The 144,179-nt window shown below is 45.8% G+C and overlaps 1 protein-coding gene across 6 annotated transcripts; it reads right to left on the bottom strand.

Annotated features, from left to right (window-relative positions):
• Window positions 1-8,463: 8,463 nt before the first annotated feature.
• On the bottom strand, window positions 8,464-107,136 carry SYT17 (synaptotagmin 17). 6 transcript variants are annotated; one of them, XM_003266087.3, is made up of 8 exons: window positions 106,721-107,136; window positions 102,628-102,645; window positions 101,827-101,975; window positions 94,873-95,021; window positions 91,260-91,879; window positions 52,187-52,307; window positions 50,551-50,706; window positions 8,464-9,929 (listed from the first exon to the last, which is right to left on the bottom strand). In XM_003266087.3, the coding sequence occupies exons 1-8, from the start codon at window positions 106,733-106,735 to the stop codon at window positions 9,733-9,735; spliced, it is 1,425 nt and encodes a 474-aa protein (XP_003266135.1). In that variant the 5' UTR covers window positions 106,736-107,136; the 3' UTR covers window positions 8,464-9,732. The 6 variants fall into 6 exon arrangements, with proteins under 6 accessions (XP_003266135.1, XP_030654389.1, XP_030654388.1 ...); XM_030798529.1 differs by having other exon boundaries at window positions 101,827-101,961; window positions 106,721-107,115; XM_030798528.1 differs by having other exon boundaries at window positions 102,628-102,650; window positions 106,721-106,989.
• Between the last annotated feature and the right edge of the window lie 37,043 nt (window positions 107,137-144,179).

Here is a 144,179-nt window from a genome sequence, read left to right on the forward strand (position 1 = left end):
GTGAGTCTTGTTTCCCAAGTGAAGTGGTCTCCCTGTCTGCAGTGGTATAGATCTTATACCACTTATAGGTCTTATAAGTTAATCCCCCTTGTCTGGGGGCTTAAACTCTGCATTGCTTGAGGAAACAGAAGTGGCTTCCTCCGAGGCAGTTGCTCGGCAAGACAATGCTGATTATCCTCTGGACCTAGCTCCACCACCCGTTTTTACTTCTAGACCTATAACCTGTCTCTAATCCCAGCAGGCCCATAAAAGTGAGGCACAAAGTGTGACCCACAAGAAGTTACACTACACACCAAAAGAACTACATGAGTTTTCTAATTTATACACACAGAAATCTGGAGAACATGTGTGGGAAAGGATATTCAGGGTGGGGGATAATGGTGGAAGGAACAAAAAGTTAGATGAGGCCAAATTGACTAACATAGGCTCACTAAGCAGAGAGTCTGCATTATTGTTGCAGCTTGGGGAGTTAGAAAAGATGTTAATAGTTTGATTGCTTGACTGGTTGGCTGAAACATGGATCAAAAGATGGCCCACCATGATGGAGCTGGAGATGCCTGATCTCCCCTGGTTTAATGCAGGAAGAGATTTAAAGGTTTAGGGAGATTAGGGTGATAGAGTAGATTTGTCACACATTCATGCTGGGAGGGACCAGAAAATATGCCTTTGACTAATGCTTGAGAAATAGATTTGTGAGGGGAACACTAGCATCCTTGAAGAGCTCTGTGATTGTTCTTCTCTGTAGGCCAGACCTTACAGTGGGAACTGCAGTCACGCAGCTGGAAAACTTAAATGCCATGGGAATAATTGATTCTGGGGTGGGAGGAGCCAAGTGGCAGCCCTAACCATCAAAGGCAAGATGGGCATGGTTACCATAATGGATCACAAAGGCAAAGCAACAACCAGAATTGTTGGCCTCCTGTTGACCTATGGCACTGGCTAATTAATCATGGTGTTCCTGTTGGCATTGGTTAATTAATCATGGACATCCTAGAAGTGAAATAGATGGGAAGCCTACCACATTCTTTTATTTGTTTAATTATTTATATTTTAAAATTTTTAATTTTTTTAGCTATTAAAAAAAATTTTTTAAGAGACAGGATCTTGTTTTATCATCCAGGCTGGGGTGCAGTGGTACAATCACAGTTCACTGCAGCCTTGATCTCCTGGGCTCAAGTGAGCCTCCCTCCTCAGCCTCCCAAGTAGCTAGTACTACAGATGTGTGTCACCTTGTCTGGCCCTGGAAGTCTACTACATTCTTACTTGATCTGTGTAAGCAGAAAACTTTCAGGTCAAGTGAACAAAAGTAATTTAAATCATAAAAACAGAGAATCATGGTCCCTCTATCAATTTCCAGACTTGAGTCAGCCTACAGACCCAGAACCCCTTGAAAGAAGGGGAGGCTGAGTCTCCCTGAGGAAGGACCCTGGTACACTACTGAAGATTTATGCTGTTAATCTTTTCCCCATCCTTCCCCCAAGGGACCTATGGCCTTTTACCATAGGTAACTGTGCACTGGGGAAAGGGAAATAATCAGACCTTTGGGAACTAACTTTGGCGATTAACACTGGCTCTAACTGACATTGATTCCAGGAGACCCAAAAAGGGCACTGTGGCCCTCCAGTCAAAGTAGGGGCTTTTGGAGGTGTGAAAGAAAAATAAAATCTAAGGACCCCAAACTCACTATGCCAAAGGGAAAATTTAAGCTTGGGAATTGAGTGAAGCAAAAACTGCCTTTCTTTTTTTCCTAACCAGATAGCTGTAACTTCACATGCTTATTTTGTCTTATGTAAAATGTAGATCTACTGAGTGTGAGATGAATACATAATTGACTTTTCCCCTCACTCATTCCTTTTCACATGTAAAATGTGGACTCACTGAGCACTGGTCAGAGCCTCACAGGAATGTGACCACTCCCTTCACTGTGTATGTTCCCCTTCCTTGTTTCTTTCCTCCTTCCCCTCCTGCCCCCTCTTTTCCCTTTAAATATTGAAGTCCTCAAAATTGTCTTGGGGAAAAGCACAGGCTGTAGATTCTACTCGAACTTATGTCTCTTTTTTCCAGGCACATCCTCAACCTCAGCAAAATAAACCTCTGAATTGATTGAGGTGTGTCTCACACACTTTTTGGTTTACAGAAGCCAGGTGATTAGCGGAGCTTTAGCTCAGGTCCAACTTACAGTGGGTCCAGTGGGTCCTGGAACCCATCCCATGGTTATTAAACATTCCCCAGTTCCAGAATACTTAATTGAAATAGACATACTTAGCAGCTGGCAAAATCCCCACATGGACCCCTTTGTGGAGAGAGGACTATTATGGAAAGGCCAAATGGAAGCCATTGAGCTGCCTCTATATAGAAAAATAGTAAATCAAAAACAATATTGCATCCCTGGAGAGATTGCAGAGATTAGTGCCATCATCAAGGACTTGAAAGACACAGGGGTGGTGATTCTCCATTCAGTGTTCAGTTTGGATGGAGAACACATCTCCATTCAACTCTCTTATTTGGCTGGTGCAGAACACAGATGGATCTTGGAGAATGACAGTAGATTATCATAAGCTTAACCAACTGGTGACTCCAATTGCAGCTGCTGTACCAGATGTGGCTTCATTGCTTGAACAAATTAACACATCTCCTGGCACTGAGAATGCAACTATTGACCTGGCAAATGCATTTTTTACCATATCTGTCCATAGGAGCCACCGTAGTTTGCTTCCAGCTGACAAGGCCAGCAATATACTTTTACTGTCCTCCCTCAGGGATACATCAGTTCTCCAGCCCTATATCATAATTTTGTTTGCAGGGATTTTGACTGCCTTTCCCTTTTACAAAGTGTCACATTTGTCCATTACATTGATGACATTATGCTGATTGGACATAGTGAGAAGTAGCGACCACTCTGAACTTATTGGTAAGATATTTGTATGACAGTGAGTGGAATATAAATTCAACTAAAATTCAGGGACCTTCTACATCAGTGAAATTTCTAGGAATCCTGTGATGAGGGGCCTGTTGAGATACTCCTTGTAAGGTGAAGGATAAGTTGTTGCATTTGGCCTTTTCTACAACCAAGAAATAGGCATGATGCTTTGTGGGCCTATTTGGATTCTGGAGGCAACACATTCCTCATTTGGTTGTGTTACTCTGCCCATTCACTGGGTGACCCAAAAAGCTGTTGGTTCTAAGTGGGGCTCAAAACAGGGGAAGGCTTGGTAACAGGTCCAGACTCCTGTTAAATTTGCTCTGCCACTTGGGTCTTATGATCCAGCAGATCTAGTGGTGCCTAAGGTGTCAGTGGCAGATGAGGATGCTGTTTGGAGTTTGGAGCAAGGCCCTGCATCATCCACAGATAACTCCTCTCCTGTTGAGAGACAGCTCTTGGCCTGATACTTGGCCTTAGTAGAAACTGAACGCTTGACTATGGGTCACCAAGCTCTCATGCCACTAGAGCTGCCCATCATGAATTAGGTGTTTTCTGATCCACCAAGCCATAAAGTTGGACATGCACAGCAGCACTCCCTCATCAAATGGAAGTGGTATGTATGTGACCAAGCCTGAGCAGGTCCTGAAGGCACAAGTACATTACAAGAAGTGGACCAGATACCCATGCTCCCCACTCCTGCTACACTATCTTCTCTCTCCCAGCCTGCACCTTTGGGCTCATGGGGAGTACTCTATGATCAGAGTATAAGAAAAGAGAAGATTGGGGTCTGGTTTACAGATGTTTCTGCATAATATGCAGGTATCACCCAGAAGTGGACAGCTGCAGCAGTACAGTCAGTTTCTAGGACATTTCTGATGGATAATGGTGAAGGGAAATCTTCTCAATTGGCACAGCCTTGGGCAGTGCACCTGGTTGTGCACTTTGCTTGGAAGGAGAAGTGGCCAGACATGGGACTATATATTATTCATGGGCTATAGCTAATGGTTTGGCTGAATAGTCAGGAACTTGGAAGGAATGTGATTGGAAAATTGGTAACAAATAAATTTGGGGATGAGGTATGTGAATAGACTTCTCTGAGTGGGCAAAAAATGTGAAAGTATTTGTGTCCCAGGTGAATACTTACCAAAGGGTGGCCTCAGCAGAGGAGGATTTTAATAATCACGTCAATAGGATGACCTGCTCTGTGAATACCAGGCAGCCTCTTTCCCCAGTCACCCCATCGTTGCCCAATGGGCTCATGAACAAAGTGGCCATGGTGGCAGGGATGGAGGTTATGCATGGACTCAGCAACATGGACTTCCACTCACCAAGGCTGACCTGGCTACAGTGGCCACAGCTGAGTCCTCAATCAGCCAGCAGCGGAACCCAGCACTGAGCACCCAATATGGCATCATTCCTTGGGGTGATCAGCTAACTACCTGGTGCCAGTTTGATTATATTGGACCACTTCCATCATCGAAGAGGCAGCATTTTGTCCTTATTGGAATAGACACTGACTCTGAATATGATTTGCCTTCCCTCCACGCAATGCTTCTGACAAAACTACCATGCACGGACTTACAGAATGCTTTGTCCACCATCATGGTATTCCACACAACATTGCTTCTGACCAAGGAACTCACTTTACACCCAAAGAAGTGTGGCAGTGGGCTCATGCTCACGGAATTCACTGATCTTACCATCTTCTCTACCATCCTGAAGCAGCTGGCTTGATGGAACAGTGGAATGGTCTTTTGAAATCACAGCCAGCTGGTTAACAATACTTTATAGGAGTGGGGCACGTTCTCCAGAAGGCTGTATATACTCTGAATCAGGTATGGTGTTGTTCTCTGGTAGCTAGTATTCACGGGTCCAGGAATTAAGGAGTGAGCATAGGAGTAGCTCCACTCACTATTACTCCTAGTGACCCACTAGCAATTTTTTTTTGTTTTGCTTCCTGTTCCACAACATTATGTTCTGCTGCCCTAGAGATCTTAGTTACAGAGGGAAGAATGCTTCTACCAGGAAACATAATAGTGATTCTATTGACCTAAAAGTTAAGACTGCCACCTGGCCACTTTGGGCTGCTCATGCCTCTGAGTCTACAGGCTAAGAAGGGAGATATGGTGTTGGGTAGGGTGATTGATCTGGACTACCAAGGGGATACTGGATACTACTTTACAATGGAGAAAAGGGAGAATATGTCTGGAACACAGGAGATCCCATAGAGTGTCTTGTTAATGCCTTGGAATCAAGGACGATGGAAAACCACAATAACCCAATCTAGGCAGAACTATGAATGGCCCAGACCCTTCAGAAATGAAAGTTTGGGTCACCCTGCTCCATTAAAAACCATAAGCAGGCTGAGCGCAGTGGCTCACACCTATAACCCAGCACTTTGGGAGGCCAAGGTGGAAGGATTGCTTGAGTCCAGGAGTTCAACCAGCCTGGGCAACACAGGGAGACCCTGTCTCTATAAAAACAACAACAACAAAAAAAAAACAAAAAAATCATGACCAGCTGAGGTGTTTGCTGAAAGCAAAGGGAATACAGAATGGGTAGTAGAAGGTAGTTATGAACATCAACTATGACCTGCACCAGTTACAGAAATGAGGATTATAATTATATGAGCCTTTCCTCCCTACTTGGTTAAGAAACCATTATATATACAGGGCATCTTTCAATCCCTTGTGCATATATATACATATATTAAGCAAATATCTTTGTTTTCTCTTCTGCCTTATTCTTTCACAGAGGAGGGGGTCGTTTACAGAGGAGATTGATGTGTGAGTCAGTGGGCTGAGAGAGGGAGACATCTTCAGTGTGGTGGGTGCCATCCAATTGGCTGGTGTTCTGGCTGGAACAAAACGGCAGAAGGGGGATTGGCCCTTTCTGATCTCTCTCTCCTTTCCAGAGTGGGACACTTTCCCTCTTTTTGCCTTTAAAGGGACATCAGACTCCAGGTTCTTCGGTTTTTGGACTCCGGGACTTGCACCAGCATCCTTCAGGGGCCTCTTGGGTCTAACTGGGGGCTGCACTGTTGGCTTCCCTGGTTATGAGGCTTTGGACTTGGACTGAGCCACGCTCCCAGCTTTGAGCCACGCTCCCAGTTCTCCGGTTCTCCAGCTTGCAGTTGGCCTATCCTGAGATTTCTCTGCCTCTGTGATCATGTGAGCCAGTCCCCCCTAAATAAATCCCCTTCCATATTTCCTACTGGTACTGACTCTCCGAGAGCCCTGACTAATACAGTTAAGTAGTAAAATGACAAGCCAGAGGACCGCTGCTGCCAACCTGTAGGGCATTGCCATCCAGTCTTTTTTCTAGGCCTAAGTTTTCCGTTTTTACCTACGAATCATTGCAGAGTTATTTTTAAGTGGTATTTTTGATCATAAAAAGGGCAGATATCCCACTGCCAGTGGATGACAGTCCACCCAGAAAGGAAAGGAAAGGAATTTTCTTGCAGTGATTTCCAGCTTTCTGGGAGTGAAATATCAGTACCCAGGAAATAGCTATTCCCAGTGCCCTGGGACCCATCCTATGTGAGCAGAGCTGGGCAGGGGTCATTAGCTTCTGCCAAGTCCAAGGTGTGGGCTGGAATCCTGGGGTGCCCCGGAGGCAGCCATGAGCTCCGAGTCACTGCCAAGGAGGGAAAGGGGGATGTTGCTTCACCCAAGATGAGCGGACTCTTGGATGGTCCTGGGAAAGTAGAAGTGGGTTTAAAAATCCCCAACCCAGCTTTTTTCCTTTGAACTCAAGTCCCCATTCCAAAGAGGGCGTTTAAGTGGCCTGTGTATCTCTTTTCCCACTTCCTGCCTGAAGAGGACGAGGATGCCAATTTAAACGAGTGGGCAGCCCACAACAGGGCACCTTGGGCGCAGGTTTCTACAGAAACTCAGTCCTTCCTTCACCTTTCAACACATCCCTCTCATCTCCTGACGAGCTCTATTCCTGAAGAGGTGAAGGGCTCTGATCTGTCAACCACTGTTACCTCTGATCATCCAGCAAACACTGCCTAATGTGTGCTAGCAATCATCACCATCACGCAGTGTGCCAAGGGTTATGGTAAAACTTTGCAGGCAAAAAAACAACATAACTAAACAAACAAACTCTTTGCAGGCATTTTCCCAACTAATCAGCCCTAAGGGTTAACAACTGTCACCCTATTTCTGGACATGGTTGTATGTGCCTATAGTTCCAGCTACTTGGGGAGCTGAGGCAGGAGGATCGATTGAGCCCAGGAGTTCGAGACCAGATTGGGTAACATAGTCAGATCCTGTCTCAAAATAAGAAAAAAAAAAAAAAGAAAAAAAAGAATTGTCATCCTATTTTTAGATGACACAGCCCAGTGGAGTGTTTAGCTACACTGGCTCTGACTTAGTTTGCTAGGGCTGCCTTAACAAAGTGCCACAGACTGGGGCTTAAACAACAGAAATTCATCGTCTCACAGTTCTGGAGGCTAGAAGTCTGAGATTGTGTCAACAGGGTTGCTTCCTTCTGAGGGCTGAGAGGGAAGATTTGTTCCAGTCCTCTCTCCTTGGCTTGTAGATGGCTTTCTTCTCCCCGTCTCTTCACATCTTCTTCCCTCTGTGTCTGTCTCTGCATTCAAATTTCCTCTTCTTTTTTCTTTCTTTTTTTGAGACAGAGTCTCACACTGTTGCCCAGGCTGTCATGATCTCAGCTCACTGCAACCTTTGCCTCCTGGGTTCAAATGATTCTCCTGCCTCAGCCTCCCAAGTAGCTGGGATTACAAGCATGTGCCACCATGCATGGCTAACTTTTTTTATTTTTAGTAAAGGCGGAGTTTCACCATGTTGGCCAGGCTGGTCTCGAACTCCTGACCTCAAGGGATCTTCCTGCCTTGGCCTCCCAAAGTACTGGGATTACAGGCATGAGCCATCGTGCCTGGCCAAATTTCCTCTTCTTATAAGGACTCCAGTCATATCAGATGAGGGCTCACCTCATGACCTCACTTCAACCTGATCACCTTTGTAAAGACCCTCTCTCCAAATAAGGCTACATTCTGAGGTTAGGACTCCAGCAAATCACCAACCCATAACAAGGTAGGCAGCTGGGCCTGGGCTGGCTTTTTATCTCTATTGTAGTTACTTGACACTTAAACTTATTAAATCTTGACTTCCATCTGGGCGCAGTGGCTCATGCCTGTAATTCCAGCATTTTGGGAGGCTGAGGCAGATGGATCACTTGAGGCCAGGAGTTCAATTCCAGCCTGGCCAACATGGTGAAACCCTGTCTCTACTAAAAATACAAAAATTAGCCAGGCGTGGTGGTGCATACCTGTAATCCCAGCCACTCGGGACGCTGAGCCAGGAGAACTGTTTGAATGCAGGAGGCAGAGGTTGCAGTGAGCAGAGATTGCACCACTGCACTCCAGCCTGGACAACAGAGTGAGACTTTGTCTCAAAAAAGCAAAAAAAAACATTGTTTTGACTTGTTCAGTATGGTTTGTTACACAGCAGTACTAGCTGCAATGCCCTCCCACCTTCTATGTCCTGTGTTCATGAAGAAAAAGATAACTCGAATGCATGGCACAAATAAATAATCTTTAATTTCAATAAATAGCTCCCCGTCACACCAGACATTATGCTGTGGAAAAAGATACAGAAGCATCCAACAGAGAGGAAAGGGAGAGAGAGAGAGAGAGAGAGAGAGAGAGAGAGAGAGAGAGAGAGATCTATTCTAACTACACTAATTCCTTAGCACGAGAGACATGACATTGGTTCACAGGCAAACACAGAAAGATCCTCAGAATATGATTAGGGAAGAAGATCATCATGGATGGGGTGTGATGGCCATTTTAATCCATGTATCAGGTCTTTGTATGTCTTTCGTGGGTCACAATCACCATGATTCGGTAAAAAAATGTTACTTTTGCTCTATCATATCCTATTTACTTTACACACACACACACACACACACACACACACACACACACACTACTGTTACCCAAAATGGGATCTCTGACAGACAGGAGGACACTGGTTGGACTCTCACTGGACAGGAGAGGCAGACAGAAGGCAGTGCTCAGGGCTGAGGTCCTGGCCCATCACCATGCTCTCCAAGAGGACACATAGGCACACACGTGTTCGCCTGTGAGGGCACATGCATGAGGACATACACATATATACCCACAGGGAGTTCCCTGGGATGAGCTAACACAAAGACAATTCCATTAAGCCAGGAGAGGCTTCTGACACTGGAATAGTTTTGGTTGCCATTTGGTTTCTCCAAATGGTCCATAATCTAGTTATCACATTTACTAAGGAGAAGACAAAGATACTTACACCTTTGGAGAAAGGTATCAGGTTTGAAGAACCCCAGGGAACAGCAGCCTGTTCAGAAGTTACCCAGTGGGTGTGTGTTTTGGGAGTGGGGGGTGGTCAGGTCTCCCACACACTGGCCAAACTCTTGGTAAATTTAGTCTTGATGGAGGTTGGCACCCTTTGGGAGGTCCTTTCTCTGGCCTGAGGGTTGAAAGTGCATTTTGGGGCAGGAGTATTGACAAGAGCAGGCACTGCCAATAAGTCCCACGGCAGAGCCCACTGAACTTGTGATCTATGGATGGGGCTTCCGGAAAGTTCCTAGGCCTCACTCACTGAGGGTGGCCATTTTGTGATCATAGTCAGCTTCCTCTCAGTTTTGAGAGGATTTGGGGTGTCTGTGTGTCTGTGTGTGTGGACATGTGTAGACATGTTAAGAGTATGTATGCAGGTGTGGATGTAATAGTATGTGACACATTTTTTTCCGTCTTTTTAAAAAAAAACAAATGAAAGCTGCCTTCCCTGCAGCCCTCAGGTCACCTCCAGGGAGGCAGGAGACACGCGGTCACACTCAGCTCGGGACCTCAGGCTATGCCACTGCTCCACGGCTGTGCGGTGCGTGTTGAGCATGCGCCTCCAGTGGTTGGACTCAGAGGGGCCTGAAGAGTACTGGCCAATGACGATCCTCCCGATGAAGTCGTTGCTGCTCTTCATGTTGTGGCCGAAAACTAGGGAGCCAGAGGGTCAAGGGCAGGAGGGAGGCAAGAGGAAGGAGGGGAACAGAACAGGAAGGCAGGCAGAAGACAGAGGCCATTAGTCTACACATTTGTCAACTGCAAACATGGGGGTCATCGTTTAGGGCACGTTGTCTTTTTCCTTTTCTTGGTGAGAACTCCAACTGCCTCATCTCATCCTCCTGTGAGTCTCTGCAACAGCTGCACCTGGTTTCCTGCCATCCCATGCCAGCCAGATTCTTACCTCTCAGCCTTGGCATTGGCTGTTCCTTCTGCCAGATAGCTGCACTGCCTGCAATATGCAGCCTTAAACGTATGTCCCACGGCATCACCACACTGCATATAGAGCTCTGTAAGTGGATAGTTCTAGTGGAACAGTGAGCCTGTCAATGTAGTCCAGTTGAGCGATTAAACAAGGGTTTCTCAATCATGGAACTGTTGACATTATGGGAGGGATAATCCTTTGCCGTAACTGTCCTGTGCATTGTAGGATGTTTAGCAGCATCCCTGGTACCTACCTACTAGATGCTGGTAGCAGCTCTCTCTATAGCTGTGACAACCCAAAATGTCTTTGGACATGGCCAAATGTCCCCTGGGGAGGCCAATGCATCCCAAATGGGAACCGCTAGGTTAAGCCATGGGCCATGGGACCAAATATCCTGGGGGTGAATCCTGGCTCTATCATTTGACCAAGCTCTGGGACTCTGAGGCAGGCGAAGTAACCTCTCTGAGCCTCAGTTTCTTTATTAGTTAAACAGGAATTTTAGTAGTGCTTCTCTCATAGGTCAATGTGCAATTTCTATGAAATAATGTGTGTAAAGCTCTCAGCACACAGTGCCAAGCAAGTGGTAAGAGCTCAACAAATGTTATACTGCTATTTCGATCCTAAATTTCTGTCTGTTGACTTTTTATAAAAGAGACTTCATGTCTCCTCTGTTCCATCAAATGGTGGAAGTTTGCTGAGAGTAATGGCTACGGCAATTTCTTCCACCCCTTGTTGTGCTGCATGTCTCTTTGAAAGGCTTCTCTCTTAATCCCAACTTAAGCTTAATTTGTGTCTTTAATGCCTAATGAGATGGTTAACTTGATTTATCTTCCCGGCCAAGTTCTGCCTAATTCTTGATCTGTGTGTGGGTAGTCCAGGCATGCCATCTCACTAATGGGAAAGCAGGCTATGCCTGTGTTATAAATGAAGGGCTACAGAATGGGAAATATCACAGATTCACCCAGCGTGAGCTGAGCAAAGGCGGGCTAGATCCCAGGAGGGATGCTGAATATCATATAAACCAACTAAAATATGCAGCCAAAAACAGAGCTTGAATGCTAACGAGCCTCTGTTCTCCCCTGTGGGTTTCACACCATGAATTCCAAATGATGAAAATGAGGGAGAAAAAGAAAAATGGAAAAATAAAAACAAAAACTCCATCCATTGTCCAAAAGCCAAAAAGACTTAGGGAAAACTAGGCTACGTGAAATACTACGTCATCTTCAGCAAGAGGGATAGGTACCTGTTAGCTCTGTGGAGAAAAATTGGACCATGTATATTTTTTGTACATTTGGTAACATGCTCAGTATGCATAGGTGGACCTCATTTACATGCAAATTACTTACAATGAGAAATAATAGGAATGGAAGCTTTGCTTAATAAATGAAATTGCTAAGGAGCTCTCTGCATTTGAAAAAAATAATTGAACAGGTAACACTCAAGGCTTTTAGGAATGACACTTAGTGGGCAGTGTAAGGTTTGATCTCACCAAATGAGGACAAGTAACCAGAGTCCCCTTCCCTGTGAGCCTCAAATCTAAAATAAGATACTATTATGAGACCACTTCAGGCCCCATTTAGTTTTCTTCTTTGGGGGCAAAATGTTCTATCTTCTTCTTCCTCTCCAAAGCTCAAGAATGACAATGCAGAAACTCCCCTTCTAAATGGGTATGGGTTCTACTTCTTTGTGAAAGGGATTTAAGAAAGGAAATTTTGACTGGGCACGGTGGCTCACATCTGTAATCCCAGCACTTTGGGAGGCTGAGGCAGGTGGATCACTTGAGCCCAGGAGTCTGAGACTAGTCTGGGCAACATGGAGAAACCCCGCCTTTACTAAAAAATACAAAAAATCAGCCAGACATAGTGGTGTGTGCCTGTAGTCCCAGCTACTCGGAAACCTGAGGTGGGAGGATCACCTGAGTCTGGGGAAGTCAAGGCTGCAGTGATGGTGCACTGCACTGGATCTAGCCTGGGTAGCAAAGTGACCTTGCTTGTCTCAAAAAAAAGATGGGGGCGGGGGGGGAATCTCAGTCTCAAGTACTCTCATGTGCCACTGGTGGAAAGGCAAGTTGGTTCAAATTTTGGGGTGGTTCACAGCATCTGTTCAAAATAAATATGTCATAACTCATGACTCAGCAATTTCACTTCTAGGAATTGATCTCATAGAAATTTCGGCACAAATGGACAAAAATACACATACAAGGATATTTTATACAGCAGGAATGGGCAAACTAGAGCCTCCCAGTCAAATATGGACTTTTATTGGAACACAGTCAAACCCATTTGTTTACATAATGCTGCTTTTGTGCAAAAAGGGCAGAGTTGATGTCTTAGTCCATTCAGGCTGCTGTAACAAAATGCCATAAACTGGGTGGCTTATAAACAACAAAAACTTATTGCTCACAGTTCTGGAGGCTGGGAAGTTCAAGATCAAGCCACTGGCAAATTCGGTGTCTGGTGAGAAGCTGCTTCCTCATAGGTGGTATCTTCCTACTGAGTCCCCACATGGTGGAAGGGACAGGCTAGTTCTCTGGGGCATCTTTTATAAGGGCACTAATCCCAATTATGAGGGCTCCAACCTTCATGACCTAATCATCTCCCAAAGGTCCCACCTCCTAATGCCATCACTTTGTGGGTTAGGAATTCAACATATAAATTTGGCAGGGTGGGGGGACAACTATTCAGACCACAGCAGCTGAATAATTTGGAGGCCATGTGGCTCTCAAAGCCTCACATATCTGCTATCTGTCTGGTTCATCTATGTTGTAGTGCTACTTTTTATGGCCAGCTAATATTCCATTGTATGGATATGCCATGTTTTGCTTATCTGTTCATCAGATGATGGACATTTGGGTTGTTTCTACCTTTTGATTATTATTATGGATAATGCTACTGTAAACATTTCTGTCCAAGCTTTTTCTTTTCTTTTCTTTTCTTTTTTTTTTTTTTGAGTCGTAATTTCACTCTTGTCACCCAGGCTGGGATGCAGTGGTGCAATCTCGGCTCACTGCAACCTCCGCCTCCCGGGCTCAAGTGATTCTCCTGCCTCAGACTCCCAAGTAGCTGGTATTACAGGTGCCCACCACCATGCCTGGCTAATTTTTGTATTTTTAGTATAGACAGGGTTTTGCCACGTTGGGCAGGCTGGTCTTGAACTCCTGACCTCAGGTGATCTGCCCACCTCGGCCTTCCAAAATTCTGGGATTACAGGCATAAGCCACCATGGCTGTCCTATGTACCAAGTTTTTAAGGTCATACATTATGATCCATTTATATGAAATGTCCAGAATAGGCAGATCTTTAGAGACAGAAATTGCCATTAGTGATTATCAAGGATAGAGGAAAGAGGGAATGGGGTGTGATAGCTAATTGGCACAGAGCTCCTTTTGGGGGTGATAAAAATGTTCTGGAATTAGATAGTGGTGTTGATTGCACAACCTTGAAAATATACTGAAAAGCACTGAATCATATACACCAAAAGGGTGAGTTTTAAGTTATGTGAATTTTATCTCAATTAAACAAATGCCAAAAGGGAATACAAAAAAAAAAAAAAAAGATTATCTGGCTCCTTATAGAAAAGTTTGCTGACCCCTGCACCAGGGCATTGTTTATAAGAATGAAAAACTGGAAATGGCAAGACTGTCCCTGAGGGAGTGTAGCTGGGGCTGGTGGTGCCCTGCCTACCCCTCAGCCCACCTTGGAGGCTACTCATGGTTTCCGTAGATAGTGTCCTACCTCAAGCACCTGCAGCTTCCTGCCTGAGCCATGCCAGCTTGTCTATGCTAACTGTGATTTATGGTGAGGACCTTGGGCCACTCAACATTAGCTTGACCTCTGCAGGAGCTGGAGACTAGGCTCAGCTACCCAGATGGTCAGCCATGACTATATGACCGACCTCCTCTAACTATGCTGGACACCAAGGCTCAGGTGAGCCTCCTTGGGGGCAATACCCTGAGTGTGTTGGCACACATCCTTGCAAGGAGAATTAGGCACTGCTCATATAACTCCAGTTGAGGAGAACAACTGGAAGCTTGCATCTGGTCTCTCTTGGACTTTTTCCTACGACAAAGAGGACTCTTTCCCCTTTCTTAGTTTGCTGGGCTGCTATAACAAATTACCATAAACAGGGAGGCTTATAAACAACAGGAATTTATTTCCTAATGGTTCCAGAAGCTAGGAAGTCCAAGATCAAGGTACCAGCAGATTCAGTGTCTGGTGAGAGCTTGCCGTCCTTCATATTGCCTTCTCATGCAATAGAAGCAGCAAGGCAGTTCTCTTGGGTTTCTCTTATAAGGGCACCAACCCCATTCATGAGGACAGAGCCTTCATGGTCTAATCACCTCCCACATGGGGATTAGGATTCAACATAAGAATTTTGGGGGAACAAAACATTCAGACCATAGCAGCAATCTTTCACTTTGCTGATTTTGGTCTGTATGCTTTTTCTATAATAAACTATAACCATGAGAATAACAGTTTTTCCAAGTTCTGTGGTGAATCATTGAACCTGAGGGTGATTTTGAAGACCCCCCTATACTGCAGATATCCACTCGCCAAACATCCTTGATTTGTTTTCCTCCTTTTCCTGTCTCATCTGCCATTCCCTTATTCAAGCTTCCTGAGGTCACCTCCTAGTAGCCTACTTGAGCTCAAGTCACTAAGTTCATCTTTGGGAGGTACCTAGAGTAAGACTGGAGGAAACGAATTAAATAACTTCTGAGATAATAATACCACAGAAATCCATGTTGCCATTAAAAATGAGACAGACTTATCTATATGAAATGGAAAAATCTCCAAGACATATTGCTAGGAGACAAAAGCACATTACAAAACAGTATATGTAAGCACAATCTTTTTGTTAAAAAGAATGTTAATATACGTAAAGAAAACAATATGGATGTTCACCACACCATTCAGAGTGGCTCTCTCTGGGAGGGGGAAACAGAGGAAAACGTCCACTTTCTGTATCATGTATGTACAGTTTGAACTTCTTACAGCAAGTACATATTATTTTGGAAAGAAAACAAAGGAAAAATAAGTCACCGTTAGAGAATCCACATCTAAGTCTCCAGAAAGGATGAAAACTACAAGGAAGTCTAATATCCTACGCTCCTCATCCCAATTTGTAAAGTAACTTGGCTGGTGACTCACTTGGCCCTTGAAAGGTGGGAGCGCTTGAGTGATTCAGCCTTTCTGATGGGAGGCAGTTCCTGCCATGGCCATCTGAGTTAATTAGCAGGCACTGGAACTTGCAAATCACTTGGTAAAGATATGGCAATCTTAACAGTCTTAAAAAAATTTAAAATGCAAATTATAATAAAGTGAAGCTGAAGATAACTAATGACTTCTAATAGAAAAGTTGCCTGGGACAGTATCAAGATTGCCATCACTGTAAATTCTAAGAAGTATGTTGGAGAAAATAGAGAATTAAAACTAGACATGTCAGGGGCCAGGTGCAGTGGCTCACACCTGTAATCCCAGCACTTGGGGACGTCAAGGTGGGAGGATCTCTTGAACCCAGGAGTTCGAGACCAGCTTGGGCAACACAGCAAGACCCTCTTTCTAGAAATTTTTTTTTTAAAGACTAGACATGTAGAATCCAAAAAGGGGCTTAGGGACAGTGGGTCAGATACCCCAGCCCTCTCCATGTTATAGGTAAGGAAACCAAGTCACATAGCTAATTGGTGATAAAATTTGCAGTATTTGAATAACCTGTGAATGAAGCCAATTCCTTATAACCGCATTCCTAAATTCCTTCTCTTTAGAAACATCCGTAACTAAAAATTTTGTTGTAAAGTACCTCCCCCAAATATTTCCACTGATGGTTATCAGGGACTCTTTTTAATGTAGTCACTAATATATTTCTGGATATTGTAAGCCAAAAAATACAATTCTAAGCCCCCTAACCATCTGAATGGACGCCTCCTCTTGGTCAAGGGCATTCCAAAGGTGGCCTGAAAAGCCAGTTCAGGCTGTGATGGGAAGAGGAAGTCAGACATGCCACCATTAACATCAAGACAGATCTTAAGACTGATAGAACTAATTCTTTCTTTTTTCTTTCCTTTCTTTCTTTTTTTTGAGACAAGGTCTCACTCTGTTACCCAGGTGCAGTGGCATGATCTCAGTCACTGCAACCTCTGCCTCCCAGGCTCAAGTGATCCTTCTACCTCAGCTTCCCAACTAGCTGGGACCACAGGTGCACATCACTATGCCGGGCTTTTTTTTTTTTTTTTTTTTTGTATTTTCTGTAGAGATGGGGTTTCACCATGTTTCTCAGTCTGGTCTCTAACTCCTCAGCTCAAGTGATCTTCTCGCCTTGGCCTCTCAAAGTGCCGGGATTACAGGTGTGAGCCATTGCGCCCAGCCAGAAGAGACTCTTTAAGTCTGGTAAGAAACATTTACCATCTATTCTCTCTGAAGCCTGCTACCTAGAGGCTTTATCTGCATGATAAAACCTTGGTGTCCACAACCCTTTCTTGTAAGTTAGACATTGACTTCAGGTCTTTAGATAATAACCAACTGCTAGTCTTTGAATCCACCTAAGACCTGGAAGTCACCCCACACACTCCCCAGTCCCTGTTTCCAGCTGTCCCATCTTTCTGGACTGAACCAATGTACGTCTTCCATGTATGGATTGATGTCTTATGTCTCCCTAAAATGTATAAAACCAACTTGTAGCCTGACTACCTTGGGCACACGTCCTCAGGACCTCCTAAGGCTGTTTCATGCACAGGTCCATAACCTTGAAAAATAAACTCCTAAACTGATTGCGACTTGTCTCAGATGCTTTTTGGTTTACAAAATGTACACACTCTAAGTGTACCCTAGTCATCTGGAAGCAATTTCTCAACAACCTGTACAGTCTGGAGGGTGGCAAGCAAAAAAAAAAAAAACCATCAAAACACTCAGAATTGATGTCACAAGTCTATGTACGAAATCCATGAAGAGGGCTTTCTCTAAGAACCTATTTAATGCTCATGGATTTAGACATAATTCAAATAAACTCAGTCATCTGGTTTTCCCATCTGGAGTAACTTAATATAGTGGATTGTGAGTACCAGACAGATACAAGAACTCAAAAAACTACAATAGAATGGAACCATTTGGTGAAGAGGCAAATAACATTTTCGTCCTTCACAGGGCTGGGGGCTATTCTCAGTGTGATCATTTATTTTTATAATTATGATCATGAATCCATTAGAATGTTCTGCTGAATGGATCAAAGGAAGTATGGGAATTGTGGTATCAAACACAGTTAAAAAATGTTAAGCCTTGTTTAAAGCTTAGGGGGAAAGGGATCAGTAAGTGGAAAGTTGACTCTCACCAGATGCTTTTAGTTCTCCTCCACCAATGACTATAGAGTGACACCTTGCACAGTACCTTGCTCTAATGCTTTCTCTTCCGATTTCGCTGAATCTCCAGCACCCTAAGGCTCCCCTCTGGGGACAGGCAAGTACCCAGAAGTCCAGTTCCCTTCTTCAGACAATGCATGGACACACTCTTCCTATTCCACTTTTAGGAATTTAAGACCCAACTTACCTGTAGAGTTATCAACATATCTGTCTATTTCCACCGTATCCCAGCAATTCAAGTTGGGGAAACACAACCAGGAAACAAAAGTGGGGTGGGAGGCACCCACCGGGGCTCAAAGATCAGGCTTTGAAGGAGCCCGGGATAAAGATCAGTTTATTAAGCACCTACTGTGTATTAGGGCCAGGGCTAAGCACGTCAGTGCATTGACTCATTTAATCATCACGTCAAGCCTCCGAGCAGGGTTTCTCACCCTTGATACTGCTGACATTATGGGCCAGATCATTCTGTGTTTTGCGGTGCTGTCCTAGGCACCCTAAAATGTTTGGTAGCACCTATCATCTCACACTAAATATCAGTAGCAATTCCTCCATCTCCCCTGTTTCTGTTATTTTATTTTATTTTATTTTGGAGATGGGTCTTGCTCTGTCGCCCAGGCTGGAGGGCCGTGGTGTGATCTCAGCTCACTGCAACCTCCACCTCCCGGGTTGAAGTGATTTTTCTGCCTCAGCCTCCTGAGTAGCTGGGACTACAGGTATGCACCACCATGCCTGGCTAGTTTTTGTATTTTTTAGTAGAGACGGGGTTTCACCATGTTGGCCAGGCTGGTCTCAAACACCTGACCTCAGGTGATTCGCCTGCCTCCTGATGTGCTGGGGTTACAGGCGTAAGCCACCATGCCTGGCCTCCTCTATCTCTCTTGTGACTGCCAAAAGTATCTCTAGACATTGCCAGATGTACCCTGGGGACACAACTGCCACCCTTCCCACCCCCCACCTCCCACATTTGAGAAGTGCTTTAAGGCAGTTGCTTTCACTGGCTCATTTTACAGCTGAGGAGAGTAAGTTCTAGAGGGTGAAGGGAGATCATTCACTGCTCCAGTCAAAACCTAAGTACCCTGAGTGAGTCAGGGACAAGTTGAGGCTTTCACCTGTTGATATTTGCTGTAAAAACGAATTTGTTCTTCACCATAGGCGCTAAATTCTTTGGTTGCTAATTTAGTTTGCCAAGGCAGACGGTTCTGGAAGGGAAGCTGGATGACTTAGAATGTGGGTGTAATAAACACTGCAAATTAAAAGGAAAAAAAAAAAAACCATCTTTACCGATGGGAGCAGACTCAACAGCTTCTCATTTTGCATATTTGTTCACAAGGTAATGAAGGACTCTCATTTGTGCCCTAGGCTCTCACTGCTCCCATATGCAACACTGAGTCTGACAGCACAGTGCAGGGACACCCCCAGATTATGGCTGGCACCCCAAAACCTCATCACTGTACCCTGCGATCTACCTCTTTGATGCTGGGTTAAGACGTTCCCCTATTTTTGAAAAGAAAAAATGCACAAAGCCAGCAAGACCACCCTGGGCTGTTTCATAGTCCTGCCTACTTCCTCATCCCCGGGGGGTCCCCACAATTCATCATCAGGGTGTTCATGAGTTAGCTTAACTGTTGGAGGAGACATAATGCAGTCTACACAGGCCTGCTTCTTCCCCTTTTCTTTCTTCCTACAGGGCAGCTCAGACAGACTACAACACAGGTGGTCCTCATTGTCTTTCCAACTTTTGCAAAACCTCTTCTCACTGGAGCACTCTCTTTTTTTTCTTCTTTCAGAAACCTAGAAGCTTTTTCGTTTTTGTTTTTTTTTTCTTCCAAAACAAGGTATATCATATCCCTTCCCTGGGCCTCAGTTTCCCCCTTTATACAATGAGCGGGTATATGTAGATTTTGAGTTGTTTTTTAGCTATGACATTTCTTTGGTTCTAAGAAGTTTCATCCATGACTTAAGGGTGATGTTTTTCAAGCTTTTCTGGCTCACTTCGTGATTCACAGCAGCTGCTGGGACAGAACTTTTTTCATGTTTTTCCTTCCAACAGTCATAATGACAATTCAGTTAACTTTATTATAATAATTAAAAATCAGTAACAGCAAATCTCGAGGTCTGTGTACTAGGAACTGAGAAAAGCACTTTATATATGTTGTTGTTTTTCTTTTTTAAACTTAAATCCATATCACAGCCCTATTTTTATTGCCATTTTGCAGATGGGGAATTTGAGGCTCGGAGAAGTTAAGAGGTTGAGTGCTCAAAGCCACCCAGCCAGCACAAGGCACAGTAGAAATTGAAACTCAAAGTCCAGCCTAATTTCTTCCTTTATCTCAGAAAGAAGAGGCCAAGCACAGGGGCTTATGCCTGTAATCCCAGCGCTTCAGAGGCCAAGGTAGGAGGATCGCTTGAGGCCAAGGTGGGAGGATCGCTTGAGCCCAGGAATTCAAGACCAGCCTGGGCTAGTGAGACTGTCTCTATAAAAAAAATTAAAAAGTAGCTGGGCATGTTGGTGCATGCCTGTGGTCCCAGCTGCTTGGGAGGCTGAGGCAGGAGGACTGCTTGAGCCCAGGAGGTTGAGATTGCAGTGAGGCATGATCACGCCACTGCACTCCAGCCTGGTCGAAAGAGTAAGACCCTGCCTCAATAATAATAATAATAATAATAATAATAATAATAGTGTCACCCATTTCCTACTTCCCTTGACCCTCTCATGTGATAAGGGCCAGATTGGGTAATAGAGATCTATGGTACGTGTGTGTGTGTGTGTGTGTGTGTGTGTGTGTGTGTGTGTGTGTGTTTGAAGAAGGGTTAAAACCTCAACCAGCATATAAGGGAAAAGACCAACAGTCAGAATGGCCCTGGAAAGTCCCACGAAAATCCTCATAAAGGCGCCATGTTGGGGCCCTTCTCGCCATCTCTCTAGGGTGCAGCACGGTCAGGATTGGCTCTGACTTTTGAATGAGCGGCTGCCTGTTCAGTCAAGCAGCAGATAAGGAAGGGAGATGTCCTCTGTTAAAGACTCTTGATACAAAAAATACAATGATAGTACCCAACAGTTCTATAGTGCTTATCACATACCAGCCCTGTCCTATGGATTTCAGTACACAAATTTAATCCGCACAACAAATCTATGAGGTTTGTACTATAATTACCTCCATTTTATGATTTCCTTGAGCCTAGAGGGCACACACCGACAGCATGGTGCATCGTCCTGAGGACTGACCTACACCAGCCCTGAGTAGGCCCTGGAAATAGGCTTCTGCTGTTTGGGTGGGAAATGCTGGGATCCCAGTATTTGCAGATGATCTAGAAAGGAAGATGTGGGCTCCTTGATGCCTGGACTCCTCACTCCATGAATTTCTTGCCTCCTCCCATTTACAGCATGAGGCCCAAGGTAGAAGCCCTCTTTGTCCTGGTCTGCAGGCAATATGACTTAGAATGAATTATTTAATTTTTATTTTAAGAGAGTACAGTGGAGTGCAGTGGCGTGGCATGATTATAGCTCACTGAAGCCTCAACCTCCTGGGCTCAAGTGATCCTCCTGGCTCAGGTTCCTGAGTAGCTGGGACAACAGGGGCACCTCACCACGCCCAGCTAATTAAATTTTTCTTTTTTAGACATGGGGTCTCGCTATGTTGTCCAGGCTGATCTTGGACTCCTGGCTTCAAGCAATCTTACTCTCCTCGGCCTCCCAAAGTGTTGGATTACAGATGTGAGCCACTGTGCCCGGCCTGAATTTTTTAATGCAGTTGTTTTCAACAGGGACCAATTTTACCCCACAATCTGGAGGCATTTTTGATTGTCATGTCTTGGAGGGAGGGGTGCTGCTGGCCTCTAGCAGGTAGAGCTCAGGGACGCTGCTCACCATCCTACAATGCACAGGACAGGCCCTACAGTGAAGAATAATCCAGCCTCAAATATCAGTGTAAGTGGGGAGGTAGAAAACCTCTGCCTTAAGGGAAAAGCAGCAACGATAGGAGTTCCCTTCATTAAAACCAAAGCCTCCCCTCTCCCAACCAAAGGAAAGCCATTGAGATTCAAAAGGCTACGGCAGATCCACAGGGTAAAGGAGCTGGGAGACTCAGGAGCGGGTGGGAGGAAAGTCACCTCCACTGAGCTAGACAGAGCTTGGGAGCTCAGCACAGAAAAAAATCTAGAGCGAATTTAAGGGGAGAGAAACGGGAGAGTGGAGGAGAAACCTCTGAGAAATGTTGCTTTGGCTTATGAATGAGATCTCTTTCTCCTTCCTCAAGAGATGAAAGTCAATGGTGAAATTTCTTTTAAGATTCCTTTGGGGCTGTGGGACCCCTTTATGCCTCAGTGTGGAGACTGAGCCACATGGAGCCTGCAGTGAAGATGACATATGGGTTGGAGAATCACTTTCAGATCCACGTGTGAATCACACCGACTAGAAGGAAGCACACTTAAAGGTGTCACTATAAAGCAACGTGCTTGTTTTGACATGAACAACCAAAAATGTATACATCTGACTGAGGGTCGTCTCTACATTTGTTTCAGAGAAGCTGGCATCACTTGGGGGACGATGTGCACTGCAAACTGTCTACAAGCTAGTTACAATATTTCATCTATGTCATGAAATGTACACTGCAAACTGTCTACAAGCTAGTTACAATATTTCATCTATGTCATGAGCTTTGGGAATGAGGTAAGGCCTGCAGAAGGTCTGGAATCAAATTCCAGGTTCACCATGAGCACCTGAGCAAGTGTGGTGATATCATTAGAATGTTATGTTGTGACCTTCCAATTTCATTTTTGTCTTTAGAAGATAATAAATCAGATCTTCCCCCCTCAGTGCCCAGCTTTACCCCCAAGAGATTCTGTTGATTGGTTTGGGGTTGGGGGCCTGGGTGGCAGTGGTTTTCAAATGCTCCCCGAGTGAATCTCATGTGCAGTCAGCTTAGATGCAGAATCAAAATATGAGTTGACTGGTGGCTTAGCTGGATTGTAGAAAGGGGCCTGATCCTACTATTTCCTCTTCTTGATTTAAAACTCTCTGATCATAACTGTGCAGGTTTTGTCCCTGCAAGGTGAAGCCTGTCCAGCAGGCTCACTGAGGAGGTTGCAGAGAATAGTGCCTATGGTGGGCAGGCAGGTCCCAGAAAGAACAGGAGAGCAAGAAGACCTTTAACAACTTAGTCCCATCCCACAGAGATTGGGACCTCTACATGCACACTCATTATGTTCTCAATTACGTAAGTCACCTCTTCCCTGGAAAGAACAAATAAAGAATTGAAAGAGGGCTGGGCGCAATGGTTCACCCCTGTAATCCCACCACTCTGGGAGGCCAAGGCAGGTGGATCACCTGAGGTCAGGAGTTTGAGACCAGCCTGGTCAACATGGTGAAACCCCATCTCTACTAAAAATACAAAAAATTAGCCAGGCATGGTGGCGGGCAACTGTAATCCTAGTTATTAGAGAGGCTGAGGCAGGAGAATCTCTTGAACCCAGGAGACAGAGGTTACAGTGAGCCGAGATCACACCACTGTACTCCAGCCTGGGCAACAAGAGTGAAACTCCGTCTTAAGAAGAAAAAAAAGAAAGAGAGTCCAGAGGTGTTACTCTAGGGCCGGGGTAGATACACTTTTTCTCTTTCTTTTCTTTTTTCTTTTCTTTTCTTAAGAAGCAGGGTCTTGCTCCATTGCCCAGGCTGGAGTGCAGTGACATGATCATAGCTCACTGCAATCTCAAACTCCCAGGCTCAATCTAGAGTTCCCAATCTCTGTGGGATGTGACTAAGTTGTTAAAGGTCTTGCTCTCCTCTTCTTTCTGGGACCTGCCTGCCTCCGCCTCCCAAGGAGCTGGGACTACAGGCACACACAACCACACCTGGCTAATTAAAAACTATTTAAAAAAATTTTTTTTAAATATTCAGGGTCTCACTTTGTTGCCTAGGCTTATCTTGAACTCCTGAGCTCATGCTGTCCTCCCACCTCGGCCTCCCAAAGTCTTGGGATTACAAGCATGAGCCACCATACCAGGCCAACATACTTTTTCTATAAAGGGCCAGAAAGTAAATATTTTGGGCTTTGAGGGCCACCTATGGCCTCTATTGGAAGCATTCAACTTTGCTACACTAGCAGAAAGCAGCCACAGACAGTATGTTGATGAATGCATATGGCTGTATTCCAATAAAACTTTATTTACAAAATCAGGAAGTGGGCTGTAGTTTGCTGACCTCTGGTCTGTCTAAAGCAGTGGTTCCCGAAGTGTGGTTTCCACACCAGCAGTAGCAGCATCACCTGGAAACCTGTTAGAAATGCGAATTCTCAAGCCCACTCAGCTATACCGAATCAGAAACTCTTGGGCAAGGGCTCAGCAGTCTGTTTTAACAAATCTCTGGGTGATTCTGATGCACGCTGGAGTTTAGCAGGACTACACATAACTACCTAGGGAGCTTTTTAGACTATAGTGATGGGGGAGGGGATCTTCCTGGCCAATTGACACAATCTCTGGAGGTGGCACCCAAACATCCATCCCAGCTTTTTAAAGTTTTCCCAGTGACCCTAATGTGTAGCCGGGTTTGAGATTCACTGGCTTAGGGTAAGTGCCTCATGCAAACATTAAGTAGAGGAATAGAATCCTCTTCAAAACATCCAAAGAAATCAGCCTCATTTCTTTAGAATGATGCTTCATTTCTAATTTTTTAAAGGTGCTGCTGAGCTTAATCTAGATGAACCATTCAGCTTTCCATGACCTCAAGTTATTAAAATATATATATATGTCTCATCCAGACATGGTGGCTCACTCCTGGAATCCCAGCACTTTGGGAGGCCAAGGCAGGTGGATTGCTTGAGCTCAAGAGTTCGAGACCAGCCTGGGCAATATGGTGAAACCCTGTCTCTACTAAAAATACAAAAATTAGCTGAGTGTGGTTGTGTGCACCTGTAGTCCCCGCAACTTGGGAGGCTGGGGTGGGAGAATTGCTTGAGCCTGGGAGACAGAGGTTGCAGTGAGCCAAGATGGCGGCACTGCACTGCAGCCTGGGTGACAGAGTGAGACCCTGTCTCAAAACAAACAAACAAAAACATACATGTTTCATTTCAAAGGATGAAGAATTCTGCCACATTTATGTTTTCTTTCAATGTGGGGCAGGCTCTTGAGGTAATTTCAAAAAGATGTCTCAAACATGGTTTTTTTTGTTTTGTTTTGTTTTGAGACAGTCTTGCTCCGTCGCCCAGGCTGGAGTGCAGTGGCATGATCTCAGCTCACTGCAACTTCCGCCTCCTGGGTTCAAGCGAACACATCTAGCTAATTTTTGTATTTTTAGTAGAGATAGGGTTTTGCCATGTTAGCCAGGCTGCTCTCGGACTCCTGACCTCAAATGATCCGCCTGCCTCAGCCTCCCAAAGTGCTGGGATTACAGCTGTGAGCCACTACACTCAGCTCAAACATGTTTTGAATAGCGGTAACATCCCTTAAGATCAGTAGACCACCTATAGAGGCCCTGCGGCCCTGTGTATGCACAATCCCATTCCACCCTCACAGCAGCCTAGGAAGAAGGTTGTGAGATGCTCCCATTTTCCAGAGAAACTGACGGAGGCTCAGGGTGTAAATACAATGAGCAGAATCGTCCAAAAGAGGCTCTGGGAGCTTAGGCGAAACATCTGCACCACGAACTGTCTGGGACCAGCTTTCCTCCCACCCTGGGGGCTTCACCCCCGGGAAGAGGAAGCTGTCATTTCCCATGGGCCCTAAGGTCTCTGGTCACTGGTGCTAACCCACCTGCCCCCACTGACAAGGCTGCCTACTCACCCTTGCGCTATAAAATGGCGGGATGGTGGGCACAAAGTCCTGGCCCTAGAACTCAGACACACGCCACAGACCTGCAGCATCTCTCCAAAGGATGGTGGCTACGGAGGGTGAATTCAAGCCTCTTCCTTTCTTGCCAATGCCTGTCCTACAGGCCTTTTCCTTATTCCCCAACAGAGTCTAGTCCTTAACCTATGCTGTGGATCAATGTGGCATGTGTCTGGAATCTTCGTGCAAGACAAGGTGTCAAATCCCAGTGACAGGAGGAGGTCCACCTGGGACCCAGCCTGTGGTCCACTGGTAGAGCGGGATTTGAATTCAGGTCCTGATGACATTTTATGAGTGAGTTCCAACTCCTAACCTCAGCTCTTGGCATATGCGGCATCCCAAATTACGCTCTGAAAGAAATGCCACTTGTTTTGACAGGCAAATTCTACCATGTTTTAAAAATCACCCTATTACTAGAATGGATATGTAAATTGTGGTATAGTGACACTCTGAAACACTATTATTCCCAAAATGTGAATAGGAAAATGACAACTACACACAATGACACAAATTTCACAAAGATAATGCTGAATGAAAGAAGGGGTATGATCCCATTTACATAAAGGTCAAAAAGAGGCAAAATGAATGTATGGCAGGAAAGGTCAGGATGATGGCTGCCCTGGGGGAGGGGTAAGTAACTGACATGGGCTATGAGGGAATTGCTGAGAATGTTTCTGGTTCTTAATCTGAGTACTGGTCACATGGGAGTGTTAATTTTGTGTAAATTCATGAATTGCACCTTTCTGCATATGTGTTGGACTTCAACAAAAAGTCACCTTAAAAAAGAACTAATGGGGCCAGGCATGGTGGCTCACACCTGTAATCCCAGCACTGTGGGAGGCTGAGGCAAGAGGATCACTTGAGCCCAGGAGTTCGAGACCAGCCCTGGGAACACAGCAAGATCTTTACAAAAAAGATTTGAAAATTAGCTGGATGTAGTGGGGTGCCCCTGGAGTCCCAGCTATTTGGGAAGGATCGCTTAAGTCTGGGAGGTCGAGGCTGCAGTGAGCCACGATGGCACCACTGCACTCCAGCCTGGGCAACAGAGTGAGACCCTGTCTCCAAATACACACACACACACACACACACACACACACAAACATGTTTGAGACATCTTTTTGAAATTACCCTGAGAGTCTGCCCCACATTGAAATGGGATTAACATCAGCAACTGACTTTGAAATGTATGATAAAAATATGAGTCGAGAGAGAGAGTTGGATAGATGTGTGATAAAGCAAACAGCAAAATGTTCATTACAGAATCTGATGGGTAGGAATATGGGTGTTCACGGGACAATTATTTCAATATGTTAAAAAAATTTTAAATAAAATGTTAAACCAAAGCCTTTACAATAAAAGCAACCAGACACACAAACAACTCAATCATCCTACTTTTATTGCCTCTACTTGCTTCTTTATGCCATGGAAATGTTCATTTCCAGGTGAGGGTAACCAAGGACTGATACCATGAGCTGGGTGACTACTCAGTTCGCAGGCTGGTATGGGGCTGTTGGACCCTAAAGCAAAAAGAGGACTTCGTGAATCTGCTGGGGACAAGGGAGTGAGCAAGACAAGACGACCTGGATGAAAGTATGGAGCCCCCAGTGACTCCAGGTTATCCCAATGATTCCAGTAACAGACCACACATGGCCAGAAACACCAACCAGGGCCTGAACCAAAGAGTCTGGAACCTTCATATTTTGTCTACCCAAAACACCACACAAAGGTTCAACGGTCCTTTGTACCAATGAGCACACTGGATCCTGCTCAGAGCCCTCTGCTGCCTTTAATGCCTTCCACCTTCCACATGAAAAGCACTTGGAAAGATGTTCCACACCAACAGTCATCAGAAAATGCAAATTAAACCCACATCCACTTGTTTCATTTTAAAAAAATATCCCCGTGGTCTTATTAAAGTCTGATTTACACAGAATAAAATCCATCCATTTCCAAGTATCTAATTTGGTGAATTTTAATCACTGCCTATGATTGTGTAAGTACCACCATAGATAATCAAGATATAGCTCTTTCCCTAAAGAAAGTTCCTTCTTCTTGTCCCTTTCCACCCCATCCCCTCCCTGGCTCAAGTTGGCTGGACACAGGTAGCAGTACCTTGTCTGCTGCTTTCTTTCACCATAGTTTATTTACTTACTTACTTATTTATTTATTTATTTTTGAGATGGAGTCTCGCTCTATCACCCAGGCTAGAGTGCCGTGGCGCGATCTTGGCTCACTGCAAGCTCCGCCTCCTGGGTTCACACCATTCTCCTGCCTCAGCCTCCTGAGTAGCTGGGACTACAGGTGCCTGCCACCACGCCTAGCTAATTTTTTGTATTTTTAGTAGAGACGGGGTTTCACCATGTTAGCCAGGATGGTCTCGATCTCCTGACCTTGTGATCTACCCACCTCGGCCTCCCAAAGTGCTGGGATTACAGGCGTGAGACACCACACCCGGCCTCTTTTACCGTAGTTTTGCCTTTAGTAGAAGTCCATAAAAATGGAATCATACAGTATATGGTCATTTGCGTTCACTTAGCATAATGTTTTTGAGATTTGGCCACGTGTATGTGTACTAATATGTCCTTCCTTTTCACTGCTGAGTAATATTCTTTTTTTTTTTTTTTTTTTTTTGAGAAAGAGTCTTGCTCTGTCACCCAGGCTGGAGTCCAGTGGCACGATCTCAGCTCACTGCAACCTCTGCCTCCCGGATTCAAGTGATTCTCCTGCCTCAGCCTCCAAAGTACCTGGGATTACAGGCACCCACCACCACGCCCAGCTAATTTTTTGTATTTTTAGTAGAGATGGGGTTTTGCCATGTTGGCCAGGCTGGTCTCAAACTCCTGACCGCAAGTGATCCATCCACCTCAGCCTCCCAAAGTGTGGGGATTACAAACATGAGCCACCACGCCCGGCCCCGTAGTATTCTAATGTATGAATGTCTCACAATTTGTTTATCCATTTATTAGTTGATGGACACTTGGATCATTTCCACTTTTTTGGTGACTATAAATAATGCTTCTGGGAACATCTGCATACATGACTTTTTTTGTAGACATATGTTTTTGTTTCTCTTGGGTAAATACCTAGGAGTATAATTTATGGGTTGGATGGTAAATATATATTTACCCTTATAAGCCACGTTCATAACTGTTTTCAAAGTGGCTGTAGCATCTTGCATTCCCACCAGAAATGCATGAGAGCTCCAGTTGCTTCATATTCTCACCAACACTTCTTGTTTTCCATCTTTTAAACTTAACTGTACTAGTGGGTGTGCAGTGGTAATGTATTGTGGTTTTAATTCGCATTTCTGTTGACTGATGAAGAGCAGCATCTTTTCATACGCTTCTTTGCCATCCATGTATTCTCTTTTTGTGCAGTGTGCCTTTTCAAACCTTTTGCCCATTTTTATTGGGGTCTGGACTGTCTTATTGAGTTACAAGAGCTCTTTATATATTCTGGATATGGGCTCTTTGTTGGATATATGTTTTGCCAAAAATTTCTCTCAGGGCGTGGCTTGGCTTTTTATTTTCTTGACTCTGTCTTTTGAAGAGCAAAGGTTTTCAATCTTGGTGAAGTCCATTTATCACTTTTTCACTCATTGCAAAAATAATAATCTGCACACTGGATTTTGGAAGGCAGTAACCAGTATAGAACTGCTTTGCCTATGCCAACTATAAAATAAAAACTAAAGTCAAATCTGAAATTATTACATAATTAAAAATAAAGATGCTTTTTAAAGGTAAAGAGGGGTGATAAAAAATGTCACCTCGTGGTTGTTCAGAACTTAACAATTTTCAAAGCTTGCTTATGTCATTCTTACAAGAATCTTCTGCGGGGCAAGGAGTTGGGACCTCCCTGAGCTAAAACATTTTCCCAAGTCATCTGTTTCAACTGGATGCTTCAAGAAGACACAACAAAGTAAAAATTGTGCCACTGGCTGGTTGCAGTGGCTCATGCCTGTAATCCCAGCAGCACTTTGGGAGGCCGGGACAGGAGGGTTGCTTGGGGCAAGGATGTGCCATTTTTAAAAAAATTGCAAATTTGACAATATCTATCAAAATTGACCAACATGTATGCTTTGACCCAGCCATCCCGCTGCTAGGATTTAGGTCACAGTACATTTGGACACATCAACAGAGATATATGTGAGGATGCTCACTCTAACAATGTTTCTAAGCACAGAAAAAGTGATCAACCTCAATGTTTACCAACAGGAGACCTACCAAATAGATTACTCTTCAACTAATCAACTGAATGGGATATCATGCAGCCATAATAATGAGAGGGCTTTATACTTCTCCACCTCAATCACTTGATCTCTTTGCTGTTTCTCCTGCCAGCGCCTTTGTGCTGCTGTTCCCTCTGGCTGGAATGCTCTTCCCACAAACATCCACATGGCATATCTCCGATCTCCTAAAAGGCTAGGATCAAAGGTCACCTTCCCCCTGGCCACCCTTTAATAACTGTCACCCTCACCCCATCCATCACAAGCCTCTTTCTCTGTTTCCATTTTCTCATTTGGATTTAATATCACCTCTCAACTGCAAAATTCAGTTACTTGTTTTGTTTATTGTCTGTCTTCCCACATTAAAGCATTAGCCTGCTGAACCTGGGACTTTTGTCTAATTTGCTCACCGTCAATAGCCGCAGTGCCTGGCTCATAAGAGGGACTCATGAATATTTGTTAAATGAATAAATATGTGCTAATTTGGAAAACTGTCTAAGATGTATGAAGTGAGAAAAGCAAGTGGCAGTAAAGCATATACATTTTGGATGCTAACAAAAGACAGTAGAGATATAGACATACACATACACAGATGTGCACATATACACGCACACACATACGTATACATACCACGCACACACATATGTATACATATATACACACATTGGTGCATACATTCCGGGAAAGAGCCTAGATGTTAAAAAGTAGTTACCTCTAAGTAGGGGAAATTAGGGACTTTTACTTTTTGTCTTATTTCTCCCCATTCATGGTTGCATATAATACATATATCTGTGTAGTTTCTAGATATTTGAATAATATATATAAGTGATATTCATTTTTACATATTCATATTGCAAATATTCATTAATTGGTATCAATGTATTAATATCCATTACTAATATATTGATGGCTAATAATATTTATAGAAATAGTACATACAATATACACATATAAAATATATAAATTATAGGCCAGATATGGTGGCTCACACCTGCAATCCCAGCACTTTGGGAGGCTGAGACGGGCAGATCACCTGAGGCCAGGAGCTTGAGACCAGCCTGGCCAACATGGTGAAACCCCGACTCTACTAAAAATACAAAAATTAGCTGGGCTTGCTGGTGGGCGCCTGTAATCCCAGCTAGTTGGGATGCCTCTTGTACCCAGGAGGCAGAGGTTGCAGTGAGCCAAGATCACGCCACTGGACTCCAGCCTGGATGACAGAGTGAGACTCTGTCTCAAAAAAATAAATAAATAATATACAAAATATAGGAATTATATCTAAATAATAATATGCATACATGCATATGCATATATATGCACATATATACATACACAGAGTATGGAAAAATTATATCTTTTATAACAGCAATACTAAAAAGCCATCAGTACTGCCCCTTCCCATGTAATCCCTTCACGTCACTACATTCAGGTGACATGTTCTGCTCATCTTCCCAAGAGGGCTCCCCGCTCCCTCTCAAGCTGTGCTGAGCTGCATTCCATCTGCCCAGGCCCTGCCACCTGGGGGACGGGGCTTGTTTGCAGAGCAAGGTATTTCTGTTTGCCTAAGTTTTTATGGGTGGAGACAGGGAAGCCATTTGAAAAATCTGCACAGATGAGCGTGGACTCACTCAGCATGTTCTGGCTCTGAGCTCTTCGCACTCAGGCAGTTAAAGAGAAGCCACTGGGAATGATGAGAGGTTAAAATGCCATAAGGAGAGTAAACAAGCCTCAAACAGGTGCAGAACAGGTGCTAACTGGCTCTGAGCCCACGCAAACCTGCCCTTCTCAGCGCCTGGTGGAGATCACCATCTCACCCCGAAAACCTCAGGGGACCCACAGAATCCCATCATTCTAGCTCAGGGTTTCTTAACTTTGGCACCATAGGTATTTGGGGCTGGATGATTTTCTGTTGTGAGGGGCCATGTGTTCACTGTAGGATATTTAGCAGCATCCCTGGCCACTACCCACTAGATGCCAGTAGCATCCCTGAGCTGTGACAATAAAAATGCCTCCAAGCATTGCCAAATGTCCTCTAGGGGGACAATGTCACCCCAGGTTGAGAACCACTGGTTTAACTGCTTTCATAAGTCAGCAAGTGACCCGGGCTTTCCAGCCAAAAGGTTTTCCAGGCTCTTGCCAGCCTGGAATTTGGTGGCGTGAGATTCCCCCACTGTTGACCCTGACCATAAACTCAGAGGCCACAGGTGCTCAGGGAGGTCGTGGAGCAAGCATGTCGAGGGCATGGACTGGCGCTTCTATTTGCCTGCTTGGGTATCTGAGCAGAGATGGCTGTGTGGTCACCAAAGCCTGTTCACTCTCTCCCTCAACATGTAGCTGGACTACATTTCCCAGCCTCTCCTGCAGAGTTTCAGCCAGTAGAATATGAATAGAATTGGAAGTGGAAGTGATGTGCATTACTTCTAGGCTTGGCCCATGAACACTTCCCATGCAGTCCTCAACTCTCTCTCCTCCTCAGCCACCAGCTAGAGAAGAAACCCCCCAAGGCCAGAGAAGATGGCAGAGCCATGAGATGGAAGGCGCCTGGGCCGCTGAATCACCACACGGAAGGTCACTCATGACAGGATCCTCAAAGGACCATGGTGCAAGAAAGAAATAAGATTCTGGTCCAGGCTGGGTGGCTCATGCCTGTAATCTCAGCACTTTGGGAGGCTGAGATGGGAAAATTGCCTGAGGCCAGGAGTTCAAGACCAGCTTGGGCAAAATAGTCACACCCCGTCTCTATGAAAAATTTTTTAAAATGGCAGCCACGGTGGCACACACCTGTAGTCCCAGCTACTCAGGAGATGGAGGCGGGAGGATCACTTGAGCCCAGAAGTTCAAGGCTGCAGTGAGCTAAGATCGTGCCACTGCATTCCAGCCTGGGCGACAGAGCAAGACCCTGTCTCAAAAAATAATAATAATAGAAAAGAAAAGAAATAGGCTTCTATGGTGTCAAACCACAAAACCTTGGCACCTGATCTGTTACAGCAGCTAGCCATACCTTAACTGATACAGTGACTTCTAGCTTTGTAGTGAATCATGTGAGATCTCTGAGTTCAGTTTCCTTCCCTGTAAAATGGGAAAACATCAGAACCTACGTCGTCTGGTTGTTGTGAGATCAGTTGAGACAGTGCTTATAAAGTACTTGGGACAGCAATTGGAGGATTCTAAGACTTTAATAAATGTTGGCTATTTTTATTATAAGAGCTACCACTAAATTCCTTCCCCTCGTCCAAGTTAGGAGCTCTTCCCATGATGTCTTTTGTGTCTTCTTTTCCAAGCCACACTTAATAACTTGGAAAAGTACAACTTGCCCTAGTCCTCAAGTGCCTTAGAAACTTATTGAGTCTTAGAGGCACTTCTTGTAATGAGGCTGGGGCCCTTATTTTATCATGAGGTTGTCCAGACATATCTTTTTTTTTTTTTTTGGATGGAGTTTTTTCGCTCTTGTTGCCCAGGCTGGAGTGCAATGGTGTGATGTCGGCTCACCGCAACCTCTGCCTCCTGGGTTCAAATGATTCTCCTGCCTCAGCCTCCCGAGTAGCTGGGATTACAAGCATACGCCACCATGCCCGGCTAATTTTCTATTTTTAGTAGAGACAAGGTTTCTCCATGTTGGTCAGGCTGGTCGGCTGGTCTCGAATTCCCAACCTCAGGTGATCCGCCCACCTCGGCCTCCCAAAGTGCTGGGATTACAGGTGTGAGCCACCGTGCCTGGCTAGATCAGGCATATTTTAAGTGTCCTGGCTTCTCCTTACCAGACAGGCCACCAAGAGGGTTAAGGGTGACCTTGCACAAGGATGGAAGAGGAACCCACCCACAAATCATCCAAAGGCTGCCTCCCCTCTGCTTCTCTAGCCCAAATACAGTTAAGCAGAATAAGATCCCAAAGCAGACATCTAAGGGGAACTTTGGCAGCCACATCAGCAGATACTCTCCCTGGTTCCTGGACCAGTCACTCAAGATCCTCAAGGAAGTGACCAACAGGCCCCAAAGAGCCTCCTGTGGCCAGTGTGGGCATCTGCTCATGAAGACAGAGGCGAAGATCTTTTGCCCACTGCTCGCTCTACTGACTCTTCACCCACCTGTTTGCTTTGTTTTGCTTGGTAAATAATGCCCTTGCCTATGGCTGTTTCTAAAAATAATTTCCATGATAAGCCAACGACATTCTGTCCTGCTCTAATGCAGGGCATGGGGGGAGGCAGAAACCCAGAGAAGCAGTTTTCATATCGACTCACAAATAGGAAGAGAGAGAAAATTACACCCATTGAGCATCTGCTGTGTGCTAAGTCCTTGCATGCATGTCATCTCACCCAGTTCTTCATGGAGCCAGGAGCCATATCTCTTCTTCAGTTCTGTTTCCTTCATGCCTATCAGCCGTAGGCACACTATGGGTGTTCAATAAATACTCACCATCTAAGACTGGGTGTGGTGGCTCATGCCTGTAATCCTAGGACTTTGGGAGGCTGAGACAGGCAGATTGCTTGAGCCCAGGAGTTCAAGACCAGCCTGGGCAACATGGCGAAACCCCATCTCTACAAAAAAAAGTACAAAAATCAGCTGGGCATGGTGGCACACACCTATAGTCCCAGCTACTCAGGAGGCTGAGGTGAGAGGATCACTTGAGCCTAGGGAGGTCGAGGCTGCAGTGAGCTGAGATTGTGCCACTGCACTCCAGCCTGGGCAACAGAGTGAGACCCCATCTCAAAAAAAATTTTTTTAATTTTAAAAAAATGTATCATCTAAGTTCCTTGCTATAGTCTCTGCTAATTGCTCAGACCTCATTGCCTAATTCACTCCATGCGTTCACTATGTTTTGGACACTCTGGCCTTCTTTCTCTTCTTTGAACAAAATAAACTCATTCCTGCCCCAGGGCCTTTGCACAATTCCCTCTGCCTAGAATGCTGCTTTCCTCCATCCTTGCACTGCTGGCCCTTTCTTACCTTATATATCAAATTTAGAGTAATTTTCCAGGCCTTCTCTGTTGGCTCACTCCACTATTATTTAGCTGTTTGTTTATTTATCATTTAACTCACCCCAACTAGAATGTCAAGGTCATGAAAGGATGAATTTTTTCTGTTTTTCTGTGTTTCTTCAGCAACTAACTAATGCAGCACCTCAACAAAGCAGGGGCTAAACACTTGAGACATATAACCCAGTAACTGAGAGCTCAGATTCTAGTCCAGATGATCGGGGTTTGAATCCTGGCTCCAGGATCCTAGGTAAGCTACTTGTCACCCTATTGTTGCGTCACTTTCCTCTTCCATAAAATGACAATAATCACTCCTATTGATGGTAGCAAAGGGCCATCTGGAGCAGCCACTGCCATTGCTCTGGCTGTGGTGGTCAGGGGCAGGTGCGGAGAATGGGCAGTGGTGGCAGGAGAGACTGCAGGAGTGGCAGCAGTGGTGGTGGGACCCCTGTACCCTGTGTCCCTGTGCCCCACTTGCCCAAGGCAGCCAACTGTGCTGTCCCCACCCTTGCATGACTGGATGGGACCCACTCCCAGGCCCAGAGCCTCTGTGACTCCCGACCCTGGCATGCCTCACCTCTCTCTGCCCCTGCCGTAGCTGTGGGGAGGGTGCAGGAAAGAGGTGGATGGTCCTCAGAGCCTGCCCCCGGGAACCTTCACTGGAGCCTGCTGCCCTAGGGGCCACTGCAATGGGACTGGGCTGAGCCATCCACCAGCGGGAGAGCAGTGCGGTCAGGCATGGAAGAGTGGGCAGACAGCAGCCCAGCGAGGACCTGGGCCCCCGCCCCAGGCTGCCAGGAGGTGCGGCCAGGGCTGCACACTCCAGCATGCTCCACAGAGTGGGTGGGAATAATCACAAGCGGGATCTCTGCCTCTTCCAAAATGGCAGGGAGGGAGCTTCCTGGGTGCAGCCGCAGCCACCTAGCACAGATGCAGACCCAGGCATCTATGCACTCTTGGGGGCCCAGGAAAGCACCCTTCCCTCCCCACCCCCAATCCCCCAACCTGCCTTTGCTGCCTGGCTCCTCCCTGCTTTCAGCACCCACTCCTATCTCGGAGCAAAGTCAGAACTGAGCCTAGGTGCTGTGGCCCCCTGGCCAGGTGTGCACATGCTTGGGGCAGTGCTGACATGACAGCCCCCTGATGCCTTGGCCCCCTCCAGACTTTGGGTGCCAGCAAGCATGAGAGGGAGGCCCAGGAGGGGCCGAGGACAGTCCACCACTGTCTCAAAATTAAGACCCTGCATAAACAGCCTGAGCACCATGAGCAGCCTGGCCTGAGCAGCAGGAGACAGACAGGCTTCTGGGCAGAAGAGGGCTGGTCCCTGGTGAAGCCCCACCTTCAAAACAGGGAGGGCCTGAAGCCTGGGGGCCAGGCCACCAGTCCCATGGACCAGAGTGGAAACTTCTGGTGCTTTTCCCTGGGCACGCCCATGGACCAATCAGCATACACTTCCTCCCCACTGAGGCCCATAAAAACCCTGGACTCAGCAAGACTCAGGGTAGAGAACAGAGAGATGATGGGTAGACTACAGGCTGACCAGGTGCTGACAGCTGGACACTTGGATGACCTGCCTAGCAGAGAGAAGCTACCCTCTCTGCTGAGAGCTGAACACTCGTTGGGACACCCTGGCTACGGAGAGGAGCTACCTGTTACAGGTCTCCTCTGAGCTGTTGTATTGCTCAATAAAGCTGCTCTTCATCTTGCTCACCCTCCACTTGTCTGCCTACCTCATTCTTCCTGGATGCAGGACAAGAACCCAGGGCCTGCCAAATGGCAGGGCTAAAAGAGCTGTAACACAAACAGGGCTGAAACATGCCCCTTGTTTGCCACGTTACAGGCAACAAGAAGGAGAGAAGAAAGAAGGAGAGGAGAGCTGCAGCCCTTCAGAGGGCCCAGGCCCGGGAGCTCCCCAAGCCAGGTTTGTGACTCCCCCTTTGGGGCCCTGCGGTTCCTGGTGTCTCCAACCTTCTGGGCACCACTGTGTTCCCCGGTGCCAGCCATTGAAGCTGCTTGTGGTGAGCCTGGGCCAGCCACAGCCTCGCAGTGAGCCAGCACCCATGCTGCCACCTGGAACTACCCGCCCCACTGCAGCAGCTGGTGTGCCTGACTGTGCACAGTGGCTGAACCCCCTGCTCGCTTGCTCATATAACCCTTGCTACTCTGTTCCAGTCTCTTCAGAGGCATGGGATCCAGCCTGGTAGTGTGAGCGGAGCGCAACCTGCCAGGATGAATGGGCCCAGTGGGTCCGGGCAAAACTCAGACAAAGGTGCCACCAGGCACAGTGGTTTCCAGCCAGAGAAGCAACACCCTCAATGATCTCATAACACTATGTCATAGCGTTTCTATGCAGATTAAATGAGTTAATTCATTTGAAATACTTGGAGCAGTGCCTGGCACACAGGAAGCACTATTTAAGTGTTTGCCATTATTACCATCAAATACTGCACGAACAACCCTGAGATAGATTTTATATGCATCTGATAGAAGAAAAATAAGAGGCTGAAAGAAATTAAAAGGTTCTGCTCAAAATGATACAGCACTAAACTCTGGGAGTCTGGTTTTCTAAGCCAAAGCTATTTCCACTATAGCACATTTCCTCAAAATGTAGGCAGACAGGTGACACTAGAAGCTGTGCCCTACAGGCCCTGGCATTTTAAATTTTTATTATACATATATTTTAAATGTTTAATTAATTAATTAATTAATTTTGAGACAGGGTCTTGCTCTGTTGTCCGGGCTGGAGTGCAGTGGTATGATTATAGCTCACTGCTGCCTCCAACTCCTGGGCTCAAGCGATCCTCCCACTTTGGCCTCCTGAGTAGCTGGGACTACAGCCACATGCCACCATATGTCCAGCTAATTTTTTTCATTTATTTTCTGTAGAGATGGGGTCTTTCTATGTTGCCCAGACTGGTCTTAAACTCCTGGCCCCAAGCAATCCTCCTTCCCCCGCCTTCCAAAGTGCTGGGATTACAGGTATAAGCCATGGCACCTGGCCAGGCCCTGGCATTTTAAAAGTTAAGCATTCTGCTGACTGGCAGCTCTGGATTGGGAAAGTTAGAATGAGATGATGGATAGAAGGGATGTCTGAAAGCATACTCTTGGTTTCTGGTTTGATTTCGTGCATAAGTCTTCATCTCGAACCTACCCAGGTGCTGGCCTTGGCTTCTGAGCATAAGATTGCATCTTGCCACCACCAAGGCACAAAGCAAGCCTGAAATCTGGCCTCTACTGAACCCCTTGTATAGCTCAGGCCCTGCAGGCACATATGTGGTTGGATAAACCCTCAGCTCCCCGATGCCTTCCCCCCTGGGGATCTGCCTGGAACAAGGTTCTATCCAAAGGCACCAGAGTCATTAAACAGCCATTCAAGTGGAATAAAAACCCTCAGGAGCCCTGGCAGCTGACCTGGTCTTCAAAAGCTGCCATTGGAACCCATAACGGATGTGTACAATCCAGCCAAGTTCTACCACCTGGTGGATGTTGGCAGACTCAAGGAGCTCTCAGGAGGAGAAGTTGAGGTCAGAGTGCTACTGGGGGCTCTGCCAGGAGAACCCCAGGGTGACAGGTCAGGTCTATTCTTCCATCTCCTGACCACCTGGCTAGAGTTCTGGCCTCTGCCCACATCCAGATTCAACACCACAGTCAACTGAGCCCTTGCTTTATGCCAAGCACTGCACTGAGCCCATTTACACACCATTTCCTTTTGTCCGCACAATAGCCTGTGAGGTGGGAACTGAGATCTACAGACAAGAAATCTTGATTCAGAAGAGATAAGTAACTTGGCCAAGATAGGGAATGGTCCTTTACATCTGATCCATCAGCACGTTCTGTTGATCCTACCTCCAACATTATAGTCCAGTGAGTGACTTCTCTGAAACCCTTCTGCCACCTCTCCAGTCCAAGCTGCCATTAACACAGTGGCCTTTCAGATGATTCTCCTCTCAACAGCTGGAAGGATATTTTTCAAACATCTAAGCCACATCACTTCCCTGGTCAACATCCTCCAAAGACGTCTCAATGTACTTAGAAAAAACCATCAACTTCTTATCCTACAGGCTCTATTTGATCTCCCCACTGATATTTCTGCAAACTCATAGTCCCCCAACCCTGCTCTGGCCAGATTGGGGTCACACGAGAGAACAGAGAAAGGGTCTCCTAGCTATTCAAAGTGATGCAGGGCAGGTGAGCCCCAAAGTAGGGCTTAGTCTGCGAGTGTTCCTGGGTTTGCCCGGGGAAAGAATTAAAGGGTGAGCTGGTGGTAGGGTAGAAGAAAACAGCTTTATTGAAGCAGCAGTGTGACAGCTCTGTGACTGCTCCTGCAGAGCAGTGCTACCCCATAGGCAGTGTGCTGAGTAGCAGCTCAGGGCAGTTTTGTAATCATATTTATACCTACGTTTAATTACATGTAGATTAAAAGGTGGATTATGCAGAAATTTCTAGGAAAAGAGTGGTAACTTTTGGGTTGTCGAGTCACTGCCATGGAAAGGGACGGTAACTCCCAGGTGTTGCCATGGCAATGGTAAACTGACATGGTGCCCTGTTGGGCGTCTTATGGAAAGCTGTTTTCCCCCATCCCTGTTTTAGCTAGCCCTCAATTTGGTCCAGTGTCCAAGTCCCACCTCCTGCCTCAGACCAGCACAGGTGTCACCTGGGACTTATTAGAATACAGATGCTCAGGTGCCCCCTCAGGCTTATGGGATCAGAAACTGCATTTTAACAAGACCCCCAGTTGATTCACAGGAACATCAATGTCGTGGTTAAGAGTGAGTGAAAAGGGCTTTGGAACCAAGCAGCTTTAAGTTGGAAGCTCAGCTCAACCACTCACCAGCTGGATGACTTTGCACGGTTGCTAGTTACTACCTAAACACTGAAAAAGTAATCTTACCCAAAAAGAGGCCTAGCCTTTATCTTTGGCTCTTAGGGGCTGATCTCTAGGTCTCTGGAATGTTCTGCCTAAGAAGAGTATCTTTGTTTGCCTAGGGGCTTTGACTCTTGGCTAGCCTGGCAATGTGATTTATGATGGGGGCTCTAGGATCACATAGTATCAATTCAGACTTATGGAGAAACTGCTCATGAAAGGTCTTACCCAGACCTCTGGGAGGGGACAGAGACTGAAGATCAGCCACCTTAGCAGTATGTGATTGAGGCTCAGTGAAAACTCTGGATGCCAAAGGCGTGGCAAGCTTCCCTGGCTGGCTATACTGTGTGCATTGTTACACACAGTGACTGAGTAGAGGTAATGCTGTCTGTGACTCACAAGGCAGACAGATGACTAGAGTCTCAGAGTTTGACCCCTCCTGGACTCTGCCCTATGCATCTCCTCCCTTAGCTGATTTTAATTTGCACTCTTTTGCTGTAATAAAACTGTAAAAATAAGTAGCACTTTCCTGAGTTCTAGTAGTCTTTCTAGCAAATTATTGAACCTGAGGGAGGTTATGGGACCCTGAAATTGTAACCAACTGGTCTGAAGGGAGGTGGTCCTAGAGATCTCAGCACTTACAGCTGGTATCTGAAGTGAGGGCAGTTTTGGGTGAACTGTTCTCTCACTCTGCAGTTGGCTATACTCATTGCACTTCCCACCGCTAAGCTTCGAGTTCCCCCAGCTGAAAAATGATCATAAAATAGATCATAACTTATATGTTTGTTGAATGATTAAATGAGAAAATCAACACACAGGTGGTTCATGATAAATAGAAGTATTACTGTCCCCATTGTTTAGACAAGAAAAAAACCGAGGTTCAGCGTGGTAAAGCAACTTGCCCACAATCACACAGAAGCCAGCTCTGGCTGACTTTGACCATGGTGCCACACAGCTTCCCCATGAGTTGCTAATGTTTTCTGAGAAGGGAAGAACAAGAGTGGTTTGGTTAAGCCAAGAGCCCAGCAATCTGGTAAGGAACTCAGGGGTTGTCTGGGGTGAGTCGCCTGCCTCCATGCCAATGCTCCCCACTGTTCTTTCTTCTTTCCTTCTGGGATTCATGTGACATAAATGTACTGGAATCCATGTGACATGAACATTAAACTTTTTGATATTTCTCCATAGGTCTTCCCACCCTTTTCTTTCCCCCCGATTTTTTCACTCTCTGTTGCATAATTTCTCTGGATCTGTCTTGGAGCCCACTAACACCTTCCTCTGTCACCTCCATTCTGCTACTGAGTCCATCCAGCAAATATTTTATTTCAGTGATTGCACTTTTTCAGTTATAAAATTTCCATGTAATTCTAATATCTTCTATTTCTCTGTTGATCTGCTGACATTTTCTACCTTATCATTCTTTTCAAGAGGTTTCACCCTTACTTCTTGGAGCATGATTATAATAGTTGCTTCAAAGTCTTCATCTGATAATTCCAATATCTGGGCCATCTTGTGGTTGGCATCTGTTGATTACACTTTCTCTAAGAATTTGCCAGATTTTGCTAATTCTTCGTAAATCAAGTCATTTTGGGTTGTATCCTGGACATTTTTAATATTATGAGACTCTAGGTCTTGCATAAATCCTATTGAATATGTTGACTTTTTAAGAAATTGACATGGAAAAGTTCAGGCTACAAGTTCTATCCTGCCTTCTGTTTGCTATTATTTTGATGTCAGTTCAGTTTTCAAAGGCTTTGCAATGCTATTCGTATCTGCCCCTCAGATGTGTCCCCAAGGGACCTAGGTGGTGAGCCACCCTATAGTTTGGTTTTCAGTGTCTTTAGTAAACTGTTTAGAATAATATCTACTTGTGCAGCTTGGAGATGAGTCCAGTAGTACATACACAGTTCTATGGAATCCATTCTTAAGTTCTTCCCCTTTATAATACTCCCCATACTGTAGCTCCCAGGGGCTCACTTTTGTGGCCCTCTGGCTTTAATCCCTTCACTCTGCAGCTCACTTCCCATGACTGGTCTGGCACTAAGTGCCTACTGCCAGGTCTTGCTCTGACCTATCTCCCATACTGCCAATCCCAAGGAACTTCAGGGAGCACAAACGCCTGGTTCTGCATCTGCGTTGGCACAGATTTGGTGTCAATTCCTGGCTCCCAGACATCATACCACTGGCAGCTTTGGAATGATGGTGAACAGGTGAGGGAGATGCTGGGGAAACAACCACAGGCTGCTGGGCTGAGCTATTAAATACCTCCAAAGCACCAGGTTTTCAACTGTTTCACAGACTGCAATGATTAAAACAGCAGATATAATTTTCCAAGTGGCCACTTCTGGATGGGCCCACAGGCTGATTTGCCTTTAACCCCCATAAAAAGAATGATTGCTACATTTTACACAAAAGTAAGCTGGAGCTCAGAGAGGCAGTATCACTTGCTTGAGGTCACACAGCTGATTTATCATGGGGCCAAGATTCAAACTCAAGTCTGTGTAATTCCAGGTCCTGCTCTTCTATGGCAGGGTCCATCAATTATCATCATCATCATCAATTATATTTCGCATTTATTGGGCACTAACTGTACAAGGCACTTTCTAAAGGTTTTTATATAAAATAGTGAGATTTTCAGCATCAGAGGAAAGGTAAAAATAAATATATAAAATAAAAATTGGGATTGGAAGCTCATAACAGAGGAGAAACCTGAGATCCATCAAAAGAATAGTTTGCCTGATGCCTATACACTTGCTAGGTGGTAATGGTGAATTTCTTTCTTTCTTTTCTTTTCTATTTTTTTTTTTTTTGAGACAGGGTCTCATACTGTCCCCCAGGCTGGAGTGCAGTGGCGTGATCATAGTTTAATGCAGCCTTGGACTCCTGGGTTCAAGTGATCCTTCCAACTCAGCCTCCTGAGTAGCTGGGACTACAGGCACACACCACCATGCCCGGGTAATTTTTTAAATTTTTGTGGAGATAAGGTCTCGCTATGTTGCCCAGGCTGGTCTTGAACTCTTGGCCTCAAGCAATCCTCCTGCCTAGGCCTCCCATATTGCTGGGATTATAGGTATGAGATGTGAACCACTGTGACTGGCCAAAAGGTGAAATTTGAACCAAACTGTAGCTCACTCCAATCCATACTCTGAATAGCCATGCAACCCTCTCTCTATGAGGCAGAGCTGAGCTGGGTGCTCACTAAGTCAGGCTAGAAGGGGAAAAGACAGAGGCTGCTGCATGGCTGCAGAGAGAAGGTATGTCATGGGTGGGCTGTGGCCAGGGTGGGGCTGTGGGGAAGCATCTGTGCCCTGGAACAAGCCCACACATCTCTCCATCCCAACAGAATTTCAGGCTCTCTCAGAATGCTGTGCCCCACTCAGAATTCCTTCCTCTTCTCTTCTCTGCTGGAGACCCTCTGCCTCTCCACTGTCCTGCTTCCCAAACTCCAACACTTTTTATTTTTAATTTAATTTTATTTTTTGAGACAGAGTGTCACTCTGCTGCCCAGGTTAGAGTGCAGTGGCATAATCCTAGCTCACTGCAGCCTTGACCTCCTGGACTCAAGTGATCCTCCCACCTCAGCCTCCTGAGTAGCTGGGATGACAGACATGCACCACCATGACCAGCTAATTTTTAATTTTTTTTTTTTTTTTTTTTTAGAAATGGGATCTTGCTATGTGCCCAGGCTGGTCTTGAACTCTTGTACTCAAGTGATTTTCCTGCCTTGGCCTCCCAAAGTACTGGGATTATACATGTGAGTCACCGTGGCTGGCCCCCAACCCCTTTAAAGAACATCCTCCGGTACCCATTTGACCTGGGGTCTTTCCAAGCAAGAGGCTGGCATGCTGCCCTCCAGCCCTCCCATCCATTCCCCGCCGCGCCTTCCCACCCATCTCATCTCACCAGCAGATTCAATTAGCCGATTTGATGCTACAGCTGCAGAAAGCCAAGCAATTATGGAACACAGACCAGGTGCCTTGGCACTCGCTCTCACAGAGGGGCCTGGGAGGCCTCCAGACAGACAGCAGGGCAAGAGGGAGGTGGAACAGTAGAGGCAAAGATTGGCCAACCCAGCCTGCACAAGAGAGCCACCTGGGAGCTTTGAAGAATACAGATGCCTTCCAAAACCCCAAAAAACCCAGACGCCTGGGTTGATTCAGTTTATCTATTCTTGGAACTGGGCATCAGAATTTTTTTAAAGTCTCTGAGTAATACTAATGTACAGACAGGGTTAGGGAGTCAAATGATGTGCAGGGGTAGGGACCAATGCTAGAGAGTTTGTTTGTTTGTTTGTTTATTTATTTATTTATTGAGACAGGGACTGGCTCTGTCACCTAGACTGGAGTGCAGTGCCACAATCTCGGGTCACTGCAACCTCCACCTCCCAAGGCTCAAGCGATCCTCCCACCTAAGCCTCCTGAGTAGCTGGGACTACAGGCATGCACCACCACACCCAGCTAATTTTTGTATTTTTAGTAGAGATGGGGTTTTGCCATGCTGCCCAGGCTGGTCTCAAGCTCCTGGACTCAAACGATCCACCCCCTTCAGCCTCTCAAAGTGCTGGGATTAGAGGTGTGAGCCACTGTGCCGGGCCAAGGGTTTAATTCTGATTAATGCACTGGCATAATCAATCATCACTCACCCTGATGCCCTTCCTGGGTCTATTTGTTTCCCAAAATGTGTCTGCAGCCCCACAGCATCGGCATCACCTGGGAACTGTTAGAAATGCAGAATTCCAGGCCCACCTTGGCCTCCTGAGTTACTGAGTCAGAATTTGCATTTTAATGAATCCCTGGGCGATGCAGATGCATGTGAAAATAGAGACGCCACATTCTCTAGTCTTAGAGAGACACCAGGGATTGGCAAAAATTGAGGCATGTCTGTCATTGCCTTGTTTCTTTTCTGTGTATTCCATAGCTGTCCTGCACTGGTTATTATTGATGAGGCCCCTCTAAGCCTATGCCCTGGTCAATTCCTGCAGCAGGCAGCAGGGTGTGGGGGTCTTTCATGCCAACCCCTGGCAGTCTTAGCTCCCAGGTTGAAATATGATGTCAGCCTCCATTTCTCTTCTGGGGCTGGAGCCCGGCCGACCTCTCTGCATCCCCTGCAATCCTCTCTGCTGATTAATACCTCCTCGTCCTTCAGCTCCCAGCTCACGTGTCAGCTCCTCTCACTCCACAGACTGGGTCAGACACTCTGAAATGTGCCCTGCATCACTCCTTCAGAGCCCTTAGACCAATTTACAATTCAATCGTTATTGGTGCGGCATTTAATTAATGTCCGTCTGCCTCTACTAGAATTAAGCTCCATGAGAACACAGGCCGTGAATGTCTGGTTCTCTGTCGAATACATAACATCTAGCACTGTGCCAGGTACATAGTAGGTGCTCCAAAAATTTAATCAGTAAGGACAGACACATGGTCAGCTCCTGCCCCAGGGAGCTGGTCCCACCCCCTCCCACCTCAGCCATAACAGGTGGCCAGCAAGCAGCAGTTCTTCCACCTGCCTTCCCCCAGGCTTTGGGAACGCTTCTTAAGCCAAGGGCCACTTGACCAAGTTTGCCAAGGGAACAAGACATTTTTTCTTTTCTTTTCTTTTCTTTTTTTTGAGATGGAGTTTCACTCTTGTCGCCCAGGCTGGAGTGCTATGGCATGATCTTAGCCTCTCGAGTAGCTGGGATAACAGGCACCCGCTACCGTGCCCAGCTAATTTTTGTATTTTTAGTAGAAACGGGGTTACACCATGTTAGCCAGGCTAGTCCCGAACTCCTGACCTCAGGTGATCCGCCCACTTCGGCCTCCCAAAGTGCTGAGATTACAGGAATGGGCCACGACGCCTGGCCTCCAGAACTTTTCTTATCTTCCCCAAATGAAAGTCTGCGCCCATTAAATAATAACTCCCCATCCTGTCCTTCCCCCAGCCCCTTATAATCTCTATTCTACTTTCTGTCTACGAATTTGACTACTCTAGGTATTTCACATAAATGAAATGATATAGTATTTGTCCTCTCATATCTGGCTTGTTTCACTTAGCATAATGTCTTCCAGCTTCATCCATGTTGTAGCGTGGGTCAGAATTCCCTTCCTATTTAAGACTGAGTAATATTCCATTGCATGTATGCACCACTTTGTTTACCCATTTATCTGTCGATGAGTGTTCAGGTTGCTTCCACCTGTTGGTGGTTGTAAGGAAAGCTGCTATGAATGTAGGTGTACAAATAACAGTTTGTTTTCAATTCTTTTCGGTATATACCTACAAGTGCAATTGCTAGATCACATGGTAATTCTATTTTTAACTTTTTGAAGATTTGCCATTAAGCTGCATTTCTTTTTTCTGGCTTTCTGATATGGTTTGCATCTGTGTCCCCACCCAAATCTCAAGTGAAATTGTAAACACTAATGTTGGAGGTGGGGCCTGGTGGGAGGTGATGGATCATAACAGTGGATTTCTCATGAATGGTTTAGCATCATCTCCCTTGGTACTATATAGTGAGTGAGTTCTCCTGAGATCTGCTTTTTTAAAAGTGTGTGGCACCTCCCCCTTCACCCTCTTCCTCCTGCTCTGGCCATGTAAGGTGCACGCTCCCTCTTTCCCTTCCTCCATGATTGTACGTTTCCTGAGGCCTCCTGGGAAGCCAAGCAGATGCCAGCCTCATGCTTCCTGTACAGCCTGAGGAACCATGAGCCAATTAAACTCTTTTCTTTATAAATTACCCAGTCTTAGGTATTTTATAGTAACAATGCGAGAACAGACCAATAAACTTTCTTTCCTTCTTTTTCCCCACATGCAGTAAAAGCCCAATCACCTCAGTGGCCAGCTCCACTTTACTTTGGTTCAGTAAACCTTCCTGAATTTCCTGGAAGCCCTCTGGGCTGTGTGTTGCTCTCTTGGGTGGTGAAAAGCAATTTTACCCCTCTTTTCGTTTTTTTATTTTTAAACTTCAGCTGCAGAAACCACCTGATTGAAAATTGCAGACGAATCCTCCTCCCACACAGGAAAACAAGTGTTCAGAAAGTCCAGCTTACCAGCTAATTACAGGCTTTTACCAGGGATTCACGGCAAATGCTAAATTGCAGGTCAACCTTACTTTTGTTATGAAGTGTTTGGAAACATGCTAATAGGCTGGGTTTTGGATCCTTGGCCTAGAGGTGACAGCTCTTTCCCTCAGTGGACAAATAAAGCAGGTTAGAACTTATGAATTTGAGTTCAGGAGAACTGCAGCTTTGCTGAGATACATACCAGCTTAAGACACCGTTCTCATATTATTCCAGCCAGTACCCTTTACATAAAATGCCACCCTAGCTGGGATTTCCACTCACAGCTGCGGTTTGGAACAATGAATGAGCAATAGAAATATCTGGGGTATTTTTTAAAAATAGCTACTTATAGATGCTCGGTGCCTCAGCCTAGTCCAGCTGCTTTGGAGTCTCTGCGGGATGTAGTGCAGCCATTGGTAGCATTTTAAAGCCCCCAGGTAACTCTAAGGTACTGCCAGGGTTGAGAATCCCTGATTTAAGGGGGCGGGGAGGCAATGCTTCCTTCTCCAGAAAGAATATTTTCAACGAGCTTTTAACCAGAGGAGCATGAACTTCCAAGCCAGGGGCCCAAAACTTGCAGGAGAGAAGTGGGTCTTCTGTGAATGGAGAGTACAGGACTTCCCTGATAGCATCAGCTGACCACTGCCCCAGCTGACAGTTGCCACCTGAAGTGCTGTGGGTTGAATAAAAGATGTATTGGGGGGTGTGGTGTGACTACCCTTCTAGTTTGAGCCTTATGAGGTAACCATATGGAATTCAAGGAATTCAAAAAAACCTCTGCAACTATATGCAAAATTTCCCATACTTCCATGTATTTTTCTGGAGTTCTAATCACAATCCCTGAAGCTCTGTCATACCCCCCACCCCCAGAATAAACAACCTCAGCTTTTATCAGACTACATCATGCAACAGTATCTAATGCAGTTATTACAAATAAAAAGTTAAATCCATTTGTATTCATATTGATCTGAAGGCAACGAACACATTCATTGTTAAGTAAACCAAAGCAAGTGTCAGTGTGGTATCCATGGAAGGTCCTGGTAAGCTCCGCCAGGGCAGGGATTAGGTCTGTTTTGTTCACTGCTCTATTCCCAGAACTTGGAAGCACTGCCTGGCACAGAAGGTGTTTAATACACACTTGTTGAATTCATGAATAATGTTTTAAAGGAACAGAACCCTCTGTATGTGGATATTGTTTGTGTGAACAAGGAAAAAAGTGTGGAATGATACACAGCAGAACATTAAAGGCATGACTTCAGGGAGAAGGAACTGGAAAGGGGAAGGCATTAAAGGAAGACATGAGGCCAGGCGTGGTGGCTCATGTCTGTAATCCCAGCACTTTGGGAGGCCGAGGTGGGCTGATTGCTTGAGGTCAGGAGTTTAAGACTGGCCTGGCCAACATGGTAAAACCCCATCTCTACGATAAATACAAAAAATTATCCAGGCATGGTGGCGTGCACCTATAATCCCAAGTACTGAGGAGGCTAAGGCACGAGAATTGCTTGAGCCTGGGAGGCAGAGCTTGCAGTGAGCTGAGATCATGCCACTGCACTCCAGCTGGGCGACAGAATGAGACTGTCTCCAAAAAAAAGCGGGGGGAAGGATTCCACAGCAAGAAAACACTCTGAAACAAACAAAACTGCATGAGGGAGTGAGAAGGCGGTGGCTGCCCCATGGGCGTGGGAGAAAAAAGGAAAACATTAAAGTTTCCCTTTAATAATAGTTAACAGTTCTAGAGTGCTTACTATGGGCGGCACAGTGCTCAGCACCGTGTGTTTATTGAGCTCACTGAATGCACATAACAATCCTGTGAAGTGTCCTGTATTGGTATCCCCATTTTACAGCTGAGAAAACCTAAGCACGCAGATCTTGCCCACGGTCACCAAAGTAGATGAGTGGTAAAGCCAGGACCCAGACGCCAGCTCCCCAGCACGGGCACATAACCCCTGTTCTCCTCTGATTCTCTGTCCTTACACATCTTTTCATGGTGTCATTCATTATAACACGTGTGTGCTACATTTATCATGAAATGTTAAGTAAAATATGAAGTGTCAGGACTTTCCATGGGGGCTCTCAGTTTCCCCTGGGGTCCTCTCCTCATCTAAGCTTACAATAGGAGGTCCCTTATTCTCAGCAGGGACTTGGGAAAAGAGACTTCACTTTTTATCTGGGTCTTGGTTTAATATACAATAGTTCCCACTGCCTGCCTGTCCACCATTTAAGGAGTCAGGAGTGACGGTCTTCTGTGTTGGCCTGAAACCTAGGAGAGAGTGAGGCCCTTGTCTAGTTGTAACTCCATCTGGACAGCAACCATCACAGACTGCATTAGAAGGGATCATTATATCTGCATAGGGTGGGCATCCCCTGATTCAATGCAGACTCTATGGGTGACAGGCCTTGAGAAAGCCCAGAACCAACCTGCTTCGAAGGGGTCTCAGAGGATAGACATTTGCAATCTTGGTGAGAAGGAGCAATAAGTTTATATAGGGGAAATCTTGGACGCAAGGGTTTCTTAGCCATGGATTGATTTCTTGGGAGACCTGGAGCCCAGGGTTCTAGACAAGATCTAACCAGAGGAGAGTTTCCAGTTACCCTGGAGAAGGATGTCTCGAAAGATGATGTCAGATCCTCAATGCTAGCCCTACCTGGGTGCTTGAGGAAATATAGATCCCTTGATATGTGGAGCTGGCAAAACCAGAGCTTGAATCCTGATTCTATCAGCTTGAGACTTTGTGTAGGTTGTTTAGGTTTTAAGCCTCAGTCCCTAGATCTGTAAGTTGAGGATGAAGAGATCAACTTGACAGGGTGGGTTATGGTGAATGTTAGCAATGATATAGGGAAGTACACACTGTAATTAGAACACAAGAAATAATAACCATTACTCCTACTAACTCTATCCCTGTTGTGGTGAGTAGCTTCTAAGATGACTCCCAGTGGTTCCCACCTCCCACTCTCCATACCCTTGTGTAATCCCTTCCTCTTGAGTGTGGGCTGGACCTAGTGAATTGCTTCTAGTGAATAGAATATAATGAAAGTAATAGGATGTCATTTCCAGTATTAGATTACAAAAAGAGTCTTCCTTGCCATTCTTGCTCCCTCACTTGACCTCTCTGATGAAAGCCATGTTGTGAGTTGTTCTATGGTGAAGCCCATGTGGCAAGGAATTGAGGAAGGTCACTGGCCAACAACCAGGAAGGAACTGAGGTCCCCAGTTCAACAGCCTGCAGGGAACTAAATCCTGCTGAAAACTGTGAGTGAGCTTGAAAATAGATCCTCCCCCAGTTGAGCCTTCAGATGAGACTGCAGCCTCAGCCAATACCTTGATTGCAGCCTTGTCAGAGATATTCAGACATTCAGACAGAACTATACAGCAAAGCTTTGTATGCCTGAATTTCTGACCCATAGGGACCATGAGATATAAATGTTTGTTGTTTCAAGCTACTAAATTTTGGGGTGATTTATTATGCAGCAATAAATAACTAATATACCCTGGAAATAATACATTAGATTACACCCTGGAAAAATTGACTAAATTCTACCAGACAGTGGCACAAGAAGCCTCTACTTAAATACTATATCCTCTGGGAAGACTTTAAAAATCCCTTTCCCTGAGTTAGGTGACCCTGTTTTTTCATATGTTTCTCTATTTGACTGCAGGGAACTTGAATCATCACCACCATCATCATCAAAACTAACACACAGAGAGTACTTCTTATGTACCAAGTATATTCCAAAGTCATAAGTCATTTACTGTTCACAACAAACCTACGCCACAAGTACTATTATTGTTCACATTTTGTAGTGAGGAAACTGAAGCTCAGAGGAGTTAAGTAACTTGCCAAAGACCTCAGTTATTATGTGGCATTCTGAGGAAATGTGGCTCGAGTCCACATTTCTAACAATTATATTATAGGGCTCTATGAGTCCTGCCCCAGTTCATAGATGTTAAGTGGGTTCAACCCCAGGTAGTTGAAAGCCAGACATTAAGTTCTTAAGTGTAACTCTCTCTAGATGCCTTCTGTCTCTAGGACAGCAAGTTGAACACGCCTCACCTGGAGTTCATCAGGTTTTGGAATGCTACCTACCTGTAAACACTAGGCTGGCATTTTCCAGTTCTTCTTGGGGAACTTTGAAGCTGAAGGATTCATTGTAGAAAGGATCAATTGTGCCTCTCAAGAAGGATGTCTTCTTGGTTTTCACAAGTTTGAGTCCATGCACCAGCTGGATTTTCACAAAGGGGTCTGAAAATTAGACACAGCATCATAGAATGTTGGAGATCATGAAACCTAATCTGTCCAGTCATTCTGCCATTCAATCTCCCATCCATCTTTTTATTCCTCCATTCTTCTATCCATCCACTCATTCAACTTTTCATTCATCTTATAATCCATCCATTCATCCACCTGTTTATCCATCCATCCATCTTCCCATCCATCAGTTCACCGATCCATTCATCATCTCACCATACTTTTATCTATCCATTTTCTATCCATCCAATTTCTCATCTATTTGACAGTTCAACAATCCATCTGCTTATCCCTTTCCCTCTTCCTTTAGCCATCTAATATTTGTTGAGCTCCTACCATATGTCAGCATTGTGTTCATTTTACAGATGAGAAAACTGAGGACTTAAGGTGAGAAATCAGTTTTTAAAGATCTTGCTGGTGGACACAGAACCAGACTCAGAGCCTGCCCTGGATTTCTGTATGAGGAAACCCATCATCATTTCAGTGAGCCCATAGCCCATATACAGGAGAATAGAGATGGCAGAATTATAATTCATTTTTAGATCATTTTATAGTTTACAAAGGGATTCATGTACTTTATCTAATTTAATATTTGTTTAAACAACTTATCAAGATGAATACTGTTATTATGTCAATTTTTGAGATTGAGAAATTGAGGCACATAGTGGTTACGTAACTTCCCCAAAGCCACATCATTTGCAAGCCACATCATTTGACTCCTAAACCCTTAATGATTTTATCATACTGACTCTCCCATTGTGGTGAGTCTGAAACTCTTCAGTCTTAATACCATTGCCTCCACTGGCCCTTTCTAAGCCTCTGTTTTTATAATGTGGCGTTTGAGAATGCAAGGTGTCTTCTAGCTGTCACCTTATTGCAAAAGTAATTTATTTTAGCTACCGCACTTAGAGAAGACAATAATTCCACCACTGAGGTGAACAGATCCCTGTGACTACAGCTGCTTTCACAGTAATATCCTTTGCTGTCATGGGAGAAGCAACATACAGATGGACTAGAATCTGTTCCGTTCCATTAAGTCATGTTTGAATGGTTTTTGCTATAATATACACACTTTAAATACAAGTCTTTTCAGAGCTGGAATTCATAAAGATTTATGGCACACATGAAATGAGCTGGCAAAAAACCTCAGGATGTGTCCTCCACGCTCATTGATTAGAATGGATCGTCACTGCACACTATCGCCACCTACAGGATGGCGTCTCCATTGCAGGAATAGCGTTTGGAAAGGCCAAGTCACTTCCTTGGGTTCAAAGAGGACTTAAGTTTCCAGTAGTTATCACTACTAGTCTCAGTCAACTTCCCAGTTCCAATAGGGTTACTAAGATGGCATCATTTACCTGCCTCATCTTGAGATGCATAATGCTCACCCAGGATACAGAAAAAGAAAACTGGGTCCCCCACACAAACACAGATGCCCCATTAATAAAGCGAGAGAAGGGGAATCACAGGGTACCTGAACCTTGGCTCACATCTGTCTGAAGAAGTTGCTTGGCTCGAATGACATCAACATTCAGTCTGCCAGCACTTGGGAGATAATTCAGTGACAGAAGCAGCTCCCCCAGCTCCACTTCATTCTGTAGAGAAAGGAAATGATCAGGAAGTTGCCTTCTCCTTTTATTCCTTTTGCACCCACTATACAAGAAATTGATTGCAGCAGCTCACAAACAGGTTGCTGCGGGTGCATTAGTTGACAGTGGGAGCCTCTGTGTGTGACTTCTTTTCATCTCTGCCTCCAGTTATTGTGGTCCATCTATCTCTGAGTTTTTTCCGCTCTCAGATCACTCAACAGCAACAACAATAACAACAAAAGCAGCAATAATAAAAAAAAAAATGCTTCACTGCCATGTACTATGCTAAGCGCTTTACATGTAACGACTAATGAGTCTGTGAGGTATCAGTATTAACTCTGTTTAACGGATGAGGAAACCAAGGCTCACAGGGTTAAATAACATGTCCAAAGCCACAGCAAGAAAGCAGTAGAGCTGGTACTTAGACCCGGGGAGGCTGATTTGATTCCAGATACTCTGACTGCTGTTATCCTGCCATTCAGTAGGATACCTGGGAGGTAGAATGCCCTGCAGAGGAACTATCTGAGTGAGAAATCTGTTCTTAACCTGGAATCCCCAACAGATCCCACGCTTCTAACCTCACAATAGCAACACTTGGCACAGTGACATCCCTTGTTGAAGAGTCCCCATCCCCTTGATGTCAGCTCTATCACACTGTGGAAAATTCCCATGAATACCTAAGTGCATGACTCCATACTGCCAAAAATACCTAGAAAACAGAAGGCCTCCCGCTTCTCTGTCCCCTTTAAAAAAAAGTATTGTAGAAAATTTCAGCCATATACAAAACAATAGACAAGTATAACAAATCTCCATCTATCCATCACAAAATTATAACAATTATCGACATTTTGCCAAATGATGTTTCACCTATATCCTGACTTGTGAAACATTTTAGCTGAATATTTTAAAGTAAGCCTTCAACATGGTGTCATTGTACCTGCATATCCTTCAGAATGCATCTTTAACCGATGAGGACATTAAAACAAGCATTTTAGTGTGGGAAATTTCCAGTCATATTCAAAACCAGACAGAAGAGTATACCCCACCATCTTCATACCCAAACATCATTCAGCTTCAAAAATTCTCATCCCATGGTGAATCTCCCTTCACTTACACCTGCATTCAACTCCCCATATTCCTCTGAAGTAACTCCCAGTCATTATATTATTTGTAATATTTCAATGTGTATCTTTAAAGGGTAAGATCTCTATCTATCTATCTGTCTCATCTATCTATAATCTAACCATCTATTATCTATCAATCATCTATTTATCTATGTCTATTATCTATCTTTATCATCTATCTATCTTTCATCTGTATCTTTTTTGACGTCAGTCATTTCAGCAAATTAATGCCAAATGCCTAGTACAATACCCAGCAGCTCTAGAACAACGCCTAGCACATAACACATACTCAATAAACATCTGCTGACAGCGTGAACAGTCAAAGCAAAAGATTCCTGTACTGAGTGAGTTAGTCCCCAAACAAACAAGAAACAATCTCGCATGTTAACTCAGAAGTTGCTAACAAACAGTCTGCAGGTGTGTTTTGTTTGCCCCACATCACATTTTAACTTATAATTACTTGTTAATTATTATACAATTCAAGAATCAAGCTATTTCACATTTTTTTTTTAAATCTGGATTTCTTGCCTTGCTTGAAAAACAGGAAGATCTGGTAACACTGGCAGTCCCACCAGGCAAGTGACAAAGATGCTTTACTTGACCAAACTTTAGTCAGGCTCCTAAACCTCCTAGGCCCATCGGTGCACCACCTTGTAAAATCCAGTTTCTGCAAAGAACTCTGCTAAGTCACTTTGGTCAGGTTCCTCATTCTCTCTCTCTCTCTTTTTTTTTTTTTTTTTTTTTTTTGAGACAAGGTCTCACCCTGTCACTCAGTCTGGAACAATGGCATGATCACAGCGCCCTGCAACCTCAAATTCCTGGGCTCAAGGGATCCTACTATCTTAACATCCTGAATAGCTGGGATTACAGGCATGTGCCACTATGCCTGGCTAATTTTTTTTTTTTCAAGAGATGAGGTCTTCCTGTGTTACCCAGGCTGGTCTTGAAATCCTGGCCTCAAGTGATCCTCCTACCTTAGCCTCCCACACTGTTGGGATAACAGGCATGAGCCATCATGCCCAGACAGGTTATTCATTCTTCATCATCCCTCAGGTAATGTCTGATCACCCTGGCCTATCTCCAGCAAAAATCCTGCTAGGTTGATTTAGCCAGCATCCCCCTTACTCCTCTGATGCTTCCTCTTAGTAATTTTTTCAAAAATCCCTCACCCCCTACTTTGCTCCATGGCTATAGATTCCCACTTTTCTATGCTGTATTTGAGGCTGAGCCCAGTCTCTCTCTGTGACTGCAAAATCCCATTACTGTGGTCCCTATACATATCATGATGGTCCTCAATAAAGTCTGCCTTGTCACTTTAAGAAGTGTCTTTGAGGGCCGGGCACAGTGGCTCATGCCTGTAATCCCAGCGCTTTGGGAGGCTGAGGTCGGCAGATCATCTGAGGTCAGGAGTTCGAGACCAACCTGGCCAACATGGTGAAATCCCGTCTCTAGTAAAAATACAAAAATTAGTCGGACATGGTGGCATGCACCTGTGATCCCAGCTTCTTGGGAGACTGAGGCAGATCACTTGAATCCAGGAGGCGGAGGTTGCAGTGAGCCGAGATCGCACCACTGCACTGCAGCCTGGGTGCCAGAGCGAGACTCCATCTCAAAAAAAAAAAAAAAAAAAAAAAAAAAACAAGAAAGAAAGAAATGTCATTGAATAATTTTCTTTAACCCAACATCTGGCCACAGAGCAGTGCAGTGCTCCTTTAGATGGGACCTGCCCCCTTCACATCGCACCTCATCTGTCCACTTCCACCCCTTTACATTCCTGCTGCCCTGCCCTGGGTATCCACGTATGGAGATTTTAAAAATAGGAATGGTCAACTGAGTGTCTTGAGTAATAAAAGAATTCAGCCCCTTTTGCACTGCTGCTAGGGGTTTCCTGCTGCTTCTCAAGGGCTTGGAAGATGCAGTGTCTTTAGGGCATGACCCTGCTGACACATCTACTCTAGTATGAGCAATGCTGAGAATTCTCAGGAGCCCAGGCCATCCAGGTCCTCCTGGACTTTGCTCCTCCCAGGTTTATAAGTCACAGTGATATTTCCTTTTATTAAAAAAAAACAACAGTTTACTATGTACCAGGACTAAGGAGACATCAGTGAGACCCATCCCTGACTTTACAGAACATACACTCCTGTGGGGGGGATGGACAGCACACAGATTTTAAAAAATACATCAATGAGATTATTTCAGGTAATGCTAAGTATTAGGAAGAAAAACATAGCAGAGTGAGAGAAAGGAAGAACCTTTCTTGGGTGATGGCAATATGCTATATCTTGATTGTGGTAGCAGTTACGTGTGCATTTGCCAAAACTGAACAAACAGTAAGTTCCACCTCAATACAGTTGATTGAATGGGGGTGATTTGAAGTAAGCAAATGTGGCAAAATATTGGCAACTTACGACATCTGGGAGATGGATACATGGGTGTTTGTTTTATTATTTTATGTGGGAAATATTCCCATTAAAAACAAAATAAATATGAAAAAGGAAAACAAGACAAATTAGGCAGTGTAAGAGAATGGATGGGGTTCACGTGGGAGCTGCCCTTTCAGTCGGTGGATGGGGTAGGGTTTCTCTGAGAGGCGAGGTTTGAAGAGGATGAGGGAAGAAAGAAGGATAGGGACTCATGGAACAGAGGGAACAACAAATGCAAAGTCTGGGATGGTGGGAGGGAGGAATAAACCCGGCATCCCTCAGTCGGTGTGTTCAAAGGAACAAAGAGAAGGCCAGTGTGGGCGGAATGAATGGATTCTAGAGACGCCTACAGGAACCAAGGCAAGCTGCCCAGTGGTTGATCCCAGGGGCTCTGCCCAATCCTGGCAGTCTTCACAAATTGGAAGGAGAAGGTGAGGCCATCTTCTGGGCCCTCAATACCTAAGAGCCCCTCAAGCCCTCTCTGCCGCCTTCAAGGGTGGATAGAATTGTTCCTTCCCTCCCCTGGGGCCATTGATCGAACCTTCAACAAGGCACTTCCTGAAGTCATCCTTTTTCTAAGAAGCCTGAGTGTTTTTCATCTTAAGGAAGCAAAGCTCTTTTATTCCTTCTTCCCTTTGCAGAAACAAGCTCGCTGTACTCTCTACCCATCCCATCCTCGATACGCAGCGTGCGCATCAGGGATTTCAGGTTGTACTTTTCCAGGGAACCATTCCCATTGATCCGGCCACTCTTTCTGTCTGCCTTATCTGGGGAGTGATCAATTTGTAACACTGTTGTCTGGAATCAGGGGAGCCGTTGATAGAAAGTGAAAAAGAGGGCTAATTGTGCAATAGCAAAGGAGTCATTGATTCATTTAACAAACGCTCATGTAACAGGTACTAGGTCCAAGCACTTGGGGATGTCACGATCATGATTGTTACAGCAAACCTTTATGGAGAAATCACCATAGTCCAGGCACCGTCCTAGCACTAAAGCTGAATCACATTTCTTTTCCTTAACAACTCCAGAGGCTTCTGTCTTGCAGATGAAAGAATTCAAGCTTAGAGAGCTTAAGCTGCCTGACTTGCTCAAGATCATATATCACAAACAAAAAGAACAAGGTTCAAACTCAGCCCATGGTTAACTCTTACACAAGGTTTCTGGTGATTAAGCAGCAATCCCAGACATAAAGCAACTCACTATCTATTGGTGCAGAGCAAGGAAGATATAAAAACAAATCAAAATTCCAGGGGCTGCACACCCACTAGGACGGCTATAATAAACACACACACAAAACCATAAGAAGTTGGCCAGGATGTGGTAAAAAAGAACCCCGTATACTGCTGGCAATAATGAAAACTGATGCAGGTGCTTTGGTAAACAGGTTGGTGTATGACCCAGCAGTTCCATTCCTAGGTGTACACCTAAGAGAACAGGAAACAAGTCCACATGAAAACTTGTACGCAGATGTTCATAGCAGCACTATTCACAATAGCCAAAAGTGGAAGCAGCCTAAATGTCCACCAACAGAGAGATAAAGAAAATATCACCTATCTATGCAATGGCAGGTTATTCATTCATAAAAACAATGAAGCATTGATACAATGTAGACAAACCTCAAAAAAGTGAAAGAAGCCAGACACAAAAAATCACATATTGTACAATTCCACTGATAAAATATCCAGAATAGGTAAATCCATAGAGATAGAAAGTAGATGAGTAATTGCTAGGATCTGGGAGGAGGGGGAAATATGGAGGGACTGCTTAATGGATATAGGGTCTCCTTTGGGTGATGGGAATGTTCTGGAATTAGATAAAGGTGATGGTTACACACCACTGAGAATTTACTAAATGCCACTGAATTGTATATTTAAAATGATTACATTTATACTATGTGAATTTCACCTTGATTAAGAAATAATTGCAAACATATGAAAAAAAGCTCATCATCACTGATTATTAGAGAAACGCAAATCAAACCCACAATGAGATATCATACTCCAGTTAGAATGGAGATCATTAAAAAGTCAGAAAACAGCAGATGCTGGAGAGGATGTGAAGAAATAGGAATGCTTTTACACTGTTAGTATGAGTGTAAATTAGTTCAACCATTGTGGAAGACAGTGTGGCGATTCCTCAAGGATCTAGAGCCAGAAATACCATTTGACCCAGCAATCCCATTACTGGGTGTATATCCAAAGGATTATAAATCATTCTACTATAAAGACACATGCACACGTATGTTTATTGTGGCACTATTCACAATAGCAAGGACTTGAAACCAACCCAAATGCCCATTAATGATAGACAGGATAAAGAAAGTGTAACACAGATACACCATGGAATACTATGCAGCCATAAAAAAGGACGAGTTCATGTCTTTGCAGGGACATGGATGAAGCTAGAAACCATCATTCTCAGCAAACTAACACAGGAACAGAAAATCAAACACCACATGTTCTCACTCATAAGTGGAAGTTGAACAATAAGAACACATGGACACAGGGAGGGGAATATCACATACCAGGGTCTGTTGGGGGTTGGGGGGCTAAGGGAGGGATAGCATGAGGAGAAATACCTAATGTAGATGACCGGTTGATGGGTGCGGCAAACCACCATGGCATGTGTATACCTATGTAACAAACCTGCACATTCTGCACAGGTACCCCAGAACTTAAAGTATAATAAAAAAAAGAAATAATTGTAGGGCTCAAGTATTAATTAGCCATATAAATGGAACCCAAGGCAGACTGAAGCACAATCTATTCTTGGGAGGGGCGTGGTCAAGGAAGTCTTCATGGAGGAGGAGGCATTTGAGTTAAGCCTTGATAAGTAGGATTTAGTCCAGCAAATATTGCAGGGAAGGGTGCCGCATACAGATGGAACAGAATGAGGGAAGCCTTCACTAAAGCCCCAATAGTCTGTTGTGTTCTGATCCTGAATTTATCAATATTATCATGTAAAAGTTGATGTGGTTTGGCTGTGTCCCTGCCCAAATCTCATCTTGAATTCCCACATGTAGTGGGAGGGGCCCGGTGGGAGGTAATTGAATCATGGAGGCAAGTCTTTCCCATGTTGTTTCCGTGATAGTGAATAAGTCTCACAAGATCTGATGGTCTTAAAAAGAGGAGTTTCCCTGCACAAGTTCTCTCTGTTTGCCTGCTGCCATCCACGTAAGACGTGACTTGCTCCCCTTGCCTTCTGCCATGATTGCCAGGCTTCCCCAGCCACGTGGAATTGTAAGTCTAATTAAAACTCCTTCTTTTGTAAATTGCCTAGTCTCCGGTATGTCTTTATCAGCAGCATGAAAACAGACTAATACAAGGGCCAAGTAACTTATTATTAATAATAAAGTTGGCTGGGTGCAGTAGCTCATGTCTGTAATCTCAGCACTTTGGGAGGCCAAGGCTGGAGGATTGCTTGAGGCCAGGAGTTCAAGACCAGCCTGGAAAACATGGTGATATGCCCCACTTTGCTACAAAAAAATTAAACAATTAGCCAGCTGTGGTGGTGAGTGCCTGTGGTCCCAGCTATGTGAGAGGCAAAGGTGGGAGGATTGCATGAACCCAGGAGTTTGAGGCTGCAGTGAGCTATGACAGAGCCTGGGCAACTGAGACAGATCGTGTCTCAAAAATAAGTAAATAAAATAAAGCAGCCAAAGATGGTTAATAATTTGGATGTTTGAGATAAATTAGTGAGGATTCTCCTTAGAAACATCATCACCTTCACCCATTTACATTCCTGGTTTGTTGTTGTTAAGTGTGGAAGACAACACTGGTTTCTCCCTTAGAACAGGTGTGTGCTCTTCGCCACTTAGGAGTGGATGATGCCCTCCCCACTTCTACATCAAATAAATTTTAAAAAAAGAGGAATAAAATTTTTGGCAAGAATTTGATATTTCAGAAATAGCACTGCAGTGCCCGCTGAGAAATCAGAACATTGCTGAGATTTACATTTGAGAATTATTGCAGCAGTCCTTTTTGTCTCGGCACGGTGGCTCATGCCTGTAATCCCAGCACTTTGGGAGGCCGAGGCAGGCAGATCACTTGAGGCTGGGAGTTTGAGATCAGCCTGGCCAACATGGTGAAACCCCATCTCTACTAAAAATACAGAAAGTAGCTGGGTGTGGGGCGGGTGCCTGTAATCCCGGTTGCTCAGGAGGCTGAGGTAGGAGAATCACTTGACCCAGAAGGCAGAAGTTTCAGTGAGCTGAGATTGCACCACTGCACACCAGCCTGGGCAACAGAGCAAGACTCTGTTTCAAAAAAAAAAAAAGAGAATTATTATTATCTTGAATGACATATGGTGAGCAGCTCCATAATTTTCAGGGCTTGGGGGCCTCAAAGCCTTATCCTAACCCAGCCCTGGAGGAAAAGGAGAGTTGCCATCACACTCAGGGTCTCTGCCCCAGAATATGTTGTATGTATGAATAACATCGTTCACTCGGGCATCATAAATGTCAACTCTAACAATCTAAGGACAAAAATGTCCCTGGGGGGTTCCTGGAGCCAGTATCTTCTCAGTCCTTCTTCCCTAGAAGTATCAGATGCTACATCTAAAAGCTGACGAGGGCCAAGCATAGTGGCTCACGCCTATAATCCAAGAGCTTTAGGAGGTCAAAGTGGGAAGATCGATTGAGCCCAGGAGTTCGGAGCTGCAGTGAATGTTGGTGGTGCCACTGCACTCCAGCCTGGGCAACAGAGCAACACTTGGTCTCTAATTTCAAACAAAACAAAAAAAGCTGACCAGGAGCCAGCTGATAAGGAGCTTAGAATGTAGGAACAGAAAGCAGGACCATCTAGTCCAGCAGCTCCTCAACTTGCCCCACTTAGGAAGATCATGAAATTAATGGTGATCTTTACAGACATCCATGAGATGCAGGGACATCCAACTTGCATCAACCTGGGGTAATTTTGTCCTCTCTGCTGCCACCTCCAGGGACATTTGGCAATATCTGGAGATGTTTTAGTTGTCATAACTGGGGAATAGGGTAGGGTCTGCTACTGGCATCTAGCGGGTAGAGAGAGACCAGGGATGCTGCCAAACATCCTACAGGGTACAAGACAGCCCCCCTCAATAAGGAATGGTCTGGCCCAAAATATCACTGGTGCCAAAGTTGAGAAATCCTGAACTAAGCCTATAAATCTTGGGCTGATTCAGATTTTTTAAATACATAACTGTACCCTGAACAAAATTTTAACAGGAACTGAAGACTTGGAATTTTTGGTATAAGAACAGTTCATCAGGTGCAGTGGCTTGAGCCTCTAATCCCAACTACTCGGGAGGCTGAGGCGGGAAGATCAGTTGAGGCCAGGAGTTTGAGGCCAGCCTGGGCAACAAAGCAAAACTTTCCCACCTTCCATTTCTAAACTTTTTTTATTTTTATTTTTTAATTAGCTGAGCATGGTGGCATGCATCTATGGTCCCAGATACTCAGGAGGCTGAGCCAGGAGGAATGCTTGAAGCCAAGAGTTTGAGGCTGTCAGATGCGAGAAGCTCCTCTTCAAAGGTTTAGCTTGTTTAGTTTCCTTGTTCTTTGTTCTCTACTTTCAAGGCCAAACTTCCTTGCTCTCTGTACCTCCCTGTCTTGGTTTCAGTAAACAACTCTTCCACTGGTCCTTATCTACAGAGCCTACATCTACTACCCACTCTGTAAATTACCCCTCCCGTCACAACAGCTCTTCCCACCAAAACTGTCCTTCCCGCCAGTGTAACCACATTCCTGCACTTTACAAGTTAGCCAACCAGGTTCAGCTTAGATTGTGTGGTCCAACTCCAACCAGTGGAGGCAGGACACAGTAGCAGGGACAAGCCACATTAGGGACAAAAGCCCCTTCCCTCCTTTGTTCAGTGCACTCTCGTGATGACTAGACCTGTGAGAAACACCCTCCTACAGAAGTAAATTTTGCCTTACTGAGAAATCCTTTGTTTTAGTGCTCATTTTCTTTGTGACGCCAAGCATTTGTTTCTAACAAGTCTTTAGTAAGCTATGATTGAACCCCTGCACACTAGCCTGGATGGCACGGTAAGACCTTCTCTCTTAAGAAGACAGAAAAGTCTGTTCACCGCCTCCACTGAGTTTGTCTTCAGTACCCTCTGGATCTGAAGAGGCCAAAGCACCAGCTACAAGCCAGAGCCCAGAAAGATCCAACTAAGATTTCCTTCCTTCTTCTTTCTCCTTAAGCCATTCTTCTTCACTGCAAAGTGGACATCCAAGCACCAAATACAAAAATCCTCCTAGGAAGTGGGTTCAGCCCTCCCAAGGAAAATGGATTGCTTGTTCTGGTAGGATCTCCAACTTCATGAAGTCTTCCTTATCCAAATTTAGTGAGATAACGTTGGAATGTCAGGGCTGAAATAATTTAGACCAATACTCTGGTTTTCTAAAAGAAAACGGAACCATGCCATTACCTCACTTCCCTGTTTATTTCTTACTTATTTATTTATTTATTTATTTATTTATTTATTTATTTATTGTGACAGGAATCTCGCTCTGTGGCTCAAGTTGGAGTGCGCTGGCACGATCTTGGCTCACTGTAGCCTCTGCCTCCTGGGTTCCAGTGATTCTTGTGCCTCAGTCTCCCGAGTAGCTGGGATTATAGGCATGAGCCACCATGCCCAGATAATTTTTGTATTTTTAGTAAAGATGGGGTTTCACCATGTTGGCCCGGCTGGTCTCGAACTCCTGACCTCAAGTGATCTGCCCACCTTGGCCTCCCAAAGTGCTGGGATTACAGGCATGAGCCACCATACCCAGCCTCACTTCCCTGTTTAAAACCCTCCATCGCTCAGAATAAAATTCAAAGTGCTTAGCCTAGTCAACAGGGTTTGTCAACCTCAGCACTATTGCCACTTTGGGCTAGAGCATTCTGTGTTGTGGGAGCTGTCCTGTGCATTACAGGAAGTTTAGCAGCATCCCTGGCCTCAACCCACTGGATGCCAGCAGCATCACCCCTCTCCCCAGTTGTAAAAACTCAAAATGTCTCCAGACATTGTCAAATGTCCACTGAGGGCAAAAATCACCCAGGTGAGAACTAATGGTCTCTAAAATAATTTATCTACAGGATTGAAATGATTTGATCCAAATGATTTGATCCCTGCCTACCTCTGAGACTTCACTCACCAACCGCCTCTGCCTTGTTTCTATTCTTTAAAAATACAAGATCATTGGCCAGGCACGGTGGCTCATGCCTGTAATCCCAGCATTTTGGGGGGCTGAGGTGGGTGGATCACGAGGTCAGGAGATCGAGACCATCCTGGCTAACACAGTAAAACCGAGTCTCTATTAAAAATTAAAAAAAATTAGCCGGGCTTGGTGGTGGGCACCTGTAGTCCCAGCTACTCGGGAGGCTGAGGCAGGAGAATGGCATGAACCCAGGAGGTGGAGCGGAGCTTGCAGTGAGCTGAGATCCCGCCACTGCACTCCAGCCTCGGCGATAGAGCGAGACTCCTTCTCAAAAAAAAAATACAAGATCATACCTGCCCCAAGGCTTGAACTTGCTATTCCCTGGGAATCTCAACTCAACAATCACCTCCTCATCTAAGCTTTCCATTAACACTCAGTTGAAAACAGCCCTCTGCCTCCATCACTTTCCATCATACCACCTTGTTCATTTCCTTCATGGTACTTGGTCCTTACCTTTTTCCCCATAAAGGCAAAAAAAGTGCCCATGTGTCCACTACTATATTCACAGCACCAGGAACAAATCCAAGATCAAGCAGTGCAGCCCCCAACACACAGGCTGAGCTGCAGCCACACCACGGGACGAGAGGGGTTGTCAGCACGATGTTCTGCCCCCTGTCCTATCCAACCCCCAGAGAATCGAAGCCAAGACAGGAGAAGGAACTGGGTGACAGGCCCACTTCTACCTCGTCCCTTATGGAAGCGATGTCACAAATAAACAGGCCTCATTTCCTTTCTTGTAAAAGCCCGATGCGCTTAATTTGGTCGGACCACGTGGGGTGGGCTAGGGAGAACCAAAATAGACCATCTGTAAATTACTCAGATGAATCCAGCAGCCGGCTTGGGCAAATGTGGCTTGGCTCTCTCCTCTCTACCCAGACAAAAATTCTCTCTCCCTGCAGCCTTTCAACACAGTTAATTTCTAATCAACAAAAAGGAAATCAAAGAAAATCATCTGGGACAAAAGACATTTTCTGGAGAAGGCAAGAGCCCAGCTCTCCTCCTCACAGGTTTGCTTTGAACTCCTTCTCGATGGTCCTTTCGCTCTCTCTCACCTAGCAAAGGGTTTCAAACGTGTGCACACAACTTTTCGTGAAGCCCCAACACAGCTGCTCTGCGCCCCCTTATGCCTTTGCTCTCATGGGTTGGATAAAGTCTATTGTCTCTTAATCTGCTGCACAAACAACATTAAAATAGAAATGCATTTTTTAAAAAGCAAACTCCAACCGCAATGCCAGCGCTTTACACATTTCATCAGATGCTTTCCTTTCTTTTTTTTCTTCTCTTCACTTGTTTTCCCCAGTCTTTGTCAATACCTCAACCCTGTATTTGCATAGCTGCATTGACAATACAGTCACAGTCTGAAATGCCCTTTAAGAAAAAAAAAAGGGTATTTTTTAAAAAATACCCTTTAAAAAAAAAAAAAGAAAAAACACCTTTAAAAAAAAAAAAAATACCCTTGGATCAGAGGGGAGAGGATGAAGAGAAGTGGGTTAAAGGGTACAAAGATACAGTCAGCGAGAGGGAAAAAATTCAGTGCTTGCGGCTGGGCACGGTGACTCATGCCTGCAATCCAAGCACTTCGGGAGGCCGAGATGGCAGGATCACTTGAGGCCAGGGGTTCAGGACTCCTGCCTGAAGCGAGACTCTGTCTCAATTAAAAAATAATAATAATAAACGTTTGATAGTAGAGTAGGTGACCATATTTAACAAAAATGTATTGTACTAGAATGACAGAAGCCCTAAATACCATGACTTGATCACTATGCATTATATATGTAACAAAATTTCACGTGTACCTCATAAATTTGTACTAATAAAAATAAAATAATAAAATATAATAAAACTAAAAGAATTACACACACATTTTCCATGTGACTATCTAGACATTATAAGTGTCATTATAAATGTTCACATACAACATTCCATTAGGCTGAAATACTGTAACTTATATTAACCATTTTCCTATTGCTAGATACTTAGGGTTTTTTTGTTGTTGTTTTGTTTTGTTTTGTTCTGAGACAGAGTCTCGCTCTGTCGCCCAGGCTGGAGTGCAGTGGCACGATCTCAGCTCACCAAAAGCTCCACCTCCTGGGTTCACACCATTCTCCTGCCTCAGCCTCCCGAGTAGCTGGGACTACAGGTGCCCACCACCACACCCAGCTAATTTTTTGTATTTTTAGTAGAGACAGGGTTTCACCGTGTTAGCCAGGATGGTCTCGATCTCCTGACCTTGTGATCCGCCTGCCTCAGCCTCCCAAAGTGCTGGGATTACAGGTGTGGGCCACTGCACCCAGTTGATACTTAGGACTTTTTTTTGTTTTCGTTTTTGTTTTTTGAGACAGGGTCTTGCTCCATTGCTCAGGCTGGAGTGCAGTGGTGTGATCTTGGCTCACTGAAGCCTCTACTTCCTGGGCTCAAGTGATCCTCCTACCTCAGCCTCCCAAGCAGCTGGGACTACAGGCCCGAACCACCATGCCCAGCTGTTTTTTGTAGTTTTTGTAGAGACGGGGTTTTGCCATGTTGCCCAGGCTGGTCTTGAAACCCTGGGCTCAAGCAATCCACCCACTTCGGCCTCCCAAAGTGCTAGGATTACAGGCATGAACCACCACGTGCAGCCATTTAGGTTGTTTTTAATAATCTAAACTGGGCACCTAGGTATTTTTCTTCTTTTACTTATTTATTTAAATTTTAATTTTTTTTAGAGACAAGATCTTACTCTGTTGTCCAGTCTGGAGTGCAGTGGCACAATTACAGCTCACTGCAGCCTCAAAGTCCTGGGCTCAAGCAATCCTCCTGCCACAGCCTCCTGAGTAGCTGGGACTACAGATGTGCACCATCATGCTCAGCTAATTTTACAATTTTTTGTAAAGATGGAGTCTCACTAGGTTGCCTAAGCTGGTCTCAAACTCCTGACCTCAAATAATCCGCCCATCTTGGCCTCCCAAAGTGCTGGGATTACAAGTGGGAGCCCTCGTGCCCAGCCTATTTTTCTTTTTTTATATTACATCCTTCTAATAAAACCCAGGAGTGGGATCACTGGCTCAAGGAATATCAAGACATTTGTCTGCCACTCTATAAACTGCTGGACTGCTTGCCAAAAGGACTGCACTAATGTCACAGCCAGCAGCAGAGGGGAGCACAGACGTCTCCCGACAAGCTTACCAGGACTGGGTATTAACCTTTTAACAAGCGGACGTGGGGACAGTGTGACTGCTGAAATATATGCACCTAAGATGGCACCATATTTGTTGTTTGCATTTCTTTGAATATCTAGTCATATATTGATATAACTGCATTTTCTTTTTTGTGCAGAAACGTTGCTTTTTTTTTTGAGACAGAGTCTCACTCTGTCTCCCAGTCTGGAGTGCAGTGGCACGATCTCGGCTCACTGCAAGCTCCGCCTCCCGGGTTCACGACATTCTCCTGCCTCAGCCTCTCGAGTAGCTGGGACTACAGGCGCCCACCACCATGACCGGCTAATTTTTTTTTTTTTTTTTTAAGTAGAGACAGGGTTTCACCGTGTTAGCCAGGATGGTCTCGATCTCCTGACCTTGTGATCTGCCCGCCTCAGCCTCCCAAAGTGCTGGGATTACAGGCGTGAGCCACCGCGCCTGGCCGAAATGTTGACTTTCTATGTGAGTACAATGCCCTTCCTCCATAAGCCCCCAGTGAGGCTGACAAGCTACATTTCACACTGGATTATATTGGTCTGTTACTGTCAGGCTTGTCATTAGTCTCATCTGACGGGTATCTTGTGGGTTTAATCTGGGTTTCCCTGACTGCTAAAGAGGTGAGCACCTTGTCGTGTTATCAGCTACTCATGCTTTCTCTTCTATGAAAACCCTGCTCATTTCTTTTTGATCAATGTGTATTTGTCTTTCTCTTATTAATTTCTAGAAGGGCCTTGAAGTATTATGGATACTATTATTCAGCAGTTATGTATTTTTATGGGTTGAATTATTTCCCTTCCCAAAATTCATATTTAAGTTCCAACCCCCAGGATCTCTGAATGTGACCTTATTTAGAAATAGTGTCCTGGCAGGGTGCGGTGGCTTGCGCCTGTAATCCCACCACTTTAAGAGGCTGAGGCAGGCAGATCACTTGAGGTCAGAAGTTCGAGACCAGCCTGACCAACATGGTGAAACTCCATCTCTACTAAAAATACAAAAAATTAGCCAGGCGTGGTGGTGGGCGTTTGTAGTCCCAGCTCCTCAGCAGGCTGAGGCAGGAGAATTACTTGAACCCAAAAGGCAGAGGTTGCAGTGAGCCGAGATCATACCACTGCACTCCAGCCTGGGTGACAGCATGAGGCTCTGTCACAAAAAAAAAAAAAAAAAAAAAAAAAAAAAAGGAAGGTTCTTGTAGAAGTGACTAATTAAGATAAGGTTATACTGGAGTAGGGTAGGCCTTAATCCAGTGACTGATGTCCTGATGAAAAGAGGACATTTAGACATGCACAGAGGGAGAATACCACGTGAAGATGAAGGCAGAGATCTATAAGCCAAAAGACACCAAATATTGCCAGTCAACCACCAGACGCTGTGACAGAGGCCTGGAACAGACAATAGCCTTGCCAACACCCTCCTGACATGGTTTGGCTCTGTGTCCCCACCCAAATCTCATGTGGAATTGTAATCCCCACATGTCAGGAGAGGGACCTAGTGGGAGGTGATTGGATTGTGGGGTGGATTTCCCCATGCTGTTCTCGTAACAGTGAGTGAGTTCTCATGAGATCTGACAGTTTAAAAATGTGTGGCACTTCCCCTCTCACTCTCCTGCTGCCATGTAAGCCGTGCTTTGCTTCCCCTTCGCCTTCCACCATGATTGTAAGTTTCCTGGGGCTTCCCCAGCTATGCAGAACTGTGAGTCAATGGAACCTCTTTTCTTAGTAGATTGCCCAGTCTCGGGTGGTTCTTTATAGCAGTGTGAAGGACTAATACACCTCCAATAATTGCAGAGAGTAAATTTATGTTCTTCAAGCCACCAGTTTGCGGCATTTTGTTACAACAGCCCTAGAAAACTAATACATGTGTATAGCAAACGTATCCTCCCAGTCTGTGGCTTCCCTTTTAATTCTTTTTACTATGTTTCCTGATAAGCAGAAGTTCATCATTTTAACGTGGTAGAATGCATCCCTCTTTTCCTTCATTGGTTCGTACTTTATTTTCTGACTTTTTAAAGAAGTGCTTTGCTATACTAAGGTCATAAAGATCTTTATTTCCTTATAAAACTTAAAGTTTGGCCATTCATCAGTTCCTGACCATCAGGATTTGATTTTGGTCTGTGTTGTGAAGTAAGGCTCCATTTTATTTATTTCTTTTTTTTTTTTCCTGTTTTGTTAGAGATGGGGTCTCACTGTGTCACCCAAGCTGGAGTGCAGTGGTGTGATCACAGCTCACTGCAGCCTTGAACTCCTGGCCTCAAGTGATCCTCTTGCCCTGGCCTCCCAAAGGATTATAGGTGTGAGCCACTGTGCCTGGCCCCATTTTCATTTTTGAGGGAGTGGCCACCTTGTTCCCTATCTTTCTGCTCCACGAAGCTGTGAGCTCATTGAGGGTAGTGACCTTACAGAACTTTCCCCCAATTTTGGAGGTGAGGCCTGGTGGGAGGTGATTGGACCAGGGAGGTGGATTTCCCCCTTTGGTGCTGTTCTCATGATAGAGTTCTCAGGAGATCTGGTTGTTTAAAAGTGTGTGGCACCTCCACATTCTCTGTCTCTTCCTCCTGCTCTGGCCATATGAGGTATCTCATTCCCCCCTTGCCTTCCACCATGATTGTAAGTTTCTTGAGGCCTCCCCAGCCATGCTTCCTGTACAGCCTACAGAACTGTGAGTCAATTAAACCTCTTCTTTCTAAATTATCCAGTCTCAGGTATTTCTTATAGCAGTGTGAGAACAGACTAATACACCTGTAAATATGACTGTCTTAGTCCATTTTGCATTGCTATAAAAGAATAGCTGAGGCTGGGTAATTTATAAAGAAAAGAGGATTAAGTGGCTCGTGGTCCTGCAGGCTGTACAAGAAGCATGGCACCAGCATCTCCTCTGCTTCTGGTGAGGGTCTCAGGCTGCTTCCACTTTTGTCAGAAGGGAAAAGGGAGCTGTCGTGTGCAGAGATCACAGGGCACGAGAGGAAGCAAGAGAGATGGGGAAGGCGCCAGGCTTTTTTAAGCAACCAGCTCTTGTGCAGAACTAACAGAGCAAGAACTCACTTATTACCATGAGGATGGCACCTAGTCAGTCATGAGGGATCCACCCCCATGACCCAATACCTCCCATTAGGTCCCACCTCCAACATTGGGGATCATATTTCGACATCAGGTTTGGCAGAGGAAACACATCCAAACTATAGCAATGGGGGTCCACAGTCCTTATTTGAAAAGAGGAGTTTTGCAGATGTAATTGAGTCAAGATGAGGCCATACAGGAGTAGGGCGGGCCCTATATCCCATAGGACTGGATTTATGATATGGGGAGAAGAAAGGTGGACTAAGACACACAGGGCAGAATGCCAGGTGAGGACAGAGGTGGAGGCTGGAGGGATGCACCAGGATTGCTGGCAGCCATCAGAAGCCACAGGAGAGGCCTGGGGTGCTTTCTCCTGTAGAGAGCCGCAAGGAATCGACTCGGCTCACACCCTGAATTTGGACTCTGAGCCTCCAGAGTTGTGAGGGCGTAAATTCCTGTTGTTTTAAGGCACCCAGTGTGTGTTACAGTGGTCCCAGAAAACTAACTGGTGGATTAAGACAAAAGACAAAGAGTCACAGACCTCTATGGCAATCCCAGCTCTCCCACATACACTGAGTGTGTAACCTTAGCCATGCTGCTGAACCTCTCTGAGCCTCATTCCTTTCCTCCTAAGAAAAGGAGGACACATACCATATACCCCACGAAGTTCTAGTGGAGGAGGCTAGATCTTTCTTGAAATTCTTCTGTTGGTTCACATGACACTGTCCGCTCCTGCTTTTCCTCTTATCTTCTAGCTTCTATGTCTTGGTCTCCACAGTTCTTGTTTCTTGTCACCTGCCCTTAAATGTAGTTTTCCCCAGAATTCAACTCCTAGTCATCTTTTCTTTACTTTATATGTTGTTTTTGGCAATTTTCTTGACGCCTATCACTTCTACTATCACACTGACTATGTAACCCAAACATACTTTCTTTGTGAGTTCTAGTCCTGCCTACGCCTTCTTTTTTTCTCTTTCTCCTTTCCTTTCGTCCTTCCCTTCCATAAATATTTATTCGACATGTATTATGTACCACTGGGGAACAAGACAGAAAAAAATTCTCCTCCTTTTGGAGCTCACATTAAAGTGGAAGAAACATAATAAGGAAATTAATATGTAATGTCTGATAGCAGTTACGTGCTAGGAAGAAAAACAAAGCTGGCATCGGGGATAGAAAGTGATAGGGCTGCTCTTTAAAAGGAAAGTCAAGGGGCTGGGTGCAGTGGCTCACGCCCATAATCCCAGCACTTTGGGAGGCTGAGGCAGGTGGATCACTTCAGGTCAGGAGTTCAAGACCAGCCTGGTCAACATTGTAAAATGCTGCCTCTACTAAAGATACAAAAAGTAGCTGGGTGTGGTGGTACATGCCTGTAGTCCCAGATGCTCAGGAGGCTGAGGCATGAGAATCACTTGAACCTGGGAGGGAAAGGCTGCAGTGACCTGAGATCACACCACCGTACTCCAGCCTGGGTGACAGAGTGAGACCTTGTCTCAAAAGAAAAAAAAAAAAAAGTCAAGGAAGGCCTCTCTGAGATGGTGACCTGAGTGATGAAAGGAGGGAGCCATGAAGGTATCTAGGGGGAGAGCATTCCAGGGAGAGACATGGCTAGTGCAAAGGCCCTGAGGTAGGGCCGTGCTAGGTGTGCCTGAGATACCCAGAAAAGTTGATGTGGCTGAAGCAGAGTCCAGGAGGCCACTGACCAGGGAAATAAAGTTGGAGGGAGATACAGGGGCTGAGTCTCGTTTAGATTTTATGTTGAATGAGACAGGAAGCCATCAGAAGGTTAGATGCAGGAGTAAGACATGAACTGACACTGAATTTACTGTATTCCCCTGGCTGCTGGGTTGAGAAATGCAATGCAAAGGAATGAAGCAGGGAGACCAGTGAGGGGCGTCCTAACACTGCAGGTGAGAAGTGAAGGTGGCCTGGACCTAGTTGTAGGAGTAGAAGGGTTTGAATGGGTTGGTGGGGCTGGCCTGATTTGCTGATGAGTGTAGGCTATGACTCCTGGGTTTTGGGATAAATGCGGGTGTCACTGATGGATATGGGGAACACCAGTGGAGGAGCAATTTGGGGCGAAATCAACAGTCCAGGGTAGCAGTGAGACGTAAGCCAGCTACTCCAGCAGGCGGCAAACCTAAGTTCAGTGTTTCCAAAGCTGCCCCCGACAACAGAGCCACTGGGGGTGCTTGTAAATACAGATTCCTGGGGCCTCCCAGAGTCTACTTGATCAGATTCTTCAGGGGAGGGGTCTGGGAATCAGAATGTTTCACAAGTGCCCCGGAAATACTGATAACACAGGTGTTTCAAGCCATGGCATCGGATGAGATCACTCAGGGATCTTCAGTTAAGTCCACTGAAAGCCTCCTCAGGGGTGCTCATCCTCAACACCCTGCACCCCAAACTTAGCTCATCAGCACCATCCCTGCCCCATCCTCACCTGCTCCTCCTACCTCACTGTCCAGCACCCCTAACCAGCAAGCCCCTCAACCCCGAAAGCTGAGTGACGCTCTAGAGACCTCCCTCACCCTCTGCCCTTGTGTCATTTCCAACTCCAAAACATCCTCCAAGCCCCCCATGCCTGTCCAAAATCACTCCTGGATCCCTCCCCCACCACATCTAAGGTCACTTGCCCTGTTCTCAAACATCCTCAAATAGGTGGTTCTCAAGGGGGGTGATTGTGCCCTGCGGGGGGCATGTGGCAATGTCTGGAGATATTTTGGGTGGCGACAAGTCGGGGAGAGGGAGTTACTAGCATCTAATGGGTGGGGCCAGGGGTGCTGCTAAATCTCCAACAATCCACAGGACAGCATCTACAACACAGAACGGTTCAGCCCAAGGTGTGACGAGTGCCAAAGCTGAGAATCCCTGCTCTAGGTCCACCTCGTGCTCTGATCCAGAAACAGCAACCTCAAATTCAAATCTGACCAGGGCCTCCCCTATTTTTTGTCTTGTAACGGCTCCCATCCCCCTCAGGATAAGTGCTAAGATCCATGGCCTGGTCTGAGGCTGTTCATTCCCCAGCTTCCGTTTCCCTCAATCTTATGTTGCACCATTGCCCACAGGGTAAAATTATCCTCATCACATATGAGAGTAAAGGGATCTTTCATGCCTGAAGGTCCAGGCATGTGCTGACATCACATTGTAAGCAGGTGGCAGAGCCGGGGTGTGAATAGAAAATACATATTTGATCTTTGTCCCCAGTTCCTGGCAAAGACCTTCCAAAAGCCCTGAACATTTACAGAGGTCGAGGTGGAGGGATAGCTTGAGCTCACAAGCTTGAGACCAGCCTGGGCAACCCCATCTCTACAAAAAAATAGAAAAAAATTAGCAAGGCATGGTGGTGCACACCTGTAGTCCCAGCTATTCGGGAGGCTGAGGTGGGAGGATTGCTTGAACCTGGAGGTCAAGGCTGCAGTGAGACATCATTGCACCACTGCACTCCAGCCTAGGTAACAGAGCCAGACCCTGTCTCAAATGAAAATAAAAATAAAATGCCCAGAATCTCCAGAATGATCAGTATCTTTTGTATGCTAATGAGATGACTGGATGGGACTGGTCTTCAGAAAGATCAAAGCATGATTAAAAGGTTGGTACCTTCAGCTGCACTCCCAGACCTCCAGGGAGGGGAGGGGCTGGAGGTCGAGTTCTGTCACCAATGGCCAATGGTTTAATCCATCCTGCCCATATAATGGTATCTCCATAAAAACCCTAAAAGAAGGGATTCAGAAAGCTTCTAGGTTAGTGAATACATCAAGGTGCTGGGAGGGTGCTATGCCTGTTGAGGGCATGAAAGCTCCACGCACAACCCCTTGCCTCATGCCTTGCCCTATGCATCCTTTCTACTTGGCTGTTCCTAAGTTGTGTCATTTATAATAAACTGGTCATAGTAAGTAAAGTGCTTTCCTGAGTTCTGTGAGCCTTTCTAGCAAATTATTGAACTTGAGGAGAGGGGCGTGGGAAGTCCCAATTTATAGCCAGGCCAGTCAGAGGCATAGGTGGCACCCTGGCGCTTCTGACTGGTATCTGAAGCAGGGGCAATCTTACGGGACTGAGACCTTAACCTGTGGGGTCTGCACTAACTCCAGGTATTTAGTGTCAGTATGAATTGAATTGAAGGACACCAAGTTGGTGTCCAGAGAAATGGAGAAGTGGTTGGTATGAGGGAAAAAAACCCACAAACTTGGTGTCAGAACGGTGAGTAAAAACAGTTTACAAGGTATGAACATAAAGAAACTAACTCCAGATCCTGAACTCTTGAAAACTATGCTTTTTGGCTTTTATTCCCACTTTTCCCACTGAAAATTGAGGCTCAGAGAAGTCAAGTAACTTCTCCAATGTCACACAGTGAGTATCCCCTGGAACACTAATGCCTGGACTAAGCAAGTGCTCAGTAAGTATCTGTTGAATGAATGAAGGTGTAAGTGGTCAAGTCAGGGTTGGAACTTGGGTCTGTCAGATTTTAAAGCCCACCCCCTTACCCACTATACTGGCACACCATAAGAATCTAACAGATCTATTGATCTTTTCTTTTTTTTTTAAGCAAGGGCATCCCTTGTAGCTACTTTCCTTTCTTATGTCTGCTGCCCTTAGAAGCCCTCCCTGTTATTGAAAATGGCACCTTCTCTCAGTCTTTGGTTTTAGGGGGCCACAGAAGAGGTATCTGTGGCTTCTATTTATTTAGCAGTCCTCCCCGCCCCACTTTTTCCAGTGTCAGAAGCTCTTTTGCTGTGATTTGGGTGGGGCTGACACTGGGCATTTGTACAGGAGTCAGCTGGTGGTCATCGATTCTAACAATCTACTGTGTAAGAGTCTATCTGATGACAAGGTTTGAGTCCCTGAATTCAGCTGTGCCTGAAGCTCAGCGAACTCCTGGGGTTCTCAGTTCCCTAAGTACCTCTTCCCCTGTCCCCCATGAAAGAAGCCTGAGTTGGGGCTGTGTCCCTGGTGGCCCAAAGGGTCCTGACACATCACTCAAATCTCAGGAGGCAAGTCTTTCCATGCCACAGATAAACAGGCCTCCATGACCACCTTGGTGCCACCCAGAAACCAATTTCCTCTCTCACACAGGCGTATGTGCAGGTGATGTGGTCCCCTGGACTGTCCAGCAGTAGCTGGGGCCTCAGTGGGACCTGGTGCTGAAGCAAACCTCTACTGTTGGCCTCAAGAACACTGAGGTACCATTGAGAGAGTCCTGAGTGGTGCGGAGTTGGAGCTGCCCCCCAGCTGGTCCCCCCACTGGAATGTGCAGCCCTTATTCCAGTGATGCTGATGAGCTGATCTGACCTTCTGCCTCCACACATCACCTCTCGGTTGCCCAGTTTAATTCCCTAAGGAAGGTCACAGGGTCACCAGCATGGACAGAAGCTCTTTTGAAACTAAACCCTTAATCTCACCTCTCCTCTTCTTTCTCTCAACACTGGGTTTACACACATCTTGAGGCCAACACCAGCTGTAGTAAAAGTCGAGATCAAACACCTTCTAGCCACACCATCTAGACATATCTGACTGCACCTGCCCTGGACACCCTGCCCAAGGGGGCAACCCACTGGATTCTCTATCACCTAGAAATAAAACTTGAATGGGGAGAAATGAAGAGGGAGTGACCTCAGTCCATGGAGCCAAGTCAATTAATCTGATCCTTCTAAGGCTTTGCTGTCAGTAGAGGAACCCCTTGCCTCTTATGGCTGCTGCACACTTGAATAGGGCTACTGCAAACTGAGATGTGCTGTGAGTGTAAAAGAGGCAATGGATTCAACCATTTAGTGTGAAAAATGAATGTAAAATTTCACACCAATAAGATTTTACTTTGATGACTTGTGGAAATGATAACACTTTGGATGTATTGGGTTCCATAAAATAATATTACAGTAAATTTCACCTATTTCTTTTTAGTTTGCAAAATGTGTTTCCTAGGAATTTAAAGTTATGGTCATGTATATGGGCCCATGTATATGGCCCATTAATATGCAGCCCATGTTGTATTTGTTGGGCTGCACTGCTCTAGAGAGAAGTCCATGGGGACCTAGTCTAGAGAGTCCCAGAGCTACCCTGAGGTCCTGGTGATTCACTTCTTTTGATACTATAAACTGCTCCACTATCCTTTCAATACCACCCTCTCTTTCTCCCAGAGAGTCTGACATGAGTCCTGGCTCTGCCATTTACTAACTGGATGACTGTGGGCAAGTTTCCTAACTCCCTGGCCCCAGTTTTCTTATCTGTACAATAGAGATAGTAAGGACACCAATCATATAGTTGTTGTGAGAATTAAATGGGTTAATATATGTGAAGGGCTTACAGCCCAGATTTAATAAATGAGCCTATCATCATCTTATTCATCATTTCCTTAAGCTGCCAAAGTCAGTTTTGCTGCTGCTTGAAATCTAAAGACCTTTTTCTTATAGCCCCATTAGTTTTCTCATTCATAGATATCAATATCATCATTTTTTGTTTGTTTGTTTGTTTTCTTGAGACAGGGTCTTGCTCTGTCACTCAGGTTGGAAGTGCAGTGGTGCAATCATAACTCACTGCAGCCTTGAACTCCTGGGCTCAGGAGGATCCACCTGCCTCAGCCTCTCAAGTAACTAGGACTATAGGTGTGCAGCAACATGCCTGGTTAATTTTTTGTTTTGTAGAGAAGGGGTCTTGATTTGTTGCCCAGGCTGGTCTTGAATTCCTGGCCTCAAGCATGTTCCTGCCTTGGCCTCCCAAAGAGCTGGGTTTACAGGTGTGAGCCACTGTGCCCAGCCTAATATGATAGATATTGAGGGCCATGACTGTTTTTCAAAGGCAACTTCAGGTAATAAGAATAATGAGCTCAGAAGTCACCCTGTTTAAGTTCATGTCCACGCTCCACCATTCCGTGAATAACCTCAGGTGAGTCACTCATTGACCAGGACCTCAGTTTCCTCCTGTGTATAATGAAGGATGGTCACCATACCTCACAGGCTTGAGTAAGTCTGCAGGGGGACCACATATAGAAAACACCTTGCACAGTGTCAGGAAACAGGACACATCTGACAAATGCTCATACTTATTACACTATGATGAGAGTCTCAAGGGCAGGGACCAGGCCCTCGCTCATGTTTGTAGCCCTGGAACCTGCCATACATATGTGGTCAATCAATGTCGACAGCCCTTGGAAACATTCAGCTTCTCCCTCTCTGAACAAAGCCCTTCATGTTCTCTCTGGAGCTTACCACCAAAAACCTGGGCCACCCACCCACTGACCACTCAGAGCTCATAGCCTCATCTTCTCAATCCCAGATAAAGTTGATGAATTGCTTGGATGACAATTATTACTTTATTCTCCTTAATCAAACTGAGTTGAAATTTCTTGGCTAGGAAGATTTCAATGTAATTATCATGGTAATGACTGACATTGACATTTATTTAGTGTTACCAGTAAGAAGTTCACATTAATTGAGGCCTTGCCTCATGCCACAGGCATTATCAGATGACAGCCTAACTATGACTGTTGATGTTGGGGTTGTTATTCTTGCCATTTTCCAACAAGCTGAGCCTCAGTGAGACAGGGCAACAGTTAACACAGCCTCCTCAAGTTCAATGGAACACAGCCTCCTCCATTCAGTAACTTTATGGCCTTGGGTAAGTTACTCAAACTTTCTGTGCCTGAGTTTCTTTAACTGTAAAATGGGAATAATAATAGCCCCTGGGTGGGAATGAAAGCCCTTAGAACAGTATTTGATCCATGGTAAGCACTCAGGGAGAGCTAGCAATGATTATTATCAATGACATTGAGTAATTACCCAAGGTCACCCTGCTGGAAGTGGTTGGGCTGGCGCTGAAAATTAAAGGACACTAGGTCTGTGCTTTTGATCATGACATGGCACCACTGTAAACATGTGCCAGGCTCTCTGATCTTGGTGCTTCATAAGGACTAAGTCTGACGGCCCACAATAACCCTTTGAAGTAAGTACTACTGCAATCAGTGTTGTGATGGTAAATGTTTAGTTCTTGGGGTGATGGGGGCAGAGGTTCTAATTTATGACACTGGTCAATTTCATATACAATAGCTGGTCTCCAGCTATCAATGTGATGATTGCAAAATTCCTGAAAACTGAACAATTGGCTCTGGGAGCCAGCACACCACATGATGCCCATTTACAGACAAGGAAATTGAGGCTTAGAGATGACAAGTAACTCACCTGAGCCTACACCTCTAGTGGATGGCAAAGCCAAGACTTGAAGCCAAGTCTGTATGACTCCAGGGTCTATGCTCTTAGCCATCATGAGATCGCCTCCCTTGTGGGGTAAAGAAGTTAGTACAGTGAGTGTTGGTACAGTACAGCAAGACCTCCTGCCCAAAAGCCATGTGACATTGGACAAGTCACTCAACCTCTCTGTGCTGCAGTTCTCTAGTCTATATAACAGGAAAGTTGGTCCAAATCACCTCTGGTTCCTCTTCTAGTTCATTTTATAACTAGGAATCAAAAGTCCATGTTGAGGCCGGTCAAGGTGGTTCATGCCTGTAATCCTTGCACTTTGGGAGGCCAAGGCAGGTGGATTGCTTGAGCTAGAGGCTCAAGACCAGCCTGAGCAACATGGCTGACCAAATTAGCCAGGCATGGTGGCTCATGACTGTGGTCCCAGCTACTCAGGAGGCTGAGGCAGGAGGATTGCTTGAGCCAAGGAGGTAGAAGCTGCAGTGAACTGTTACTGCACCACTGCACTCCATTCTGGGCAACAGAGTGAGACCCTGTCTCAAAAAAAAAAAAGAAGAATAACAAACAAACGAACAAAACAAAAAAAAACCTGTCCTCTTTCTTTAGAGGCCCTGTCTCTAAAAAACCAAATCAAAACAAACAAAAAAGTGCATGTTGACGTCTAAAATGCAAAATCAATTTCTATTTAAGGAGGAAGAAAACGTGAAGGACCGCGTGACAAGAAACTTCTAGTTAATGGCTGCTTTGTAAGACTCTGGCCTGGGCCCAGCTCTGGCTGCACAACATTGCCAAAACCCTGCTGTTCATCAGAACCTGAGCAGGAAACAATTTTAACTTACACACAAAGGCCAGGACTCTACAGAGAGGGTCAAGGCTGACAGCAGCTCAGGGCAAGTTAAAGAGGGATTTCTCATTAAGAAACCTGGCATTTGCCTTGTCAAGAGCCTTGGCTGGTAAGGTACCAGGCAGTGAGTGATCACAAAATACAAAATGCAGTAAGGTGTCTCTGTTTACCAGGCAGTTTTTGGCAGCTGACAAGGCAGGCTGGGGGCATTTATAACTCCAGGCAGTTTCCAAGTACCAGGTCCAATGAGCACATAACTCTGAGCACCTCAAATTATCAAGTATTTTGGCTTAAAAAAATGTCCCAGAGAAACTATTCTGGATGACATTACAATGGTGGACCTGTGTCATTATACATCTGTCCAAACCCACAGAATGCACAGTGCCAAGAGCATCTTAATGTAAATTGTGGATTCGGGGTAATAATGATGTGTCAGTATAGGTTTATCAGTTATAACAAATGTACTATTCTGGTGGGAGATGCTGATAACAAAGAAGATTACATATATGTGGAGGCAGGGTGTATATGGGAAACCTTTGTCCCTTCCTCTCAATTTTCCTATAAACCTAACACCACCCTAAAAAGTAAAGTCATTTAAAAAAAAAAATTCTTCAGCTGGGCGCTGGTGGCTCACATCTGTAATCCCAACACTTCGGGAGGCCAAGGCGGGTGGATCACAGGAGGTCAGGAGTTCAAGACCAGCCTGGCCAACATGGTGAAACCTTGTCTCTACTAAAAATACAAAAATTAGCCGGGTGTGGTGGCACACGCCTATAATCCCAGCTACTCAGGAGGCTGAAGCAGGACAAGTGCTTGAAATCAGGAGGCGGAGGTTGCAGTGAGCCGAGATCATGCCATTGCACTCCAGCCTGGGCAACAGAGCAAGACTCTGTCTTTAAAAAAAAAAAATTCTTCTATCTACTGTCTGCCTGGGGCATGGTTATGACCAAAGTAGTATAAATTGAAACGCAAATCAGATTCTAAGCCAATTCCTTCTGGTTTCAATCTCAATTGTGCCTCAATCACCCCCCTTCTTGGTACGTTCCTTCCTCGGGTCCCTCCCTGTGACCTTCTGGCACCTGGGTTCCCAATCACCATTTATTCAGCATATATAGCATGACTCCATCTCTTTTTGGGTCTTTTTGGTTTTAGTAGGTTTTTTCTTTCGAGACAGGGTCTGGCTCTGTCACCCAGGCTGGAGTGCAGCGTTGCCATCATAGCTCACAGCAGCCTCCACCTTCCATGCTCAAGTGATCCTCCCACCTCAGCCTCCCGAGTTGCTGTGACTGTGGATGCGCATCACCACATCAGGCTAATTTTTAAATTTTTTATAGAGATGGGGATCTCACTCTTTTTCTCTGGGCTGGTCTTGAACTCCTGACTCACATAATCCCCCCACCTTGGCCTCCCAAAGTGCTAGGATTACAGGGGTGAGATGGAGTCTCGATCGTTCACCCCGGCTGGAGTACAGTGGCGCGATCTCGGCTCACTGTAACCTCCACCTCTCGGGTTCAAGCGATTCTCCTGCTTCAGCCTCCTGAGTATCTAGGTAGGATTACAGGCACCCACCACCGTGCCCAGCAAATTTTTGTATTTTTAGTAAAGATGAGGTTTCACCATGTTGGCCAGGCTGGTCTCGAACTCCTGACCTCAGGTGATCTGCCTGCCTCAGCCTCTCAAAGTGCTGGGATTACAGGTGTGAGCCACCATGCCTGCCCCCACTCCCCAATCTCTTTAAAAAAAAAAAAAAGTTTGTTATGTTTTGTTTTAAAAAAAAAAAAAGGTTAAATAAATAAATGAAAGAAGCAGTGCCATGGAGTAGAGTGACTGAGAGTACAGCCTCTGCAGCTGGATGACATGGGTTCAAGTCCCAGTTCTGTGGCTTGGATGGGTTGCTTAATGCATGCCTCAGTTTCTTCATCTATAAAATGGGGTGATGATAATAGTTCACACAATAAAAGCACTTAGCAGAATGCCCAGCGCACAGTGAGTACTATGTGAGAGCTTGCCACCATCATTATCCTCACAATGCTCCCCCAGTTCCCCATGCAGTAAGAATTATTATCCCTAATATACAGCCTAGGAGTTAGACCCAAGTTCACACAGCTGGGAAATGGTGAAGCTGGAACTTTTAACCAGATCAGTCTAACTCAAAAGCGCATGCTCTTTACACAACAATATTTGTTCAATTCAGAAGACATCTATTGAGTTCCTTCCAACTACCAAAGATACCAAGACTAGAACCCTTTTATTTGGCTGGGCACGATGGCTCACACCTGCAATCTCAGGACTTCAGGAGGCCAAGGCAGGAGGATCACTTGAGGTCAGGAGTTCAACACCAGCCTGGGCAACATAGCAAGACTCCGTCACTACAAAAAATAATTTAAAAATTAGCTGGGTGTGGTAATTCACACCTGTGGTCCCAGCTCCTTGGGAGGCTGAGGCGGGAGGATTGCTTGAGCCCAGGAGTTTGAGGCTGCAGTGATCATGATCGCACCACTGCACTCCAGCCTCGGTGATAGCGTGAGACTCTGTCTCTAATACATAAATAAATAAAGATACCAACACGAAATAACAGCAAATGCTGATGTCTGTGGGGTATTCACTCTGCCCCAGGGGCTGGCCAAACCTTTTCCTGTGCATCAGCAGGATGCTGAGTGAGGGTGTTTCCTGTTGACCCCAGAATGTGCTGCCCTGACCCAAAGTGAAGACCAAGGAGAAGTACCTAGGGGCCAGCAACATCTGGGACACAACATCTCTCTCTGGGATTTGTAAGAGGCGGAGAGATGGTTCTGCAGCGTTCACAATCCTCCCTACTCCCAGTATCTACATGTAAAAGGGATGAGGGGAGAGGGAGCATTGGCTGAGTGGAGACAGCTATAGATTTCCCTTGTCATCCGTTCCCCTAAAAGTTCAGAGAGAGACATGGCTGCCAAGACAGTCACTTGCAAAGATTGGGCACCTCTATAAGAAGGTGGGACTGGCATCTTTTTCTTTATAGGTTTCTGCTTAGCCAATGTTCTTATATCTCTGCATTGCACCTTCCTGATCAGAGGAAAGGGGAAATGAAGAGAGATGGCAAGCAGGGAGAAGGGGAGGCATGGAAGATACTGCATTCTGAGCCCTGAGGGTGGCAAGAGAAAGTGTAGCAATGCTAAAGGTGCCTACCACAGCACCTAGCCCCAACCAGAACAGACTTTGTTGACTGCCTACTGTCAGCCCTACATCTCCACTTAGGTCTCTCTGACCAGTGGAGTCTTTCCTACTTGTGCCCACAAGGCAAGCTGGAGGTGCCCAGGGAATTAAGAACTTTTGGGAGCATCCTGCAACCCATGCCAGATGGGAACTGGGTGAATAAATACCCCAGCTCCCTCACCCCTGGAGTAGGCTACACTGAGTTCCAGTAGGATTAAGCTCTAGTTGTCCACAGTGGTGAGACACTTTATTGGTCTCATTTTCTCCCTTCTCTTCTGGTGTTTCTCAGCATCACTTCCTAAAGAAAATGCATGCACTCAAATCTTTGTCTTTAGAGGAACCCAACCTAGGATAACAGATGACTTTCCCAGGTGTCAGCAGACACTGGAGAAGACAGCTTGGTTAGTGGCCACATGCACAGGCTCTGCTTCCTAAGCCACAATGCTCTGAATTCTAGACATCTAAGGTCTAAAAGGTTTTCATTTGGACAGTGCAAATCTCAGGTTGAAGCAATGTTCGGAAACATAAATATCCAGCATTCCAGTGTGCAAATATCACTTTTGACTAAACATATTTTCTTCTTCCAGGCCCAAATCAAACATTCCTCTTCAGTGGGCAATCTGGCTTTATAATGTAAGATACTGCACCCTGGCATGACTCAGAACTCTTCTACATGAATGCCTAAGAGCACTTTAACTTGAATCTACTCCTTCCTGGAATGGCTCCATAAAATACCATCTTAGTGGCAGCCCTGTATTGGGTGCACCCTGCACACCGGCCACTCAAGCAGCCGGGCACAGCACTTGCCATGCCAGCTTATGAAATCTTCACAACATCCAACCCCTGAGTGGCAGAGCCAAGTTTTAGATGCAAGTCTGTCCAGCTCAAATGTCCGAACCCTTTCTATCTTCCACCTTTCACATTTTACCTTCCACCTTCCACCAGTCACCCAGTGTTTCTCGGAATGAGCTCCAGAGTTTACATACATTAGAATCTCCCAGCCCATGGGCTCAAGTGCAGATGCATGGGCCTCTCACCCAAGATGCGGGAAATCAGAATCAGGGAGGCTGAGGTCTGGGAGCCGCCACAGTCACAGCTCCCAGGTGATTCTGATGCTTGTCAAAGTAAGAGAACCATCACAGTAGTAGAAACCCACCTGACCACCCCCCACCGACCCCACACTGTCTGATATTCCTTGTTTATAGTTTCCTCAAAGACTGCTTCTGGGCATCAAAGACTCTGCTTTCAAATTGCGTCCTCTGTCACCGCCACCTTACATGGGGTCCAGATCATCACCACCTCTCACCTAAGAGACCACAGCAATTTTTCCTAACTGGCACCGGTACTTCTTGTCTTTTGCTCCTTAACATTTTCTTATGAACATTCTCTCTCTCCCTTTTTCCTATAGAAACAGGGTCTCTTCATGTTGCCCAGGCTGGTCTCGAACTCCTGGCCTCAAGCAATCCTCCCACCTGGCTTCCCAAAGTGTTGGGATTTTAGGCATGAGCCACCACACCCAGTCTACCTTTCTTTTTTTTTTTCTCTTTGAGACAGGGTCTCGCTCTGCCGCCCAGACTGGAGTGCAGTGGCGCGATCTTGGCTCACTGCAGCCTCTGCCTCCCGGATTCAAGTGATTCTCGTGCCTCAGCTTCCCGAGTAGCCAGGACTACAGGCATGCGCCATCACACCCAGCTAATTTTTGTACTAAAAAGTAGAGATGCGGTTTCACCATGTTGGCCAGGCTGATCTCGAACTCCTGGCCTCAAGTGATCCTCCCTCCTAAGTCTCCCAAGGTGCTGGAATTACAGATGTGAGGCACCGTGCCTGGCCGTAGCTTACACTCTCAACACTTTCAAATACAGAGAGGCTTAAAGAATTGTACAGTGTGGCTGCGCGGTGGCTCATGCCTGTAATTCCAACAGTTTGGGAGGTAAAGGTGGGCAGATCACGAGGTCAGAAGATCGAGACCATCCTGGCTAACACGGTGAAACCCTGTCTCTATTAAAAATACAAAAAATTAGCAGGGTGTGGTGGCGGGCGCCTGTAGTCCCAGCTATTTGTGAGGCTGGGGCAGGAGAATCACTTGAACTCAAGAGGCAGAGGTTGCAGTGAGCCGAGATCATGCCACTACACTCCAGTCTGGCGACAGAGTGAGACACAGTTTCAAAAAAAAAAAAAAAGAATTGTACAGTGCACACTCTTAAATACATCCCCTAGATTCTACAGTGAACAGTTACTGATATTAAGAATGCTATAATTATATTTAAAATATGGTCTATTTGCTTCTTCCCTATCCATCCATCACTCTATCTTTTTTGAACGCATTTCAAAATAAGTGGCTGACATTGGTACACTTCCCCACTGTCTTAGTCCATTCAGGCTGCTGTAACAAAAATACTATCAACTGGCTGGCTTGAAAAGAACAGAAATTTATTTCTCACCCTTCTGGAGACTGGGAAGTCCAAGATCAAGGCACCAGCTGATTTCATGTCTGCTGAGGACCATTCCTCACAGATGAGACCTTTTGGTTTTGCCCCACATGGAGGAAGAGGCAAGGCAACTCTCTGGAGCCTCTTTACAAGGGCGCTAATCCCATTGATGATGGCTCTGCCCTCATGGCCTAACCACCTCCCCAAAGGCCGTCTGAATACCATCCCCTCAAGGTTAGGATTTCAACATACGAATTTAGGAAATCTTCAGACCATGGCACCCATACACATTTCGGCATATCATTAACCAGAGTTCAGTGTTTGTTTATGGTGGGCTTTTTTTTTTTAGATTAAACTTATATACAGTGAAATGTACAAACCTTAGGAATACTGGATGAGCCTTGCCAAATGGATACAGCTGTGTATCCTTCCTATTGCTCAGAAAGGTTCCCGCATGGCCACGGGGCATGTAATCTCTCCACTGCCCCTGTTCTTCCTTCCCCAAACCACATGAACTCAAGAGAAAATGAACCACCTACATCGTGGATATTTTAACGGCTTAAAAAAACACACACACAGTTGGTCAAAAAGCCATCTGTACACCCATGTTCATAGCAGTATTATTTATAATAGCCAAATGGTGGAGGCAACCCAAGTGTCCATTAAAGGATGAATGAATCAACAAAATATGACACACACACACACACACACACACACATACTGGAATATTATTCAGCTCAGCCTTAAAAAGGAAGGAAATTCTGACTCACACTACAACACAGATGAAACTTGAAGACATTATCCTGAGTGAAACAAGCCAGCCACAGGAAAAATAATCTATGACTCTACTTATATGAGGTACCTAGAATTGTCAAATTCATAGAAAGTAGAATGATGGTTGTCAGGGGCTGGGGGGAGAGGGAGATGGGGAGTTATTGATTAATGCGTGTAGGGTTTCAGTTTTGCAAGAGTTCTGGAGAGGGATGGTGGTGATGGTTGCACAACAATGTGAATGTACTTAATGCCACTGAACTGTACAGGCAAAAATGGTTAAGAAGGTAAATTTCATGGTGTGTGTATTTTCCCACAATTAAAACTAATAATTTTTTTTTTTAATTTCAAGACGGATTTTCACTCTTGCTGCTCAGGCCAGAGTGCAATGGCACGATCTCAGCTCACTGCTACCTCCACCTCCCACGTTCAAGCATTTCTCCTGCCTCAGCCTTCCAAGTAGCTGGGATTACAGGTGCCCGCCACCACACCTCACTAATTTTTTGCATTTTTAGTAGAGACGGGGTTTCAACATGTTGGCTAATAATTTTTTAAAAGAGTTGAGCCTACACAGATTTCAATGGCTTCCAATCTATTCCGATGAGCAGAATTTCTCTAAATAGCCAGTGTAATTTCATGTCTATGTCAATCCCCTCATCCTATTCACTGTATGGTCCTATTTTCATTATCTTCCGGCCGACCTTATCACTGAGACCCCAAAAATGCCATAGCTCCATGAGCTGCCAGTTTCCTGAATGCCAAGATCAAAGATGCAGTCAGATGGGATGCTGCAAGACAGATGGGATGTTCTGCCCTGACCCAGGAGGTGCCTATATGCTGGCCCCACCAGCCACCCATTCATTTTCCATATGGGTTTTCCAAGAAGAAAGAATAACTAGACACTAAGTGTTAGCCCAACTCCACACACCATTAGACTAGGCTAAAAATAAGAAATTGAATACTTTTGTCTTATACACCATTACACAACTGCCTTCTCTCCTTTCCATTCCACTGACCAACCAACCAATCTGGTGAAGGCAGATGTTAGCTTCTAACAAAAATCAGCAATCAGGCCAGCTATACTGGCTCACGTCTTTAATCCCAGCACTTGAGGGGCCAAGGCAGGAGGATCGCTTGAACCCAGTGGTTTGAGACCAACCTGGGCAAAATAATGAGACTCCATCTCTACAAAAAAATAAAAAATTATCTGAGCATGTTGGTGTACACTTGTGGTACCACATGGTCCCAGCCACTTGAAAGGCTGAGGTGGGAGGATTGCTTGAGCCCAGGAGTTCAAGGCTGCATTGAGCCACGACTACACCACTGCACTCCAGCCTGGGTGACAGAGCAAAACCCTGTCTCAAAAAAAAAAAAAAAAAAAAAAAAAAAAAAGACAGGTTGAGGTCCTAACCCGCAGTATCTCAGAATGGGAGCTAATTTGGAAACTGGGTCATTGGATATGTCGTTACTTAAATTAAGATGAGGTCACACTAGTATAGGGTGGGTCCTAATTCAATATGATTGGTGTCCGGTGTCCTTATAAGAAGAGAAAAGACGTGGCTCACGCCTGTAATCCCAGCACTTTGGGAGGCCAAGGTGGGCGGATCATGAGGTCAGGAGATCGAGACCATCCTGGCTAACACGGTGAAACCCCGTCTCTACTAAAAATACAAACAATTAGCCGGGCGTGGTGGCAGGCGCCTGTAGTCCCAGCTACTCGGGAGGCTGAGGCAGGAGAATGGCGTAAACCCGGGAGGCGGAGCTTGCAGTGAGCCGAGATTGCACCACTGCACTCCAGCCTGGGCGACAGAGCAAGACTCGTCTCAAAAGAAAAGAAGAGAAGAGACACAGACACACACAGGGCCAAAATGGCTGTACGATGGTGGAGCAGGGATTAGAGCAATGCGGCTCCAGCCGAGGAATTCCAAGGACTGCCTGCAACCACCAGAAGCGAGGAAGGAGAAAGGAAGGCTTTCCCTCCAGCTTTCAGAGGGAACATGACTCTGCTAATGCCTTGATCTGGGACTCCTTGCCTCCAGGCCTGTGAGACAATAAATTTTTGTTGCTTTAAGCCACTCAATTTGTAGTGCTCTGTTACGGCAGCCCTGGCAACAAATCTACATCCAAATCCCCATCTCCAGCTCTGCTTCTACGGAACCCGGCCAAAGACAACCAGCTTGTTTTTTTTGTTTGTTTTTTCTGTTGTTGTTTTTGCAGAACTTAATTTTTTTTTTTAAGTTTTATTTTAAGTTCAGGAGTACAAGTGCAGGTTTGTTACACAGGTAAACTTGTGTCATGGGGGTTTGTTGAATAGATTATTTCATCACCCAGGTATTAAGCCTAGTACCCATTAGTTGTTTTTCCTGATCCTCTCCCTCCTCCCACCCTCCGTTCTCTGAAAGGCCCCACTGTGTGTTGTTCCCCTCTCTGTGTCCATGTGTTCTCAGCATTTAGCTCCCACTTACAAGTGAGAACACGGAGTATTTGGTTTTCCATTCCTGTGTTAGTTTGCTGAGGATAATGGCCTCCAGCTCCATCCATGTTCTTGCAAAGGACATGCTCTTGTTCTTTTTCATGACTGCATAGTATTCCGTGGTATATATGTACCACATTTTCTTTATCCAGTCTATCACTGATGGACATTTAGGTCGATTCCACACCTTTGCTATTGTGAATAGTGCTGCAATGAACATAACGCATGCATGTGTCTTTATAATAGAACAATTTATATTCCTTTGGGTATATGCCCAGTAAAGGGATTGCTGGGTCGAAAGGCATTTCTGTCTTTAGGTCTTTGAGGAATTGCCACACTGTCTTCCACTATGGCTGAACTAATTTACACTCCCACCAACAGTGTGTAAGTGTTCCTTTTTCTCCACAACCTCACTAGCATGTTATTTTGGACTTTCTAATAGTAGCCATTCTGACTGGTGTGAGATGGTATCTCATTGTGGTGTTGATTTGCATTTCTCTAATGATCAGTGATGAGCTTTTTTTCGTATGATTGTTGGCAGCATGTAAGACAACTGGCTTTTCCACTCAAAGAGCATAAATTCCAGAGTAAGCATTAGCTGGGCAATACCAGCATATTCTTCCCTCAGTCAGAGTCTCCAGTGCCTCTCTTTGTGTGAGCTTCTTGCCTCGCTAGTATGAGTCTAGTATTCAAAGTGAAATACTCATATAGCATGACCTTCCTAGTGGATTCCATCATTTAAAACTCCTGCCTGAAATACATTTGCTCCCCAAATGTGAGCAAATGCATCCTGATCCACTCCAACGGTGCAAGACCTACTATATTGGAATTACTGAGAGATGGTACCTCAGTCTTCAGTATGGTGCCCATTTTCAAGGCAATTTTGGCTCAGTATCTCACACTGATAATCCCAGCAAACTTTAGGAGGCCGAGGTGAGAGGATCGCTTGAGACTATGAGTTGGAGACCAGCCTAGGCAACACAGCGAAATCCCCATCTCTGAAAAATATATTTTTTAAAAAACTAACCAGGTGCAGTGGCATACAACTGCAGTCCTAGCTACTCAGGAGGCTGAGGTGGGAGGATCTCTTGAACCCAGGAGTTTGGGGCTGCAGTGAGCTGTGATTGCACCACTGCATTCCAGCCTGGGCGACCAAGCAAGACCCTGTTTCTAAAAATAAAAAATAAAACAAAATAATTTTTAAAAATCAAAATGAGTCCTTATTTCCCATTTATTACCACATGCGGCACACTGCATTATGGCTTACTGTTTACCAAACTGTCTTTCCCACTAGACTGGAAGTTTCCTGCTGCTAGGAATGGTATGGTATTCATTTTCATTAATCTAACTAGAAATGCCGGGCACATAATAGGACCTCAAGAAAAACAGAATGAAGAAATGAGCAGATCAGAGAAGAAAAAACAAAGAATAATAAAGAGGGGAGAAGAGAAGGAAAACAAATATCTTAAGGGTCCAGATGACGCTTCCAAAAACTATTTTGAACAGTACTAAGAAAACACTCATCATCATCAGGAATGAGAGACAGAAGGCATTTACAGCCAGGATTTAAGAGTCAAACCTACAATTAAAGGCATTAACAGCACTACTTGGCTGATAATAGCACCAGCAAGGCTGGAAGCCCGAGTGTGACAGACCAGAGTGTAAATCAGACGAGCAATTAGAGCAGTTGATCTGCCTGCAATATTTCAACTTTATACACACTTACGTTATTTTATTTTTTTAGAGACAAGGCCTCACTCTACTGACCAGGCTGGAGTGCATTGGCGCAATCATAGCTCAGTGCAGCCTCAAAGTCCTGGGCTCAAGCAATCCTCCTGCCTCAGCCTCCCGAGTAGCTGGGACTACAGGCACGTGCCACCATGCCTGGCTAATTTTTTCTTTTTTTTTTTTTTATGTTTTGTAGAAATAGGGTGTCACTATGTTGCCCAGGCTGGTCTCGAAATCTTGGGCTCAAGCCATCCTCCCACCTCAACCTCCCAAAGTGCTGGGATTACAGGTGTGAGCCATTGCACTCAGCCCTATACACATGAATATTTTTAATTCATAGAGGCACCGAAAGGTCCCCATGAAACTAAGGCACGGCCTGCAGCTCTATCAAGGGTGAGGAGGCAGCCCTTGTCTGGGAGAAACCTGCTCCCGCAGTGACATGAAACAGGCCCGGCTGTCCCTCCTCAGATGGAAAGGAGACGGCAGCCCCAAGATTAACTCAGCTCAGGAGACACCAGGTCCTCTGCCGCAAGAAGGCTCAGCATCAGGAGTGAACGGGAACACTCCCCGCCTCTTGTCTGCCCAATTAGATATTCACCAGGTGTGATTACCGCTTAGTGCACTGGAAGGCGACACATTACAGGCTCCCTCTGAATGGGTTCACAATAGAAGACATCCTTTCCTGACAACTGGGGCTGCCACTGTGAAGAGCTCACCACCCGCCAGGCCCTCGCTGTGAGGTGGTGCTACTACCTCCACTTCACCTGAAGTGAGGTAAGAGAGCAGAGGGGCCCAGCAACAGTTGGCAGTGGGAGGAAGGTTGCAGATTGGACCCAAGCCCATTTTCTCTGCATGTCACCAAATGGCTCCCCATGGAAAGGCAACTTTTCTTTTTTTTTAAGAGACAGGGTCTCGCTCTGTCACCCAGGCTGGAGTGAGCTGGAGTGAGTGCAGTGGCTCGATCATAGCTCACTGCAGCCTCAAACTCTCGGCTCAAGAGATCCTCCTGCCTCAGCCTCCCAAGTAGCTGGAATTACAGATGTGCACCACCATGCCTAGCTAATTTTTAAATTGTTTTTTGGAGAGACAGGGTCTCACTGTGTTGCCCAGGCTGGTCTTGAACGCCTAGACTCAAGTGATTCTCCTGCCTCAGCCTCCCAAAGTGCTGGGATTACAGGCGTAAGCCACTGCGCCTGGCCTGGAAGGCAACTCTTACTGACCTCATGGTGGCCAGAGCCCCCTCCCCTGTTTCTCCATCTCCCGTCCCTGTTCCTACACCAGCCATCCTACAGGACAGGGAGAGAAGGAAGGGAAGAGGGGAGGAGGGGAGGGAAGAAGGAGGGGAGGGAGGGAGAAAGGGAGGGAAGAGGGAAGCGGGGAAGGAAGGGAGGAAGGGAGCAAAGAGAAGTGGGAACGGAGGGAGGGAGGAAGGAGTGGCTGGGTCTTTTCCTTTCCTTGGGCTCCCCACATCCTTCTACCCACAATGGGTAGACAGTTATCCTCTAACATGCAGGAATGCCCAGCAGCCGACTGGAGACACAGCCTGGTCCGTGGGCGGCTTCCCGAGCAGCCAACCACATTTCCCGGGCTGGACAGGGGGAAAGAAGCCAATCTAACAGTTGGCCTGAAAAACATCCATGCATCATCCTGTTTTCCAGCCTTCACTTTTTCCCCAAAAAATCAATTTCTGAAAGTCAAAATGATTGATAGCTTTATACCCTGTGCAATCATTCTCCTTATTAAATAACTCAGCATCAATGATTTTAAAAAGGCTTCCAGAGTGGTGGTGGTTACATGAATCTATACATGTGATACATTTTCACAGAACGATACACACATGAGTGATGCACGTAAAAACTAGTGAAATCTTGAGGTCAGGAGATCGAGACCATCCTGGACAACATGGTAAACCTCGTCTCTACTAAAAAAAAAAAAAATGAAATACAAAAAATTAGTGGGGCATGGTGGCGGGCGCCTGTAGTCCCAGCTACTCAGGAGGCTGAGGCAGAAGAATGGCGTGAACCTGGGAGGCAGAGCTTGCAGTGAGGCAAGATCGCGCCACGGCACTCCAGCCTGGGTGACAGAGCGAGATTCCGTCTCAAAAAAAAAAAAAAAAACACAAAACTAGTGAAATCTGAGTAAGCTCTAGGTTAGTTACCAATGTCTATTTCCTGGTTGTGTAAGATGCTATCATGCTGGATCAAGAGGACACAGGAACTCTGCTATTTTTGCAACCTCTTGTGAGTCAAAAATTATTTCAAAATAAAAAGTTTTAAAAATCCAAAAAAGCCTTTTAAACAGTAAAATAAAATAAAATAAAAATAATCACTTTTTTAAAAAGCTCCCAGGAGGAAACACCACAAACCCATCTCTTACCTGAGAACTGGGAATCAGCGCCTTCCACCAGTGCCCGCCCTTGACCAGGTCAACTTCACACAAAGGCACGGAAACTTTCCCAATGACACAGTGGCGGGAGAACTTATCAAAATCCACCACGGTCAGGAGCAGGGTCCTCCTCTGGGCCTCCAGGAAGGGGATCTCGAAGGTGTAGCGCTCCTCAAACACGGGTTTCTGGGTCTTGCGTTTGACCCCGGTCTGCTTTGAGTTCTTCTGGTCCGGCAAGAGACAGATCTTGACGTAGGGGTTGGAGTGTGCCATGTCCTGGCGCGAGCCGTCGTGGGAGATGGGAGGTGGCAGGTCCCTAGCCTCGATCACGCGCACGGTGAGGTGGTTGTGCAGCAGGTCGTACTGAGTGCTGAAGTGCAGCATGCCCAGCTGGTACTTGGACAGGATCTCCTCGTCTGTCAGAGAGTCCACGTCGTCGCTGTTGGAGTCGAGGGAGTACAGGTGGGGTTCGAACTTCCTGAAATAGTCGTCGGGGGTATAGGTCCGTCTGAGCACCGAAGGCTGGATGGGCTCCTTCTTGGCGCTGAGAACGCCAAACTCGATGGGTTTAATATCGATGAGTGGAGAGCTGGGACGTCTTGACTCAAGACCTGAGAGCCACCAGAAATAACAATGAAGACAGCCACATACGGGGCAGACCTGGGCCACTTTGCAGGTGGGCAGACTCTTGCATTGTTTACTCTGCTTCAGAATGACCTTTGCCATCTTTCTCCACACTCTGAAATACTCACTGATTCTGTGACAGATAGTTTGGTGGCACTATTGTCACCTTGCCGTCATCACAGCAGCTAAGTGCCAGGCACTGCTCTAATGGACTGTGCGCATTACATCATCTCATATGTTCAATCACAATCTTCACATCCCCTTGAATTATTACATAATTACTATTATCCCCACTTTATAGACAAGGAAACAGAAGCTTAAAGTAACTTTCTGAAGATCACACACTTGCAAGTGGAGGATCCAGGGGTCAGGCTGGTCTAGCTGGCCCCAGAGTCTGCCTCTAACCATTATCCTATGATGTCTCCACTTTAAGAGAGTGAGCTCTGGGACCAGAGTGCCTGGGTGGAATTCCATCTCAGCCACTTACTCACTACTCACGTACTCATTACCAATGAGCCATGTGACTCCAGGCATATTCTTTTGACTCTCTGGGACTCTGTTTTTCCATCAGTAAAATAGAGTTAATAACGGCACCTACCTCAAAGAATGTGGTGAAGATTCACTGAGCCAGGGCATGCAAAGGGCATGGCACAGAATGTGCCCGTAGGCACAGACCAATAAATGGGAACGATTGTACTTCTTCAGGGTTCATATTCAAACCTCATCGCTTACGGGCTGCCTCTCTCCATTCCATGAACCAGCAGAGTGCATTGATCCCAAGTTCATTATTCCAACCTTTGCACATCCCTCTCTTCTAGCAATGAGCTCACGGCATTCTTGCTAATTGCCCAAACAGCTGTCTTTATGAGACATTTGCCAGAGGCATGGGAGGTACTCTGATAGATGTATGCTAAATGGAAATCACCTGTGTTCAGAGCTGGGCATGAGACTTAGAAATTATCTAGGCCCACACTGTCCATAGAAAGATAACACAAGCCAGAAATGCAAGCCACACATGTAACTTAAAATGTTCTGGCAGCCATGACTTTTAAAATATGCAAAAAAAAAGGGCAAAATTCATTTAATTTTATTTATTTGTTTATTTTGAGACAGAGTCTTGGTCTGTCGTCCAGGCTGGAGTGCAGTGGCAGATCTCAGCTCACTGCAACCTCCACCTTCCAGGTGCAAGTGATTCTCATGCCTCAGCCTCTCAAGTAGCTGGGACTACAGTTGTATACCACCACACCTGGCCCATTTTTGCATTTTTAGTAGAGATGGAGTTTCATCATGTTGGCCAGGATGGTCTTGAACTCCTGGCCTCAAGCGATCTGCCTGCCTCGGCCTCCCAAAGTGCTGGGATTACAGGCGTGAGCCACCGCGCCTAGCCTGCAAAATTAATTTTAATATTTTATTTTATCCACCCCACTATATCCAGTGTATACTCATTTCAACATGGAACCAATATAAAAATATTTTAGTGAGATACTTTAAATTCTCTCTCTTTTTTTTTTTTTTGAGACAGAGTTTCATTTTTGTTGCCTGAGCTGGAGTGTAGTGATGCAATCTCGGCTCACTGCAACCTCCACCTCCCGGGTTCAACCGATTCTCCTGCCTCAGGCTCCCAAGTAGCTGGGATTACAGGCATGCGCTACCATGCCCGTCTAATTTTGTATTTTTAGTAGAGACGGGGTTTCACCATGTTAGCCAGGCTGGTCTCAAACTCCTGACCTCAGGTGATCATCCCGCCTTGGCCTCCCAAAGTGCTGGGATTACAGGCATGAGCCACCGCGCCCAGCCTTTTTTTTTTTTTTCTCTCACTGTCTTAAAAGTCCAGTATGTATTTTGCACTTACAGAACATCAGTAAGATTCAGTCTCACACCACTTACGTGCTCAACAGCTACGTGTGTCTGGTGATTGTTATACCAGACAGCACAGCTCTAGACCAGCCCTCTCATTTTACAGATGGGAAGACTGAGGCCTAAAGAAATCCAGCGCTCCCTCTGTTTCACTATTTCATGCTCTTGAACTCTTTTTTTTTTTTTTCTACTTTTTTCTTTTCCCTCTATCCCCAGGAAAGGCTGGACACCAATGATCTCCACCTGAATGGATTTGTTTCATGCATTTTAAGCTTTTCCCGCTGTTAGGTGAATTTCAGACATCGGTTCACGCAGAGCAGAGATACTTTTGTGGAGCAGAAGGAGGTTGGGAGTCTCTGGGTGTTTGTCCTCTTTTTTCCTCCTCGCCCAAATCATGCCATTTGGTCAACACATATGCCACACAACAGAGTGGACAAATTGGGTGGTCAAATTTGATGGCCACACATACATTTTGTTTAGGCTTGAAAGTAAGAATGTTTCACATAAAAAAAATCCAGATTGCCAATATCTCTTTACAAAGATCAGACAATACTGGGCCCCAAATCTCATACAGCTACCATTGGCCAGAGCTGAGTAGCAGACACCCTGCCGCCTTTCAATGGGGCATTCGCTTTTCAATTGACCGAAGTCCCCACCCTGCCCTAGTAACTCTCCAGACAGAGCGGCAGCTGCCATTTGTCACTGCACTCAGGCAAGGTTTATCTCTATGCAACCTCTGCACTTGGCCACCGATGCAACCTGCCTAGCTCCCAAAGTCACCAGAATTGACAAGCCCTGCTATATAATATAGCCACACTCATCTTTCAGAATCTGAAATAATATACACTGACAATGTTAATCAATTCAGCCAATTCAATCAAACTTAAAATTAATAAAAGCAAAAATCAATCAAAATGATTGCTTTTGATTAAACTCAGCAGCAATCAGGTGTGATGCCCTCCTCTGTCACACCGTCATTATCTCTCTCTCGCCCTGTCTCCTGGACTGTCATCCCACTCTGCCGCCCTCCCCCAGCAACAACACTGCCCTTCATGACTCTCCGTGAGAGAGTGTCTGGGAAAGCCAGCCAAGGCCCCCAGAAAGGTACAGCAGAGATACTTACTCGAAATCCTCCGCGTCAGGCTGTACGTGGACTTGGATGTGTCTGAGGACGAGCGTCTTCCATCCGGGGAATTGGTCCGTGGGGTCAGCGGCACTTCGCTGGCCGTGTGGACAGAGTCACCATCCTTGTCACTGCTCCGGCTGGCCATCCTATAGGAAGGGAAGTGGTCTCAGTAGCTGTCCAGGAATCCCCGGGGACTGGCATCTCTGTCCCTTAGGGGTTAAGACCCACGATGAAATCGCTCTCAGACCCATTTTATGCAACATGGAATAATGCAAATTTGAAACAGTGTGGTGTCCTTAAACTCTCAACAACGTCTTGCTTTTTGCACAAAATGTGAAATGATATGAAGAAATATTCCCCAATTTAGAACAATCTGTCAAGAACTTGCATAATTTCAAAGCTGGGGTTGGGCGGAGAGCTGTGTAAACTTAAGCTGTCGCCACGTGGGGGCGCCACTTTGGCTCAGTGAAGCCCGAGACCTGTCAATCTCCAGTCTGGAGTGAACCGTCTGGTTGTTTTACAGGCATCCAAACTTCTGCTTTTGGTTACAAGTGTCCTGGTATTTCAACAGTCACTGTGTCTATAATTTAAGATCTTTTAAAAATATCCTATAACAATGTCACTCAAGGGTTCTTTGCGTGGCAGAAATGGCCCTGAAAATCAACAATTTCTGAACAGAAGTTTGATGTAAAGAAATAGTTATAAATTAGCAGCAGCCGTGACTCAATGTGCTCCCAATAAAGAACTGCTGAGAGATTGGGAAGGAGGAGGTAGGGGTGGATGGAGAAGGAAGACGAAACAGGGTAGTGACTGGGAGAACCGCTGGGGCTGAACCCTGGCTGGCTGCTAGGGCAAGTCCCTTTCCCCTCCCATACCTCCATTTCCCCATCTGTACAGTGGAAATATTGACAGTACCCACATTATATGGTGGTTGTAAACAATGAATGAGTTAACACATATAAAATGCGCAGAGGCCGAGCATGGTGGCTCACACATATAATCCCAGCATTTTGGGAGGCCAAGGCAGGAGGATCCCTTGAGGCCAGGAGTTTGAGACCAGCCTGGGCAACACAGCAGGACCTATCTCTACTAAAAAAGTTGGCTGGGCATGGTGGCCCACAACTGTAATCCCAGCACTTTGGGAAGCTAAAGCAGGAGGATCACTTGAGCTCGAAAGTTTGAGATCAGCCTGGGCAACATGGCAGAACTCTGTTTCTACAAAAAAATTTTAAAAATTAGCTGGGCATGGTGGTCTGTGTTTGTCGTCATAGCTTCTTGGGAGGCTAAGGCGGGAGGACTGCTTGAGCCCAGGAGTTTGAGGCTGCAGTGGGCTAAGATTGTGCCACTGTACTCCAGCCTGGGTGACACAGCAAGAGACCCTGTGTCAAAAATAAATAAAATGCTTAGAACAGTGCTTGGTTGTGTAGTAAACAGGTGCTCAATACATCTTGAAACATTTTTTATTGATTGATCGATCAGTTCATTGATTTTTTTTTAAGAAACAGGTTCTCACTATGTTGCCCAGGCTGGACTCGAACTCCTGGGCTCAAAGTGATCCTCCCGCCCTCAGCCTCTTCAGTAGCTGGGACTATAGGTGCATGCCTCCATGCCCAGCTTAGTTGATGTTATTACAACTAGGGTGGCTTTAAGATCCCCCCCAATACTCATAAAGCTAGGTAAGGATGCTGGAGGGATGGGAAAGGAGGTACAAAAACAGCTGGTGACGTCGTTTTGAGACTGATGCTGCTAATAACATGCCGCTAAGCCATAATGGCTGTAGATTTATGCCTTCTGAGGCTGCATCCCCCTCCACTTGACATTAAAGCCTACGGGAAAACTCATCTTGAAAAATGCAAGTTTTGAATGCTGTGAGGTCTTCAGACTCATCCTGTGCATGAGATGAGACTGATCTGATGTTCTTCAAAAGCATTATCAGGAGCTAGGCATGGTGGCTCATGCCTGTAATCCTAGGACTTTGGGAGGCTGAGGTGGGTGGATCACTTGAGGTCAGGGGTTCGAGACCAACCTGGCCGACATGGCGAAACCCCATCTCTATTAGAAGTACAAAAATTAACCTGACGTGGTGGCACGCACTTGTAGTCCCAGCTACTTGGGAGGCTGAGGCAAGAGAATCACTTGAACCTGGGCGGGCATGGTGGCTCACGCCTGTAATCCCAGCATTTTGGGAGGCCGAGGCAGGTGGATCACGAGGTCAGGAGATCAAGACCATCCTAGCTAACACGATGAAACCCCATCTCTACTGAAAAAAAAATACAAAAAATTAGCCGGGCGTGGTGGCAGGCACCTGTAGTCCCAGCTACTCGGGAGGCTGAGGCAAGAGAATGGTGTGAACCCGGGAGGCAGAGCTTGCAGTGAGCGAGACTGCACCACTGCACTCCAGCCTGGGCGACAGAGCTAGACTCCATCTCAGAAAAAAAAAAAAAAAAAAAAAAGGAGAATCACTTGAACTTTACCCAGCCTTGGGTATCCCTTTATCGCAACACAAAACAAACTAATACAGGTTGGGAGAAGGATGAATAACTAATTTGCACCACTGTTAAAAGGCAGAACCCCAACTAAGCCAGTAATGCTAAACTCTAAATGGCACACTCTCCCAATCGCCAAGTGGGGCATCTCTGAGAGGCCTGTAAGAGCTCTGCACATTGTAGGCATTCAACATGTGCTTGTTGGACAAACAATCAACCAACTTGACTTTAATTCACTCTTCAGTGAGGGTCTTTCTGGCATTGCTTCAAAAGGCACCAGTCAGATTGTGCAGTGTTCCTAATCTTCACCAGCCCAGCCCAGCCAAGAAAAGTTGGGGGCCCACAGGACATGAGCATATGTGACAATGTTGTGTCCCCAAGATCACACGCAGAGCACACACAAAGGGCCAGCTCATCTGCCACGTGCCAGTCCACAGAGGCAAGTCCCATGGTTCTTGGCTCAAATGTCACAGTAGGAACAGCACTGCAAAGCCCATACGCTTGACATTTCTACTTCCTGTCTGTTTGATAACATGCAGCTGCCCACTTGGTAAATAAATCTGGGGAAAACACAAAGCTGTAAATTTACTTTCTGAATGATTTAGCCATCTTCCCTTTACAGATTTCTCTTACCGTTTTGCATTATGCTCAGTGTCAAAAATGTATTAAGCACTGCCCAGTGTTCAAAAGAGACCTCATTCATCCTGGGAAGCACAAAGGTCATGCACAGCTGTTCAGTCTGTAGACTGCACAACCCTAGGTGGTGCCATTCACGATGGCCACCATGTGAATGGCACCACCTGGAGTTTTGTGGTGTATTGGCCCTGCTGGGAAAGTTCCAGTCCACTTCTCTACTAGTGGCAAAACCAAAAGAAGTGTCTTCCCAGAGGGTCCCAGCCCCCTTGCCCCTGCTTACACAAAGGGTCAGCAGCAGTCAAGGCAAAACGCAACTGTCCTCCAGCTCAGCATGAGAACCTAGGCTGTGCATCTGTAACACTCAACATTTGGATATCTAGGGGGCAAACAGGTACCTGGCTGTGATATTCAACACCTATGAGGGGTCTCCGCTGGTATAGAAGAAAATCCAAATTCCTTACTCCGGCATTCAAGACCCAACTCAGCCTGAGCTTGCAGGTTCTCCCAGCTCTTCCTAGATGTAGTTGTGGCCTGAATCCTACAGGTGTGTGTAGAGTTGAGATTTTTGGTGAAAGCAACTCATTAATCAAGCGATAATTCACAGCCGGGTGCCGTGGCTCTCATCTGTAATCCCAGTGCTTTGGGAGGCTGAGGTGGGAGGACTGCTTGAGGTCAGGAGTTTAAGACCAGCCTGGGCAACACAATGAGACCCCTATCTCTACAAGGGGTGATGTCTGCCCACCTCTCTAGTCAATTTCCTCCTCTCTAGTCACAACACCCCAATTGTCTATTACAGAGGTCTGCAAACTACAAAGCCAAATTCACTGCCTGATTTTGTAAATGAAGTGTTAATGAAACACAGATGTGCCCATTCATTACTGTCTACAGCTGCTTTTGCATAACAATGGTAGAAATAAGTAGCTGCAACAGAGACCATATGGCCCATGAGGTTAATATATCTATTATTTGGTCCTTTAAAAGTTTGCTAACACCTGGTCTAGTAGTTTAGTTCATGTTTCTGGTGGAAATGACCATTTCCCTGGTTTCCTGGGTGGGCAGATAACTGGCATGATTCTAGCACCATTTCCTCCAAGTGAAAGTGATTGGTACATAACCCAAGCCAGGCTAATAAGAGTCTTTCCTTGTTTTGTTTTGTTTTGTTTTGTTTGTTTGTTTGTTCGTTTTTTATGCAACTGCAACAGAATGCAAGTCTAGTGCTGCCACATGGAGAAAACAAGCTTAACAATGAGGCCAATACAGAAGAAACAGAGAAAGAAAGAGAGAGAGAAAGGCTCTGATGACATGATTTCTGCTCCTGGATCCAGCTATGCCTGAAGCCATCATTCCTGATTCTTTCATGACAAGGTCTTATGCAGGACTGTCATATATGGAATGCAGGGTGTAAATGCACAACTCTAGGGGGCAACCTGACTTACATACCTGCCTTACCTCCTACATGAGACTGAAAATTCCCTGAGCGTGGTCACAGGACCCTATCTAGCCGTGTATATACCACAGCACCTGGCACACTGTACTTAAGAAATAACTACAAAGGGAACTGAGATTAACTTTTCAACTGACGATTGGCACTTTCAGGATGCAAGTTCTGCCTGTAGGATAGTCTGTCAGTCAACAACTTTTTCTGAGTGAACAAGACAGGCAAAACTCCCTGCCCACATGGAGATAGCATTCTTGTGACCATAGCTTTAAGGACATTAGATGGACTGAACTAACTTCTGCTACATAGACCAGTAGAATCCTTTTTTTTTTTTTTTTTTTTCCGAAGTCTTGCTCTGTTGCTCAAGCTGGAGTGCAGTAGCATGATTATAGCTCACTGCAGCCCTGACTTTCCAGGCTCAAATGATCCTTCCACCTCAGCCTCCCGAAGAACTGGAACTCTAGGCACCAACGTGCCCAGCTAATTTTTAAAATTTTTGTAGAGATAGGGGTCTCATCGTGTTGCCCAGGCTGGTCTTAAACTCCTGACCTCAAGCAGTCCTCCCACCTCAGCCTCCCAAAGCGCTGGGATTACAGATGAGAGCCACGGCACCCGGCTGTGAATTATCTCTTGATTGATGAGTTGCTTTCACCAAAAATCTCAACTCTACACACACCTGCAGGATTCAGGCCACAACTTACGAATAATGAATAATGGAAGAGTTCTTTAACATTGTGTTTATATCAGTTTAATTAATCTCTATTGATACCTAATACTGACAGAAATAAATGCTCATAAAACTTTTACCCTGTGCTAAGCATATTATATGCATATCTCATTTATTTATTTATGTATTTATTTTTGAAACAGGGTCTCATTCTTTCCCAGGCTGGAGTGCAGTGGAGCAATCACAGCTCACTGTAGCCTCAATCTCCTAGGCTCGAGCGATCCTCCCACCTCAGCCTCCAGAGTAGCTGCGGCCACAGGCACACATCACCACATCCAGCTAATTTTTTGATGTTTTGTTGAGATGGGGCATTGGGGGTCTTACTATGTGGCCCAGGCTGGCCTTGAAATCCTGAGCTCAAGTGATCCGCCTGCCTCAGCCTCCCAAAATGCTGGGATTACAGGCATGAGCCACTGCGCCCAGCCAGAGTTACTTACATGTATAATCACCAACAAATTATCAAGCATTCCTAACTACTTTTCCACATTCCAAATTCATTGACTCCCTGCAACAACTCTGAGAGAGTTATCATCCCATTTCACAGATGGGAAATCAAGGCACACAGAGATCAAACCACTTGCCCAAAGTCACAGAACTAGAAATAGTAGTTGAGATCACAGAGCCTGGATACAGAGCCATTTTGCTATGGAAATATTTGATACTTGCTTCTAAGAAGAGAAAATGAGAGGCATGAGGCATGAGCCCCCAACTTGGAGGGAAAGATGGGACACGAGAGACTTTTGGAATCTCAGGCCAAGGACTGAGCTGAAACAGCGCTGCCTCCTTCCACTCTGCCAGGCTCCAGCTGTGGGTCCTGGCCGCTGTCTCTCTTCCTCTCTGGGCCCGCCCCTCCAAATCATGACAAGCTCACTTGATGACTTCTTGATCCTTCCCAGCCCCGACCTTCTTGACTGTACCCAGGCTCTCGGACCATGTCCCTCTCTCAGTCACAGAGAGGTGGACCAGGCACGTGGCTGAGAAGCTTCAAAACTGTGTTCCCAAAATATCTGAGCGACTGGCAGATGGAGATGTTGTATGCAGGCGCGGGAGGAGAGCGAATTAGAAATAAAACGAAAGATGCCAGAGAGAACATAAACAGCGTTGGAGGACAGGATGGAGCCTGGAGGTGCTTTTCTGCTTCCCTGTTTCTGAAGTTCTTGTTCGGAGCAGCAAAAAGGCACTTGTTTGTTCATTCCGTCTCCCCTCCCATGCAACGGATATTTATCGAGCCTTTACTATGTGCAGGCCCCGGGCTGGGTGCTAGGGAATCTTGTCACGCTGACTTGGATGGAAACCCTCAGAATGCGGTCAGCCCCTGAACAATACAGAGGCTCACAGATCTCCTTTTCTGCTTGGAACAACACTCCACGTGACTAAAAATGCCCACACACTTAGCATTACACGGTTCACATCTCAGAAGGCCCGATGTGCCACTAGGTGAACTAAAACCACACCACCAGCTGGTCTCGCCAGCTTGCCGAACAAAATGAGGGGTACAAAACATATCCCCAGTCTGCAGCAAAGTTGCCCTTGGAAACTCAGCCTGCTTCTCTTTCATGCCCCCAAATCCTCCCTCCCGTGGCCCAGACCCCCAACCCCCCTTCTCAGAAAAAAGGAAAAGTCTTGAAATTGATTTCAGAGAAGTTCAGAGCAGTTTTACTTACAGCCAGGGAGGGGTCTGAGCAGGGAAAGGTCCCAGAATTTCAACTTCATCCTCACTTGACTGGCAACAGCTGGACTCGTAGCACTTCTGACAGCAGTGCCGGCAGGTCCATCTGCACAGCAGCAGATCAGAGATTCTAGAAAGAAAACCCTGAGGCCATTGGGGGAGGCGGGCGGGGGGATAGGGGGAGAGGGGAGGTGGGCAGGGTGGGGAAGAGGAAGAGGAGAAACAACACCCAAAATTACAGGCAGCCGATCTCGGATGAGAAATAGACATTCAGGAGTTCTGGCTCTGCTGCTGAGTACTTAGAACAAAATGTTTTCCATTTCTATTTACCAACTGCAGGCACAAAGATAGCAAACATCAACTCGCTGGAGCTGTTAGTAGCAAGCAAAACATTTGCAGGTATTTTCTTTTGTAGTTTATGTGAACGTCTTTCTTGACATGTGGGTGGTTTATACAACATCATAAGGGCTATACAATATGTTCAAAACATAATGAATATTACTGTGTCTTCTTGAAAGCAGGGACAAAATATTAAAAAAAAATCTCGGTGACATGAAACAGACAGAGATAATGAAACGGAATAAGTAGGGGTGGAGAGGGAAACTTGTCTTGTCAACTGGTGTCTTTTCAAAACCGGGATCTCCTTTCGGTAGAAAGGAATGGAAACTGTGCTGTTATTAACACCAGCTTATTGTTGAATATTCAATGTCCCCACAGCCCCACATAAGACTCCAAAATGAAAGTCAGGCATTTCTTGATCAGAAACCAGACCAAACAAATCATCAAATGAACCCACCTCGTTTAATGGTTCCAACTGCCCTTTTAAGATCCACGATGAAGCCAAGGGCGTAAGGGAACGAAGGGGTTAAAGAAAGAGAGACAAGACCAGTTTAGCAATATTCCAGCAACTCAAAAAAAATTTACAAAAAAAAAAAAAAAAAAAAGAAGCCCTGCATATTTCCACTTACCATCCTGGGAAGGGAGCTGACTTCCTAACATCCTAACAAGGTGTTGCTATTTTCAGGGCTGCTGGTAGCCTCCTGGTTAACCAACACCAAATAAATGGGAAACTTTAGCATTTCGATTTGATTTGCACCGTATGCTGTTATGAATCAGAGCGGGCGGATAGATAGTCATGCTATCCAATGCAGCCACACTTCAGGAGAAGAGCAAACCTTCCTATACAGAAATAGCCATGTAGCCAACCCAAAAGGACATGATTAGCTAACATGCAGGCAGGCACACAGTGGATGTTACTTGGCTCCCCCGCCCTCCCGGAGGCCCTACCTTCCAATTCTGCTCCAATGGTGATGGTGGGGTGTTTCCTATCACCACCCACAAATAGAGGGAACTAAAAAGGAAGCCCTAATCTGGTCCTCTTGAGGAAGGAGGTCCTCCCTTCCTGTTGTGGCCCCACCCCACCTCCCCATCTTCGTCTCCTGGGTTCTCAGGACACAGACTCCCTCCTTCTCTTTAAAATGGTTTTCCAAACGGGCCAAGTAGACTAGATAGGTTAGACGTACCACATCCCAACCTCAGGCATGTCCCAGAGGTGAACTGAGGTGGGACTCAAACTCAGAACTTTGAATCAAGGGGGAGAAAGTTATTATCTTTTTTCTGATTCTTCTTCAAGGAGGAGAAAGTCTCAATTTGGTACCACTACATGTTAACATCTTTTACCACTTACTAGTTTCCACCCTCCCCCATCCCCTTTCTTTTAAACAAAGTAGATCTTGTCCAGAGCCTTGGAGACAGTCATGTCCACCTAGAATTCAATAATGTGGCATTATTCCCATTGCGTTTATTCTTCTAGTTGCCTTCTGCCCATATTACATGGTCTTGGTTTCCTATGTTTCCTTTTCATATGATTTTTGTAAAGTAAAAATAAAAGTGAGCCCATTTATAGAAAAAAAATTAAGTTAACAATAGCATAGGTAGGGCTGGGCACAGTGGCTGATGCCTATAATCATGGTACTTTGGGAGGCCAAGGCGGGTGGATCACCTGAGGTCAGGAGTTTGAGACCAGCCTGGCCAACATGGTGAAACCCCCTCTTCTAAAAATACAAAAAATTAGCCAGGCATGGTGGCAGGTGCCTGTAATCCCAGCTGCTGGGGAGGCTGAGGCAGGAGAATCACTTGAACCTGGGAAGCAGAGATTGCAGTGAGCCGAGATTGCACCACTGCACTCCAGCCTGGGCGACAGAGTGAGACTCTGTCTAAAATAATAATAATAATCATCATCATCATCATCATCATCATAGTACAGGTGGTACGTGGCTTGTGAAAAAATCAAAATCCTCAAAGTGGTAAGGGAATAACAACAGCTTGGGAAATGGTCAAAGGCACTTATCAAAAAATCTCTAAAGCCGAAACTCAAACCATACACAGAACAAGACCCAAAGGTGCTGAGGGGCCATGCAACAAGCTAAGCCAGGAAGTACCAGAGTCTTAGTCTCACCATTGACTGATCATGTGACTTGGGCAAGTCAGGGGGCCTCTCTGAGCCTCGGTTACCTCTTCTTTAGTGGAAAGGCTACTCTATACCTCAAAGGCGTGCTGTTGAGGTGGCACAGGACACTGCCTATGCAAATACTTGCATGCGGTCCAGCTGAAAAATAAAATGCACCCTTTCTGTGATGAGAATTAGGTGATTGTCAAGACCTAGTGGAACCCAGTAGGCACTGGGTATTGTCCTGGCAGCTACAGCAGGGCACAAAACAGCAAAATATTATACCCTTATAGGGCTTACATGAAAAAGTGCTTTAGAATGTTTAGGATAAAGTGATACTTTTTCATAATAATTCATGACCATTTTCTGAATATAGGGAAGCATTTCCTAGACATGTGGTGGTCAAAAGAGGCCATTTATGAAACCGAAGTGAACAGAGACAAGGCCACCTCATGGCCCTGCTGCAAAACAGCCTCCCCAGCTTTCTCAAAGCCCAAGTGCAAGATGAGTGTCAAGGAGCAGAGAGAAACCAAAGAAGATGAAACAGGGTGCCCTGACGTTCCCAGGCATACTGAGTCTTTCTGGCATCGGGTCTCCTGGGCTTACGTGTTTGACACCGATGGAGGAGAACCAATGCACACCGGAAAGAAAGAGGAAGAAAGACAACCCATGCATTCTAAACAGAGGTGGGCAAACTAAGGCTGGCAGATCAAAACCAGCCCCGCAGCCTGTTTTGCTACAGCCCTTGAGCTAAGAATAATTTGTACGTTTTTAAAAGGTTGAAAAAAAAAAAAAGATGAATGCCTCTTGACTCGTGCAAAGTATACAAAATTCAAATTTTGGTGCCTGCAAATAAAGTTTTATTGGAACACAGCCACGCCCACTCATTTACTACTGTCTATGGCAGTTTTGGTGCTATAGTCAGAGTGGAATAGTTGTGACAGAGACCATGTGAGCCTCCAAGAGAAAAAAAATACTATCTGGCACTTTACAGGACAAAAAAGTTTAACACCTTGTTCTAGAAGGAAAACCAAGATCTCTGGGTCATTGTCATATGAGATGCTTAACATATCTACCACAGTCCCCCCTTGAGATCCCACCTTGACCCCTAAGCAGCTGTGTGGCCTTGGGCAAGTCACTTAATTTCTCTGTGCTGAAGGCGGCCATTAAGAACCCCAGGAGCCGGTAATCATGTTCGTTTCTCACTAAACTGTGCACTCAGAGGGGCAGAACTGTGCTGTTTTCATCACTGTATCCCCAGTGCCAGCACTTAGTAGGCGGTCGCGCAAGTGTTTGTTGGGCAACTATTGAATAGTCCCTGGACAACATTCAGCACACAGTGGGTAGACAGTAATGTGACCTTCATTGAACTTGAAAAGAGAAACTGGCGATTCCACGAAAGGGAAGCCAATCCAGGGAATCTAAAGCAGGAGACGAATGGAAGAGGCTCCGCCAGGTGACACAGCACAGAGTTCCCGGCAGGCTGAAGCATGTGAGGACACGATGAGGGGATATGTGAGCCAGAGGGGAATGGGAGGACCAGCAGCACCCCTAGCTGTGGCTGAGGGGACAAGATGTGAGCCAAGATGCACCCTGGACGTGGGAGTCTGTAAGCTTCTCTGCCCAGCTCAGAGGCGCCAGCACCAGAAGCAGCAGCTCAACGGGTCTCACTGCGGGTCTGCCTGCTTGACCTTGGCGCTGACCTGCAGTCACTTCCCTTCTTGCAGAGGAGAAAGGTCTTTTCATCAAGAAGCCCGGCCCACCCCTCCGCCCCCTCCCCCCAAAAAAGGCTGCTTAGAAATTATTTCAGAATTATTTCAGCCCAAGGATTCTTGGGGGACGTTTCTTCAAGGTGAAGAGGGTCCACATCTCCCAGACCCCAGTGCAGCGGAGTAAAGTAACAGGCTCCCTTCTCTTCACCAGCGCACCTCTGGCCTCCGGGTGTCCCCTACCCCTCAGCACCCAGTGCCCGGGAGAGACGACGTCCTTGTCCCTCCTGGTCGGAACAGCTGCCTCAGGCTCGCTCCGCCGGCCAATTAGCCGGAGCCGTCACCACGGCAACGGCAGCTGGCGGGCCGGGCGGCTGGCGCGCCCCGGGCCGCCCTCCCCACGGCCCCTCCCCTGGGGTGGGGTGCCAAGGAGAGGGAGGGGGCAGGGGAGAAGAAAAGTCCGCCCCACCCCCCATTCCCTCCCCAAGAGGCAAGGGCGCGCGTTGCAGAGTACACATAGGACCCTCCATCCCGGGGTTTGGGGGTCCCCAGTCTCTCCTCCCGGGGCGCACCCCTGTTGCTGCACAGGTTGCCCGCGCACGGGCACCCTTTTTCTCGAAGCAAGTTTGTGGGAGCCTAGCCGTGGGCCCTCTCTTCCGCGCGCTCCCAGCCGGAGGGGGCGCGGCACCCCCTACCCGCACCCCGGACCTTGCCCCCAGCCTCAGCCCTACCTGGATGTACGCCATTTTCGCCCGCGCGCACTCACTCCGGCCCGGGCATGGCGCCGCCACGGCCACTTTGCCCTCGCCAACAGCGGAGGGGGAAGAAAGCAAAGGGGGAAAGGAAGAAAAAGGCAGCTGGTGGCCCCAGACGTGACTGGCGTGGCTGATGAGCGGCGCCCGCCCCTCCGCCGGCCGCCCCGTCCTTGCCTTTCCCTGCGTTCCGGCTCTCGGAATCGGGGCCGCCTCCCCGGTTCGGAGAGATTCGGCGCCCAGGGCCCCCGCCTCGGCCTCCCTCGCTGTCCCGTGCTCCCCCCCGAGGCGCTCCCCAGGCTGGAATAAGGCCGGGGCGCCTGGGCAAGGAGCCCGGGGCAGCTGCGGGGACTGCAGCGACCCCAGCGCAGGCGGGGCCGAAGACGCTGGGGCCCGAGAGCGCGGGAGGCGGGGGATGGGATGGGGATGGGGAAGGGGGTGGGAGGGGGCGGTACACAGGTCAGCCCATCCTGCTGGCACGGGGGCTGGCACCTACCGAAAGCAGCGCCCCCGGAGCAGCCGTGGAGCCGAGGGGACACAGGGCATCCTGCCATGAAGTCTGCAGCAGGGAGGGTCCTTCCCATCCAGCCCTCTCCCCAAACTGGGTTGGAAAAACTTTATTCCCGCCCCACCCGACGCGCCTAGCACGGTTGCGGTGAGGCTTGCAGAGGCTGCTTGGATGGGAGCCTCAAGTTAAGGTGGGCGTAGGGCGTCCCAAACGGAGGTGCTGCGTCCAGGGCTGCAGGGGGCGCGCGGAGGGAGCTGAGCGCCCCTTTACCCTAAACCTGCCGGAGTTGCTCCCTGGACGCAACAGGTCTAGCGCGGGGCGGCCCGGCAGCGCCACCCAGCGTCGTGTCCGGCCTCGTGCGCTCCTCTGCCCACCGGCAGGCGGCCGCCAGCGAGCGTGCGCCCCGGGGCGTGTCCACCGCCGCCCTCCTGCCTGTCCTCGTGGCTGGGGCGCCCTGGACCCACAGGCCTCCATCAAACCTCCCAGCCCAAGGCCTCTGGCTCTCCACTCAGAGATTCGAGGTGGAACATTGCCCTCCGCTGGATTTCTTTTTTATTTTATTTTATTTTGTTTTATTTTATTTTATTATTTTATTTTATAGTATTGTATTTTTGACACAGATAGTCACTCTGTCACCCAGGCTGGAGTGCAGTGGGGGTAATCTTGGCTCACTGCAACCTCCGCCTCCCAGGTTCAAGGGATTCTCGTGCCTCAGCCTCCCGAGTAGCTGGGACTAAAGGCGCATGCCACCACGCCCACTAATTTTTGTATTTTTAGTAGAGAAAGGGTTTCACCATATGGGCCAGGCTGGTCTCGAACTCCTGGCCTCAAGTGATCTGCCTGCCTCGGCCTCCCAAAGTGCTGGGATTACGGGCGTGAGCCACTGCGCCAGGCTGGATTTCTTTTTAATATGCCCAGTCATCTCCTGCTGCTGAGCACCAGCTTATCAGCCTTTTAATTTTAACCTCCCAGTGCCTCTTTTTCCTCAGTAAAAACAGGAGAAAATCTCCGCCCTGCCTATCCTCCAGAGCTGATTTGTGGGAATAAATGAGAAAATGAATATGGGAGTAACAAACAAAAGATGGATATTCAGATGCATATATTTTTTGTCTAAAAATCTAGCAGACCTATACATTTTTTAGTATGATATATTTAGTTTGTAGCATATAGCACATAACACATATTGAGTGCTTATGATTCTGCAGGCATAGAAGCCTCAACACTTCACAAGCATTATTTCATTTCAACCTGCAGTGCCTTGATCACTTCTATCAGCTAGCAGCCTGTCCAGCCAGAGTAGGCACTCAGTAATTGTTTTTGTTGCCCTTATTCATTCTGCCTCCTGAGGGAGGTGCTGTGATTATCTCCAATTTATGAGGGACTGGAGTCCAGACAGGTAAAGCCTCTACGAAGGCCTGACAGCTGGTAGCCCGGGGCACTGACCTTTGAACCCACAAGTCCAGCAGTGAACCCAAAGTGGCCACTCCTAACCACTTTGTGGTATTTATCCACAATCTTTCTCCAGCACTGATGGCAAGGCATGCCAGGTGGGGAGTAGGCCTCACAGAGGAGAATGCCTATTGGGACGGGTGCTCCTTGGGGGCACTTGAGGGAGTTGGAGGAATTTGCTAGGTGTTCCCATAAGTAAAAATAGTTAACCCTTTTTCACCTGAGGTCAGAAGTTCGAGACCAGCCTGGCCAACATGGCGAAACTCCGTCTCTACTAAAAATACAAAAATTAGCCAGGCATGGTGGCAGGTGCCTGTAATCCCAGCTACTCAGGAGGCTGAGGCTAGAAGAATTGCTTGAACCTGGGAGGTGGAGGTTGCAGTGAGCTGAGATCATGCCACTGCATTCCAGCCTGGGTGACAGAATGAGATACCATCTCAAAAAAAAAAAAAGTTAACCCTTTTTGAGGTCTGTGTGCCAGGCACTGTTTTCAGCCCTTTACATAAATTTCAATCTTTTAATTCTCTGATTACCATGAGGTAGGCACTAGTACTATCCCACTCTTTAGGTGAGAAAAAAAGAGGCATAAAGAGGTGAAGTTGGCCAGGCATGGTGGCTCATGCCTGTAATCCCAGCACTTTGGGAGGCCAAAGTGAGTGGATCACTTGAGGCCAGGAGTTCAAGACCAGCCTGGCAACATGGTGAAACCCTACAAAAAGTTTCTTTACAAAATAGAAAAATTAGCCCGGCATTGGTGGCTCACACCTGTAGTCCCAGCTACTTGGGAGACTGAGGCTGGAGAACCGCTTGAGCCCAAGAGATTGAGGCTATGGTGAGCTGAGATCACACCATTGCACTCCAGCCTGCATGACAGCGTAAGACTCCATCTCAAAAAAAAAAAAAAAAAGTCATTTGCCCAAGGTGTGTCATGCCAGACCACTGTTAACTCCTATAGGAATGGTACCATGTCCAGGAGGCCAAAAAAGAGACCTAGAGACAGTGAACGAGACATAGGGTTTATTGGGGGAACTTACATACAGGGACAATCCAGTGGCAGCTGGCTGGACAGGAGAACCTCTATTGTTTATATAAAAGGATGCAGATTATGTAGCATTTTCACTTAGCACCCTCCACCTAGCAACTTCCCTTTAGCCCTTTAACCCAAAACAAAGGGCCTCGATTGTTTATATAAAAAGCATGTTTATATAAAAAGCACGCAGTTTATATAACATTTTCGCTTAGCACCTTCTATCTAAGCAACTTCCTTTTGGCCCTTTAACCAAGGGTTTTGGCTCTTTAACCCAAAACCAAGGGCCTCAATTGCCTGTACAGCCTGCATTCCAAGGGATAGGCAGGGGACCCAGACATCCTTCATAGATAAGGAGTGAATCTCCAGGTTGGCCACTCCCGGATTCCTTAGCTCTGAACTGTGAATACACATTCTTCTTAGACCATAGGGTCATTCGCAGGGTAAGCTAAGTTCAATTATTGCCGTCAGATGTGTCTGCCCTGCGGGGTGTGTATGGCTTCCAGGAGCTGGGATTCAAACCCAAAACTGAATCCTTTCCCTAGCCCCTGCACCATGTTGCCTAATAATGCCTGATCTTGGAGGAGGACGATGACCCCGTCCCCAGAATATTTTGGTACCTTAATCCCTTATGACCTGAAACTGTCCAAGAATACTAAGCACCTCTCAAGCACATCCACATTTTAAATAATGTGGATAATAGAACTTGCCTCTGGTATTATGAAATGCTTTAAATGTATGCAAAGCACCTGGCAAAATAGGTGTTTGATAAATGCTTGTTGAATGAGCAAATGGGTTGCAACAACAGCTAACATGGACCCTTTCAACTCTCAGCCAACTGGTTATTATGATTGAGTGCTAAGCCCTTCACATTCGTTTTTGTTTCATCCCTACTGGAGCCTTACAAGGTAGGTACTGTCATCGTCCCCAGTTTATGGGTGAGGAAACTGAAGTCCTGAGATGAGAAGCAAAGTGAGTTGCCCAAGATAAACAGGTGACAAGAAACAGGGACAGGATAAAAATGCAGACCTGGTTAGCAATAAAAGCTCAACTCATCATGGCGGCACCATCGTCAGATGAAAGAATGGACGAGAAACCGGTTTAAGTCCTTCATCAGGGGAGTGTCAGATGAGTTCCAGGATCCCACTGTTTTGCAAGCCTCTCCTGCCTTTCACAGGGACCTGAAGTCCAGCTTTTCAATGTAACTTGGACTCAGATCAAGGCTGTGCCTGCAAAACTGGCACCTTTACAGATCTCAATGAAGAAGGCCCCAATCTAGGAGGTAGACAAATGCATGGAATTATATGTGACCTGTGGTGTGATAAAGGGAGGCTCAGGGGACTGTGGGGTTACAGGTGAGGTGCCCCAACCTGGTGTGATGAAGGATCACAGAAGGTTTCCCAGAGGGGCTGACATTAAGCTGAGTTCCAAAGAACCAAAGATGAGGAGTGGTGCTTATTTGGAAGGTCCATGAACTTAGAAAGAAAAAAAGTTACCTCGCCATTGTCACCAACCTCCTTCTGAAATTTAGTGTTTCCTTCCATTATGAATGCAGGCAACCAACCAAAACAAGCTTAGCACTTACTCAGGACTTTGTCACCAACAAAGATCATGTGTAGTCTATCTCATTACATTTGCAGTTGTTGCAAATGACTTGAAATTTCATTTATGTTCTTTACTGCTTGAAAATTACAAATAGTTATTAGGCCCACCTCTAAATCATCTATTTAATGTGTTAACAAAGAAGAAAGACATGACCATATTTAAATTTGTTTAAATATTTTGATAACTGTATATCAGTCTTCATTATAATTTCATTATCAATCTATGTATTCTATTCTATGATTCTAAAAACATTATTCTGAGAGGGCTCTATAGGCTTTGATGGACTGCTCAGGGTTTCATGACACAGAAAGTAGTAAGAAAGCCCTGAAGGTAGCCTCTGCATTAGCTTAGAGTTGAGAATGGGAACTGGGGAGAGGCTCGTGCCAGGTGTGGCTCCACAGGTAGCAGATGCCAGATGTCAGGTGGCCTCCTAATTTACCCCATGGAAAAGCAGAGAGGACTGTGATCAGAAACATTTTGGCAGGGCTGTGTGCATGTCTATCTGTCTGTCTACCTGGCTGTCTTTGGACATGGAGCAGACAAGCCTGGAGGCAAGGAGGCCAGTGAGGAGATGGTTGCAACAACCTAGGTGAGAAGTAATGTAAGTCTGAACCAAGATAATGTCAGTGAGCCAATGGCAGTGCCAGAGTGAGAGGTGATGAGGTCATGGAAGGCAAGGAAGGCTAGAGAGATGCAGGTGTGCTGCAGGAGGAGGAGGGGTTTGTGTCTGGATATGTTGAGTCTCAGGTATGTATTATCTAGGGTTCCTGGAAGAAGTCCAATTCAATCCAACTTGGGCAGAAAAGAATTTATGGGCTCATTAACTGGAAAGTCCAAGAGCAAATCCTGCAGGCATGGCTGGAAATAGGGATGCAACTGAAGTCATAAGAGCTCACTCTATATATATATATATCCCACCTCTTTACAGCATCTCTCTGAAAATCAGGGTTTTTTTTTCTTCCTAGAGTAAGTTTGCTTTACATGGCAGGAAAATGGCCACTAGTGATCTTAAGTTTATATTCTTACAGTTTATGCTCCAAAAAGAAAAAACTTTTTTTTTTTTTTGAGATAGAGTCTTGCTCTGCTGCCCAGGCTGGAGTGCAGTGATCTCAGTGCATGATCTCAGCTCACTGCAACCTCCACCTCCCAGGTTCAAGCAATTCTCCTGCCTTCACCCCCCAAGTAGCTGGGATTACATGCTTGTGCCATCATGCCTGGCTAATTTTTGTATTTTCAGTACAGATGAGGTTTCACCATGTTGGGCAGGCTGGTTTCAAACCCCTGACCTCAGGTGATCTTCCCAGAGACTCCTTTTTTTTTTTTTTTTGAGACAGAGTCTCACTCTGCTGCCCAGGCTAGAGTGCAGTGATGCAATCATGGCTCACTGCTGCCTCCAACTCCTGGGCTCAGGCAATCCTCCCGCCTCAGCCTACCAGGTAGCTGGGATTATAGGTGCATGCCACCACACCTGGCTAATTTAAAATTTTTATTTTGTAGTCATGGAGTCTCGCTATGTTGCTGAGGCTGGTCTCAAACTCCTGGCCTCAAGCAATCCTCCCACCTTAGCCTCCCAAAGCACTGGGATTACAGGCATGAATCACTGTGCCCGGCAAGAAGAGATTTTTATACCAAATCTAATGGAAAACTTCGGGCCCTACTTAGGTCTCATGCCTACTGTTGTCAGAGGACCCTGTACTCTGCTTCAGTCGGCCTGGATCAAGTGACCAGGTGGACAGGGATGTGTGAGCACCATGAGCTGTGATCCCACAAGGGCTGCAGAGAGGGGAGGAGTTGGTTTTCTAAGAACAGCTGCTGGGAGACAAAAACAAAAAACAAAAAAACAAAAATCACGGCCACGACGAGGTCGCATTGGAACGCTCAGGCGGAGATGTGCAATGGGAAGATTAGATGGTTTTGGAATTCAACCCCTCTTAACACAGAACAACATTCAGAGCTAATGAGCAGGGAATGAGTCTTCAGTCACTTCCTGAAGGCATCCAGGGGCTCATTTTTATCTCCAACTTCTAAAAGGAACCATGCCTTTCACCTTCTTCCCTTGAACACTCACCCACCCAGCCCTGGATGGCAGACACAAGCACATAATAATGGTCTTCTCTTCAGGATCCTTAGATAGGTAGTTAGAGGTGCCAAAGCAAACTACGGTCCTGAAAATACCTATTATAATTAAAAAGCACCAGAACTGCAAAAGCAGCCCCTCGTATCCATACGAACAACACAGATTCTGGTTAGGTGACTTTCTATTTCTGCCATACAGGCTGATGGCACTTGTTTCCTAAGTCAGTTTTAATTATACAGCTTCCCAAACATGCTATTCAGATCCTATTTTAGCTATACCTGTAACCCTGGGCAGTGTTTTTGAATGCCAGGGAAGTAAGAAGGCCCCAGGCTAATTAAATAGCTTAGTCTGAAATAGGAATGGCAGCCTCTTGTTAACTATGATCCCAAGAGCAGACATAACCAAGTAACCCCACATGGAAGTCAGACTCCTTTCATCTCCATCCTCCCCACGGGCTGCATGGTTTGATAGCAAGAGATCTGACTTGGGCCAGGCACGGCGGCTCATGCCTGTAATCCCAGCACTTTGGGAGGCCGAGGTGGGTGGATCATGAGGTTAGGAGATCGAGACCATCCTGGCCAACATGGTGAAACCCCGTCTCTACCAAAATACAAAAAATTAGCCGGGTGTGGTGGTGCGCACCTGTAGTCCCAGCTACTCAGGAGGCTGAGGCAGGGGAAGCACTTGAACCGGGGAGGCGGAGGTTACAGTGAACCCAGATCGTGCCACTGCACTCTAGCCTGGTAACAGAGCAAGTCTCCGTCTCAAAAAAAAAAAAAAGAGAGAGAGAGATCCGACTTCTAGTCCAGCCTTGCTTTCGTGATAGCTGTGTGACCTCAAGTAAGTCACTTCACCTCTGTGAGCCTCAGTTTTCCTCATCTGCAGAATGGGTATACTCCCCTACCAGGCTGGTGGGAGATAAAGCAAAAGAGAAAAATATACTTGAAACACTGAAATGTAGTTCACAAGTAGTAGTTCTCTATTTCTTCTGCTTAAAAGCATAAGTTTATTTTTATTTCTTTTCATTTTCTTTTCTTTTTAAGACAGGGTCTCACTCTGTCACCCAGGCTGGAGTGCAGTGGTACAGTCACAACTCACTGTAGCCTTTGATCTCCAGGGCTCAAGTGATCCTCCCATATCAGTCTTTCAAGTAGTTCAGACTACAAGCACACGCCACCATGCCTGGCTAGTTTTTACATTTTTTTGCAGAGATGAGGTCTTGCTATGTTGCCTAGGCTGGTCTTGAACTTCTGGGCTCAAGCCATTCTCCTGCCTCGGTCTCCCAAAGTGTTGGGATTACAGGCATGAGCCGATATATCTGGCCCCCTCTGTTTTTATTTTATAGTTGGAAGAGAAGATCATGTTAGGGAGGAAGAAGGGATAACATGGAAGTTAAAATCCTGGACTTTGGAGTCAGCCTGCCACTTACTAGCTGTGTGACCTTGGACATGCTTCTCTGTGTGGCTCAGCTTCCTCCTCAGTGAACAGGATACTAACAGCCACCGTTTAGTGGAAGTAAGGATTGAGTGGGCCAATCTAGATTTATCCCTTAGCACAGCACCTGCCACCATTTATTTACTCAATAAATGCTAGCTAGTACTATTTTTATTTTCAAAATATAAACACATCACACAGACAGGTTATATTATTACTAATCATTGTACTAGGTGCTTTATTTACTCTGAACAATTTTCTTTTTTTGTTCATGGCTCACACCTGTAATCCCAGCACTTTGGGAGGCTGAGGCAGATAGATCACTTGAGCCTAGAAGTTCAAGACCAGCCTGGGCAACATAATGAAATTCTGTCTCCACAAAAAATACAAAATTAGCCAGGTGTGGTGGTGTGCACCTGTTTTCCCAGCAACTTGGGAGGCTGAGGTGGGAGGATTACTTGAGCCTGGGAGGCTGAGGCTTCAGTGAGCCAGGATGGAGCCACTGCACTCCAGCTTAGGTAACAGAGTGAGACCATGTCAAAAAAAAAAAACAAGAAAGAAAGGTTGAGAAGACAGAACAACACATCAGACAGGAGGACAGCCATTCATCAAACTTGACTGTGCACAGAAAGTAGGGAGCTGTGCTGTATCCTGAAACTCCTTATTTTCAGACTCCTCACCCAGAGATTGTGATGCAGTAGATTTAGAAGTGAGGTTTGGGGATTTGCATTTCCTAACGAGCTTCCCTAGAGATGCTGATGCAGGTGGTCTAAACTTTGACCTTGACCTTAGCATGCTGGGCCATCATTTTGGTGATGTTCACACACTTCCTACCTAGGACGATGCCCACCACCAGCCAGGCTGCACCCCCATCCCCTACCCCAAAGGATGTTCCATTGGCTAAAACAGGTCAGGGTGGGAGATTGCACAGAGCGGGAAGATGGGCCTAATGGTGCCCATAAAGCCCTGAAGATGTTTGACTCACCCGTGATGCTTGACCTCCAGCCGGTCCCTGCCTCCTACGAGACATCTCTTCATCTTGCATGCTGTCTGCTGATGTCACTCCTAAGGATCTTGCTTAGGGGAAGGAGTCTGATGGTCTCGCCTTTGAAACCCTCTGAAGCCCCCGTGCCATCCTACCTCCAGCCTCCACACTGGTTCAAGAATTTCCACTACAGATGTTCCCGTCTGAGGCTGGTAGCTACAGTCAGCCAAACCCTCTCCACCCCATGATTCAGAAAAGGGTAGCTAATTATGTAATCTGCAAGAAGGAAAATGTGAGGGCAATTTAATAATGGGCTGCAAACATATGAAGGGTTATTAGCAGGAAGCTGGTGACCACCTGTTCCCTCTCTCGGCCGCGGCTAGGAAGAACAGAGGTAGGATTTACCTGCAGAAATCAAAGAGAGCTTCAGGGTAGGCATAAGCATTGGTAGCACTGATGTGGTTACAAGAGGCGGCATGTGAAATCTGCTTTCCTGGGACTTATGAAAAGGGAGGAAGCGTTGGATCTGATGTGGTGTTTCCTTTAGAGGCAGGGAGGAGAGTGTGAGGCTGTGAGCAACTTTGAGACAGGGATTTTGTCTTGCTCAGCCCAGATCCCTGGCACCTGGCGCACTGTAGACCGGTGGTTCTCAAAGCGTGGTCCCTGGACCAGCAGCGTCAGCATCACCTGGGACCTTGCCAGAAATGCAGAATCCCAGGTCCTTCCTATACAGACTGAATCAGAGCCTCTAGGGGCCAAGAAATCCTCCAGGTGATTCTAATGCTGGCTGAAGTGTGAGAACCATGAAGCTTTCAAATTTACTGTGCATTTCACTCAGGGAATCTTGTGAAAGAGTCAATAAGTCAGGGTCATGGCCTGGGATTCTGCATTTTTAAAAGCTATTTTTTTTTTAAATTTAGGTTCGAGTGTACATGTGCAGTTTTGTTACATAGGTATATTGTATGATGCTGAGGTTTGGGCTTATAATGATCCCGTTGCCCAGATAGTGAACACAGTACCCAATAGGTTGTTTTTCAACCATTGCCCCCCTTCCTTCTCCTCCCTTTTGGGGCCTCCAGTGCTTATTGTTCCCATATTTATGTCCATGTATACCCAGTGTTTAGCTCCCACTTATAAGTAAGAACATTCTGTGTTTGGTTTTCTGTTTCTGCATTAATTCACTTAGGATAATGGCCCCCAGCTGCATCCCTATTGCTGCAGAGGATGTTATTTTATTCTTTTTGTGGCTGCATAGTATTCCGTGGTGTATATTTACCAAATTTTCTTTTTCAATCCACCACTGGTGGGCACTTAGGTTGATTCCCCGTCTTTGCTACTGTAAATAGCGCTGCCATGAAGATACGAGTGCCTTTTCGGTAGAATGATTTATTTTCGTTTGGGTATATACCCAGCAATGGGATTGCTGGGAGTTTCTGCATTGCTTACAAGCTCTATGTGATGCTGATGCTGCTAGTCCACAGACCATAGATTAAGTAGCAAGGATCTAGAATAGATGCATTTACCCCTGCACACACGTGAGGGCTCAACCCACTTCCAGAGGGAGCATGAAAAGGACCAGAAGGCAGATAGACCCTGTACCAAAGCAGGTGGGACTCAGTTGAAAGAATGTAGAGTCACAGAGACCTCAGTTCAAATAGGGACTATGTTGCTCACCAGTTTTCTGAGGCTTGGTTTCTTCATCAGTAAATGGGCATGTAATCTGCTTTCCTGGGAGGTATGACATCCCAGGCGGTTGGAGGCGCAGGTGAAATGAAGGAGTTGGAAGCTCCTGGCATAGTGTCTGGCATGTGGTACCCACTCTGCCATATAGTTCCCCTTCCTCTTAATGATCAGGTCTCATGTGATGGTCTGGGGCCTATCATGATTGAGGGCACCCATCAGTCATGCCAACACCAACATCAACAAGGTGTTCTCTCTTTCTCTCCTTCTGCCTTGACCAACTGCCTGCCTCTTAGAGCCTTGTTATCTAGCAGAAAATGCAAGGTACCCACCAAAGTCCATCTTCCTTTTTCCTATGGAAATAGAGTTATGGCTGAGCATGTAGCTGCCCAGCTAGAATCTACATGATTTACTGGTGTACCTGAGTTTCCGATAGATCTGGACTCAGGAGCTCAAATCATGAAGCTGGTTCTCTGCCTCTCCACTTCTCATTTTTCCTTTGGCCTATCTACACAAATCTCCAAAATGTGTTACCAGCCCGGATGCCTTCTCTGAACTCCAAGACACCATATATAACCTGCCGCTTCTTCTCCAACTGCATGTTTAAGAAAGGGGTTTTCAAATTATGGTTAAACACAGTTTCTAACCTGTCTTTGTAAATACAGTTTTATTGGAACACACATTTTCTACGGGGGTTTTCATGCAGCAGTGGCAGGGTTGAGTTGTTGTGACAGAGACTGTATGGCTTGCAAAGCCCAAAATATTTGCTATCTGGCCCTTTACAGAAAAAAAAAATCCAACCCCTGTCTAAGAAGCATAACAAGTTTTGTATTCCAAGACCAAATTTCTGACCTGCCCCTTAATCCCCTAAACCTGCTTCTTCCACTGTCTTCCCTCTCCAAGTTACTCAAGTCAGAACCCTTGGAGCCATCCTTGAGATATAGATATAAAAATATAGATATAGATTCTCTTGTACCCTACACCCAATCAGAAAAGCCCTGTTAAATCTTGTCCTCTTTTCATTCCAAATATACCCAGATTCTGACAATTTATCATCATTTCCCATGAGGTCCCATGAGAGATGTTGAGGTCCCATTATCTCTCCCCTGGATTATTTCAGTAGCTTCCTGACTGGACTCTCCATTTTCTCCATCACCGACTCCTACCTGATACTGTATTCTCAACCAGCAGCCCACATGAGCTGTAGAAACATTAAGTCATACCATGTCATTCCTCTACTCAAACCCCTCCAGTAAATTTACTTTAACTGAGTAATTTACTCAGTTAAAGTAAAAGTCAAAAAGATTCCACATAACCTGGCCCTCCATCATCTACCTCTTTGTTCTCTTCTTTACTACCATCCCCTCATTCCATTCCAGGCACACCAGCCTCCTTGCTGTTCCTCAAGCACCAGGCAAGCTCCCAGCCCAGGGCCTCTGCACTTGAACTTTCTGCCTGTTTCACTCACCCCTCTGAAATCCCCCATGGCTCACTCCTTCATCTCTGTGACAGGCAGCTTCTAAGATGGCCCACAATGATCCTCCTCCTGGTATTAACACCCCTGTGTAATCTCCTCCCATTGAGTGTGGGCAGGACCTATCACAGGTGATGGATGTCACTTCTGTGATTAGGCTACGTAAGGCAGTAACTTCTGTCTTGGCAGCAGATTCCCTTCCTTGCTGGCTTTGGGGAAGCAAGTTGGCATGTTGGAGAGACCCACATGGCAAAGAAATGAGGGTGTCTAGCTAGGAACTGAGACACTCAGTCCAACAGACCTAGAGGAACTGAAATTCTGTGAACAACCACGTGAGCTTGGAAGCTGATCCTTCCCTCACTGAGCCTTCAGATAAGAACACAGCCCAGCCAGCATCTTGATTAAAGACTTGTGAGAGATCCTAAAGTAGATCGAGCTAAGCTATGCCCAACTCCTGGACCACAGAAACTGTAAGTTAATAAATATCTGTTCTTTTAGCAGCTAAATGTAGGGTAATTTGTTAAACAGCATTAAATAATACTTGCCCTTCTCAGCCCAATCTTCTTTGAATTTTCTCTTTAAAATAGCAACCTTTATTCTTGCCTAGGAGCTCCCAGTTCCCCTGCTCTGCCTAATTTTTCTCCATAATACATATCACCATGTGACATATCATATAAAAATATATTTTTTATATTTTTCTGTGGTATGTTTCCTCAACTAGATGTAAACTCTTTGAGCACAGGGGTTTTATTTCTTCCACAGTTGAATCACTAATATCTAGAACAGTGCCTAACATGTAGAAGCTACCCAATAATATTGTCAGATGAATGAATGAATCAATGAATGAATGAATTCTGTTGACAGTCTCCTTCCACAAAAGTGGACAAATTGCACTAATAGATGTCAGCTTTACAATTTCTTAGCACAGCAATCCCAATGAGAAAAGAGATTTTTCCAGACATCCATCTTTATCTATCCAGAAAAAACCCAATTGGCCCTACTTGGGTCTTGTCCCTCTTTGTTAAGAGAAACATGGAAAAATGTCCTAAGTAAAGCCTGAGATCTTCTGACACCCCCATAACAATTTTGCCTTCTCAAGAGTAGCAGAGAGTTTTAACACTTTATCCATTGTTCTCAAATAAGGCTCAATGAGGCCTACCTATATACTATTGCAGGAAGAGCTTGTTTCTCTAGGTGAGGAAGAATTCAGTATTGTCTGAAGAGCCATCACTCCGCATGAAGATTTACATGCCAATGTTCACAACAGCATTATTCATAATTGCCAACAAGTGGAAACAATCCAGAAGTCCACTGATAGGCTAATGGATAAACAAAATGTGGGATAGTCATACAATGGAATGGTTTTCTGCAATAAAAGGGAATGAACTACTAATGCATGCTACAACTTAGATTACCTCAAACACATCATACTAAGTGAAAGAAGCCAGCTGCACCGCTGCCCCCGCCTCAAAAAATAAAAATTAAGAAAACCTGCACATATTGTATGGCTCCATTTATATGAAATATCCAGAAAAGGAAAATCTATAAAGACACAAGGTAAACTAGTGGTTTCCCAGGGCTGGGAATGGGAAATGGGGAATGAATGTAGACAGCACAAAAGATTGGGGGGGTAGCGGTGGTGATGGAAACGTTCTAAAACTGTACTGTGGTGATGGTTGCATGACTTTGTGAATCACTGTAGATCATTAAATTTTGCACTTAAAATGGGTGAATTTTATGGTATGTAAATTATATGTCAACAAAGCTGTTTTTAAAAAGAAAATAAAATGAAAATCTCTTGCTAAACTTTTTTTTAATTCTATGTTGAAAGGATCCTCCGTCAAATTGTCTTTGAGAATTATGTTTCCTTCCTTTTTAGATGTTTCTATGAAAGATCAATGTAAAAGGTCCCTTCAGTGTCTCAAAAATATAAATGAAGTTTATAAATAAATTAATGAATACTTTTAAATGGCCTGATTTCTGCCCTGTGTAAGGCAATAAAAGGGGCCATAACATTCTGACTTTTGAAATGGTTTTCTGGTCATGTTTGCAGAGCCATCGTTGTCTGACCTCATCACTGAGTGAACTGCACCAGCTCCAAGGACCATTGCCCATCAAAGCAACTGACAAATGCCACATTCACATAGAAAACAGGAATAGTGAAAGCAAAGTCTTGCATTGTGACTACTGGGGATTGAGGAAGAGTAAAATGCCCTGATTTGCCTGTCTTGTAGTGACCTGCAATTTCCATTTCAATGCAATCAAAGGAGGATGGAGGTAATCTCAACTTTGGTAGCCCTCAAAGTGCTACCCTGGATCAATGGCAGGTGCAAGGGAGGATGTAGCACTGCAATTGGCCCAGCCTGTGTCACGTGTCCATGCCTATGGGGAGGGGTAGCGCACCAAGATTTGTAGCCCGACTAGAAACATGTAGAACAAGAGATGGATAGTTCTCACAAAAGGAAGTAAAATGATGAGACAGAAACATCAGGTAACTTATATTATTCCCATGTGCAGAAAAATCATAATGGGTCAAGATACTCTGGGAATAAGGGCAGTTGGTATTGTAAGTGACAGTTTAACAGATGCTCATGGGGCAGTGCCCTGGTTATAGCAAGACCTCTGGTTAAAGTCAGCCTTGTACCCATCCAAGTCTTCTGTCTCCATTCAAGGGGACATACACGTGTTGAGGACTCTGGGAGGGCATGTGTTGCAAAGGTGATGGTCCCTGGATGACCCACATGGTAGGCAGCTCAACACCAATTCCCTTCCACTTCTCAGACTTAAGCTTGTGCAGATCTGGCTACACAAAATTAGCAGGATTCTGTGCAAGATGAAAATTCAAGACCCCTAATTCAAAATTATTAAGGATTGCAAGATGACCATAGCAATGCATCAAACCAAGTAGGGGATCCCTCTGAGCATTGGACTTGCGCCATTGCCCAGGTCCTATGCTCACATCACCAGTCCTGTCCTCATGAAATAAATTTCTTCCTCCTTGTCCCACCTAGGGGACAACAGTACCTTCTCCCCTTCTCCTCTGAGTCACTCCTGCACTACCTCTTCCTTCATCCACAGCACACCCACTTACACAGAATTGAGAACTAAAATCGGAAACAAAAAAACCAAAAGATCAAGACAGCCACTTCCCTCTGCAAGTTTAAATCCAAATATCTTTGAGGCTAGAGAACTCTGTGAAGAGAAAGAAATTCACATGTTTAAGAGTTTATTCTTCAGCTGGGCATCGTGGGGCACATCTGCAGCCCCAGCTGCTCGGGGGCTGAGGCAGGAGGATGGCTTGAGCCTGGGAGTTGAAGGCTGCAGAGAGCTATGGTCCCATCACTGTTCTCCAGCCTAGGTAACAGAGTCAGACTCTGTCTCTCAAAAACTTAAAAATTAAATTTAAAAAAATAGTATATTCTTAAAGTGTCTCACGGTGTTTGCTCTCATCCTTGCCCAGAAATAACTCCAGTATTCTTTGTGGGACTTGGGCGGAAGATAATGGAGAGAGTAGCATCCAGCATGGAGCCCCAATCACAAGGGCTGCCACCATTTCATGGTGTTCAATAATAACGATTTTTGCTGGGCACAGTGGCTCACACATGTAGTCCTAGCACCTTGGGAGGCCGAGGTGGGTGGATCACTTGAGCTCAGAAGTTTGAGACCAGCCTGGGCAACATGGCAAAACCCCATCTCCAAAAAATACAAAAATTCACTGGGCATGGTGGCATGCAACTCTAGTCCCAGCTACTCAGGAGGCTGAGGTGGGAGGATGGCTTGAGCCCAGGAGGCAGAGGTTGCAGTGAGCCAAGATTGTGCCACTGCACTCCAGCCTGGGCAACAGAGTGAGACCCTGTCTCAAAACAAAACAAAGCAAAACCAATTTTCATCTATTGAACCCTTACTATTTGACAAAACACTGCCTTAAGATTTTTGCATATAGGTATGCCTTTCCATTCTTACACCAACTCTGCAAGCCAGGCACAGAGACAGAAAAAAACTACTATTTCCATTAAAAAAAACAAAAAACAAAAAAATGAGGCCAGACGGCTAGTAAGTGACAGAGTAGGATTTGAATCCAGATCTGACAGAGGGTTTCTGCTACACCAAACAACATTTGATCATTCTATTTATTTTGTTTGTTCAGTTTGGGGTTTTCTTTGAGACAGGGTCTCACTCTGTCACTCAGGCTGGAGTGCAGTGGTGCAATCACAGCTCACTACAGCTTCAACCTGTCAGACTCAAGCAATCCTCCTGCCTCAGCCTCCCAAGTAGCTGGGACTATAGGTTCATGCCACCAAACCTGGTGGGGTTTTTTGTTGTTGTTGTTTTTGTTTTTGTTTTGTCAAGACAGGGTCTTGCTATATTGCACAGGCTGGTCTCCAACTCCTGAACTCAAGTGATCCTCTCACCTCAGCCTCTGAAAGTGCTGGGATTATAGGAGTGATCCACCTCTCCTGGCCTGATCATTCTATTTCTAACCCCTGAAGACTCAACACAGGGCAAATGAAGACATTATATATTAAGCTGCATTTTGATGCCTTTTGCAATAAGTCAAATTATGTTAAAATTGATGAACCTTGAAAGTTATCATGGAAAAAATGTCAAAGATAGGCCAACCAAGGCATTTTTGGTGGGGCTCAATGTCAAAGCCTAACCGATTCCCCATTGTTCTAGATATCTGTGAGTTCAGAGTTAAGACCAATGAAGCTCAAGCCACTAATCTTAGTGAATAAACCAAACAGGAGATCAGTAAAAATGAAGAAGCATAAGCCATCCTTCAGAGACAGGATGGGTCAGAAATCGTTTTAGGTCATTGGAGAAGAGAGTGCACTAAAATAGAGGAAACTTTCCCAGGTCTTCCTCAAACGTTGCTTGGATCATTTATTCCACAAGGTGCAATGAGCATGAATTTATGTGAGCCAGCACTGCCCTGGGTGTGTGATATGGAGAATACAAGCCATGCCAGTGCTCAGCTCAGAAGTTTCCAAGCTCTGGCCAGGCACAGTGGCTCATGCCTATAATCCCAGGACTTCAGGAGGCCAAGGCAGGAAGATTGCTTGAGGCTAGGAGTTTGACTGCTCTGGGCAACATAGAGAGATCAAGTCTCTACAAAAAAAAAGAAAGAAAGAAAAAAAAAAAGCTGGGCACAGTGGCAGGCACAGGCAGCTGTAATCTCAGCTATTTGGGAGGCTGAAGAGGGAGAATTGCTTAAGCCCAGGAGGTTAAGCCTGCAGTGAACTATGATTGTGCCACTGCACTCCAGCCTGGATGACAGAGCAAGACCCTGTCTCAAAACTTAAGAAAGAAGCTTTCATGCTCCCATTGCCCGGCATTCAAGGCTTTGTAGGCTTCACCCCTCTGGTAGAGGGCATGTATACAATGCACGGAAACCGCGAGAAGGGGAAGGATGATAAAGAGAGAGCTGAATTAAAAGAGAAGTGTCGGGCCTTCGGAAGGAGGAAGTGTCTCCTGACTGTCATACCCTGAGTTAACAGTGACTTTTTTAAGGCTGGGTGCGGTGACTCACGCCTGTAATCCCAGCACTTTGGGAGGGGAGGCAGGTGGATCACGAGGTCAGGAGTTTGAGACCAGCCTAGCCAACATGGTGAAACCCCATCTCTACTAAAAATACAAAAATTAGCTGGGCATGGTGCGTGCACCTGTAATCCCAGCTACTCCGGAGGCTGAGGCAGGAGAATCGTTTGAACCCAGGAGGCGGAGGTTGCAGTGAGCAGAGATGGCGCCACTGCACTCCAGCCTGGGCGCCAGAGCAAGACTCCGTCTTGGAGGAAAAAACAAAACAAAACAGTGACTCTTTGTGGTTAGGCTGTCTTCACTGATGGACCACATTTTGCCTCCCTGACCACCAGACTGCCCTGACGAGGAGAGTGGATCCCCCACCACAGTCTCAGAAAGAGTGGCATCCAACATCCGAGTGCATACCCTTCAATCTTCACATTGGAGTAAGTTCAGCCAATAACTGTAAGCCTTTCCCCTGGATCTGGAGTGACCCAGAGAGACATTTCCTGTCTCTCAATTCCCACCTCCAAAGAAAATGCTGCAGTGAGTAACTGTGTAGTTAGTAAATGGGGCTGGTCCCCTTGATTGCAAGCTGGCTCTAATGCTGTCAGTTCAGCCAGCTTCTTTGAGAAAGCCATGTCTACCCCCACCTAACTGCCTATCAGGTCTTACTTGGGATCCTTATAGGTATATCTGAGCTTCCTACCAACCCCTCCCCTGCAAACCCAAGCCTTGTAAGGCACAGACCCTTTCTAGTCTCAGACAGATCATCTTAATTTACCAAAACCTTTTGGTGCAACTTAGTCAACTGTGAAATACTCCATAGCAAACCTGACACTTATCCCCTATGATTCAGTTGTGCAAAATGAGCAAGATTTTTTGTTTCATAATTCTTCTCATCTGGGTCTGGAATGTGAGGAGTGTTGTAAGCCCCTGGGGTTGGGGAGTTCAGCACCGGTCCAGGGTCCAGAAGGCTGTGCTTAAGTTCATCTCCACTCCACGTCTTCCCTCTGTTAATCTACCATTCCCACACCATCTTGAATGTGGTGCCCTGCCAAAGCACATTACTCTGAGACCTGCAATCTCTCAACTTTTTTTCTTTTCTTTCTAAATATTGTATTAGTTCACTGATACACTGCTATAAAGAAATACCCGAGAGACTGGGTAATTTATAAAGGAAAGAGGTTTAATTGACTCACAGTTCTAACATGGTTGGGGAGGCCTTAGGAAACTTACAATGATGGTGGAAGGGGAAGGGGAAGCAAGGACCTTCATATGGTGGCAGAAGAGAAAAGACTGAAGGAGGAATTTCCGACCACATGTAAAACCATGAGATCTCATGAGAACGAACTCACTATCACAAGAACAGCATGGGAGAAACTGCCCCCATGATCCCATCGGCTCCCTCCCTTGACACGTGGGGACTACAAGTCCCTCCCTTGACACATGGGAATTACAATTCAAGATGAGATTTGGGTAGGGACACAGAGCGAAACTATATCAAATATAAAATTTGTTTAGAGACAGTTTTGCAGCCTCAAACTCCTGGTGTAAGCCATCCTCCCATCTCAGCCTTCCAAGTAGCTGGGACCACAGGTGCACACCACCACACCTAGCTAATTTTGTTTTAATTTATTTATTGTAGAGATGGGGTCTCATTCTGTTGCCCAGGCTGGTCTTGAACTCCTGGCCTCAAGCAATTCTCTTGCCTCAGCCTCCCAAGGTGCTGGGATTACAGGTGTGAGCCACATACTAAACCTCTCTCTAGGTTGTGCCATGGAAAGCTGGACACCACCCCCAACTCTCTCAGATCCCCCAAACCTCTCCGGAGATTTCTACGACACACTTGTCCTTGCTACCTCCTGCAGGAAATAGGGAGTGAGTGTTCTTGAATCTAATCTCTTACCTCATTTCTTCTCTCTTTCTCCTCCTCCCTGCCCAGTAGACACTTTGCTTCCCCATTATCTTACAGAAATCTTCTTTTATCATTGCCTCATGACTATTTTCTGTCTGTGCAGTAGTTCCCAAAACTATGGTCTCCAAACCTGTAGCATCAGCATCATCTGGGATCTTATAAAAGCTGCAAATTCTTAGCACCTAAACCAAGCCTTCTGAGTCACAATCTCTGGGACTGGAACCCAGCAATCTACGTTTTAATAAGCCTTGCAAGGGATTCTGATGCGTGCTCAAGACTGAGAACCACTGCTCTAGGGTCTGAATCAGTGGTTCTCCATCCTGGCTGCCTTAGAATCACCTGGGTGAGCGCTTAAAAATTACTGATTCTATGTAAATTAGTACAATCTCTATGGAAAACAGTATGGAGATTCCTTAAAGAACTAGAAGTAGATCTACCATTTGGTCCAGCAATCCCACTACTGGGTATCTAGCAAAGGAAAAGAAGTCATATGAAAAAGATACATGAACATATATGGTTATTGCAGCCCAATTCATAACTGGAAAGATATGAAACCAACCTAAATTCCTGTTTACCAATGAGTGGATAAAGAAAATGTGGTATATCTACACCATGGAATACTACTCAGCCATAAAAAGGGACAAAATAACGTCTTTTGCAGCAACTTGGTTGGAGCTAGAGGCCGTTTTTCTAAGCAAAGTAACTCAGGAATGGAAAACCAATGTTATAAATGAGAATGTATGTTCTCATTTATAAGTGGGAGCTAAGCTATGGGATGCAAAGCCATACAGAGCACAGTAACGGGGTTTGGATACTCAAAAGGGAGAGAGTTGGGGGTGTAGGGTAAAAACTACATAGTGGATACAATATAAACTACTCAGGTGATGGGTGCATTAAAATTTCAGAATTCACCACTGTAGAATTCATCCATGTAATCAAAAACCACTGGTACCCCAAAATCTATTGAAATAAAATTAAAATAATAATAAATACATAATTACTGATTTCTAAGCCCCACCAGAGACTAGTGAAACCAGAGGCCAGTGAAGAGGCCCAAATATCAATCCAGTCAGATTTAAATCAGCAAAATGGTCCAACTGACCCATAGGCACATGAACCATAATGTGTGGTTGCTATTTTAGGCAACTAAGATGGGGCTGGTTTCTTACGCAGCAGCAGCTAACTGCTACACAGCATCTATATGAATTTCTGGTGGTATAGTGACTGATCTCCTCACTTCTTCAAATGCAGCTATTGGTTCTGTTCCATGGATGCTCTCCTAGCTGTTCCACCCACTGGGAGGATACCCTAGCATAGGTCCCCTTCCCAATGACTCCACCCCAGCCTCCAGCAGCGGGATCAGACAGGAGCAGAGTGAGGTTCCAAACCCATGATGGCCAATAAAAACATAATGTGAGCCACATAGTTAGTTTAAAATTTTCTAGTAGCCACATTTTTAAAAGAGATAAAAGGAAACAGTGAAATTAGTTTTAATAACATACTTTATTACATATTTTATTTTATTATACATTTCTTTAACCCAGTATATGCAACATATTATCATTTCAACATGTGGCACTAGGCACATTGCAAGTGTTGAGTAGCCACCTGTGGCTACCAAATTGAACAGAATAGTTCCACACAGATTCTTACACATATCCCTTCCAGAGCAATGTGACAGCAGGCATGAATAAGAAACAGAAGGAGCAAAAAGAGCTGAGCCTCTGCCAAACCCAAGTCACGTTAAGCCTTTTTTTTTTTTTTTTTTTTAGAAACAGGCTGGAGTGTAGTGGGGTGATTGTAGCTCACTGCAGCCTCGAACTCCCCAGCTCAAGCAATCCTCCCACCTCAGCCTCCTGAGTAGCTGGGACTACAGGCACACACCACTCCACCTGGCTGCCCATGCTTTTAATACCTGGCCCCTTGCCAACCAAAGTATGGTTCTTGGACCATCAGCATCACCTGGGAGCTTGTTGGAAATGCAGAATCTCAGGCCCTGATCCAAATCGACTGAATCAGAATCTGCATTTTAGAAAGATTCCAGGTGGTTCATGGGAACATGACGTTATGAGAGTCATTGGCCGAGGCTAGCCTGTAATTTAGTTACTCGTCTGTTTCACCCATAGGCCACTGCCCTGCAAGGGCAAGGACTGTCCTTTTCTTCACCACTCTGTTTTCTGAACATCTACTATAGAGCTTGGCATAATAACTACCTGGACCAGATAATGAATTGAGTTCTTCTTGTCCCACCCATTCACCCATCGGGGTTTCTGTAAACTAGCCCACTTCCTTTTCTCTTTATTTTTATTTTATTTTATTTATCTAATTTTTTTTTTTTTTTTTTGAGACAGAGTCTCGCTCTGTCATCCAGGCTGGAGTGCAGTGGTGCAATCTCAGCTCACTGCAGCCTCCACCTCCCGGGTTCCAGCGATTCTGCTGCCTCAGTCTCCCAGGTAGCTGGGATTACAGGCACGCGCTACCACGCCCGGCTCATTTTTGTATTTTTGATAGAGACAGGCTTTTACCCTGTTGGCCAGGCTGGTCTAAAACTCCTGACCTCAGGTGATCTGCCTGCCTCAGCCTCCCAAAGTGCTGGGGTTACAGGCATGAGCCACTGCGCCCGGCCATTCTCTTTTTCTTTAAATCCCGCCTGGGAAAAAGAAAAAGAGTACATTGTGCATGACCAATTTAAAAACACCTGCCTGTGTCCTCAACAATAGCCTGTTCCACTTTAAAAGTGCAAGGCCTGACAATGCCCTGGGGTTCCTAATGGCTTAGATAAACTGTAGCCTTTGCACAGCTGACCCCCCAAAGCTGTTCCCCCAAAGCTGTTGGAAGCCAGGGCCAGGATTCAGCTGTGCCAGTCTGATGTTTACTTTTCACCAAAGTATTGCGTCTGAATAGAACCCATTCTGCTATTTTAGAAAGTGTAAATTTTGGGGGCTACTCAGGAAAGGTAGCTCTGAGGAGGAGACCCAAGAAGGGGCTTAGAGTTGAGACTGTAGTAGGGAGGAAGACTTGAAGATGAGGACCTTTACTACCCCATCAGAATAAGAAAATATCAGGTGTCTATATTAAACATTGGTGGGCTGATAGAAATTGGGAGATGGGGAATGTTAAACCTCCCAGTGCTGTCCCCATGGAGCCACCACTGGTATTCAGGTCTCAAGAAGGGAAACCACAAATCACCAGGAGGATGGGAGTTTGGAGTTCAACGTTGGTCCCAACCAAGGTAGCAGAATTTTGTATCTTAGAACATCAGAGCTGGCTGTGACATGCCAGAAGTTGGGTGTTTCAGAAATATTTGTTTAAAATTAAGTAGGGATTAGCTTGGGTTGTGATTTTGCTCATCTTTTTGATGTCATTGAGACCAGGGATCCAGCAATTCCTGAATCTTGTTGTCCATCTCCTAACACCCTCCTGTTCGCTCCACCCCGCTCCCAAAGTTCCTTAGGGAGCTATATGCAAGAAGCAGCAGCTAAATTGGAATCAAAACACATTTTTATTAATAGTTGAATCTGGATCTAATAGTCACCAATGTAGAGCTTCCTTTAAAAAGTTAGAATATCACTTGAGCTCGGGAGTTTGAGGCTGCAATGAGCTAGGCTCACACCACTGCATTCCAGCCTGGGCGACAGAGCAAGACCCTATCTCTTAAAAAAAAAAAAAAAAAAAAAAAAAAAGAGTTAGATTAGAGCACTTGGTTTAGGCTGTAACCTAAAACAGTTTTTCTAGTCCCACCCCGCCTCCCAATTAATGAATCTAAATCTTGGAGTCTTACCAAACTTAATACAGAACCCAACCCAATGGCTCACATGTAAGGCAACATGGAAGAGCTCAGGCAGGCCATTAGATCAGAGCACTGCCCAGCCTGTGACAGGGGAAGAAGAGCAGAGCTGCAGCCTTTGCCACACAGTGACACTAGGGATGCATGGCCCAGGGAGTGTCTAGGACTCTGATGGAGCCAATTAGCACCTTCTCCTTGCAGAGAAGCTAAAAGGATAACAGGCAGAGAGTGGCCAGCTATGCAATCTGAAGAGTCCTCTCTGCCTAAATAAATGAATAAAGAAATAATCTCTCAGGCAGCATTGAACTCCTATACTTTACAGAGGAGAAAACTGAGATCCCCAGTGGGAAAGAGGCTAGCCCAGGGTCACATAACAGGACCATTGGCACAGGTGGAGTGAGAACCTGGGTTTCTGATTTCTGATTCAGAGCTTGGTAGATTGGACTCAAATGGACTCAGCTGGTAGCTCTTCCCTATTGGATTCAGCCTTCAGGACCTATACAACTCTGGAAAAGAATGAAACAAGCTTAAGTGTAATGGAATCTCCTGGAAATGACAGCAACACTCCCATTGGCCAAAACAGGATCAGAGGACCATCCCTAGCTGCAAAGGAGTCTGGGAAAGCAGGGAATGGAATTGAGCAATTGATTGGCTTATTGACCAACCATCATCCATAGTCTAGAGTGAGCCCACTCCTAATTGGAACAAATTCAGAGTAGACAAAAAAGTAGGGGGAATGGGTCACTTATAGGTCACATTTTCCAACCCAGTGATAATATTATGTTCATACTATAAAGAAAGAGCCTGATATTAGAGAGCTAAAGTGATTTGCCCAAGGTCACAGCTAATTAATGGTCAAATCACATTTCTGCCTTATTCCAGAGTCTGAGCTCTTAGCTACAATGGAATACTGACTTTCAGAAAGGGCACAAAAAATATGGAACTCTTCAAGAGTTTGAGAATCTTACATTGCAAAGCTATGCTAATGTTCTCGAAATCATCTAATCAAATGATACTTGAAATTAGTATGTATTTTTTCATTCAAAGCAACAAAAAATCATTTTTTAATCATAGCAATTTGAGAACATTCTTTCTTCACAATGGAAGCATATAGCACCATTAAGTTGTACAATCCCAGGAGGTGCCATTCATATAGCAGCCCGTATTCATAGCACCTCGTAGAGTTGTGCAGTGCACAACCCACTCAGCCAGATGTTAAATCATGCAAAATTAAACATGTTTGCCTGGTCCTTCATTTCCTCATCCACAAAGTGAGCTCGTTGTTCTAGAAAAATTCAGAGGTTCCTTTTGAGACTGAATAAGATACTGCGACAAACCATGTATATTCACAAGGAGAATAATAAATAGGCAAGAATATAAAAGTGTCTTATGCCTTCCCAGGAAAGCTTGCTTTGCAAGGTGCAGAATAGAGATGGTTCTGAAATATTCCTCATAATACAGCCTTTTCAGTTATAAAAACACCCTCGTTAACAATCCAGAACACTCTGGAGCTTAATTTCATCAGAAACAAAGTACGTCCTTATAGTCACATAAAGTGTTCCCTCTTCCTCGTCAGACTAATGGCAAATGGGGCATTGATCCCTGAAGGACACTATTTATGGGCAGTGCGCCTGCTACGAATTGGCATGACCTTTTTTCCCATATCTGTCTAGTCCCCAGAGGGATAGGCCCTCTTATTACATTTTCCCAGCCGGGAGTTTAGCTCCACAGGCAACCTCCTGTCATTTGTTTGTCTGATGGGTATTATTTCTTCTAAGAATCTAATTAGGATCTTTTAAAGAGTTCAGCCTGGGAGTGAGGGAATTAAATATGACTCAGAGTGTGCGCTGCCCAGAGCCAGGCGAAAAGTCAGATGATCACTCGTTGATTTATTCAGATATGTATGCAGTCCGCAAGCCCTGACAATGTACCTTTGTGTGTGTGTGCCAACCTATGCTGGGAGTTGAGGCAAGTGGACAGGAATGGAGGATCTCTCTCTACCTTGAGGAGTTTAGCCACATATCGCTGAAAAATTCCACTTAAAGGGAAGTAATTGAACACATAGCACACAATGTCATGTGTCCACCAAGTCCTCTTTTTTTTTTTTTTTTTGAGACAGTCTCACCCTGTCATCTAGGCTGGAGTGTAGTGGTGCAATCATGCCTCAATGCAGCCTTGGCTTCCCGGGCTCCAGTGATCCTCCCACCTCAGCTTCCCAAGTAGCTGGGACCACAGGTGCACACCAGCACGTCGAGTTAATTTTTATAGAGACGAGGTCGTGCTATGTGGCCAGGCTGGTCTTGAACTCCTGGGCTCAAGGAATCTCCCACCTTGACTTCCCAACGTGCTGGGATTAAAGGTGTGAGCCACAGCACCTGGCCTCCAAGTCCTCTTTCATTTCCTTCTTTTTTGGGCCAAAGGAAGACTGCATTTCACAGCTCCCTTGCAGTGAGGTGAAGTCTTGTAACTAGTTCTAACCAACGGGCTGTAGCAGAAGTCACCATTGTATTCATGAACCCAGGTGCGGCCGGGCGCGGTGACTCACGCTTGTAATCCCAGCACTTTGGGAGGCTGAAGCGGGCGGATCACGAGGTCAGGAGATCGAGACCATGGTGAAACCCGTCTCTACTAAAAAATACAAAAAATTAGCCGGGCGTGGTGGCGGGCGCCTGTAGTCCCAGCTACTCGGAGAGGCTGAGGCAGGAGAATGGCGTGAACCCGGGAGGCGGAGCTTGCAGTGAGCCGAGATCGCGCCACTGCACTCCAGCCTGGGTGACAGAGCGAGACTCCGTCTCCAAAATAAAATAAAATAAAATAAAATAATATAAAATAAATAAATAAAAGAACCCACATGCAGCTGTCAGCTCTCCCTTACCCTGCTTTGGGGACCAAGAATGCAGAGGTTGTACATATTAACATCTGTCAGCCTGAATTTCTTCAGTCGGACAAATTCACCTTGGTTTTGGAAAATGTTAACATTAGGATAAGTGGGTGAAGGGTATACTGGAATTCTCTGTACTATCTCTGCAACTTTTCTGGAAATCTAAAATTATTTAAAAATTAAAAGTTGGCTGGGTGCAGTGGCTCACACCTGTAATCCCAGCACTTCGGGAGGCCAAGGTGGGTGGATCACCTGAGGTCAGGAGTTCGAGATCAGTTTGGCCAACATGGTGAAACCCCATCTCTACTAAAAATACAAAAATTACCCAGGCATGGTGGCACATGCCTGTGGTCCCAGCTACTCGGGAGGCTGAGGCAGGAGAATTGCTTGAGCCTGGGAGGCGGAGGCTGCAGTGAGCCGAGATCACGCCACTGCACTCCTGCCTGAGCGACAAAGCAAGACTCTGCCTCAAAAAAAATTAAAAGTTGTTTAAAAATCAGTGCAAATGTTTTCCAGGTATCTACTCTGAAGGTTGCATAAGTGAAGCAAATCTGTGTGTAGGGTTGTCAGAAAAAAATACAGCAGTCCCTAGGCCAAGGAAAAAATACAACAATCCCTAGGCCAAGCCTGGAATAGGCACAGAAGTTGCAAGCATGAGTACGATGTGGGCGCTGGTATCTAGCATCTCCCAGTCCAGTATGAGTCTCCAGGTATATCCCAGCCCCTGGCGTACTGCCTGGCACTAAGCCACAGCACCATTACTGTTTGTTGCTTGAATGAGTGGGTGCACGACTTCGTTCATTCAAGGTACACTTAATTAAGTACCTACTGTGAGCAAGGCCTTGTTCTAGGCACTACAGATGCAAACACTGCACATTAATTACAGTGAGCAAGACAGACAAAAACTCCCTGCCCTCATTATAATTATCTACCAGTGTTGGGGCAGGGGAAATGAAAACACAAAAAAGTGGCCGGGTGCGGTGGCTGACGCCTGTAATCCCAGCACTTTGGGAGGCTGAGGCAGGCAGATCACCTGAGGTCAGGAGTTGAGACCAGGCTCTCCAACTTGGCAAAACCCCATCTCTACTAAAAATACAGAAATCAGCCGGGCATGGTGGCGGGCAACGGTAGTCCCAGCTATTCACGATGCTGGGGCAGGAGAATCATTTGAACCCATGAGGCGGAGCTTGTGGTGAGCCAAGATCGCACCACTGCACTCCAGCCTCGGTGACAGAGCAAAACTCTGTCTCTAAAAATATATATATATATAAAAAAGCAAATATATGGGTATTCAGATAGTGATCAGTGTTACAGAGAAAAATGAAGCAGATGAGGAAATTTGGGAGTATGAAACAAGGTGGGCAGTGTGATTGCAATTTTAAAGAAGGTGTCAGGGAAGCCTCGCTGAGTGACAGTTCAGCCAAGATCTTCAGGAAGTGAGATGTGTATAAAAGTATATCCAAAGGAATGAGAAGTGCCCTGGCAGCCGTAAGTAAATATCACAGCCTGGGTGCCTTACCCAGCAGACACTTATTTCTCATAGCTCTGGAGGCTGGAAGTCTGAGATCAAGGCATCGGCAGGTTTGGTTTCTCCTGAGGTCTCTCTCTGGGGCTTGCAGGTGGCCACCATCCCGCTGTGTCCTCACATGGTCGTCCCTTGCTTCTGTATTGTCTGAGTCCTAGTCTATTCTTATGAAGACACCAGTCATATTGGATTAGGGCCCACCCATATGACCGCATTTTACATTAATTACCTCTTAAAGGTTCTATCTCCCAAATATAGTCACAATTCTGAGACACTGGGGTTTAAAATATCAACATAGAAATTTTAGGGAATGTAATTCAGTCCATAACAGTGAGTGAATGAATGAATGAATGAACTAGTCTGCTGCTTTGCTTATGGGTGAGAGAGTGAAGGCAGTCAGAGAAACATGACAAAAGGAACAGGGGATGAGGGGCAAAAAGCCACATCAGGAGAAAAAACCAGAGATTTGACATGTGCGGTTTTTCAATTCCCTCTTGGCCAATTCAAAATATGTTTTTCCCAGCTCTGACTCTTAATTATTTCCGGAAACGGTTTCATTAACTGCTGCCCTGCAGCGGGATGCTACGAAGAAATCTCTGAACTTAAGAGCCAGAAGATGTGAGTTCTGCTCTGCTGGGTGACTTTGGGGGAAGTCACTAACCTCTCTGGGCCTCCTTTCAATGGGAATGGAAATCCCTGCCCCCTCTCAGAACTGCAGGAGAAGTTCAGGGAGGTAACTGGCAGGCAGATGAGGGCTTTGTAAACAGGGAAATGTAATATAAATAAAAACCTAAGGTATTGCTGTGAAGCTTGCTGTGAAAACCACTGCAGACAGCTCATGCCTGGGGCCCTCTGGTCATTTCGAAGGCTGCTTATTTATTAAACTCCAGCTTTTCGCTGGTTGTTCTCTTCAGCCCTTCAGGAAGATCAGAGAGCTGGGGTAGTGCAGGGCTGGGGAGAAGAAAGAAGAAAGGAGAAGAAAGAGAAACAGATTCCACCTGAAGCACAGAGCTGGTGATTTTTGCCTCATCAAGGATTCTTGCTGATAATTGACCAGCAAGACGTTGACACTGATGGGAGCTGACATTGATGGGCACCTTCCTCATTAGGCCCTGTGCTAAATCCTCCCCAGGCATCAACTCACCGAATTCCCATAACACCCTCTGAGGTTGGGGCTATAATCTACCCATTTTGCAGGTGAATATACTGAGGTTCAGAGGCATTAAGTAATTCCCCAGGGTGAATTAAGAGGCAGAACTGAGCCCAGATCTGTCAGCTACTCTCTTAACCTTGACCTACACCGCCTCATCATTCCTCAAAGTGTCCTGGCATTTAGTAGGTACTAAAGACATGTAAGATCTCTAAATTCTCTAGTTTTGAATCCCAGCTTTGGCATCTTCCAGCTGTGTGAAGTTGGACAAGTTATTTTCTTTCTCAGAGGACAAAAATCCCTGCCCTACCCACCTGTCAACTCCAGTACTTGCCAAGTATGAGTTGGAGGCTGTTACTTAACCTCTCTGAACCCCGATTCCTGTAGCAGTAACATGGGATAATAACAGTTGATATTCCAAGTGTAAAGCACACAGCCTAGTGCCAGGCACATAGAAAGTGGTCAACCAGGCAACTATCAATTCAGGATAGGGGTGACAACATGGCACCTATATTCCATCCAGGATAAGTAAGAAGAGGAGAGATAAAAACACAGACCGGAAGGATAAATTTAAAATGTTCACATCTGCTGATTTCAGAACTTAAGATCAAGAAAATAATTATCTCAGCTAAAGATGTGCAGTTTTCCTTTGACAAGAAAACAAGATATTGGGTGATGCATTGCATTTTCCTTATTGCTTTGCCAGAAAGCTCAGAGCTAAATCTAATTCTTATTAAGAGTAACTGCATGAATCTGGGTTTAGCCTTCCTTTATATGATATGTATTTTTAAATTTCTGTTCTATTGACTTTACTGTTCCTGTAACATTCAGAGTTAACTTTAGAGAAATTGTTAAATCTAGCTGCTTGAAAAACAGGCCAGGTTAAAAATGATCAATACATATTATGTGGTTATAGTTTAAAGTAATGCATTTGAAATCAAAATATTACCCATTACTTGAATTTTAGACAAAGATAAAAGGCACAGAGGCAGGTCCAGATCTATAAATTTAGGTTAAAATATTGTTTTAAAGAAAAAAATAAAAGGCAACTAGATGCCAGAGATTAATTTCAAAGTGGAATTCGTTCATATGAAGCATTTAGAGGAAAAAAAAATTGCAAATCTTCCCCAGAGCTGACCAGTCCTGTTTGCAGGCAGGGAGTCCCCTTGGCCCCACCCAGGCTGACACTTAGCTTTTTTGAGTCCCAGCTCTCAGAGGAACAGAGGCCTCCTCCATTTTCCCATGCTGGGAGCGATTTCCTGTTTATCTTTCCAGATCGTGTGTCCACATGCACGAGATGTGAATCCGGGGCAGAAGCCAAGATGATGAGAGCTATTTCTGCAAGCAAGTTCAATATTAAACATGCAGGGAATGAAGGAAGTTTACATGTAAATCAAATTTAGTCATGTCCCATTGTCTGGGGTCTCCAGAAAATGGTGTGTGTGTGTGTGTGTGTGTGCGCGCGCACACATGCATACACTTACATCCAAATATGATTTTTTTTTCTTTTTTTTTTGAGACAGAGTCTCTAGAGTGCCATGGCACAATCCTGGCTCACCACAACCTCCGCCTCCCGGGTTCAAACGATTCTTCCGCCTCAGCCTCCCAAGTAGCTGGGATTACAGGCAAATGCCACCATGCCCAGCAAATTTTTGTGCTGTTAGTAGAGATGGGGGTTCACCATGTTGGCCGGGCTGGTCTGGAACTCCTGACCTCAAGTGATCTGCCCGCCTTGGCCTCCCAAAGTGCTAGGATACAGGCCTGAGCCACTGTGCCTGGCTGATATTCTTTCCAAATACTGTAGACCATGGGTGTTCAATCTTTTGGCTTCCCTGGACCACAATGGAAGAAGAATTGTCTTGGGCCACACGTAAAATACACAAATAATAATGAAAGCTGATAAGCTAAAGATAAATAAAAAAATAAATCTCATAATGTTTTAAGAAAGTTTACAAATTTGTGTTGGGCCACATTCAAAACCATCCTGGGCTGCACGCAGCCCACAGGCTGTGGGTTGGACAAGTCTGCTATAGACTCTTATAAGGATTCTCATTTTGGCACTGGTGTAATGGCCAAAAGATTGGAAACAATATAAAATTAATCGATGGGAACTGGTAAAATGATACACCCACGTGATGGGAACGAATGCAGGTATTCACAAAGAAAGAGGACAGAGCGACTTTGGAAAATAGTTTGCAGAATTTAAAAGCTGAACATAGGCTGCGATTTCTCCAGTACTCTGAGAACAAACCCCTAAGTCCCTCACACCGTGTATAACAGGATTTCCCAAGCTAGGCACTACTGACACTTGGGGGCCACATTATTTTTTGTTGTGGGGGCTGTCCTGAGCATCATGGGATGTTCCGAAGCCTCCACCCAAAAGATGCCGGTAGCCCTTTGCAAGTCGGGGCAGCCAAAAATGTCTCCAGGCATTGCCAAAATGTCACTACATGCAACAACATCCATAAATCTCATAAACTAGTGCTTAGCCAAAGAAGCTAGACACACACGCAAAGAGTACATATTTATAAATCCGTTGTGGTTGAGGGAGGGGAGGGACGGGCAGGGGGGTTCTGGAATAAAGGTAACATTCTGGTTTTGGATTTCAATACTGATTACTCGAGTGTTTTTCACACTGTAAAAGTTCACCCTGCTATGCAATTTTCTATAATTATGATTCAATAAAATGGTTTTTAAAATGAGGCATATTGAGGTGGCTAGATATGGAAAGATCTCCAATACGTATAAGTGGTGAAAAAAAAAAGCAAGTTGATTGCATACGGTAATTCCCTTTGTGTTTGTAAGGGATGTATCAGAGCATCCAGGAAGCACACACCGCTTGCTGATGTGAGTCCACGTTGTCAATCACTGCAGAGTGCACCAGCCCTCATGAATAAATGCAGAAGTTGTCCAGACCCTACGACTCAGCACGTCTGGTCACCAGGGATCTGTCCTAGAGAAGCTCCTGCCTGTTGCCCAAGGGCACATGTGCAGGAAGGCTCATTGCAGTGTTGCTGGAATATCAACTGAGGCTCAGAGGGGTTAAGTGACTTGCTAAAGATCACACAGCTTATGAATAGGAAAGCCAGCAGCTGAGCCCAGGTTTACTTAAACCCAGAGCTTGAGCTCCTAACCACCGTACTGTATGACTGCTACCTCCGCTCCCTGCTGTACACTGGCTGGGTGGGGTGGTATAGACAGGAACAACTTGGCCAGCAGGCTCAGATGACATCCAAAGATCATTCCATCCATACTTAACTAATGAAAAGTTTGTGGGTATGGCATGGGCCCGCTCCTCAGTTCTCGGGGCACACTGGAGCACTCCAAGCCCTTCTACTATCCCTTACTCTTGTCAACCCTTGGGTCCCTCTCCTGCCCCCCACCCAAGGTCTCACTTCACCGCAGTCAGAGTTCACATCTAGATGGGGAAAGGGAGCTTTCCATCTTCAGAGTAGAAAGCGGGAGGAGTGAGCCTTTTCAGTGACCTCTAAAACCAAACTGTGCAGGCTGATTTAGCTTACGCTCCTCAAGAAGCGGACCCTGAAACAGGGATTGGGGTGTGAGTAGTTTATTTGCGCAGTGATTCCAGGAAACACCAGGAGGGAGGGGCAGTGAGAGACAGGGATGGGAATGGAAAGGCAGCCAAGAAAGGGTGTGTTCCCAGGCATGTTCCTATGGGGGAGTGGGGAGGGGTGGCAACTGAGGTTCAGCTCTGCTGGGGCCAGGGCAAAGCATGCATCCCAGAGCTGTCCCATGGGAAAGGCGAGGGAGCTGGGCGATTATCCACCAGTCCCATCCGTGGTTGATTGAGCGCTGCTCCCTGGGGCTCAAACACTCCAGCAATGTCTGCCTTGTCCTACATGTGGGTGGAATGTCCTGTCACAAACAGATAAGAACTCCCTGGCCTGAGCTGCAGGTGTTCACAGGAGGCCACCTTCAGAGTGAGGACATGAGTGCAGCATGGATCCACAGGCTGCAGGGGAGGCAACTCTGCCATCATCTTTGTCTGTCTCTTTGCCAGCCTTGAATTACACCACAGGTGGCTCTCCTTTGATTGCCGCCTTGGAAAAATGACAGCACAAAGGGAAAGAAACCCACCCTCCCATATACTGTGGGTTAACCTGGAATCCCCCCAAACTCCACGATGGGTCCGGCAGACCCCTCCGTCAGCCCCAGCACAGTGGGAGACTAACGGTGGCAGCAAGCTCAGGCTTGTACCCAGAGCCCTTGCAGGAGGAAGCCAAGGGTGCCTCTTGCCTTTGGGAAGGGAGAAGCCGTGAGTTGACTGAAGTGATCAAAGGCACCTCCATCCTTTACAGATGCAACGAGCTGCTAACACTTTCCAAGAGGGATTAAATAAATGAACATCAGAAACTCTGTCCCTGGGCGGAAAAGAAAAGTCATCCGCAGGCATGAACACACTCTAGAAACTCTTGCTAGCATCTGAGCTGTTCCCCTGCTTTCTCTCCTTCTGATTTTGGATCAACCACCAAAAAAGGCAAATTCCTTTCCATACTGGTAATGATGGTGATAATGATAATAACAGCAACAATGATAGCAGTGGCCCTCACTCCTGAGACTTGTAAATATCGCTTTACATCTAGCAACTCATCTCATCTTCCCAAAAGGCCTAACAAGGAGGCCAAGCACGCTGGTCCATGCCTGTAATCCCAGCACTTTGGGAGGCCCAGGTAGGCAGATCACTTGAGGTCAGGAGTTCAAGACCAGCCTGGCCAACATGGTGAAACCCCATCTCTACTAAAAATACAAAAATTAGCCAGGTGTGGTTGTGCATGCCTGTAATCCCAGTTACTTGGGAGGCTGAGGTAAGAAGATCACTTGAGCCCGGGAGGTGGAGGTTGCAGTGAGCCAAGATTGTGCCACTGCACTCCAGCCTGGGTGACAGAGTGACACTCTGTCTCAAAAAAAGAAAAAACTGCCTAACAAGGAGACTCTAAAATTAGCCCTATTTTGTCAGTGAGGAAAGTGAGGCTCAGAGAAAATGAGTCGGGGTCACAAACTCAAATGCCTACAAGGGCAGGCAGACAAGATAAACCAGCGAGTTGGGTGGATATCACATATAGAATGTGATTCATGAGGACTATGTGAACTGGAGATGGAGCAGGCAGCCCCTCCTGAGCCCCCGCCTCACCACTGCCACATGGGAACATGGACACGGTGTGACTGATCTTATTTTTCAAGTGAAGACAGAAAATTGGATTTAAATGTGACATTTTCCCAGTTTTGTAAGCAGCTGAAATCAGTTAGAATTAGGTCCCTCTCCTTATAACAAAATAACAGGGCTAACTAAGACAAAAGTTTCTTTCACACACCAAAAAGGAGTTGGAGGCTGGGTGTGGTGGCTCACACCTATAATCCCAGCACTTTGGGAGGCCGAGGCGGGTGGATCATTTGAGGTCAGGAGTTCAAGACCAGCTTGGCCAACATGGTGAAACTCTGTCTCCACTAAAAATATAAAAATTAGCTGGGCATGGTGGTGGGCACCTGCAATCCCAGCTACTCAAGAGGCTGAGGCAGGAGAATTGCTTGAACCCAGGAGGCGGAGGTTGCAGTGAGCTGATATCCATCTCAAACAATAAAAATCAAAATAAAAAAAGAAGAAAGAGTAAACAAATTGTCTTGCAGGAGGTACCGTGAGGTGGCAAAGATACTCCCCAAGGGCTGGAGTTGGGGAAACCCAGCATTAAGAACCAGCTCTGAAGTCACATGACCCTGAACTTCTTTCTGGAGCTCCTGCTTGTTGGCTGTATGACCTTGGGCAAGTCACTCAAGCTTTCAGAACCTCATTTCCTCAATTGTATACTGAGGATTCTTAAACACTCCAGCCTCCTATGGCTGTTGCTAACATCACATCAGCCTTGTGAGGAAGAGCACATGGCTCTGGCACCAGATCACTGGGACATCAGTTCTGGCTCTGTTGTTTCCCGGCTGTGTGACCTTGGGGAAATTACTTTACCTCTCTGAGCTTGCTTCATCTTCTGTAAGAAGGCATTATGGTACCTAACTGCTAGAATGGTCACAAGGATTCAATGAGTTAATTTCATCTTTTGAGTGGTGTCTGGTAGTAGTGAATGTTCAATCAACATCATTATTATTAGTCACCCCAAGGATGGCTCTGATACAAGCTGAAGTGGTCCCTTCCAGGGGCTTTGATCATGGGCACTACCCAGCTCCAGGCTAAGGCTGGTGTCAGATTGCTACATTGGAAGTCTACATCCTGCCATTGTCCCCAACACCCACTGTCTCAAGGCAGGGAGATGAGGTCATGGGAATTGATGTTTTTGTCCTGAAGGGATAGGCAGGGGTGGATGGGCAACCCCTCTCTCCCACTCCTGATTGCTAAATGGGGAAGCTTTGACCTGAGTTTCTAGGGGTGTCCAAAGATCTTTACTTCTTTCATATACATTTCTGTATACTTGAACTTTTTACAGTGAGCAAATATCACTTCTATGATAAACAAACAAACAAACAAGAAAGCTATTTTCATTTTTGCAAAACCAATCCAGGACTGGCTCATACCCTCCTAGATTCCCAGAGTCACTTTCTGACCTATCTGGGTCACTTGTTCCTTGGCCTGACTCTCTCTAAACACAGAGCCACTGTGTTCCAATAAAACTTTATTTACACAAAGAGGCTGCAGGCAGGATTTCGTCCATAGTCCATAGTTTGCCCTGAGCTGGGATACTGTCTGGAACACAGTAAGTGCTATACGAGTGTTTGCTATGAGTGAATGTGTGTGAGCTCACAAGCACGTATGTCTATGCGTGCGTGTGTGCACATATGTATCTACATGGGAAGCATGCCTCTTAATGTGTATTGTGTCTGTGTGGGGGATCTGTTTAGTTCTTCTATAAAAACAAAACAAAAAGCTCGTACCAGCCAACGTTTCAACGCAGCTACCCCAAGACTTCCTACTTCTATTCTGGTGAGAAAGGGAAGCTTCGGGCGCCAACCCCCAGTGGCCTAATGGAAAGGGAAGCTTCGGGAAAAGCCAAGAGAAGAAAGAGCTGGTGTGTCTCTGTCATTTTCATCTGGGTTAAGATTGGAGGGAAGTCATCATTGGTGATTGTGCTACCGTAGGGCCGGCAGCCCACGCCTTCCCATCTGCTGAAAGGATGAAGTCTGTCCTCTGGGGGAAAGGGGGTGGAGAGGGGACTCTGTAAAAATGAAAAAGGAAGCTTTTTAGGAGCTTTGAAGGAGGGGTTGGGGCAGGGGAGAATGATTCCCCGCTCTTGTGGTGGGTGGCTTTTCCAGGCAGCTTGTAAACATCTGCTTGCTTGTTTCATTTTGATCTCCCGCTGTGGGACTTCTGAGGGGCTACTTCCTGTATGACTAACTTCCTTGGCTGGCTTTGCAAGGGCCAAGGAAATGCAGTGAGCATTAATTTTGGAGTCAGCAGATGAGGGTTCAAATCCCTGTTTGCACTTCCTTACTAAATGCCCTGGGTGCATACGATCTCATCCCTCTGAGCCTCAGTTTCCACCTCTGTACATTGGGGCTCCTATTATAATAGTATTACCTCCTAGGACGATTGCAATGATCAAAGGAGAACTGTGTGTATCCAGCATTTGTCACACAGCTTCACTCAGTAAGTGCTCCCGAAGGTGACACCCTGAAACAGGCCCCCATGGGCTAGTATGCTGGGCTTCAAGATTTCAGAGAAGCCTTCCCTAATTCCCCCAAGCAGCACTAGGTCCCTTTGACTTATAGTGTCATAAAAACTGGTTTCTTTCCTTCAAAGCATTTACCTCTGTTAGTTTTGTTTTTTGTTTGTTTTTTGAGACAGGATCTCACCACTCTGTCACTCAGGCTGGAGTGCACGATCACGGATCATTGCAGCCTCAACCTCCCTGGCTGTGGCAATTCTCCCACCTCAGCCTCCCACGTAGCTGCAACTACAGGTGTGTGCCACCATGCCTGGCTAATTTCTGTATTCCTTGTAGAGATAGGGTTTCGCCATGTTGTCCAGGCTGGTCTTGAACTCTTGGGCTCAAGCGATCCACCCGCCTTGGCCTCCAAAGAAGTAGGATTACAGGCATGAGCCACTGTGCCTGGCCCTCTATTCGTTATTTAGCACTCACTGGCACGCTTATTTGCAAGTGGCTGTCTCTTCCAGCAGACTGTAAACTGCAGGCCAATAAGATGGTGTTTGCACTGCTAACCACTCTATTATCCCCTGTGCCAGCACAGGGCCTGGCACATAGTTGGCACTCAATCATTATTCAGTAGGCTCCCAATGGGGTCTTCAAAAATGGGGTCTTCCAAAATGGGGTTATGATAGGCGCTGTCTTCAACATCCTGGTGTTACCTCGGCAAATCCATATGGGTCTGCCACAACCTCAATTCCTGCCTCCTCAAAAGAAAGAATTCAACTGAGGGGCAGAGGGCAGAAGGCAG

Source organism: Nomascus leucogenys, chromosome 18 (genome assembly GCF_006542625.1).
Source record: "Nomascus leucogenys isolate Asia chromosome 18, Asia_NLE_v1, whole genome shotgun sequence".
NCBI lineage: Eukaryota > Metazoa > Chordata > Mammalia > Primates > Hylobatidae > Nomascus > Nomascus leucogenys.

Bases quoted from the DNA above. Each gene is read 5' to 3' on its own strand.
- SYT17 (XM_030798527.1), bottom strand. From the start codon at position 102,830: ATGTTAGGAAGTCAGCTCCCTTCCCAGGATG. The intron at 91,880-94,872 runs GTAAGTATCTCT...GGTGGCTCTCAG, and splicing joins CCTGACGCGGAGGATTTCGA to GTCTTGAGTCAAGACGTCCC. The intron at 50,707-52,186 runs GTACCCTGTGAT...TCTAATTTTCAG, and splicing joins AGATGTGAGCCAAGGTTCAG to ACCCCTTTGTGAAAATCCAG.